The following is a 144179-nucleotide window of genomic DNA, read 5'->3' as shown; positions in this document are numbered from 1 at the left end:
ATTGTCAACTTAAAATATAGGTTATTCATATGCTATAGAATAGAAGTGTGTTTTAAGTTAAGATTTAAACAATTCCACTGAGGTTGCAGATCGAATCTCTTTGGACAGCACACTGGGTGGTATCATTGGCATTACTGTTATATCAGGTAAAATTTTAGTTTTTGGTTTGGAACCTTGTCTAATTGCCTTAGTATGTTCCTGTTTATTTGTTTGTTTGTTTTTACGTTTTTTGTTAGTAAATTCCACCCTATGTTGAGCACACTTTACTCCATTCCGGCTTCCCCGCACTTGGGTCCACTCCCATAGACGTGACGGATTGCATGTGTCAATATGAGTGATTGTCAGCAGTCGGGTAACACTGCAGGTCAATATGCAAAGAAATATTAAAGGTTCTTAATAATGCGATACAGTACTCGTTACCAAGACAAATAATTGTGTTCCTGTGTAACACATTAGTCCCAACACTGTACAAATATTTCACATGCATAAAGAGCATCACCCATCTAATTTTTAAGTCAAAAATAACAGAGGAAAAAGGAGTTTTGTTCCATGTGACTTTATTGTGAACCTATATGGAACATGAAGTGATTTCTCTCCCATTACTCGACATCCAGCATGTGGTGTCTGCAAGTGACTGTTCACAGAAAAAGCCAAAAGCTCATTTTTTGTCCCCTCCCACCCTTCACTACAATTCAGGTGAAGAGCTCGCAACGGAGGAGCAAGTGCTTTTTCATCCCTAGCTGCACTCGTCCCATTCGTCTCTCGAAGGAGACTGTTAGAACTGTATCTACCTCGACACTTGCACTCTGCTGTGATCTCTTTGCCTGTCAGCGGCTCACTAAAGCCCCTGTGCCGTATCTTCTAGATACATCTGAGTGGTTGCGGTTGGTCTCATCGTGCGTCACTTCATCCTGATGCTTATCCTCAATCACTCACTGCCACCATGTTGGAACGATTTGGTGTCACTCAAAGGAACGTTTTTTTTTTTTTTTTTTTTTATGAGTTGCAGGAACTAGTTTCATGTCACGTGCTCTTTGGCGGGCAGGTCCAGGAGCTCTTGCACCAGCGCTGAGAGAAATAAAACATTCACCTGGGTATGTGAACATGCAATAGTTACTCCACCACATCAATGCCAGCTTCAAGTGGTTCAACTGACATTGCCATTCCGTATTTACACTCTTCACTTTACACTTTATCTGGTATTAGGTTTTAAGGGACACTGTGTAATATTTGACCACTAGATGTCTGTGTATTGTGTATTGCAACCAAAAGCAAGTGCTAATGTGGACAAGGAAGAATACAAACTACGAATACTCAAAGTGACCAAACCGTACCGTTTGCTTCATGGTCCGCCCATAGCAAGAGGCTCTTTTATTGGAAAACACAAGAATGAAATAACAGATCTGAACGAGATCATATGAACACAGGAAACGAATACGACTGGTTTAGACAGGACTCTCATGTTTGAATGCAGTGTATACTGTTGGTCGTTAGATGGCGTGCGAGTATAATAAATGAGCAATAAGGATAGTGAAACTTTGTAACACAATCCGCCTCTGTAAATGTAGGGAGGCAAGCTCTCGAGCGAGCTTTCCGGCACTAAAAACAAAGGCCATCTTGATTAATAGTTAGTAGGCCCCAAGAGGATATAATTGTCGCAAGAATACAAACAGCACCTGGATATAATCTTTGGCTTTGTTAAGCCACTTTTCAGGACAACATCATACAATGGCACATTCAAACTATAATCAAACTATAATTTCCCTTACATGCATACTTGCATGTGCATTAATAACAAGCTGACAACGGCTGCAATTATGACATTAACCAGGAGATTACAGTTGCGAATAAAAACGTTCCAAATTCAGCTTCTTTGACTATACAAAAAATATTAGGTTTTTCTTCTCTGTTTTTTTCCTGTCATTGTTTGTTTTTCTTTGCATTGTTCCTACAGTTTTGGGTGAGCAAACAACGTGCAGATTTCAGTAAAATAATAGAGATATCTCAATTTAACCGTCTATAATACTGCACATTCAAGTTGTAAAGATGATGGTAACTATCTATTTATCTATCTAGCCATATTCCTATGGTGGGTGGTGGCTAGAGTCAAGAACACACTCACATTCACCAAACATGAATTACCTTTGCTCTTCCCAACCTGACACCCAATATTAAGCTCTCATTGCAACAAGCGGTGTGTTGCTGTGCCATGCTGCTCCTTCATCAACAGAGAGGCCCAAAAGAATACACTGGTTTACCCCCTCCACATCATATGCGTTCATATCAGTCAATTTACTATACTTCATCATTCAAATCCATCACTAGCACACACTCTTTAATCCATCAGAATAACCAACCTCACATCCAAAGCATGTTTCACCCAATTCATCCAACCATATTTCGGCCTTCCCTCTCATTCTATTTGCCACCACTTCTGCACTACAAACTATTTTAGTCAAACTGCCTTCATCCATTCTTTCCATGTGTCAAAACCATCTCAGAATGTTTCGAGCAAGCTCTCTCAGCACAACCGTTCTTCAGCCTTTCATTCCTTAACCTATCCAGTCGTATTACTCCCCACATACTATGCAAACATTTAATTTCAAAGACATTTAGGCTACGCGTATTCACTCTGAAACCCTAACCCTCTGAACCATACATCATTGTTGCCTCAAACCCATTCTTACTGTAAACCACTCGCTCACTTCACTCCCCACGTTCACACAAGCTCTACTATCCTAATACAAGCTTTTTACAATGCGCAGCAAACTGCCACGCACCCCGTCTATCCTCAACATTTGCCCCAATTCCTCCCGATCTATCCTGTCATATGCTTTCTCTAAATCCATAAATGCCCAATACAACTTTCTTCCTTCGCTATAAACTTTTCACACTAACCCCTTACTGCAAAAATCTGATCTGTACATCCCTTTCCACTTCTAAACCCAGACTATTCCTACCCAAGTATTCCTATGCCTCATCCTTTATTCTTCCAATCGAAATCCTGCCATGAAGCTTTCCCATTACACTCAACAGACTCACACCTCTCGAATTAGTTCTCACCAGCCTGTTACCTTTGTACAAGGGAACCACACATGCACTACGCCAGTCCTCGGGTACCACTCCAAGCATGAAACATATTCAATAACCTTCAAAGCCACACTATCACAGATTCACCAGATCTCCTGATATGCTCTACCAAGCATCCATCCAACTCAGCAGCCTTCCCTTAATTCGTTGCTCCAACTGCTACTTCCACCTCAGTTGATGGAAACAATATATGTTTTCTCATTTTAATCAGAGCCAGTACAACGGCCAATTAGCGAAAAATGTACGAGACTGCTATTAACCACACCTTCCTTAAAAAAGGGGGCTTTATGGGGGGCCACGTCCTATTACAACTGTTTGTAAACTGCTACGTTTATAGTTTCGTAGACACTCAGAACAAGGAAAGAAGACATTATTGGATTTTGAACTTGCAAGTAGAACGGGGGAGTGCCCAGACCTCAGATAAGGAATTCAAACCTGTTCTAAAAGCCTTCCTTTTTGTTTTTTTAATTCAAAAGCAGATCTGCCCTAAAGGGTGATTTAAATCAAAGAGAAGCTACACGATTGGCCGATGGTGACAATGATGTAAACATTGTGTAATAGTCAAAACAATGAACAAGAGTGAAGCATTGAAGTCAAAATAATAAACTGCCATCCTATGCAATGATAATAAAATTATCATCAACCACACCTGTTTGAGTAATTTCCTGTTCAGAAGGCAGAAATGTCTTTCTATATTCACTACACAAAAGTTTGACCTGGCATACTTTCTTGATAGTTGTCTTCCAGATTATTTTTATTTTAAGCCTGAGGGAAGATTAAGTAATCAAGTTAAATTTAGAATTGACATTTCTACTGATTGTTAGTTTTATAAGGTTTTTGCTTGTACCGTACTTCATGGTAATTTATAAAATTATTTTAAAACTACATTGTGGACATACTGGAGCCATTCTTAAGTTTATTGTATTACTTGTATTGGCTCTCAAGCAACATGCCCTGACTGCAATCCAATGCTGCATACACATTTATTTCCTTTCAAAGACACCTAACCAATATTGAATTTCTATTATCCTTTTACTTTACTGCAAAGCAGAACTTTAAAATATTCATATTGAACAATCCTCTCCTCTTATTATGCAGCCACGCCTCACTGGCACATTATCATCCAAGTGTAGATTGAAGAGCAAAAGAGGTCCTCTAACTATGGTAATTACGTTTCGTTGAATAGAGAAGGAATGATTAGTAATTGAACGAAGCCATCCTTTTGACGCCGTATGTTGTTTGGCTGGCCAAGGAAATTACATCTTAGTATGACTACCCATCCAATAAACAGCAAATCGATCCATGGAATTCAAATAGAGACTGATGGGGAAGGGATGTTGAAGTGTACGTGTGTGAGTGTGTGCATTTACTTCCATTGCAGTTGTACTTACGTGTTTGTAAAACGTCTACTGAGGATACTTTAGATGAGTCCTTTGAGCAGCTATACTACTCTTAGTCTTTACAGCCGGAATGTTCTCCTCCTATATAACAGTTTATCTTCATTCTATTTCAGGGGTCTCAGACTCAAATTACTTGAGGGACCTCAAGAGTTGTGGTCGGAGTGAGGTTGGGCCATATTGGGTTTTCCACAAGAAAAGCTCAGATAAAAAAGAATTCCACTTTTCTCAAAGTACATATATTTTTGACATTTTCTGCAGAAAATGAATTAAAAAAAAGAAAGCACTAAGAACATAAATCAATCGATCTGGAATAAATGAATCTATAATCTGTGTGGGCAGAATTTACATAAAACTATCATCCCTGGGGCCCTAAGTGGACCCCAGGCCACACATTTTAGACCACTGTTCTATCTGATAACTTCTTAGAATTCCAATGCATTTGGATTGATTTCATTAAGACTTACAGTGAGTGTATTGAAACATAGAGACTATAAGTATTGGTTGGTGTTGCTGTCAAATGATTGTGTGGTCATCAAATGTATATAAAAAACACAGAAAAGAAAAAAAATATATTGTTTCCCCCCAAATAGACACATGTAGGAGATCCTAGTCAAAATAGGTGGACAGTATTCACTCAGTTTTCGCGGTTGAAAATATCTTCAACCAGATTCCAGACGCTCATTGGAAGCTATCGGACGCATTTAGAGCAAGCATGCCCACAAGTTTGGCTTGGGGTCCGGATATGTCGTGGATGCCACACTTGTACCCATCATCCATCCATCCGCACAGCGTATCCTCAGTTGTGTCGCTGGGGTGCTGGACCCCCATGCCAGCCGTCTTCAGGCAGTGGGCAGCGAACACCCTGAACTGGTTGCCAGCCAGTCGCAGGGCACTCAGAGACAGACAACTCACTTTCTCATTCACATTTAGGGACAATTTAGACCGGCCAATTTATCTGGCATGTGTGTTTTTGGAATATGGGAGGAATGGCTAACCACTCAGCTGCCGCACCGTTTGTAATCATCAATATTATATAAATCTAGACAAAAGTACACCTTATAAACACATGGAACGCAGCAATTGAGCGAACTATTAGAGCAAAAAACAGTGTATTTTGTTGATTTTGGGGAGTAGCATCAATGAAATAATTCTTCAAGTATTGTTTGAATTAGAAACATGATCTACTTGTGTAAACACCTCGCTCGTGCTTGCCCTCCTGATTGAATTGCTCACCAAAGGCATGTATTATGGTAGTTTTCCACCGCTGAATGTCTGGAAGTTGCCAGCACTAAAAGAAAGTTTCCTGCTATAATGCTAGTCGATTTGGGCAGATTCCCTTATCCAGAAATGAAAACGCTCGTTCCCAAGAACCAGCAAACATGGAGTTAAATCTGAAGCAGTCACCTTATTCGTCGACGTGAAGAGATTTGGTCTCGTGCTCAAGATGGTCACAACTTGTGGCCCACGTGCTGATCTCAAAGCCGCAGAGCAGGCACACACAGACGCGTCAAGTAGCGGTTATGCAAGATGAACCAGCCAGGCAGGAAGAAAAAGAGAGCACGGCTATCGCTCAGCCAATTCTTCTTATATGGACCAGTAACGCTCGAACAGATCATGCCTTTGTGGGCGTGGTCCCAGATATCTGATACCACCAGTATCGAATGATGGTGTTTGAAATTGCCTAGCTTGTTAGGAAGGCATAAAAGTGATACATTTGCGCAATGTTCTGTATTTGAGAATGTCCCTCCAATCAACATAGGTACATACGGTGAGAACATCATTTTATCAATACATGGCCTTGGATGTTTTAATTACATTCAAAACTTCATTTTATCAGATTTCATTATGGTACATGGCAAATTGGTACGTCCGGGAGCAATCCAAGAGGGGTCGCAATTCTTCCATCCATTCCAAAGTTTTGAGTTATTTAAACTGGGGCATCTGTAACTGTTTAGTTTTTGTTTGTGGAAAAGAAAGAGATGAAAAAAAATTAACATGGTAAAAAGACGAATGTGGTTGTCATTTTTGTGCTAGATGTATGTAAAGGCATTTGTAAAGTGACTTTGTAATTTTGCAGGGTACGACAGTCTCCATACACTCAATAAATAAAAAAAGTGCCTAATACAACAAGGACGCAAAAGTTGGACTTCAAATTGGCGAGAGAATTCCGTACGAAGGGTATTTCTTTTTGTTTTTTTGGGGGAGGTTTTTTATTTATTAGCATAATTGGTATGCATCCTTTAGCAAATGGAGTGCTCAGGAAATACAGTAAACATGTTTACCTTTATAAAGGGCTAAGATCTTATTCTTGACCACTTATTATGCCAGGTTTGCGCAGTGAAGTTTGTCACTGGTGAGGCAGTCAGATTTACAGGAAATTGAACCTTCATTGATAGGACAAAAAAGCCTATTACAAGCTTAACAAAAGTGTTTTATCGTCTCACCTTAAACTTAAAATGAAGTATATGTACTGCTCCGTTTGGTTAAAAGCATCAAAATATAGGTCATTCTCCATTTAAAAAAACAAAATAATGGATGGTTTGACTTGCTATTAGCTTGCTAATATTATCTTTAATTTTATTGTTTGGGCTAGAGGTGCGCTCCAAATCAGAATACTTTGTCTCTCTATTGCTCTCTACCATTAGTCAAAAGAATTGCGTGCCTCACTCTGTATGTGCAGGTGCTCAGGACAGTAATACATTCAATAGTCAAGTCAAGTCAAGTCATTTTCATTTGTATAGCCCTTAATCACAAAGAGTCTCAAAGGGCTGCACAGGTTATTGCACAGACTATTATTTCAGACTAGTATTACACCATCCCCTGATCTGGGACCAATACTAATTATAATAATATTATTCATAATGCAATGCGAAAATGTAGGGATTTTGAGAGAAAAAATATCAAAATTGCAGGAGTCCAATGAAGAGTGAGGATTTTTTTGGGGGTCAAAGCAAAATACAATTAAACGAATAGTTCTCACAATAAAATGTTAAAAGGAAAGAATACAAAATGTTGGTTGCCCTCCAGTGTTGGTCTTTGTTTACTTCATTGTGTTCTTCTTCAGCTATCAACATCTGGCAATAATGCCCAGCGGCATAGACCAGAAAAAGGTTTTACGACACAAGCCAAATTTGAAATGCTTTTATTTCTCGCTGTAGAGAGAATGAGTATTATTCCATATTGTCTGTAACTTCAAACAACGCCAGAAGCACCTTGCATTCAACGTACAATAGGCTGCTAAAATCCAGGCAATGTCTGCGAAGTGCGGCCATAATTCTCTGTAGTCTCTTCACCGCACGCAGCGTTGTACGTTGTCATTTTTTTAACAACACAAAATATCCATAATAGCCACTTAACGGATGACTCCCTGAGCAAGGGATGGCATATTCAAAGATAAAACTAGAGTTAAGCTCCTGAATGAAAAAGTCCTTATTTGCCAGAGCTGATAAGTGACAGCAACATCACACAGGGGTATTAAAAACACAATTTTTCTTTTCTCCCGAGAGACTGTAGTCTTGCCTAGAAATCCCCGTTATGCTGATGGAGGTTCAAAATGCAATAGCTCATATAATAGGCTAATCCTTCGTGATTTATCCAAAATCCCCAACCCATTTTCTTTTATTGCTGGCCACTTTGTCCCCCGTGGCTGCTCGGCTCACGTAGCATGGGTTATCTTTGGTGTTTCGCCTGTCAATTTCGTCTCACGTTATGTCCTGCATTATTCAGTGCTAACCGCAATTTTAATTAACGTCAAGATGAATATGTCTTTAGTAGTATGCCAACTCGCTGTCCTCTGTGACTCACTGTGCTCTCTGCTCAGATTTTTTTATCTTTTCAACTCATATTTCTGCATGCCAAATGATAATTATATTCATGACGCTTTGACACGTCGATGACATTCTAGCATAGATGTACAGTACATGTAATGGCATTGCTACTCGCACTTATTAGCATGAGATAAAGCCTGTGCGATCTCATTACAAGTTGTAATTTCATCAGCGAATCATTTTCGTACTATATCTGCCTGATCCAATTATATTGTTCTTTGCATGACCAGTGTTTTGAATTTTTCACAGTGGCATATCGCTGACTCAACTTTTAAATTAGGCCAGCACACAAGTTAATTCATCAGCTATCCGTGAGATAATTACACAACCTCCGCAATATTAATCCCATTTGCCCGGGCACTTTGTTTAAAGCAATCATTCTTGGAAAGTATGAACTCCTTTCAATTGAGGTTAAATCAGTAAAATCTACTCATTAAAGGAGAGGTAAACTCAAAAGATGTCCTCACAATAATAGGTTTTATGCGCCCCCACTAGTCAAACAATATGTTAATATACTTTTGGAATACAGTAAGCCCGCGTCTTTCGACAGTCAAACCCTGCGAAGTAGAAACATGTATTCATTCATTAGATAAAAATATCCATCCATCCATCCATCCATCCATTATCTGCACCACTTATCTTCAGTAGGGGCATGGGGGTGCTGGAACCCATCCCAGATATCTTTGGGCAGTGGGCAGGGACACCCTTAACTGGTTGCCAGCCAGTCGCCGGGCACACAGAGACATACAACTCACTCGCTCATTCACACCTAGGGACAATTTGGACCGGTTAATTAACCTGACATGAATGTTTTTGGAATGTGGGAGGAATCCGGGGTGCCCACAGGAAACCCACGCAAGCATGGGGAGAACACGCAAACTCATGACCTCAGAACTGTGCCGCACCTTAGAACTGTGCCGCACACGCGCTAACCACTGCGCCGCCGTGCTGCCCTAGATAATAATATAATATAACATATATATACGACTGTAACACTTGGAGATCTACAAATAAAAACACAGAACACAGAATTGCAGCTGAATGAATGAGTGAATGGTCTTTATTGTCATGCAATAGTACAACAAAATCTGAGGGTTTCTACTCTCATTATAAGAAAGCGATGTAGAGAGTGGCCAACTAGCTGCATGCTAGCATTCAGGATACTCAGTAGAGCTAGGTCACCGAGATTAAAAAACAACTGTCATGAATATAGCTGTTTTCAACAAGTTTTAACTCTAGGTCTTCCCTTTCATGGGTAATTGATCTGGCGTTGGTGAGATGCAGGCTCGGCAGGATGTGGGTCGTTTTGAAGCCGCAGCAGTAGATTGGCTCTGCGGCGATGCTGTTACTTCAGACACCGCCTTTGTCTCTTCACAGTCCACGGAGAACTCTGTGGTGATCATGATTTCTTTGCGCTCTTCTGACTTTCATCAGAGTCTGTTAAAATACTTGCTGTCTCCATTCTATTTGTTTTTGGTGGACACGTTGACTTGTGCGCTGACCCAGCTGTTTGACCTACAGCATACACCAGCCGATCACAGTTGAGGACACACACACACACCCACCCACACACACACACACACACACACACACACACACACACACACACACACACACACACACACACACACACACACACACACACACACACAGAACTGCTGCAGAACTCAATGCATGATGAAAATGTGCAAAGTATAGAAAAGTAAACCGCGATACAGCTAAGGATTACTTTATACATTTAAAAGCAAAACCCACTCGTTTTAGCTGATCCTGGGAGTGTTCTTGATTCAACATTGCTCAAGCTTCAAATTACAAGCGTAGATTAGTGGACATATGAACACTCCCTCCATCCACACCTACTCCACCCAGCTAGAGACGGGGCATCAAAAACAAAGTCTCATGCCCATGGGAAGACAGTTCAGAGCCCAGCCATCCAGATAGAAGAAGCTGTCCTTGAGCCTGCTGGTTCTGGCTTTGAGACTATGCAGTTGTTTCCCCAAGGGCAGCAGTTTGAAGAGGCTGTGAGATGTGTGGGCGGGGTCACCTGCAATCCTGGCTTTGGTCTCACAGATATTCCCACACTATTTTTCTGTTGCAAGATAAATTTGCGATACGACCACTCAGAGTTCAACTGTTTTCTGAAGCAACGTCATGATCGGTCACATCTGTATTAAACTGTCTTGAATGAGTCCTAAATAAATGTGTGTGTGTGTGCGTATTGTATAAATCAGTGTATCGTGTGTCAATGAATGCCTAATTTTTGTCCAATTGCAAATTAATCTAATGTGTAATCAGATCCAACTTCACCTCACTTTATCGTTCTCAATATGACGTAATGAGCGCAAAAGCTCTCCTCTTCACAACCTACATTTCACGGGATATTTCCCCTTTTTACAAGAACTGTGAGTTTGTCTGGAGTAAATTGACTCACTTGAGCCCTCCCTACCTGAGTGACATGTCCAAGGTCACCTGCCGACACGCGTGTGACGTCACCACGCTCCGCTTTCATGGTCACGTGATTTGACCACCAAATGAGGGACGGATCGGAACAACATATCGAGACACCTGTTGCGTGAGCGCTTGACACCTGCCGAGCGTCAGCTTCGAGTGTGACGTCACAGTATGTCTTTGGATCCAGCAAGACATCGAGACCACTAGTTTTTATCCTTCTACCTCGAGCGCTCGACCCTTGTTTTGAGTGTCTGCTTCAAGCCTAGCATCTCTATACTGTGTGATAAGAACTGAGAGGAGGCTAGATGTGAACAAAACACGCCACTGCGCCCTGGTGTAGTGGAGGTGCAATTGCACTTTATTCTGAGAAAGTAAAAAAAAATAATGCGCCCGCGCCCTCCCTGCTAGAGCTTTGTGGCCCCCCCCCCCACTAGGGGAGCCCGCCAAACTATTTGAGACCCACTGGCTTAGGGTAAAATGGGTAATAAAATTCAACCAAAATTGATCTTTGTCATCTATAACACAGAATATTTCTTGAATCTGTTTATGAATGTTCACATACTCTGGTTAAATTGTTTGGAGGCCATGCAATGAATTGTGGCACTGCAAAGCAGACTGTTACGAGCTGTTGTGCAACAAATACTTCTATTATGCTTCACTGAGCCAACCAGTTATTTAGTGGTCACTGCATATTGATTGCCGTTGAGCTGCAGTCGATTGCTACCACTAGTTCATCATGTTGCGAGTTTTTTGTTACTGTTGACCTCAGCAGCCATCAAAAAGCAATATTTGTGCTGGTAATATATGCAACATGGTACACAAACAATTTCTGTTTAATGTGTTTTTGCAGGCCAGTGCTTGCATCTTTTTGCCAAAGGTGCCCCCAAATCTTTCAGCAGAGAATAGATGAGGAGGGTGATGAAGCATTTCGCTGTGATTCATGTTTCAAACATTTCTCACCAAGATACCCTTGAGCAAGGCATTCAAGCTCAGAATTGCTTTTCTGAACATTTCAAAGTAGATGTGACTAGTTAGTGCTAGCTGTTGTTTATTAAAATAGAATAGAATGTACCTTTATTGTCATTGTTACAAAATGGGTTGAACATATTGTGACAAGGAAATTGGACGTGGCACTCCAGTATCACATTTTACAGAGAGGATAAAAGAAAACAAAGAAGATAAAGGAACAAAGAAGATAAAGGTTATAATTTAGACAATATTTACACAAGAAAGTGTGGGCATGTAGGATGTTACTTACAGTTTTGGGATCGTATTAGTTTATTTTATTGTGGATTTAATGTGTATTTGTGAATAATTTGTATCTTTTACTACACTGTTTCCCCAACCTTTTTTGAGACGAGAAAATGTTTAAATATTAATTCCCAGCACCAGTATTATGTTTGTTTTTTAAAGGCCTCAATTATCGTGTTGCCCAAATTGAAAAATGATTTTCTTATCATTTGCGTCCAGGAGGTAACACAAGTTATTCATATTTGCATAACTTGGGCAATTAATATATTTTTAATATGTTTTACTATATGTGTATGTTCTTTCTTTATAATAATAATAATAATAATAATAGTAATAAAAATTATAATAATAATAATAATAATAATAATAGCAATAATACATGCACAATTTCTACTTAGTTGGATTTTTTTGACATTCCTTAGTGCAATCTGAAACAGCTTCAAACACAAATATGTTATTGACCTACAGTATATTTCAATTTACTTTATAATGAGCAGATAATTAGTACATAAAACATAGTAGTATGCTGCCACCTACTGATCTGGATGATTGTTACAGTATTACTAGAAGAAAACAAATATACCAAACAATTGCATGTTTTTTTTTGCAAATATATAATTGGACAATTTACTGCAGCACACTAGACAAGTTATCACCTCACACTCGGTTTAAAAACACTGCTTTGCTGTTTATTCAAGAGTTCAGAGAATAGATTATGCAAGCCTAACTAATTGCACTGCACTTATTTAGTGGAACTGATTCACTTTCAAAAATGTTAATGTTTCCAAAAAAAAAAACACCTTTGTGTTGATACTGCATTTTCAAATCCTCAAAAACCAGCTATCTGGAAAAAGAAAACTTAATTGAACAATACATTTATATGAACATGATTACACCCATCTGAGAGACATTGGAGTTTCTACAAAGACCCATTCACAATATTCAAAAGTGAGTTTACATGGAACAACTGAGCCCTTATAAAAATCTTTTAATACTATAAAATCCAAGAAAAAAAAGAGCTGCTGGGGATAGTTTAGATTTAAAAGCAAGATGAAATCTCCCACAGTGAATATATTTGGTGAATACCTCGATTTTTCCGTGTTCTTGTCCGTTTGAAAGATGCCTTTCTTCTCTCAAGCACCCCCGCTGGGGAAATGATAAACTATCTGTGATTGAGTTTTTTAGAGTAAATAATCTTCAATAGGTCAACACCTCCTCCTCTTCAGCCATGCAATTAGAGCAACTCCTCATCTCTGTAAACCCCTGAGAAGCAAAAACATTCTGCTTGTAAAGCCCCAACGCCCCCGTCCTTTTTCCCACCAGTCGTCCTGGTAGAAATAACCTGACAGATTGGTAGGCCCTTGCACTCCTGGTGGCTGACTAGAAGAGACGCTGACATATTACCAAATTTTGCACACTATAGGGCGGACCAGATTACATTGGCAGGCCGTGCATTTTACAACTAGGCTTTCAGCTCCTGTCGAAATTAGTTATCAGTCCTTCCGAATGAACATCTGCGAAAGGCTTGCTCGTTTCAAAGTTGTCTGAACTTTTGCTATAAAATCAACGCAACAATATCTCTCCTGAGCAGCTCGGTCTCATCAAATTCAATGGCTGTTGGCAAGATGGCTTTGATGGATTAACACCCCTAAGCCCATCCTAGTCCGTGAAACCGGTGATGTTTCCCAAAGCCTAGAGACAGCTTTCTCGAAAACTGATGTTATGTTACGTGGCCTTCGAGTTTTTTTGTGAAGGTCTCTGGGTAAATTTCGAGGCTAGCAACAACTAATGGCTTTTTTGGGGTTTGGGTTGGCATTGGGACTGTATTTGAAACAGACACTTTCCGACTCTTACCACTTTCACCCTACAAGTAAAGAAAACTACGATCATGCACATGATATCACTCTATCCCCTCCAACCATCATGACTCCTTCCCTCCAGCGTAATGCGCTTTGTGGCCGGAACCAAGACTAAAATGGTGTATTCGATTTATGTAATATTATGGCCCAGTAACGAGAGTCAGAAAGATCTAGTTGTATGTTTGTATGAAGGTACATATGCAAGTGTATACTGTATGTGTGCATGTAGAAACATATATGTATGCGTGTAAAATGCATGTATGTAGCCAGTGTATATGCATGTATATTGGTGTAAATATGAATGTGTGTATGTATGTATATCTATGTGTATATGTACATGTATGTGTATGTACATTTACAACTGTTTTATTTTGTAAATGGGTGAGAGCTCACTTCTTTCTGAATATCTATTTGGTTTTCTCATCCTTTGTTTTCTGGTTTATGTAGCGTCCTCATTTCTTTTTCTATTTTGTATGTTTTTCTTTTGAGAAATTGTTTGACAATAATCAGGAAGCCAGTACTTGTAATGCATATTCAAAATAAATGATAACAACAACAACAACAATAATAAAAAAGATAAAAGCAGATAGGTGTGTTGACAAATGGCTCTTTGAATTCAATTGGTTATTATTAACACACACATAGATGAGACACCCCAAACTACGCACCCCACATTTAAGCTATTTGACAAACACTAGGATTTTCTATTGTTTTATAACATATACTAATCTGCTGCTTTGTGCACTATATTTTTACTTTCCAAAAATTTCGATACAGTGGAACCTCGGTTTTCGAACGCCTCTCAGTTTGGCCAAATCGGTGTTGGACCAAAAATTTCGAGAAATTCTTGCTTCGCTGTTCGGTCAAAAAATCGGAGTTTGAACGCCGGTACGCTAGGGTGCGATGCTGAGCTGCGTACGGGTGTTTTAGCCCCTAATAATGCCTCCGAAGAAGGTCGGTGCAACCAGGACAGGTGAAAAAAAAACAAGTTGTTCGTCCAACTATTGCCTTTAAGAAAGACATAATAGCTAAATATAAAAGAGGTGTACGAATTTCCGATCTTGCTAGTGAATACAGCATGGCTAAATCTACTATCAGTACGGGGTTTTGGGGTTTTTAAGAGTTATTGTTCTATCTTCGATATTCATTATCGATTATCCGTTATCGGTCAGTTCATAATACGCTACAAAGCCAAGGAGCCGGGACTCTTACTCTCAGCCAAAAGGCCAAACTAAGGTCCTAGCCCTAAAGCCTTGCTGCGATCATCTACTATCAGTACGATAGTAAAGAATAAGGAGGCTGTGAAATCGAGTGATGCGGCTAAGGAAGTTAGCGCTATAAGCAAGCAACTGCCGCAAGTTTTGGAAGAGGTTGAAAAACTTTTGATGATTTTTCTCTCCCCACCGTCCACCACAAAGGTAAGAAATCCTATTCATAATCCTTTTTTCTATTTTTACACGTTCATGTTAGCGTAATCTTTCGTACGGAAGATTACGCTAACGCGAACGTACGATTAGCCTGGGTTAGCTTTATGTTTACGTTCATGTTAAAAATTCAGGGTGTTGAAACGGATTAAAACGATTTTAGATTACTTTTAATGGGAAAAACGCTTTTCGGTGATCGACCAAATCGGTTTTCGAACAGTGTTCTGGAACAGATTATGGTCAAGAACCGCGGTTCCACTGTACTTCAATTAAAAAGAGTCAAAAAAAGGGATTTTTTAAAAATCATGAGAAAAATAAATTAATCGACCAATTCATTGATTATTAAAATAATGACTAGTTGCAGCCTTACACTAGACCACTAGTGATACAAATGAGATATAAAAAGGCATTACATTTAATCTCATTCTTCAACTTTTTTACGGGGCCAGACACGAATGTTGAAGAATAGAATAAAAACAATATTCGTCCTGAAATATATAAATAAATGCAAAAAAGCACGACGAGGGTAAGTAACAACTCTTTTGTATATCTGATGATGAATTGGACTTTGTGTTTTCTCCTTTCTCTAACATTCGTTTCCGGACTGTAAGTAAAAATAGCGTGATAATGAGGTTAAACCCAATGCCTTTTAGTATGGCATCTAGATCACTATCGGTCTAGTATTTAGGTGTCTATTTGTGGTATATAAAAAAAAACCATGGGTTAAAAGGGTTAGGCCAATTTTGGGTTTTCAGATGCACCATATAGTCCAGTAAATACAGTAGTAAAACTGATTTTAAAGATTGTGTTTGCTGGATTCATCGCGACATCAACCATAGTCACCTGAACATACCCTCAGCTGTTCCTCCATGTAGGGTTCACATACTTAAAAACATCTCCAGCGCACTCGTAATAGCCCGACAGATATGTCATGAAAAATTGAAAGGAAGCACTTTAGGAAAACCTACAGTCCACAGCCGAGGTTATGACACTCACTCGTTATGTTTTCTGACAGCTCAGTCTACTTGGTGAGAGGAAGGCATGGGATGATGTCGAATGTAGGGAGGCATTCATGCGAATCAGTACGTGAGAGCTGAAATATTACTTAAATACAGTATGTGTATAACATAAATAAGAAACCCAGACTTTGCTGAAGCAATATCCCAGCTATAAAAAAATCCACAAGGCACCTTATATAAGGTGATATACGTTTTTATCATTATTACTTTTAAAACAGCAGAACACGTTGCTACATTGTTGACACATTTATTAAATGCCTCGCCCCTTAAACTACACACAAAGGAAAAAAAACGCAGAGAGAGTGATGGGCGCTGCCAGGCTGTACTTGTCACAAGCCAGAAATAGAGGCAGGACCCAATAGCGTTCGTTTTACTCAGTTTTATTGACAAAGAGCAGTGCTTGCTTCCACGATCTGATGATCGTCGGACACGGGTAGCTGATGACAGGAACGCCGAAGTGGCACTTCCGTGTCGAGCGAGGGTAGTCGTAGGCAGCGGAAAAACAGGTCGATTGCCGGGACGGAGGAGCAAGGGCAGTAACGTGTCCAGAAAAGGGGTTAGCAACAGGTATCAGGCAGGAACAGGGTAAAACAGGTCGATGGCCGGGACAGAGGAGCAAGGTCGGCAACAGGAGAGAACAGGGCAAGAAAATGTCGGATAGTACAGAGCTTGCCCAGATGAAAGCATAGGTTCGCAGACGGTCTGACAGCTTCCTCTTGGAAGACAGGGGTTTAAAAAGAGTTAGGGAGCCAATCAGCGACCAGGGCTGTTGGTTCCAATGGGGCAGTCGCAGGTGCCCCAAATCAGCAATCATGACAGTACTTGCCAGAAGGAACACCACAGGAAGTGGGATCCGTGAACCATGAATCAGCAGCAAAACATGTGTTCAAGGTGACTTGTGTGTTACATCATCATAGTTGATCACAGCAGGAAAGCAAGCGCCTCCTGATAAGACATTGCTAAGTGATTTCAAGATTATCGACTTACAAAGGTTCACCCTTAAAACAAATGAAAATTTTGTAGGCGATCACAAGCCAGAAAAGTTATTAATGACGATGTCAGGATGAGTGACCCCCTGATCTCCTTATTCAATTGATTTATTCCAAAATGGAAATGGGTGCAAAACAGTATTTCATTGGCTTGATTAAAACTCGATAAACAGATCGAGCCACATCTTCTTGGCTCTTGCATATTCATCCTGTTTCCACATTGAGAGAATAATCACACATTGATTATCCATGCCCACCACTAGAAGGGCGATCATTACTACAAGAGAGGGTGGAGAGTCTCTCGAAACCTCTTGGAGCCAGCAGACCCTCAAAAGACAACTGCAGCTGCCTTAAAGAGAGTCATTAAAAGAAAAAAACTGAATTCTTGTATCATGAGTACGGTTGTTATTAGATATCAGGATTCATTCTCATGGCCATTTCAAGTTACAGCTTTTAATTGTAAGAAATATAAACGAAAGACAGAATTGAACTGAGCCGACAACATCAAGGAATGGACTTGTGCCAACTTTGCCGCGACCCAAAAACACGTCAGGAACCGTCAGCAGTGACGAAAGCCATCCAAAATTCCATCTTCAGTGGTGCCTCGACAACCCAAGTGTTACATTCAGAACAGGAAGTAGACACAATCGCATAACGTTTACTCACAAATTTATTGAAATATAAAGGTAAGTCAGCGCCAGCGATCCAGTGCTCGCTGGACGTGGGAAGCAAGCCACTCACGGGATCAGAGCGTGTTCAGAATGCGGAAGTGGACCCTCCAGAGCGGGAGATCGTGGCGTAGAGGACGGAAAAAACATGTTGATAGCCGGGACAGGAGAGCAAAACTTGGTCTGGATCAAAAATGGCTCGTAAGCCGGGACGGGAGAGAAAAACGTGGTTGGGGTCAAAAAACAGGTCGTAGCCGGAGACAAACGGGGAAATCAGGAATGGACGGGTGGAAAACGGGTGCATAAAGTGGGACCGACGGGAGTCAGAGTCAAAGTACTTGCCTTGTAGAAACAGAGGTCCGCTGACGGACTAACAACAGGCGAGTGAAAGGACTGAGCTTAAGTAGGACGGGGAACCAATCAGGAAGCCAGCAGTGGCTGGTGCCAAACGAGCAGGTCATCATGACACCAAGTGGTAAAATAAATCCATGGACTGTGTTAAATGGAGAACAGGAACTTGAAAAACAAGCTAATATGCCTTCAAAGGGATCTGTAGTTGACAGAAAACCATTTTTTTCAAGGCTTGTCCTGATTTGTACGTGTTGATCCGCCGAAAAGCCATTTAGGTAAACACTCTGTACAATACTCTTCTTAATCCCACATGATTTTGTGCCCATTTTTCTATCATTAACGCGTGCTTGCTTGCTTGGATGATGCCAAGGTTTTTACAGGTAATAGAGGAAACTAAAATGAAAATTATAAAAGACAAAAAAAAACAACATAACAATGTAAATAATTGTTAATATGTTGTAAATGAGTCTGCCTTCCCACCACTTTCCATGCGACCATCAGATGAAAAGGTGGTTTTGAAAATTCAATGTAGGTCATGTTAAACGTGACACTGCATATAGTCAAGTCAAGTCAAGTCAAGTCATTTTTATTTGTATAGCCCTAAATCACGAAGAGTCTCAAAGGGCTTCACAGATTGTTACACTATATTACACAATTTATTTTCAACCGACAAGAGGAGTAGGTTATTCGTATGCAATGGAGTAGAAGTGAGTTTTAAGTTTAGATTTAAACATTTCCACTGAGGTTGCAGATCGAATCTCAGGGGGAAGAGCATTCCACAGCACCGGTGCCCGGATGGAGAACGCTCTCGAACCAGCAGAAGACTTCTTTGCTCTCGGGATCATCAGAAGACCAGCACTCTCAGATCGTAGGCTTCGGACCGGGACATAGTGGCAGATCAGATCTGAAAGATAAGAGGGAGCAAGTCCATGTATGATTTTGTACAATACTAAGAGAACTTTGAAGTCACATCTTTGGCTAACTGGGAGCCAATGCAGGTTAGCCATAATCGGTGTTATGTGATCGTACTTTTTTGTCCTAGTTAAAAGCCTCGCTGCGGCATTTTGTACTAGCTGAAGAGACTTGATTCTGGACTTCGGGAGACTGGAGAGTAGTGCATTGCAGTAATCGAGACGGGAGGTAACAAATGCATGAATTATTGTTTCCGCATCAGACTGAGACAGTATTGAACAGATTTTAGCAATGTTGCGAAGATGGAAGAAGGCAGTTCTAGTAATTTGCTTTACATGCATCTCAAAGGATAGATCAGGGTCAAATATGACACCTAAATTTTTAACTGAGTCACTCTGTGTGATGTGACATTTGTCAATGTTCACAGCAGTTTTTGCGAATAAGTCCCGGCATTTAGAAGGACCAATGACTAACATTTCGGTCTTTTCAGAGTTAAGACGCAAGAAATTGAGTGACATCCACTCTTTTATCTCAGTGAGACAGGCCTCCAAATTTCCACAGTTTAGTGTGGAAGATTCCTCCAACGGAAGATATAGTTGAGTGTCGTCTGCGTAGCTGTGGAAGCTGATATTGTACTTGCGAATAATATCACCTAATGGAAGCATGTAAATGTTGAAAAGTAGGGGGCCGAGCACTGAACCCTGCGGAACACCGCAGGTAACATTAAAGGGCTCAGATGTCGTTTCACCATATTTAACACAGTGCGTCCTATCTGAGAGGTAAGATTTGAACCACGAGAGGACGGCTCCTGAGAGACCAATCCATTTTTCCAACCGTTCTAGTAGGATATTGTGGCGCACTGTGTCAAAAGCAGCACTAAGATCCAGCAGCAGCAAAAGTGATGAAGCGCCAGAATCCATTGACATTAGGAGATCATTTGTTACCTTGATCAGAGCTGTCTCAGTAGAGTGGTTAGCCCTGAATCCTGATTGCATGGATTCAAAAAGGTTATTCTCCGATATGAAAGCATTCAGCTGCTGTGCCACTACTCTTTCGAGTACTTTAGAGAGGAAAGGTAGGTTTGACACAGGTCTGTAATTACTTAATATTTCTGGATCAAGGTTGGGTCGTTTCAGTGTGGGTTTAATAACGGCGGACTTAAAAGCTGCTGGAACTACACCTGAGGAGAGTGACGTATTTATAATATTTAGAACTGAAGGCCCAAGGACGCTAAAAAGACTTTTAATAAGTGAACCTGGGAGAGGGTCGAACTGGCAAGTTGTCGGTTTGGCCGCATTCACCACTTGTTTGAGATCATCAAGTGACAGTTCACTAAAACCGGCCATTTTCCCAGGGCAGCCACCCTGTCGTGCATCTGTAAATTTCAGTCCTTTAATACGTGTGGTACTAACAATATCTTTTGCAATTTCTTCCTGTATGCATTGAATCTTCTTAGTGAAGAAGACCATTAAGTCCTGAGCAGAGTGTGTCGAACTGTCTGCGATAGCCTGTTGCCTTGTAAGCGATGCTACAGTGTCAAAAAGGGCTTTGGGGTTGTTCTTTTGAGACGCAATCACCTTCGAAAGGTAGGCCGATTTTGCAGAGGCAAGGGCCGCTTTATACTTTAACAAGCTGTCACACCAGGTTTGATGGAAAACCTCAAGCTTGGTAGCGCGCCATTTTCTCTCCCATTTCCTGCATTCTTTTTTAAGGGCTCTAGTTTCATCAGTAAACCAAGGTGTGCGTCTTTTAGGACGTGATTTTAGTTTTATGGGCGCTATTGAATCCAGCACACTAGTCAGGGTGGTATTGAACTCATTCATGAGTGAGTCAATCGAGCCATTGTATTTAGGAAAGGACGCAACTGCTCCAGGAAGGAGTTCAAAGAGCTCAGAAACTGTGCCAGTGCTTATATTGCGTCCGCTAAATCCCTCAGCTTTATTAAGTCTACATTTAGTTAGCACCTCAAATGTCACTAAATAATGATCAGAGATAACAGTAGTACACGGTAGAACCATAATGTTTGAGGTTAAAACTCCTCGAGTCAGAATCAAGTCTAGCGTGTTCCCATTTTTATGGGTTGGCAAGTCAACCAGTTGAGTAAAACCAAATGCATCAATTAGAGAACTAAACGCAATAGTAAGTGAACTGTGTGGGGAGTTCATATGAATGTTAACGTCTCCCATAATTATAATTTTGTCTGCATAGGTTACTAGTTCAGACAAAAGTTCAGCAAATTCGTCTAAGAAAGTTGTGTATGGCCCAGGTGCACGATAGATAGTTATTACATAAATTGACAATTGAGGGGACCGCATCACAAGAGCCTCAAACGTTTTGTAATTATTAGAGGTACGTGTATTAAATTTGAGCGATTTTTCAGAGATTAGCGCAACACCACCACCTCTTTTCAGCGTGCGTGCTATATGACTACTCTCGTAGTCTGGGGGAGAGGCATAATTTAGCGCTAAGTGCTCATCCGGGCGTAACCACGTTTCACAAAGACCCATACAGTTAAGTTTATAATCACGAATAATGTTATCAACAAGTAAAGCTTTTGGAGCAAGCGATCTAATATTTAACAGACCAAATTTCAGCTTTGCTGAATCATTTGACTTAGCTGAACTCTTTGTAGTCTTTGTCGAGATCTTCAAAAGCTTCCGGCGTTGTGGCCGCTCGTGAGCGCTGAGTTTAAAGCGTCGGTTGTCCGGCGAGGAATGAATGGTGGAATTAGTTACATCCTCGCGTCCATCCTCGCGTCCATCTTGCTGCTTGGACTTCACACGCTTCACACATCTACCTGCACGGCAACCACGCTTCTGGTTCCTTTCTTTACGGCGCCGTCGGCGTCGTTTATTAAGAGGAATAGCTGTCCACAAGGATGCCGGGTCTCTTTGAAGTTCGCTCGGTATATCATGGGCGGTATAAAAAGTGCCCGAAAAATCGAAATTTAGACGCCCACCCAACCGAATAAGTTCGTCCCTACTGTAAGTGTTTTTGGCCACACATGTGTCCAAAAGTGAAAGCAAAAAAGACAAGAGAACGGCAATAAATAGAAGATTAGCTGGAGAGCTAGCCGCAAGCATGTATCCATGCGCAGCCGCCATCTTGCAAGTATTTGTGTGAGTTCTCCAGTTATATCCTTTGTATTCTTTTGAATCATCACAACAATATTTTAATCAAGTTTATTGTTTAGTGCAAATGAACGCACTTAATGATTATCCATATATCCACGCACTTATTCAGGTCTTGTTTTAGTCACTTTTCGTCACATCTCACCCATTTATCTTCAGTAGTCGTTACACAGTCTCAACATTGCTCTTTGAGGTGCTCTGATTTACTATAGAGAGGGATGCCTTGAGTCTTATCAAACCACCTGCAGGATTTTGTCTGGACGAAGGATTAGTGTGAAGCTAGTGCCTCGGGAAATTTCCACAAACATAGGTGTTCCCCCTGAGTGTATATAAATGTTAGTCAACCATTTTCAGAGGAAACTTGTGAAACTGTAACAGCTCTGTTTTGTATTCACAAACAAAAAAATATATATTTCTATATTTGTTTTGTTGTAATAGAAACCTCAGATCGCTCACTCCAACACCTGTTTTTTTATCTGTCATTCACTATCTATTATTTATTTTAATTGGCTGTGTATAAACTATTTGTCTTTCTTGAGATTTTTCAAAACGTCTACAAAATACTAGAAGCAGCCCCACTTCATCTTTGCATAACCGGTTGGCTCAGTGTTGTTTGCATCGAATGGTAAGTGATGGGGGAACATGTTAGGACAGTAGTTTTGTCAGCTCTTTAAGGCTGACAAGAATTGCCACAGAGCTTGACAATTCTTGACAGTGGCCTTAGTACCGCTTGTGGCACTGGCAGGACTATTAGACCTCTGTGCATATCGGATCGTTTTTCAACCAGATAAACTGCTGTTTTATATCACAACACCCGACAGCTTGGCAGATTTAAACACCAGGACCTTGCAGCCTGTAGGAGAACATAAAAAAAGAAGGAAGCTATTGTTAAATGCTCTCAGAAAATCAGTTGGAACCAAAAAGAAAATAGATAAATCAATGAAATGTATTGGGGATAAAGTGTGAAAACAATCCTCAACATGGACATAAAATGCAAGTTTTAATAAGCTGCCGTATGTTTCTCACCATCTGCCGGGCCAAAAGATGTGGGGTATTGCGCCTGCATGCAATGTGAACTTGTGACATTTGTCACACTTCAGGCAATAGCAATTAAAAATGTGTTTATCGTTGTATTTTGAAGCAGTGACACTCAGCCACGGAACTTTAATCAGACTTAGGCAGGGATAGAGTCAAACTGGGCGAGTAAACAACGATAGCCACAGCTCCTTTTTACTATTAACTTTATGACCTGCTGAGCAGTGCTGAATGATTAAAAGCCTTTTGAGGAATCATGAAACAATTCCAACTCCCTTATTGAGAGAGTGTATCAAATAAATGTTTAGCACTCCGTGACTGTATATTTTTGAAATATGACATGCAATCAAGGTGTCACAAGGGCACGCTGAAGCTGTGCAGAGTATAAAATCGTAATTCTGGTTCCTTAACCTTTGACCTCTGAAAATTAAAATATGTTTTTCCCAAAATCTTTTGAACTAGGAAAACCCCAGTGAATCCAATCACATCGCATTTTTTCCAACTGTGGAGCAGGCAATATTTTAACATGTTACGATATTTTCAGAATGTTGAAGCCAGAAATTATAAAGTGCAATTGATAATCTGGTGCACATTATAGACCCGAAAACATATCAGAAATTATAAGAACAGTAAATGCTTATAAATACAGTAAGCTATTATGAATTAATCCTTTATAATTATGTTGTGAAACCATATCTCCTAATCTTTATGTTGTTTGTCTTTTGTTTTTTTATATGAAACCCTTGCTCTTATTGTCCCTTTAATTTCATGGACCTTATAGTCCAGTGCTCCTTATGGATATACATATTTCCAAAAAGTATATTTTGGGGATGTGTCTGACAATCAGGTGCACCTTATAGTGTGCAAAATACAGTATTAGATAGCTTCATTCCTATTATGTCTAAAGTACATTATACCCTGCATTATAGAAATAATATAATAAACTGGTTCCGGTTTCCAACATGGCGGCGCGTGTTTACGTTGCGGCTAGTTGCTGTCCGGCTATCTTACTATTTACCACTGTCCTCCTGCTTTCCTTTTTGGATACATGCGTGGCCAATAAGACCTACAGCCGGGAGGAGCTCATCCGACTGGGTGGGCGTCTAAATTTCGACTTTTCGGGCACTTTCTATACCACCCATGACATCCCGAATGAGCTCCGAAGGGACTCGGGTTCGCCCTGCTTTCCCGCTCCACCGAAGAAAAAGAAAAATTGAAGACGAAGACGGCGCAAAGACAGAAAACAGAAGCGGGGATGTCGTGCAGGGAAGCGTGTGAAGTTGAAGGAGCAACGACATGAAGATCTGTCTAATCCAACCATCATTTCTTCGTCGATTCTGCGAGTCAACCGACGCCTGAAGCCCAACGCACACGAACGGCGACATCTTGTGATGATCTCTAAAAAGACTACAGCTAAGTTAAATGATTCAAAGCTAAAATTTGGTCTTTTGAATGTTAGATCGCTTGCTCCTAAAGCTTTACTTGCAGATAATATTATTCGCGATTATAAACTTAACTGTATCGGTCTTTGTGAAACTTGGTTACGCCCGGATGAGAATTTAGCGCAAAATTATGCTTCTCCCCCAGACCTCGAGAGTAGCCATGTAGCACGCACATTGAAAAAGGGTGGCGGTGTTGCGCTAATTTCTGAAAAAACGCTCAAATTTACTCCTCGTACCTCTAATAATCACAAGTCATTCGAGGCTCTTGTTATGAGGTCCTCTCCATTGTCAATTTATGTGATAACTATCTATCGCGCACCAGGACCATACACAACTTTTTTAGACGAATTTGCTGAACTTTTTTCTGAACTAGTAACCTATGCAGACAAAATTATAATTATGGGGGACTTTAACATTCATATGAACTCCCCACTCAGTTCACTCACTGTTGCGTTTCAGTCTATAATTGATGCATTTGGGTTTAATCAACTGGTTGATTTGCCAACCCATAAAGATGGAAACACGTTCGACTTGGTTCTGACTCCAGGAGTTTCAACCCCAAACATGACGGTGCTATCGTGTACCACACTTATCTCGGATAATTATTTAGTTGCATTTGAGGTGCTAGCTAAATGTAGTACCAAAAAAACTGAAGGATTCACTGGACGCAATATAAGCAATATAAGCACGGGCACAGTTTCTGAGCTCTCCGATATTCTTCCAGGAGCAGTTGCGTCCTTTCCTTCCTACATAGGCTCTATCGAATCACTCATAAATTAAATCAATGTTACCCTGGCTAGTGCCCTGGATTCAGTAGCGCCCATTCGGCTTAAATCACGACCTAAAAGACGCACACCTTGGTTTAATGATGAAACTAGATCCCTTAAACGAGAATGCAGGAAATCTGAAAGAAAATGGCGCGCTACCAAGCTTGAAGTTTTCCATTAAATCTGGTGTGATAGTTTGTTGAAGTATAAAGCGGCCCTGGCCTCTGCAAAATCAGCCTACCTTTCGAAGGTGATTGCGTCACAAAAGAACAATCCCAAGGTCTTTTTCGACACTGTAGCATCGCTTACAAGGCAACAGACTATCCCAGATAGCTCAAATCTATAGATGCACGACATGGTGGCTGTCCAGGGATTTTGTCCCGTTTTAGTGAACTGTCACTCGATAATCTTAAACAGATGGTAAATACAGCCAAACTGACGACTTGCCAGTTCGACCCGCTTCCAGGTTCACTTATTAAAGGTCTCTTTGGCGTTCTTGCACCTTCAGTTCTAAATATTTTAAACATATCACTCTCCTCAGGTGTAGTTCCAGCGGCTTTTAAGTCCGCCGTCATTAAACCCACACTGAAACGACCCAACCTTGATCCAGAAAACTTATGTAATTATAGACCTGTGTCAAACCTACCGTTTCTTTCTAAAATACTTGAAAAAGTAGTGGCACAGCAGCTGAATGATTTCATGTCCGAGAACAATCTCTTTGAATCAATGCAATCAGGATTCAGGGCTAACCACTCTACTGAGACAGCTCTGATTAAGGTAACCAATGATCCCCTACGGGCAATGGACTCTGGCGCATCATCACTTTTGCTGCTGCTGGACCTTAGTGCTGCATTTGACACAGTGGACCATAATATCGTGCTAGAACGGTTGGAAAAATGGATTGGTCTCTCAGGAAACGTCCTCTTATGGTTCAGATCCTACCTCTCAGATAGGACACACTGCGTTAAATATGGCGAATTGACATCTGAGCCATTTAGTGTTACCTGTGGTGTTCCACAGGGTTCAGTGCTTGGCCCCCTTCTCTTCAGCATTTATATGCTTCCACTAGGTGATATTATTCGCAAGTATAATATCAGTTTCCATTGCTACGCAGATGACACTCAACTCTATCTCCCGATGGAGGAATCTGCCACACTAAACAGTGGAAATTCGGAGGCCTGCCTCACTGAGATAAAAGAGTGGATTTCACTCAATATCTTGCGTCCTAACTCTGAAAAGACTGAAATGTTAGTTATTGGTCCATCTAAGTCCCGTGACTTATTCTCTAAAACTGCTGTGAACATAGACAATTGCCACATCACACAGAGCGACTCACTTAGGTGTCATTTTCGACCCCGATCTGTCCTTTCAAACACATGTGAAGAAAATTACTAGAACCGCTTTTTTCCATCTCTGTAACGTTGCTAAAATTTGTCCTATACTTTCTTAGTCGGATGCGGAAATCATAATTCACGCGTTTGTTACCTCCCGTCTCGATTACTTTAATGCACTACTTTCCGGTCTTCCGATGACCAGACTCAAGAGTCTTCAGCTGGTACAAAATGCTGCAGCGAGGCTTTTAACTAGGACAAAAAAGTACGATCACATCACCCCAATTTTGGCTAACCTGCATTGGCTCCCTGTTAGCCTAAGATGCGATTTTAAGGTTCTCCTATTACTATACAAAATTATACATGGACTTTCCCCCTCATATCTTTCAGATCTGATTTCCCCCTATGTCCCGGCCCGAAGCCTTCGTTCCGAGAGCGCCGGTCTCCTGGTGATCCCAAGAGCCAAGAAGTGTTCCGCTGGTTCGAGAGCGTTCTCCATCCGGGCACCGGTGTTGTGGAATGCTCTTCCCCCTGAGATCCGATCTGCAACCTCAGTGGAAATGTTTAAATCTAAGCTTAAGACTCACTTCTACTCTATAGCATACGAATAACCTAAACTTCTTATATGTAATAACTTGTGAAGCCCTTTGAGACTATTTGTGATTAAGGGCTATACAAATAAAAATGACTTGACTTGAAAATTGCTGAAGCTCTGCCTGTTTCAGAGGAGTCTGTTTCAACGCACACCTTATTCATTTGCAATCTGTGTGGAAATCTGATTAACAGGGAAAACCTCTAAAACATGTAGAGCCTTCAGGACCCAATTCCGACACATGTCACCCACAATGTTATGGTCCAAGTTATAGGTGGGCAGATGGATCCAAATATCGATATCAAGCATCGGATCGATTCTATTCTCCCGGGATCGATACTTCGCTCCTCCACCAATTTCCCCAAGGCGTCATTATTCTACACAGATAGCACAACCCTTCGGCCTAGTGCCCAGCGCCCTCTGCTACTCTTTTCGTGAATAACTAAGTTGGTGGCTGTCAGGCAAACCTTTAGTACCTCTCCTTGCCTAGCTTGCAGCTGCATTCTGCCCGCTAGGCAGAAGAAAGGGTCAAAACTATTCGCCCTATACCCACAGGCTAAAAACGACAGAGGCAAATAGGAAATGCATCACGGTATGGACTTTTTTTCTACCAAAGAAATTACTAGGAATGCCAGGTGTAAAAAATCTTAAAGTTGTCTGCTACTGTGGCAACATCACAAATGGACATAAACACGTGAAATGAGAGAGCAACGAGCTGCAAGCAAGAACATACAAGTGTAAAACTACAACTTCTGCTCGCTCAGTAAATATGGTTGCCCGTTTATTCATGCCCCTACAACTCTAGTGGTAAAGGGACCCTGTTGGCGGACTGAACAAGAGTCCTATAAATTGTCATTGCTAGATGTTGAGAGGTAGTACCTGAACACAAATACTTTATTGTTTACACTTAGTTGCTACAATAGTTTTTCTAAATGCTCTGCCTATCAATTATTGTTATTTCTACATGTCTCATTGTTTCCCAAAGTAACAGACACATACACATTTACAATGTTTAGGTGGCAAACTACAATGGCTAAAATTGGACCGTTTCCGCTTTTGACTTTTTATGACCAAGCAGAGACAAGACAAGTAAACAATCTGAATACTTCTTTTGTCGCAAATATATATTTTTTTATGTTTACTCATCGACAAAATAGAATAAAGTTAGTTTGTGTTTTACAAAGAAGAAAAAGAAATACACAAATATTCCATTGTAGTAGTACTGTCTTTTTTGTCTGATTGCAATTAATTGATACAATAATGTTTAGCAACTTAAATTACAGTATATCTAATTGAGTACAATACATGCTGTGTTAAATAGTTTCCTTGCATTTTATACCATAATTGCTTTTATATGTTTCTGACACTAGCCTGTGAATTTACTGTAGTTCCTACCCATTTGAGATTAGCTTTCATATTTTTGCCACTGAACTGTGTCTTGACACTGAGAGGTTTTTTTCTCAACAGCCCATATCCCTTATTACTTTTGCTCTTCCTCACTGTTTTGCCCTACAGAAGCATTTCTGTCTTCCTTTTCAAGCCCCCCCGGCAATTTGATCCAAGTCAGCTTCTTGGAATCATCTCTGTACCTCAATGTAGACCTTGATAATTGGTTTTCATACGATCAGGCTGGAAGTAATAGAAGAAATGATGAATAGCGTTGGGGTCTGTAATTGCTTGATTGATCGTGAAAAAAGAAAACTGTGATTTTCTGAGAATTGTTGTTTACCTGTCCCAAAGTAAATGAACCAATATGGAGCACATCACTTTGCTGTTAATTCAATTTCAAATCCGTTGAGTCTAAAGACAAAAAACTTAACAGCAGCGATTACAAATTAAACTATACCGTCACAAATCTGCAGTCTGCACCATCTGATTAGATTTTTTGTTCTCAATTAGACCAGCCTTTCAAAATATTTCACCCAACAGCATCAAGAATAAAACCTAGTTTTAAGTGTTGCATTCGATCTCTTTTTAAGACAGTATAAATGTCTGTGACACATTATAGGAGCCATGATGCATCGTTTGCCCTAAAACGTGGTCACAGTGCCAAGTACAAAGAAGGAAGAATAGGCCGGGTTAAATAATACATTTGGAAAATGTCCTCTATCTACTTTACCTTGTTTAACCCTATTACTTTTCTCTTATGTTAAATTTTTCATATGGACAGTGAATGCCCATATTGACTTTTGTCATGATTTATAGATATGATGACACTCAGGGTCATATCACAGTTTTTACACATTTCCCTGCAAAGGAGCAAACAAGGACAAGCCCGACCTGGCTTAAATGTACTGTACCATGTATGCTTGCAACTCAGTGCAATGCACCCGATTTTTACCATGTTCCTCTTTACCCAAGCAAAGTCTGATAAAAATTGAATGCACTGCACTGCAACATGGGCAAATGTTTTGTGCTACACACCAACCTTCTCCCGCCATTTTTAATTCATGTAGGTTTGAGCGGGTGCTCACAACGATGTTGCACAAAGAGCAGTCCTGAATGTGTCACTGTTAAAACACTTTCAACCCTGGCCAGATCCTGCCGGTCGGGATTACCTGCCATAGGTACGCCGTACGCATTATTTAAGTGATCACACATTATTCTTGGCTACAAAATAATGATTTCACAATATCGCCTCTCTCCGTGCCAAAATAACGCCCTCGATCCATGCATTGTCCCAACTGTCACGTATTAAAGTTGACATAGATGCTCGAGCACACTGGTTGGTTGGGTTTAATGAACATAATGTAAGTATGAAAAAAGTACAAATCAGAAAAAAATCGAATAGAATATAGGGTATAATGAACAACAATGAATAAACAATAAACAAAGCCTACATGTTCAATTGTAGTACTGTACAAAATTTTAAGAAAACTTATCTATTCCACAACCTTAAATTAACTCATCCATCCATTATCTGCCCCGCTTGTCCTCAGTAGGGTCGCGGGGTGCTGGAGCCCACCCCAAAAATCTTCGGGCATAAGTGATCTGACTCGGAAACTGCACCTTCGTCATCTGGTCGCTGTTTTTTGTTGTAAAGGTGTAAAGTGTTCTTCAGAGATGAGCCGCATTTCTGCATTAATAAGCAGTAGTATGTGTGTGACAATAATGAGACTTGATCCATAATAAGTGGGGAAAAAAACTCTTTCATTCTGAAATTTAGAGAAGGCCCGTTTTCTTCATATTTACATCGCACAATACGCATGGCTTTCATACTATTTTTGGACAACAAACTTAATGGCAATGAGGTTGCTTTTGATATATATTAAAGGCTCAAACGGTTTTGTCCAGTTAAAGGCTTTGTGATATAGATATGAAAATGAAATGGTTATTTGGAAAATAAGAAATACATTATTTGAAATAAGGTAGATACATACATTGTCAGGACCAGAACGTAAACAGGACCCAATTGCGTTACGTTTTTCACGAGTTTTATTGTAGGAAAGAGGAAGGGCTGCGTCCACGATCCGGCGTTCGCTAGGTGCGTGAAGCAAGTCGCTCTCGTACTCATATTGTGATCCGAACACGGAAGTGGATTTTCCGTAGCGAGCGATGGCGGTGTCAAGGACGGAAAAACAGGTCGATAGCCGGGACAGGAGAACAAAAATGTGGTCGGGGTCGGAAACGGGTCGAAAGCCAGAGACAGACGGGAGCAAAAACGGGACTGGTGGGAGTCAGGGCCGAAAAAGGCTTGCCTAGTATACACTGAGGTTCGCAGACCGACTGACAACAGGGGATTGATAGGACTGGGTTTGAATAGGGACAGTCAAGTCAAGTCATGTTTATTTGTATAGCCCTTAATCACAAAGAGTCTCAAAGGATTGCACAGATCAAAGAATATTGCAAACTACAGACTTTTATGACACCATTCCCTCATAAAAAACCTACATGAGGGCCAATAATACGCATATTATCAACATAAAGTATAGGTTATTCGAATGCAATAGAGTAGGAGTGTGTTTTAAGCTTAGATTTAAACATTTCCACTGAGGTTGCAGATCAAATCTCAGGGGGAAGAGCATTCCACAGCATCGGGGCCCGGATGGAGAACACTCTCGAACCTGCGGATCTCTTCTTGGCTCTTGGGATTACTAGTACACCAGTGTTTTCAGAGCGAAGGCTCCGGACCGGAACATAGGGGGAAATTAAATCTGAAAGATATGAGGGAGCAAGTCCATGCATGATTTTGTATAATACCAACAGAACCTTAAAATCACATCTTAAGCTAACAGGGAGCCAATGCAGGTTAGCCAAAATTGGGGTAATGTGATCAAACTTTCTTGTCTTAGTTAAAAGCCTGGCTGCAGCATTTTGTACCAGCTGAAGACTCTTGATTTTGGACTTTGGGAGACCGGAGAGTAGTGCATTAGGGAGCCAATCAGAGCCCACAGCGGTTGCCGCCGAAAGAGCGGGCACAGGTGATTCACATTGGTAATCATGACATACATATATAAATCATCCAATAAAATACATTTTCACTTTTTTATAATTGCGACTGGTTAAATTTTCTGGTTTGACAATTTGAACAGTAAACAGTGATTACATATCTTAAAGGCACACTGTGTCATATTTGACCACTTGATGTTGCAGTATTATGTAGTGCTAATAAGCATAAGGAATCATTCAAACTACTTTAAGTGACCATGAGGCACCATTTTTATTATCAGCCTTTCACAAGGTTTTTGATTTTTGGGGGGTTATTAGCAGCTAGATGGTGGACAATTCTGTCAGGTGAGCCTTATGCTATGTAAAATTAATACAAACGTCTCAACCTGTCAGTATTTAAAAAGGTATGTTAAAGTGAAAGTATTAGTATTTTTGCCTATTATTCAAATTAATGTTGCTTTATATTTTTAATTAATTACGTTTTTACCACTTGAGAGCGCTAATTATTGCATAGCATCCCTTTAACAAATTAAAATACAAACATTTTAAAATGCAATGCAATACATTTAAAATATCCTTCCAAGAAGGTGTCCCTTGCTTGTCCCGGCTATCGCAAGCAACAGCTGAAGAGTAAATATATGGGCTGCATGGATCTCGACAATGTTTTCATCTGGTAGAAGCAGATGTGTAATGGTTTCGGCCATTCCCTGACAAACTGGCTGATGGATGAGGCGATTACGTCCCCTTTTTCTTTTCACTCGAGGACAGTCCTCAGCTTCCTAATTGGTGAGGAAGCAGATGACAAGAGAAGAAACCTTCGCTCTCCCCTCTACCTTTTCACTTCCCACTCGTTTGACTAATCTTGTTTCATCCCCTTGTCGACAGCCACAGGACTCAGGTGGGAGGGTGATGTAAATGACTTGGGCATTGGCGTATTGCAGTGGTACCTCTTCAAATGGATTATCTCAGTCACTGGCAAAAGACAACTACCTCACTGTAGATTGCTAATATTATTGCCCTATTCTACATAGACTGTCTTGCTGTAAGTAAATAGGTGCCATGTTCTGTTTGTGAGGTCTATTATTGCTTAGTAATCAGAATTGCAAGAATAATGACTCAGGTTGACAGGTATGAGATTGAGAAACCATTGATGACACCTGAAATGAAATGAACTGATTTGCATTTATATAGCGCTTTTTAAGTCAATGATAACTTCCCAAAGTGCTTTACAATGTGCTTCACATTTCCCAATAGCGGCCATGCAGCCGTGCTAGGCGCTAACCTGCTTATTGGGGGTATTAGGGGTTCAGTGTCTCGCCCAAGGACACTTCGACATGTAACACGTAGCAGCCGGGATTCAAACTGCGATCTCCTGATCCCAAGACGAGCGCTCTACCTCCTGAGCTACTGCCGCCCCTGTGTTTATTCTGTGCAAAATTATGTTTATTTTTCACACAATAGCATTACTTGCTAAATAATTTAGCATTAAATAATAAAGTGATGCTAGTGTGTAAAGTAAAGTTAGCTACCAAATCAATGCTATATTCTAATGCGTCTACCACAACACAAGACAGCAACATCTAGTGGTCAAGTCATATGCATTGTCTCTTCATTAAAAAGACTGTGTCTGCAATGCTTACTTTAGTTGTTAACCCAGAAGAACACAGAGGTCGTAATTTTCCAAAGAAGAAAAGGTTTCTTGGGTCCTTTAGGGTTAAGGTCAGTAACACTTGCAATACTTGCTAAATCATTTAGTATAATATAATACATCGATATTTGTGTCTACTAGAGGTAAGACCTTAGGCTGAATCCGAACGTAATGATCGGCATATTAGGCCCAACCTGAATTTCAGGCCTGGCTTATATCTTGCTGACTTCTTAAAAGTTATCCACCGTCATTGTTCTCTGTTTCATTTCCTTTGTGGAGGATGCATGCTCATTGTTGTGTGCGGTCGTTAGCACTGCTGGACTCAAATATGAAGATTTCGGTTTTCTTTCAGCTTGGTCTCTCAAATCAAGTTAACTGGGTGGGCTCAGGCTGGTTCGGGCTTAAACCCTTGTGGGCTCGGGTCTGGCCCAAACAAACGTTGCCACCAAAGACATTAATATGCTAATGCAACTACCATTACACAAAAAAGTGCAACAGAAAGTCAAATTAAGGAACTGGCATTCTATGAAACCACTTGCGTTTATCCAATAATAAAACAGAATAAACTTATCAATATGCAAGCACTTACTTTACATTTAAAATTAGAGTCACTGTAACTTTAAACTAACTTACACAAAAAACATTTTCAAGACACAATGTATCTTATTCTGCACGCGCAAACTGAATTGAGCTAATGCTGGCTGTGAGCAGTCAGGAGCAGTCTTGAGCAGTCTCAGGTGATAGCTTCTGGGAATGCTTGTGACCTGATTTTGCGAAGCAAGGTTTTTCTTCCAAATAAAACTCGTATATCAAAATTCTCCTATTTAGAGGAACCAATGTATTTGGGGAGAGATGTTTTCCCTGGGGTGTGACAGCAGATTTTTCTCCGAAATCCCCAGAGTGAGGAACTGCCTCTAGTCATCATTAAAATCGTCCAAGTTTAGGCTTGCTTGCGGTCTTCATGCTCGCACCTTTCAAAATGAAGACAAATAAAGACTTTTTAAAAAATTGTTTTGCATCATTTGCCTGCATTGGGAGTGCTTCTGTTTGTTTATGCGTTGGTGTGTGGGCAGAGGAAACTCCCAACAGTGATGCAGCAGAAGCTGATTGACCCAGGCACCTCGCATCACACAGTACTGCCGACAACAAAAGCGTCTATTCTCTTTGTAACATCAGTCAAAAGATGAGCCTCCCCTTTATGGTCGACTCAAAATTGAATCCCTCCCTTGTGTGGTGGGGAAAAAAAGAAAATAAAAAGTGAGATCACATTTCATCAAGGCCCTTTCAATTTGTTTTAAATTGTACTTGTCAGCTGCCTCATACAACACAATGGTGTCTATCTGTACTTGGGTGGCAGAGAGAAGCGAGGCTGGGTGTCGATAACAAAAAAGAAAAAAAAAGGGAAAAATAACATGAACGATATGGGATTATGTGCTGCCCTGGATACCTCGAACATTTTTGATTGGATCTTATTCCAAAATCAATGAGGTCTTTTCTCAAACATTGAAAATAACCTTTACGCCCTGAGGAAAAACCTCGAATGAACTGAAGCTGAAACTTGCAGTAGGTATTCGTAGCACTTTGAGGTAAACAGTAATGTTTCATTGTCCCCTAGGGCAGAAATAACTTTATCGTTTATACTTTTACTGTACCTACAAAAATCCTCATTCCCAACCCAAACTAAAAAGTACTAAAAGAAAAAGCACTAAAGGTTAAAGAAGTAATTGATTGGTAAACAAAAAAACTGATGTAATATGTCACTGCAGAGAGAGAGTAAGAGAGAGAGAGAGAGAGAGAGAGAGAGAGAGGGGGAGAGAGCGGTAGAGACAGAGAGATGAAGAGAGAGAGAGAGAGAGAGATGGAGAAAGAGAAAGAGATAAAGAGAAAAATAAATGGTTTGAATCACATTTATATAAATATCTATATTTCTGAATCGATATCGGTGGTTACTGGTTCGGCCAGCGGGTAGTGCTCACGGTTTCCCATCTGAATTAATTTGACTAAGCCTATATTGTGTCTAGCATTTATCATGATGAAAGCAAAACTCTAAACAAATTTTGATGTTAGCGTTAAATTGAGGATTTTTAAGTTTATTGGTATGGGTCACGATTGATCAATCCAGAAGGAAAATAGTTCTTGTTTTACCTGATGAAGTCTGAACCCAGATGATGATTTGAGCACAAAGGGGCAGGGCAAAACTCTCCGTCACTGCTTACAAAAATGACTTCCTCTTTTTTTTAAAATCACATTTCTTCTAAAATTATATTTTTAAAGTCCTGTGAATATCCCCCCCCAAAAAAACCCATTGCGAATTTCACATGTGATGTACAATAAAAAACGGATCTTTTTTTTTGTGTGTGTTTGTTTAGTTTTTGTCAGGAACCAGGAACGGAGACGGGAACCCAATTGCGTTAGTTTCTTAGTTTTATTGAGAAAGGAGACGTAAGCTGGCACCCACAATCCATTGAACGTCGATTGTGGGGAGCAGGTCACTCAGGACGCGGAAGTGGCACTTCCCTGGCGAGCGATAACGGTGTCGAAAAGCAGGTCGGGTTCAAACGGAAACAGGTCGAAGCCGGGAAACGTACGAGAGTCAAAAGCCAGGGAGTCAGGTTCGGAAGGCTTGCCTTAGCAGGAGCTGGAGGTTCGCAACGATTGGACGCCGGTAACGGGGAGTCGGGGGGTTTGAAAAGTTGCAAGGAGCCAATCAGCGACCAGGGCTGTTGGCGCCACCGGGGCACCCGCACGTTTCCCGATTCAGTAATCATGACAGTTTTATATTTATTCGTTTAAAATGAATAAGATAATATGTTTTGATGTCATTGCAACCAAACAGTTATACTTTGGTAAATGTATTTTTTTAATCTGTATTGGTTAACCCAAATATGTTAGTGTTTATTTTAGCAATTTCTGTGTGTCAAGTCATGTTGTTTGTATAGCCCTCAATCACAAGACGTCTCAAAGGGCTGCACAGACCACAGACTATTACGGACTATTATTACACCATACCCTGATCTAAAACCCATTATATTCTGTATTCATGGAATCACTATTGTACTTCATTACTTGTACCTAATGTTTTTCGATACTGAATTTAAATAGTCTTACATTGCTGGTTCTGCAGCAATCAAACCATCAGATTGATTAGGCTGTGAGCATTAAAGAGCTCGTCTTCCCTCATGCGGCCGTAATGCACTTCGTGTCGACAAAAGTCGAGCTGGCCCAGGGGAATCAACATTCAGATTTGGGAATATCGCACTGTATTCTCGTTCATTATGTGGACGGGGCATCTGGTGGACAAGCAGAATAACGCACTGTGAGCAACTTGTTTGTAGAATCCTTCCCTGACATAGAATGCATTTACTGTACTTATGCCTCCCAAAATCATGCTTAGTGATTGGATGAGAGCAAATTGATGGGCTGTCCTTACTAGTTTTGCTGATGATTCTATGTTTGTGTTTAAAACACACCTATACACAAACATTGTCAGTTGGTTCTTGCCTAACAGTACTCATGTTGTTTTTTGACCTACAACACTCCCAGCCATTGAAAAACAAGCAACACAATATTCTGATATGACTGTTCTTTATCAAAACATTAAAATGGACTACAGCACTAACCATTTTTGATATTATTAGATACTATGAGGGAAAATATTACTTTTTGCAATAGTTTGGCACCTTTACAAACGGACTGATGGCAAAAAGCTGTATACTCACTCCACAGAAAAAGACAAATATCTCAGGGTTTTCCTGTAAAATCTTGGCTAAACTCAGCCTCATGTGGAAGCTGGGCCCAAAAGGATCAAAAATAATTTCCAGAGACCTACCTGGTTCAAGGTCCAAACATCAATGTAATGTCATCTAATATAATGTAATGTAATATCTATCCATCTATCCATTATCTGCTCCGCTTATCCTCAGTAGGGTCGCTGGGGTGCTGGAGCCCTTCCCAGCTGTCCTCAGGCAGTGGGCAGGGGACACCCTGAAATGGTTGCCATCCAGTTGCAGGGCAGATGGAGACAGACAAGTCACTCTCCCATTCAAACCTAGAGAATATTTGGCCTGGGCCAAATAACCTGACATGCATGTGTTCGGAATGTGGGACAAAACTGAGCTCCCAAAAGAAACCCACCTAAGCACGGGGAGAACATGCAAACTCCGCACACCAAGCCTGGAAGCTGGATTTGATCCCATGACCTCAGAAATGTGCCGTGGACGCGCTAACCACTCAGTCGCTGTGCCGCCCAATTAATGTCTAAGAAGGTTTAATTTAATGTGAGTATTCAACATTTGACCAATTTCATTTGCATTTCCGCCCACTCAAATTCATATTACAATTAATACTTATTAAATAATGTTCGGTTTGAATGGCATTCAATTCACTGAACAATAACAGTGTGCTATTCATAGCGCTCTATTGTTTTTTCATAGCGCTTCAGTCACTTGGCACAACAATCGTCAAATTGGAAAAATAACATCCATTGTGTTGGATCTCTTTCAGGTGTTGAAGCTCATTAATCACCACAATGCATTGAAGTGACGCCCCCGCACGAGAAAAAGATGGATGCCGAAGAGACGATTTTTCGCAACCATTTGACATTGGAACCCAAATGCAAACGCGTAGCTAGTATATGCCATGTGTTGTCAAAATATGGCAAGTATGAACACATTAAGCGAAAGAACGGTTTCAGGTTGGACAAAACACAGGCTGTCATCTCTAAGAGGACGTGCCACTCGGAAAGGTCAGTACTGTCTCTGGCGAACAAATGGGGACGGCTAATGGTTTTCTGCTGCCAGGTGTCCATAGACACAGAAGAACAGCAGCCTGTCTGAATCTCTATGATCCCTTCTCTAAGTGAAATCATCAACTAGGGGAAAGAAACGATTATTAGGAGTGGGGGGAACTGGGAATTTTAGTATCGATCCGATCCAAATTCATGGTCGTGTTGATCGATACTGATCTGTTACTTTTTGCATGGAAATTTCATTATCATTGAATAATTGGACCCTTCCCCTTGAGTTAGTTTATATTTACTATAAACACAGCACAAAGATTTTAGGCAATACATTTTTGGGGGTCAAACAACTACAATTCAGACTTTATGAGTATCAAAAATAAATATAACTGTTTCTAAAACAACTGTTTATGAACAAAACCTAGAGAGTCAAACAAAAAAACAGCAATGTAACAAAAATATGTGCAGCGATAACAATTTTAACATGTGAATTATAGTTTCCATTGCACAATATTTTAAAATAACAAAGTGCAAATAGTGTGAACCAGGGGCCTAATATGTACAGCGCAGGGGGCAATTTTGGCCACCAGGATGTTGGTTTAAGCTTCCTACTCTTAAATGAAAGTAAAGAGACAGTGTGTATTATTTTCCCACGAGATGTCGCTGTACTCTGTCGTGGCGCAGAACACGAGTGCTAACAGAACAACGGAACAACACAAAATATGGGGACTCAAAGTGACCATAACGCACTGTATTACTTTTAAAAAGAAGAGAAAGAAAGAAATGACGAAAAAGATAAAAAAAGAAAAGAGAAAAATGAAAAAAAAAAAAGAAAGAGAAAAAACTTAAGAAAAATTGTAAAGAAACATGAAAAAAGAAAGGACAGCTTTCTTTTCCCTTTTCCTTTTCCCTTGTTTTCTTATTTTTTTCTTACTTATGTGTATTCCTTTAAATAATATATTTTCCCTTATTTTTGTCTTTCTTTAAGAAAGGCTGGATAAAAAAATGTGAGTGACTTTTTGCTCAATTTCAAACTCCATAGTTTGTAGTCGTCTTCCCATTTGACGCTTCTGATGAGGCTGTGTGAGTAGATTTGGCCATCTCTTCTGCCTGGCAGGCAAGATGCAGCGGCTGACCAGGTAGGGAGAGGTGCTCCGGCATTGACGGGCAGCAGGTACAGCAAGTACATCTCTGCTGCAGTTCATTGCAGCGCACTTTGTCCCCAAACGTTTTTTAAAAAGCGTGACAATACTGATTCCAAATTCAGATCCTTAAACAATAGGGTCAACGATTAAAATGAAAAAAAGGATACTGTACATTTAAGCAGCACTTTGATTAGAAACACTCGTACATCATTCTCGTATTTGCAATTATTTCCTTCTTCGACGTGGTTATTGTTGTCACAGTTTTTCACTTTTCCACATCAGCAACTTTCTTTTGATTAGTATTATGAATAAAGCAATAAAACAGACTTAATCACTGTAAAAAATAAATGTGGCCCCTTTATATCACAGATGGGACAGCGCCAATTGACTGATCATAAAGGAGGGATCGGGCGAGGGGTGGAGTGGTCATGAAAACCAAATTGAGGCTAAGATATGGTCAGCGAGAAAGTCTTACAGGATTGAGCTGGGCAGATTTTAACACAGTGAACCTGACTTGTGTGGCTCTACCTGTCTTACTCACATCACCCCTGTGTTCATTTTGTTTGATGCACATAGAAACCAACCCTGTGATTTCAGTATTGTATTGTATAATTTTTAATTCGGCTTATTAGATAGATAGATAGATAGATAGATAGATACTTTGTTCATCCCCGAAGGGAAATTCACATTTCCAGCAGCATCCAACTGAGAACAATCGAGAACAATCGAAAATAACACGGGAGCTGCTGGAGTGGCTGCCATTCGTGACGGCGCCGGAAGAAAAGATTCAATTTGAATCATGTACAAACAAACAAACAATTGAATCATGTACAAACAAACAAACAAACAAAATATTCATGTTTCAGTAATTTCTGATACTGATATAACCAGGTAAAACTAATTTTAAGTTACCTGTCCAAATGAATGTTGTGCCATCTCACCTTTCCCACTCTCTCTCCTCTCACCTTTCCCACTCTCTCTCCTGCAGTTGACTTGCTGCTGCTCGCTCCTGAAACTAATACTTACCTCTTAGGCTAATTTGAACATTTCTGTAATAGTTGCTTAGGTGGTTGTGACGCGGGAGTGACACTACATGGAAATAAATAAGCCCCCTTTACAGTTTAACAATCCTCCCATCACACAATCAAGTCCTCATTCGTGTTACAAAGGAACACCTACCTGGATCGCGATTACTTTTCTCTGTAACAAGTACTGTAACGCATTATTAATAAAATGTCCTTTCTACATAGTGCCTTACTGCATTCTTTCACTACTCATGAAATGAGGCAACTTGTAGAGGAACAACAAACCAATGTGAAATCAATGGGGCAAACGTAAGCACAGAATTTTGGTCTTTTTAACTGTAAAACTATTTTTTGCAATACATCATGCCCTGACATAATGTCTTAGAATGCACACAGAAATGATGAAAATGATTTGAGGCTCAGGAAAAAAATGGATAAAAAGTGTTTCGTCTAAGTGTTCATTTGATTGCTCTCAATATTGCACAAATCAAGATATATGAAGGGTTCACTACTTCCACAGATGTGTGCACACGTTTTCTTTGATTTATTTTATCATCTGGCTGCTATTATACAGTTTTCTATAAGACTATATATGGTAATTGGAGACTAGATAGTAACTTTCTGAGTAACGCACAACCGTGACCAGATCATGAAAGTGCTTTATCGGAGTCAGATCAGGAGGTTTTTTTGCTACTGGTAACCATGGAAAAATATAAAAACCTGCAGGGCCTCTGAGGAGCGGGCAGTCTTTCTTGATGTGAGCACTTGACCCGCAAACGAAGCAGCAGCGAGGCTCCGGAGTGTCCCACCTCCTCCAGTGCTCATTTTGGTGCCTGGATTGCGGCTCCTCCCCAGGGTCCGTACGCTCGCGCCTGCCGTCTTGCCTTCTCTCAGAGTCGTGCCTGTGCCTGGACTTATTGCGAACATATATGGTATATACTTTGTTTTTTTGCTATTTTTTTTATCCTTTTTTGAACTTGAAAAATTCATATGGAAAATTTAATATGAATATAACGTTTTCAGAAATGTGAAGACATTTTTTTGCCCAACATCACAGGCTTTTTGTTGGCATTTTGGAGGGTCAGTAATTTTTTACTCACCACCGCCACTTCTGGCCCAAAGATGAACTGCAGCTTCTGTACCAAGCTGGTACACTGTAGGAATTAATAATTGCTTCTGATATGCCCTACTACAACAAAAAAAATGTGTTACACAAAAAAAAAACTAAAATAAAAGGAGGGTATAACCTGGTTAGCACATTTGCCTAACACGCGGAAGGCCCCTGGTTTGAGACCTTGTGGAAACATATATTGGCTTCGAGAGGGATGGGCGCCACCAGGCTGTACTTGTCCAATTCAAACCAGAGATAATGGTGCCCTTACAACCCTAGTGGTCAAGGGATTTAACCAACCAACCAACCAGCCATAAACGTATAGGTGTAATTGCAATATAGGTTGACTGCAGTTGAGAAGAAAGACATATGGTGTTCTGTGAGTCATTGGTTTGTCATTTATATTTAATTGGAACAGCATTCGGACCACAATTTCATTTCACAATATTACGAGGGCAGTAAAAAAGCAAATAATGGGATTGTACTGCATTTGATCTATGGAGTTTTTTTCTACATACAGTACGCCGCACATCTGTCTTTTATATGAACTATTCTTATGCAAATTTCAAGTGTAAGGCTGCAATGCGATTTATGTCGAAATTTAGATTACAGCGCCCTCTTAGAAACTGAACTCGTTTGTAAATGTAATGAATTCATCAATGTATTTTCAAACACTTTCTGTGGCACCACCATGGATCCAATGCTTTCCACAGCTATTTCACAGTTGTGGTTTAAGTCTTCACACAGTCTTTTTTGTGAGGAGAACGAGAATATAGTGTCCTAACTTTCTAAATGTGATTGTGAATAATTTTTCTTTTTCTAGCAAATGTGTTCCGGCTGGTGATCACATTAGTATAAAAAAAACAAGGAGCTGGCGGGAGACACCGTCACTAAGAGCATCATCCCCGTGATGGCGCCTTTTATTTTGTTAATATTATCTTAGATAGATAGATAGATAGATAGATAGATAGATAGATAGATAGATAGATAGATAGATAGATAGATAGATAGATAGATAGATAGATAGATAGATAGATAGATAGATAGATAGATAGATAGATAGATACTTTATTCATCCCCGAAGGGAAATTCACATTTCCAGCAGCATCCCTGAGCTGAGAACAATACAATAATAAAGCAAAAAGAATACAATATACAAATACCCAGTGTGAATGTGTTTTTAGTGATCAGGAAGATGCTTTTTATAGCTATTTAGGGATAACTTGGATGCTTTGGGAATTCTGGTAACGGGTTAGTTTGTTTTCTCTTATTTCTTACAGGGAAAATGTGTTTGTGTGACAAGACATTCTAGATTCAAACCCGTACTGGGAACGAGTGAATCTTGTATTTAGAGAGGCCACTTTATACCTTTTGTAAAATGTATGTAGACATAATGATAGAGTAATTGAGGTTCCCTAATAGGCCAAAACTACTGTATTTATCCATTTATAATACACACTTGTGTAAAATGCACACCATTAATTTCTTATGAGAAATATGTATGATATTTGGTTTCATTTTTTCTTAGCTCAAACTTCACATTTGAATGCCTCACAGTTCGGACTTAAGTTGCGGCGGGAAAAGCAGTGGTAATAATTACATACAAAAAATCAGTAGCTTTTATCTTGCTATCGCTTTATTTAGTCACGATACACGAAAATAAACTTTGATTTTGTCCTGCGTTTCACATTTTTCAGTGACAATAAATTCTATTATTCTATTCTAATGTGAGCATTGTACTTAATTATAACATGTGAAATGAGCAAAAACATTAAAAAAAAAACTCTGGAATGGGACTAAAGATAGTGTGCTAATGAGATAAAACCCAGACTGGTAGTCCAGTCATTAAAGTTTAGTGCGCTCATTTCTGCAACCCAGTTTTGATTCCGTCACTACCGATGTTTTGCAATGATACGTTAAACTCTTGTGTATAACATGCACCCAAACTTAAAAATTATTTTTGGGGTAAAAAAAAAGTGTATTACACACAATTAAGTACGGCATTTAACACTCACTTCCATTTGTCCATTTTTCATTGCACACAGCAAAGCTCAGGCAATCATGGCCGCTTGGTTTCTCTTTGGAAGAACCGCATCAATCATGTCAGAATGACCTTAAATGTCGATGGTTCTTGTGTCCGGTGTCAGTGATAAAAATTCCCAATGGCACCCTCCGCCAGCTTAGATTCCCCAAAGAACCTCTTATACCCAGAAATGTGAGAGACCACCTGTACCTTTTTCTAAATTTTCACTGGCTGCTGGTGTAATGGCAAGTTGTCCTATTTCGTTTGTGAGTATACTTTTTTTTTGGCGCTATAAGGCGCACCCAAAAAACACAAATTGGCCAGAAATGTAAAACTGATCCTTATAGCCAGATTCGCCCTATACATGACTAAATATGGTGGATACGTTTAGAAATACATACAGTATTTATACATGTTTGTCACGACAAGAGGTTTTAGGGTATACTATTGTGTCTGTCAAAAACTCTTACTGACCCAAGTGTCATAACAATGTATGCAACAGGAATCAAACCTGGATAAAGGCTATAAGAGCAGCAAATTTTTACTACTAGACCACTAAGGATGAAGATGTCATGGGAAAAAGCTTTAAACTGAATCTTGTCATCACACTGTTTTTACGTAGGGTGCCAAAAACAAATCCAAGAAAATAGAGAAAACAAAAAATCATCCTGAAAGACAAAGATAACCACAATATCCGATTATGTCACGGTTGCCCATTGCCCTCACCTGTTCTCGCTTATTTGGCGCCAGCTGCTGTTTGTTGCCTGATTGGCTCCCCTCCTATTTAAACTCGGTGCTCTCATTCATTCCTGGTCTGTCCGTCAACGAACCTCTGCACTTCCAAGACAAGCATTTTGACTCCCGTTCTGTTCCAGCCCCTTTATCCTGTATCCTGTATCAATCCCGACTGTCCCGCCCTGTCCGGTATCCTGCTCGTTATTGATCCCGTATGTCCTGCTTGTCCTCCTTGGCTTCCTGATCTCACGTTTCGATCTCCGTTATCCTGTGTCCGGTATCTTGCTTGTTATCAATCCCGTCCGTGCCGTATCCTGTATCCTGAATCAATCCCTGATCCAAGCCCTGTTATCTTGTATCTGGTATCGATCCCGTCTGTTCCGTCCTGTCCGGTATCCTGCTCGTCGTCCCCTGGCTTCCTGTTTCCCCGCACCTGACTTCTCTGTCCCGCTTCTCCTCGCTGCCATTTGGGTTCCCGCGCACGACTGCTCCACTTCCGTAAATAAAGCTTGGTGTGAAAACTTTTGGGTCTACTGTCTGTTCGGGTTTTGACTGATTCATGAACAGATACACCATAGCATTGTTTTTTTTTTTGTTTCCCTTTTTTGGGTTTATTTATATCTTTCAAGACAAAATTCTGTTTTCTCCATTCTCTAAGATTTGTCTGTGAGTAAGTGTAACGGGTGCAATAATAACTTTTGTTTTATTGAAATTCCTGCTGAAATATGTGTATAGTTTTTGGTAAATGTCCTGCAATGATGAGTCCAACAGTGCCATCTGCTGGTATGGGGTGGGGTTTGGTTTTGGCTTCTGACATGTGACCGGGAGGCAGGGTTTGTTGGCAGTCTTACCAGAGAGAACTGCAATGGTAAGACACATCTTTTGGTGCTCCACAAAATAAGTTATGTTTAAACATTATAACCCCAGCTGACAAATCTCTCAACATGCACAGTAATGTGATTGATATTGTCAAGCTGTTTAGGATTATTTTCGTTTTGTTTCTGTTTTACTAAATTGTGAATTCCCCTTGTAGAGATCAAAGAGATCAAAGCCAACAGAAAAGCTAATGTTGTGACTCATCCATTTCAAGTCAAGTCAAGTCAAATTTATTTATATAGCCCTTAATCACAAAAATGTCTCAAAGGACTGCACAGGATTACAGTTACAAAATTACACAATTACCAGATCTTAAACTAGCAAGGAAAAACTCAAAAACCTCAGTGTGAGGAGAAAAGAGAAATCTTGAGAAAGGACCTCACATGTGGTAATCCCCCTTCCAGGATTGAACAGGGTGAATTACAATTAGCATTACTGTACACAGAATAGTAAACACTAGGTAAGATGTTGAAAATGTCCGGAAAGAGCATGACATCAACGACGACGCCAGCTGGTAAATGCAGGGGTTGACATGCTGCAGGTCAGACCCCGGTCCGCTGACCCATCCCAAATCATCCTTCTCCTTCGTATCAGCCAGGCAGGCCTCAGAAAAAGACAGGACAAAACAGAATACGAGGTGGGCATCAATCATATGCTTTGGAATAGAAGTGTGTCTTAAGCCTCAATTTAAAAACTTCCGTTGAGGTTGCAGATCTTATCTCCAGAGGCAGGGCGTTCCACAACACCGGGGCCCGGATGGAGAACGCTCTCGAGCCCGCAGACTTCTTGGCTCTCGGAGTCACAAGTAGACCAGCATTTTCCGAGCGCAGACTCCGTGAAGGAACATAGGGGGAAATCAAATCGGAGAGATAAGAGGGTGCAAGCCCATGCAAACATTTATATGTTAATAAGAGAACCTTAAAGTCACATCTTAAGTGGACTGGGAGCCAGTGCAAGTTGGCCAATACAGGTGTAATATGCTCAAACTTTTTAGTCTTAGTCAAAAGTCTAGCTGCCGCATTCTGAACCAGCTGCAAACTTTTAATGCTAGACATCGGGAGACCAGAAAGCAATACATTACAGTAATCAAGCCGAGAAGTAATAAACGCATGAATTAAAATCTCTGCATCTGATTGGGACAGCATTGAACGAATCTTCGCAATATTACGGAGGTGGTAGAAAGCTATTCTAGTAATATTTTTCACATGTAACTGAAACGACAGATTAGGATCAAATATAACACCTAGATTTTTGACCGAGTCACTATGGGTGATATTACATTTGTCTAGGTTCAGGGTAATGTTTGAAAACAAATGACGACAGTGAGCTGGACCAATAACCAACATTTCAGTTTTTTCTGGGTTAAGGCGTAAAAAATTATTTGACATCCATCTTTGAATCTCAGTAAGGCAATCCTCCAGATTTCTAAAACTTAAATGTCCAGTTTTTTCCAGTGGCACATACAGTTGAGTGTCATCTGCATAGCAATGGAAACTAATATTATACTTGCGGATAATGTCACCAAGCGGGATCATATAAATACTAAAAAGAAGGGGGCCAAGTACAGAGCCTTGAGGAACACCACAAGGGACATTAGATTGTTTAGAGGTCATATTGCCATAGTTAACACATTGCATCCTGTCTGACAGGTAGGACCTAAACCACGAGAGTACAGTTCCTGAGATACCAATGCGTTCTAGACGAATCAATAATATGTTGTGGTCGACCGTATCAAAAGCAGCGCTGAGATCCAGCAGCAGTAACATTGATGAGGCACCAGAATCTATTGTTAAAAGGAGATCATTGGTTACTTTTGCAAGGGCTGTCTCTGTAGAATGATTTGCTCTAAATGCTGACTGGACAGTTTCAAAAAGGTTATTTTCTGACATGAAGTCATTTAGCTGCTGTGCAACGACCTTTTCAAGTAATTTCGCAAGAAATGGCAGATTTGACACTGGCCTATAATTACCTAGGCTTTCTGGGTCAAGGTTAGGTCGCTTAAGCGTGGGTTTAATGACGGCAGACTTGAAGGCTATAGGAACAATACCCGAGGATAGCGATATATTAATAATATTTAAAACTGATGGTCCTAAGATCTCAAACAGATCCTTCACCAGTGAAGCTGGAAACGGATCAAGCAGGCACGTAGTTTGCTTGGCCCTACTGACCATCTGTGTTAGATTATCAAGGGACAATTCATTGAAACTGGAGAATGTTTCTAAACAACCGCTGACACAGTCCATACCTAGCACCTCCACATCTTTGATATAGGAGGAGGAAACAGAGCGTTCTTTTAAAATTTCATTCCTGATTAGTTGAATCTTTTTATTAAAAAATTCCATAATGTCATTAGCAGAATGAGTGCAACCATTAGGGTTAAGTTGTTGTCTGGTAAGTTTCGCCACTGTGTCAAATAAAAATTTTGGATTATTCTTATGTTCAACAATAATCTTAGAGAAATACGAAGCTTTAGCTGAGGCAAGAGCTACTTTATATTTCAGCAAACTGTCACACCAGGCCAGTCGAAAAACCTCCAGCTTAGTAGTGCGCCATTTTCGTTCAATTTTTCTGCAACTTTGTTTGAGTAACCTAGTTTCTTCAGTAAACCAAGGTGTATTCTTCTTGGGTCGGAATTTATACTTTAGGGGCGCCACAGAATCAAGAACATTTACCAAAGCAGTATTGAAGTTGTTTGTAAGTGAGTCAACAGACCCAGTGTACGAAGGGAAGGCTGCAGTTACCGTAGGTAATAATTCTTTTAAGGCTAACACCGTTTTAGGGCGGATATTGCGACTGCTAAAGCCTATATTTTCCTTATCACAGTAAACATTAAACAACACCTCACATTTAACAAAATAGTGATCAGAGATGGCATTAGGATACGGTAACACTGTAACATTTGAGGCTACTACGCCACGGGTCAGGACAAGATCTAGAGTGTTCCCATCTTTATGAGTTGGCACATCAACTATTTGATTGAAACCAAATGTATCCATCAGTGACTTAAATGCAATTGCAAGTGAATTTGATGGGGAGTTTATGTGAACATTAAAATCACCAATAATTACAACATTGTCCGCATACGTAACTAAGTCTGTTAACAAATCAGAAAATTCTTCCAAAAAATTTGAGTATGGTCCAGGTGGGCGATACACAACAACTACATAAATTGGTGTTGACATTAAGGACCTCATAACAAGTGCTTCAAACGTTTTAAAACTAGTAGGGGTATTAGAAGTAAATTTCAACCTATTTTCCGATATGAGAGCAACACCTCCACCTTTTTTGCATGGTCGTGCCAAGTGCGCACTCACAAAGTTAGGGGGAGAAGCCTCATTTAACACTACAAACTCATTTGGTTTCAACCAGGTCTCACAAAGGCCAATAAGGTTAAGATTGTGTTCATTAATAAGGTCATTAACAAGTAAAGCTTTGGAGGCTAGTGATCTAATATTAAGAAGGCCAAGCTTCAGCACTGTGGACTGAGCTGAAACCTTTCGCGAGTTTTGCACCTTAGTGGTAACCACCACAGGATTCGACTGCCGGTACCGGGTCTTGTGCCTTGCATGACGGCAGATGCGGCCCGAATTCCATACCACAGGAATATTGTTGACAGGTGGAGTAGCAGGATGACTATTGGTAGAAAATAATGTTATTTCTTCTCCCTCCTCACCTAACAAGGGAGAAACAGAGGTAAGAGGCACAGAAGAAGATGCTATAGAATAGTATAAATCAGGGTGTATGGTGCAGTCAGTAGAACACTCTAAACTACAAAAACTATGTGAATTGCATGAATCTAGCATAGCGCTAGTTAGCTCTAGCGTTACAGACTCCACACCCATGGTAACAGGTTCACTAATCACCTGTGACCTGGCCTGCACTAGTGTATCCTGTCATGGAAGGCTTAAACAGTAATCTATATTTTTAGAAAGAGTGAGAGCACCTTCCCAGTTAGGGTGAAGGCCGTCTCTCCTCAGCAGGTCAGGTCGGCCCCAGAAAGCAGGCCAGTTATCCACAAACCTAAATCCCTTCTGATTGCAAAAACTTGCCAGCCATCGGTTTAGCGAGACTAGTCTGCTAAACCTCTCATCATTGCCTCTCGCAGGCAAGGGGCCAGAGACAATTACTCGATGCCGACTCATCTTTCTGGCGAGATTACAGGTCCTAGCAATATTTTTCTTTGTAATCTCAGATTGTCTCATTCTAGTATCATTGGAGCCGACGTGAATGACTATATCGGTGTAGCTAGCCCTGTCCTGGTGTCTAGGTTTGCTCGTCAGCTCCCTCAAATTAGCCTCAATGTCGGGTGCTCTGGCCCCAGAAATACACATAACCGTGGCTGGGGTGCTAAGCTTTATGTTACGGGTGATGGAGTCACCTATAACTAGGGTGCGGGAGCCAGTAGACCGGGGTGGAGTGGGACTAGCTAGGGGGCTGAACTTGTTATGCGTCTGAATTGGCTCACCGCGATTAGCATGCCGTTTAGGGCTAATGCTAACCGGACTAGCAGGTTCGCTACAACCCACGCTAGCAGTGGTGTCCGAGGCACCTAACATTTTCCGTTTAAACTGCTCTAGCTCACGGACACGTCCCTCTAGAAGGGCAACCTGCCTACGGACACGGGAGCAACCTTTACAGCAACCCATACTCACTTGTAAGCGTCGGATGCCAAGAGCGTCCTAGCAGCCGTGGGAGGGGATATCCTTCAACAACGATCGGCAGCAGCTTCCGACTGTAAAACAATTGTGCGCGGCACTTACCTTGCGCCAATCGTCCGAGATACTTACCCGAAACTTTTCAATATAAAAAGTCTCAATCCAGAATTCTGCTAAAGTAGGAATCTGAAACAATCTCGTAGACGCGACGACGTGAGCAACACAAAATTCCCGCCACTCGATAACCAGTGTAGGCTCCCAAATTATACCAGTTTTTGCAGGTAACTTGTACCCGTTTTAATACTCATTATTGTTTTTATTTCTATTTTTTCATATACATTAAAAAAGGATGATGTTGGTTAAAATTCAGACGAAAGAAAGATATGTTGAATCCATTGTAAACGTTAAAAATCCACTATACGATCTCTTGTTAAAAATATCTTGTTAAAATGTAAAGATGTAAAAATGTATTGTGATATTCTAAAATGTATTTTCTGTAAAGTGAAAAGAAAGCTCTTTGATATGCTTTGTTGGCAGTCTTACCAGAGAGAACTGCAATGAGATCAAAGAGATCAAAGCCAACAGAAAAGCTAATGTTGTGACTCATCCATTTGCAGAAACTGTAATAATAAAAACCTCCTCATCCAGTCCAGCGTGAATGTGGATCTTTGGTGGGACACGTACACCGCGGTTACATAAGAATACCATGAAAATGAAAAAAAAAAGTGTCAAAAGGTGTTAGATTTGATTTCTATCAATATTGGTCTTGGTGTGTAATTGCTGGTGCGCTCACTGCCATGACCCAGGTTCACTTCCAGTTGCATTTTGTGAATTTGGTCAGCAACATATACCCTGAGTACAGTTATATACGAATGAATACAATAGCTTCTACTTTAGTTTTAATTCCTTCTGCCTTATATAAGAAAAATATATGACGACTTTTTGGGGCGTGCGCCTTATAATCTGGTCTGTAATCTACGATGCATGTACTGTAAACCTGTGAATGTATTTCAGGTCTGTATTGCACCTCTAAACGAAATAGCTTCCCGATTACACACCGAAGAAAATAAATCACCCGATTCTTTTTTTGTATCACAGAGTCGTCCGGGGATCATGAATTGGGTTGTGACCGAGGCCCAACGATACTCAATCATTTTCTTATCAGCGCTCTCTCCCTGAGTCCGGCTAAGGGATGACCCGCTGAAAGAGGAGAAATGAAGGACGGCGCTTTCTAACATGGACGTTTTATTCTGCCCCAAATCCTCTCCTGATACCCACTCTTTGAAGGTTAATGGGGGATGAAGCTTTTTGTCATAAAGCTCGCAGCCGTCTTCTCTTTTTCCTGGCCTGGCCTGAGAGGCAGCAGGCGGGACACAAAGAGCAAATTTATGCCCTGTGCCTACAGCCATTGGTGGAAACCTCATCGTGCTGGCCTATTTTAGGACAATACACCTACCAGTGCCAAGATGCTGCAGGTATCAGGACACAACCAATGCCACTCAAGCGCTCAATTGCACCGCCGGCCTTAAATGCAGACCTCCGGAAAAGGAACTATTTGTATGTTAAGTGGCTAAGGTCGCACTGTGGGGTAAAAAAAAAAAGTGAAGCAGATTTTTCCCTGCCTGCACGAAGAAATCTTTTCATTCTTTGGTTTTGGTGTTCTCTGGTGATTAAAAGGAGCTGTACAGAATTTGAAACTTGTTTTTTTCTCTGCCAAAATCTAATGCCTTAGAGCAGGGGTCGGGAACCTTTTTTGCTGAAAGAGCCGAAAAAACCCAAATTTTAAAATCTAATCCTAGGAGAGCCATATGTATATTTTAATACCAAAAACAGCTAAATGGAAGAGGAAAATCAACGAGTTTATAGTATAATAAGACAGAATTTATTTTGAACAACATTGTAAGTTAATAACAAAAACTAACAATTATTTATAATTATAACAATCAACTGGTCTGCAGGCTGAGGTTTTATTCATATCTGTCCATGTTTACTTGCCCGCTCTGCTTGTTCACCGCTGTCTGAGGCCCTCAGGTCAGCAATTTCTTATCTAAATCGAAGAAGACCAACAATATATATATTATAATAAGACTCTGTTATAACACGTTGTTCAAAATAAAATTAAAGGTATGTATTGATAAGAAAAGTACTTCTGACTTACTATTAATGCGACTTTTGGTGTTGCATGGTTTTGCTGATGGCTTTGTAGTCCGGTTGGTAGGTGGTGAGGTTCAGCTTCATGCAGGCGTTTAGGCTTCCATCTTTTAAACGTGATCGCAGGTTGGTTTTGATGTGTTTTAGGTGTGAGAACGACTGTTCTCATGCATACGTAGATCCAAACATGGTCAATACAGCAAGACTCACACGCTGCAGTGTTTTGTACGTGACGGGAAGCGCGTTCCAGGTTTTGACAATCAGCTGGTCTGCGCGCTGAAGTCTGTCCATGTCTGTCCATTTGTGTTTGCCTGCCAGCTCTGCTTGTTCTCGTGCAAGGGTTTCCAAATCTTCATTCAGTGACTTGAACTTATTAACCCACATGTCTGTGGCCTTCAGGTCAGCAACTTCTACTTCAAAATCTCTGACAGAGACATTGGGGATGAAACTCAGGTTTACTTTGTCCAAATCACACTCGTGTGGATGAGTGATGAATTGAAAAAGACTAGTGTGCTCACGAAAGTCCCCAAAGCGTGCTTTGAATGACGTCAGGAGAGAAGATGTGAAAACTGCGAGCTGATGGAGATCAAAATGTTCAGGGGAGTCACTTGCTGTGCACTCATCTTTAAATACTTTCAGTTTTTCAAAGTGTAGTAAACGACCAGTCTCAATATCCGCAGTAAAGATTTCCAGCTTGTTTTGAAATGCAAAGACTGCCTGTTGAAGGGATAAGACTGTATTTCCAATGCCTTGCATTTTCACATTGAGATGGTTCAGATGTCCAGTCATGTCCACAAGATAATAAAACTTGAGGAGCCACTCAGTGTCCGCTAGCTGGGGATACTCGATGCCTTTCATTTGAAGAAAAGTCCGTATTTCGCTCAGGCAAGCTGCAAAACGGCTAAGCACCTTCCCTCTTGACAGCCAACGCACATTACTGTGCAAAACAAGACCGGGATAATTATTCTCCACTTCATCCAACAGTGCTTTAAACTGGCGATCGTTTAAAGCTCGGGCAACAATAAAGTTGACCACCCGAATGACCAGTGACATCACGTCATCAAGCTGCTTGTCACACATTTGCGCACAAAGTGCCTCCTGATGTAGAATACAGTGGAAGCTGAGGATGGGTCTGTTCTCCTGCTCACGAAGCAGCGCTACAAATCCTCTGTTTTTCCCCACCATGCACGGAGCACCATCGGTACACACAGAAATAAGTTTATCCATTGGTAGATTCTTTTCATTTGCAAACTCCATGAAAGACTTGAATAAATCCTCTCGTCGTCCCTTTTAGTGGCAAAACGGCAAGACTTTCCTCACGCAGCGAGTCACCGTCAACATAGCGTGCAATAATACTGAACTGGGATAAATGACTGACATCTGTTGATTCATCCAAAGCGAGGGAAAAAAACTCTGCTGCATTTATGTCATTCACTTGTTTTTTCTCCACTTGTTTCGACATCATGATGGCACAATCGTGCACAGTTCTTGCTGAAAGAGGCATATCTTTTATCCGTTTGATTATTTTATCTTTATCCTTAAAGTCGTCAAAAAGCTCGTTGGCCACATCAAGCATGAATGATTTGGCATAATCGCCATCTGTAAACGGCTTCCCGCTCCTCACAATTGCTAAAGAACCAGCAAAGCTAGCAGAGTTAAAATCACCTTGTTTGGCCCATACACGGAGCTGCTGCTGACTCGCCTGGACTGTAGAAAGTAGTTCTTGACAGGCCTTCTTTCTCTTGTCTCCCACTGGATATTTCGCTGAAAATGTGGCATGGCGTGTGTCGAAGTGTCTCTTTATATTTGACCGTTTCATCGAGGAAATGTTATCATTGCATATAAGACACACTGCACAACCTGCTCTCTCAATAAAGGCAAATTGCTCTGTCCATTCCTGCTGAAACGTACGGTAATCTTCATCGCTTTTCCTTTTCGTCATCTTGATTAGAAGGGTTCACCCTGCATAAAAAAAGCTAACCAAAAACGAAAGGAAATATTTCTTCTTTGCTTCAAAATGACTTGTGCAGATTGTTGTAAATTATCAATTAAAATTAGACTTTCCGGGTAGCGGACCTTCCCGCTCACCGGAGAACAGATTGGCTCTTCGCTGCGTGCCTGAACGAAAAGTTGCAGGTGAAAATATATATAAATTAAAATGTGTGTATTTATTTTTTATTTTTTGACATGTTTTTTTCTGACTTTATTATTATTATTAATATTTTTGCTAAAGTAACATTATTAGTAAAATTTGTTTCGTTCAGAAATTTTCAGAGAGCCAGATGCCGTCATCAAAAGAGCCATATATGGCTCGCGAGCCATAGGTTCCCGACCCCTGCCTTAGAGTGATTGCATCCCGCTCATTCGTACTTGCACGTGCATCCCTCAGATTTACTTTAACAAACGCTTCTTTTTACATCTTTCGTGGGGCTTGTGTTGGCGTTTGGACTGTACTTGAGGAAGGCCTCTTGTTACAATTCTCTTGCTATACTTACAAATAAAAACAAAAAAACGCAGGGGCGGGCATAACGCCCTTCTCCAGCACTCCCTTTAACCCCTATTTCTCGAACCTCATATTTTCTGCCACAAATAACTTTGATGAAAGTGGGATAAAATCAGATCAGCACAGTAGAAAATAAAGCATACAGGCCAGAGAACTCAGTTGGGCTTTGTTGACACATACCTAATAAAGGAAATAATTATTTTCAACTATTTAAGGACACCTCAAATGATGCAACTGACTTTTAAAAACAGCCGCAATGGAAAGATGAAAGTTTTTTCATGGCTTGCGTATTTTTGTCATGGAGACATCGTAAAAGAATGTACAGCACTGCTGCAAGATAGAAAATCAACTTGGTTGTTTGTTTTTATTCAAGTCAAGTCAAGTCATGTTTATTTGTACAGCCATTAATCACACGAAGTCTCAAAGGGTGACTGGTACAGACCGTGAGTCGGTACTAGTCATCAGTCTGATGACTAGTACAGACTCAGGGTTCACGGATCCACTGTTGTCGGTCCCTGGCCTGTCCATTGCTTAATGTTGTCTGCCCAGTTCTGGGTTAGGAGAAGGTGCAGTCCGTTTTGACCTGAGCAACGACAGAGCCAGTATCATGAGTGAATTTTTTCAAGTACAGCCTGGCAGTGCCCATCCCTCTCCAGACCGTTTTGGTGGATTGGGGTTTACTCGCCCACATGAAACACAACCGGCTATTTTCACACCATCTCCTGATCTAAAACCTACACGAGGGCTACGAAAAACAGAAAATCTAAGCATGAGTGTTTAAAATGAAAGCAGACTTTTCTATGCTCATACAAATTAGGTAGTTTGAATATTTTACTTTATTCAACTACCTTCCATGTTTTTGTGTTTCAAATATTATTTAATTATAAGGTGTTTTGGAAGTAGGTATAGGTAAAGTAGGTAAATCCAGATATAATATTTTTGGTCACTAACAGTAGCAATAGGTCTAAAATTCCCATTAGGTATCTTTTTTCAAAAATGCTAATAGCCACAAGCGATGCAATGTGTGTTGTATGATGTGATAATCATTATTTCGGAACTAAATAGTTTCCCCCCGTATCAAATATATTGTCCCACACTGCTGTTCATCAATGTTAAGGCCTGGCTTATCACTAAAGAGCAGAATGATGCTTTGCACTGAAAAACAACAGAGACAAGATGATGAAGGCGCTGTACCTGAGTCAGATCAATAGTCTTCTCATGCTACTGGTGACCATGGAAACCACCTCTATCTGTTTCATTTGGGGGTGCAATCGTTAACTTTATTGAGCAAAATCAGTTATTTCAGTTCTCTGTACTACCACTGGAGCAGATACTACAAAAAAAGGAAAAATGGCCCAGGAAGAAACACAGACATTCATTTTTGTGACTAATTTTGCTGCGATTCTGGATTTTGCTATATTTTACTATACTTTCATCTTTTTTTTGACCCCAAAAAATAATTGTACTAAAATCTGCTAGTGGAACAGAGTGTCAGGACCAGAACAAAAACAGGAACCAATTGCTTAGCGTTTATGAAATGAAATGAAATGAACTTGTTTATTGAAGGTATTGTTGGATACATTAATCAAAACATGACACAAAAAGAAAAACTAATGCTGAGAGTGAGCATGGCCAAATATGGTCACCTTACGCCCCCTCCCCTAAGGAAATTTGACAGATCTGTTTCTGCCAACCTTTGCTTAAAGGTTTGCACCGTATTTGCACTAATAACCCGGTCAGGCAAAAAATTCCAAATTTTTGGTATCCTGAAAGAAATAAAGTTTCCGTGCAAGTTGCTGGTAGGTCTAGGCACCCGTAACTTATATCTGTGACCACGAAAACCATCAACACGACAGAACTCAAAAAATTGATCAAAAGGCACATCGATCATTCCATGCAGTACTTTGAACACAAAAATTAAATCAAATCGAATTCTACGGAGCTCCAAAAAGTCCAAGTTCAGTCTTTGTAGTCTTTCCGGATATGACAAGCTGTGCATCCCAGGTATCCGCTTCGTATACCGTCGTTGAACTCTTTCCAGTAGGTTAATGTCCTTGAGTAAGGAAGGGTTCCACACAACGCTGTTATATTCTAACCCGGGTCCAACATAAACGCAAAACATTCGAACTAAGAATGCTGGGTTCTTGTTGTAAAAGTTTCTGTAAATGTTTGATGCTATGTTATTGGCTTTGTTGGTAATTTTGGCGATATGCGTGATAAACTTTAAGTTTGAAGTAAGAGTGACACCCAGATCCATATGTTCAGTAACAACATGCAAATCATGATCATTAATGTTATACAGCGGAACAGAACCATGTAAAAACGACTGTGCTAAGCATTTATGAGATGACAATTGCAGTTGCCACTTTTCGGACCAAAGAAAAATTGATTTAATGTCATTTTGGAGAGAATCAATTGTTCCTGTCACCTGGGTTTTTGGTAAGAAAGCCGACAGTTTAGCATCATCGGCAAAAATTGAGATGTCACTACTTTGAATGGCCTCAGGTAGGTCGTTCACAAAAAACAGAAATAATAATGGTCCTAGTACTGAGCCCTGCGGTACCCCACTACAAACTTCCGACCACGCTGAAAGAACATCATCAATTTTTACGCATTGTTTACGATTTGACAAATATACTGTTATCCATTCAAGCAGTTTTCCCCGAATACCATAACATTTCAGTTTTTGTAAAAGCTTGTTATGAGACACTTTATCAAAAGCCTTGCAAAAGTCTAAGTAAACAACATGACCAGCCATATTGTGAACAAAAAACATACTGGTAATATTATTCAAATGAGCTATTAAGTTAGTCATGGTAGAATGTCCGGACCTAAACCCATGTTGTTTAAACGTAAAAAGATTGTGCTCCTGTATAAATTTCCATATGGCATCTGAGATAATTTTCTCAAACACTTTACAGACGCAGCTAGTCAAGCTAACTGGTCTATAGTTGGCTGCACTTGTTGTGCTCCCCCCTTTAAAAATCGGTATGACAATAGCACTAAGCCAGTCCTCAGGCAGCTGTGAATCCTCAAAAGATCTAGAGAACAGGTAAAATAATGGTTCACATAAAAAGTCAGCTAGCTTTTTAAGCAAGAAATTTGGAATTTTGTCAGGGCCGGCTGAAAATTTGCTGGGAAGTTTTATCAAGTATCTGTGAATTAACTCCTTTGAAAGTTCCACAGAATTTAGAACAGCTGAGGTTCTGCTGGGAAAGTCGGGTAAAACCCCATTGTCACGACCAAAAACACTGGCATACTGATCATTTAATATATGGACATTGTCAGCATTATCTGTAGCAACGGTACCGTCAGATGCCTTCAGGTTGGGAATAGATGCCCTAGAAATTAGTTTACGGTTGATGTATGAAAAGAATTTACGAGTATTATTAGCCTCTAAAACTTTATTTTCCTCAGCCACCCTTTCCCGCCTGATGGCCCTCCGCAGTTCCCTTGAAACATCTTGATAACTTTCCAAGTATGCCAACTGATCACGTTTATAAAGCTTGTGAATAAACTGCTTTCGCCTATGCAATTCAGCTATATCACGGTTGACGTGAGGTGTAACAGCAACTGAGGGTACGTATACAGATATCAAAGTGTAAACAACAGATTTAAATATTGCCCACATTTCTTCAATGTTCCCACAACTATCAAATAAGAGGTACCAGTTGACACTAGACAGAAAGTATCTCATGCCATGTAGATCACAGTCTTTAAAATTTATGTAGTTCTGAGCAGCGGTATCTTTTTTAAGAGCCAGGTTAAGTTGGAAAGTAACAGAATCGTGATCACTGGTAGAGAAACTCGGCCCAACGTCAATGTTTTTAATCAGATATCTGTCAGTGGAAAACACAAGGTCTAATACGTTGGACCCCCTGGTTGGTTTATCGACATGCTGAAAGAAACCTGCATTTGAAACCAAGTTTTTGAACATTGAAGTTAGATTAGTATCAGAATTTTGAAGAAAACTGTGGTGAAGGTCAGGAAAGTTAAAATCACCCATAAGTAGAATTTGCAATTTAGTATCAAAAATAGAATTCAGATGTTCGAACATAGCGACGTTGGCCTGAAAAGAGCTCAGACCAGAGCGATATACAAGCACTATTCTCAGCTTCACCCCAGAAATAAGAATATCACATCTCAATAACTCAATTCTATCGAATTGATAATTAGCGACAGAAAACACAGTTATACCATGAGAAACCATGAGCAAAACTCCTCCATGTTGGGCATTTTTACGGTCAGTTCTAATGGACTGATATTTCTCTATAGTTGGCCCTGTGTCACCAGCGGAGTACCAAGTTTCTGTAATTGCCAAAATATCAGGGGTGTAGAAATTGATGTACGAGACCAAGTCATCTGCCTTAGAAGTCAAACATTGGGCATTAATGAGATGAATCAAGGGGCTGTTCAATAAAGGCGAAGGCGACCTTAGGCATTTCCCGGCTTGACAATAATTTTCCCGTCCCGTATAATAATGTTTACTTCACCTTCGTCCCGACGGCGCTTAAGTTCGTCCTGTAGTTCCCTGTCGCGTTCCCTTTCTTTTGGTGTCATATCTGGACGAACAAATCCAGAAGACAACGTCGGGAAGGTACTTTTCACCCGATTGAATCCACGGAGAAACGCCAGCCTTGATCTTGTATTCCGGAATCGGATCTTCACAATCCTGGGTTTACCATCATTCCTCAGCCTTCCATCACGAAAAACTTCCAGAATGTCCTGTTTCTCTACTCCCGGGACTGCTTCGGCGACTTCCTGAAAGAGCTGGGAATCCTGGACAGCTTCCCCATTTTCTCGATGTGTCTTTGCTCCAACCACCACGAGATTATGCTTCCTAGCCTCCTTTGCTAGCATTTCCTCCATTAGGCTAGTCGACATTCTGGCAACTTCTGGCATCATCTGCGTCATGATCTCTCGGACCAGAGTTGGTACCATGGCCTTCACGGTTTCACGGACAGTGGAGACCAAATCAGCAGAGTTCAGGGCACCGCACGGCCCAGACGACCCGGATAGAGGCACCGGAGTGCTATCCACGTAGGTGAACACCGTTCCAGAGCTACTCAGAGAGGCGTAAGAATCCTTATCATCAGCGGATAAGCCGGGGACGCAGGACTTGCAGATGTAAGTAGCTTGCTTATCTTGTATCGCGAGGCTTAGGTCCTGAACTGACAGTCCAGAGCACTCATAGTGTTTGCAGTGACTGCACTGGATCATTGCTCCATGGTCCACGGCACCGCAAAAACATGGTTTAGAAACTGCCTTTCTAGGCGCCATATCAAATAAATCAAAAACTCAGTTCAATTATTGAGTAAAACAAAACAAAAACTTCGACTCGACTTCAAAATACGGCATTTCGGACCCGCCGCATTTTCCTAGAAAATGTTGTCTACAGGAACGGCGCAAATGGTACGTAAGGCTGATAAGATAATCATTACATCCAGACGCAGAAAGGCCCTGATGAAGTAGAAACGCTCGGTGTTGTTTTGGTTGTTCCAGACGTCGCGACGCTCTTCTACGAGATGGTGAAGCCCGGGAGGCTTCATTGGCACGCCCATGGGAGGAGCCGGCACACCATCTTGCGGGGAGACGTGGACCAATAAGAAGAGAGCAAAAGGACTCCAGAAGAGGGCTTCCCAGAGACTCCAACGTCACTAATTCGGCCGTTTTCGATGGAGTACATTTAGTTAAATTGTTAATGAAATTAAATCTACCCCCGCGTGAAAATGTCGGCTTTCTTGTTCATCTTTTCCATCAAGAAACGAGCGTGCATACATTGTTGGGTGAAGGTAGGTTGTGTTTGGTTAATGGAGTCAGATAACTAATTCGAACAATTTGGTAAAGGGTACATTTTGATAGTGGCCCAGGAGGTAGAGCGCTCGTCTTGTGATCAAGAGATCGCAGTTCGAATCCCGGCTCCTCCGTGTTACATGTCGAAGTGTCCTTGGGTAAGACACTGACACATTTTACCACAAGTTTTATTAAAGGAAAGAGGAAGAGCTGCGCCCACGATCCGGTGTTCGCTGGACGCGGGAGGCAAGTCGCCCTCGTACTCGGATTGGGATCCGAACACGGAAGTGGATCTTCCGTAGCGAGCGATGGCGGTATCGAGGACGGAAAAACTGGTCGGTAGCCGGGACTGGGAGAGCAAGGCATGGTCAGGGTCAGAAACGAGTCGCAAGCCAGAACGGGAGAGTAGATGTAGTCGGGGACAAAAAGAGGTCGTAAGCCGGGATAAGAGAGCAGTGGTCAGGATCAAATCAGATAGTAGCCGGAGACAGACGGGAGCAAAAACGGGAGGGGTGGTAGTCAAGGTCGAAAAAGGCTTGCCTAGTATACACTGAAGTTCGCAGACCGACTGACAACAGGGCACTGACAGGACTGGGTTCAAATAGTGACAGGGAGACAATCAGAACCGGCGGCGGTTGGCGCCAAATGAGCGGGCACAGGTGAATGTCATCAGTAATCAACATCAGTCATCAACATACATTTTGCATGTTTCTGTTTTTTCTCTTTGTAAAATAAGAATATAAATAAAATCTGCAAAATAATGGGCAAGATGTTTACTTTCTATGTTGTTTTTGTTTTGTTCTCTTTTTGTGGAGAAATCTTAAATATAACAAAATGAACGAGATATGCTATTTATAATATTTCCCTGCTCTACTTCTTGATCAGGATATTAATTTATGTAAAAAAATAGTAATATGCTCTCACCTACTGTTATCAATGAATGTTACAGGTACTCTGCTGATCACTAGAAAAAAGCAAAAATATTGAACAATGGCATGCTTGTTTGCAAAGTTAAAATCGAGTACTTTTCTGCTCTTGCAAACAAGTTGAAAAACACTGGTTTAGGGGAACCTTGGGAATAAATTACATTTGTAATATGCGACATATAAAATTCAAACACATGAAGAGTGCTGCTAGCTATGAATGACAACTTTTTAAGATACATTTACCGATACATTTTTTTTTTGAAGATAGGTTTATTTTTCCTCTAGATATAGCTATATATGTTATAAATTGCTGTCAGGACCAGAACAGGAGGAGGACCCAAATGTGTATTGTTACTCACAAGTTTATTGAGATATAGAAGAAAAACAAACGTCAGCTATCCGATGCTCACTGAACGAGGGATGCAAGCAGGGGATCGTAGCGTGGTCAAACGGGAAAAACGTGTCGATAGCCGGAACGGGGGATCAGAGCGTGGTAGGTAGTCAAAAACGGGTCGTTAGCCGGGACGGGAGATCAGAACGTGATTGGTGGTCAAAAACAGGTTGTAGCCGGAGACAAACAGGGAATCAGGAACAGACGAGTGGGATACGGATGAAAAAACGGGACCGACGGGAGTCAGAGTCTAAGTGCTTGCCTTTTGTAAACAGAGGTTCGCTGACGGACTGACAAAGGGCGAGTGAAAGTACTGAGCTTGAATAGGAGGGGGGACCAATCAGGTAACGAGCAGCAGCTGGTGCCAAACGAGGGGGCACAGGTGAGTGCAATGAGTAATCATGACAATTTGCATGTACACTGTTTAACTTTAAACTAATATCCAGTTACAAAAACCTGTTTTTAAATGTATAATATTAGAAGTCATGCATCTGGTCACGAGAAGAAAAAAACAATCCAACAACATTTAAGATATATTTATACAAGTATGAGCTCCACACTGGCCACAATGCTTGCATCGCTGCTCAGAGGACATGGGCCCAAATTGGGCTACCAGCCCCCCTGTGTGGAGTTTGCACGCTCTCCCTGTGCATGAGAGGGTTTTCGCTTTACGGCCACGCACCAAAATCATGCAAGACAGTTAAATTGGCAAAATGAAATAGCCTTAGAAGAGGTTTGTGAACTTTTTGTGCCTTGGGATTGGCTGGCAACTGGTAAAGGGAGTCTCCTGCCTGAAGTTAGCTGGGATGGTCTCCAGCACTCTCACAAACCTTGTGAGAATAAAAAGCTGAAATTTGAATAAACAATAAATTGTATATTTTAGAGTAACTTACATCGATAAACTGAAAGGGACACTGTAATATTTGACCGCTGAATGTCTCTGTATTGTGAAGTGCAGGGTCTCTAACCATTTTCAAGCTGAGACCTACTTTTTGTTACTAATTATTGCAAACGGGCTAATAGTTTGACGTGAATATTTTGAAACAAAAACTCATTTACTATGTTATTACAATGTTAATTATTGGAAGTACAGTTAAATCAACTCAGTCAATCCCCTCTAAAAAATCAATAATAATAAAAATTTCACCAGAAAATGATGACCGAGCATTAGTGAGGTATTTTCACCGCAGGTCCCCAGGCACCTCAGCTGTCATCAGGGTGCCCCTGGTGCCTATGGGCACCACGTTGAATACAGTGTAGTGCGACCGAAAATGAATGCGACAAAGCACACAGAATAATACAAACTATGGGGAGTTACCAAACCACACCATTTTTCTCCTTTTTGTTTTTTTTGCCTTACTTTTTGTTTGTTTGTTTGTGGCTTTTTATTCAGGCACAGAACGAACAGCAATGCCATCATTATTATTAAACAAAAACAAATGCTAACTTATTTGCACAATAAAATAATACAATACGTCAAGATGTGCCCAATTACCATTATTTGGAATAAAATGAAAAGGTTCTTGGAGAACCAATGGTCTTCGAACTACAGTTTGAAAGATTAAAATAGCAATAAACATGATGACTTTTGATTGTTTACTCAATCTAAGATGCTATTTGTAGCTTCATACAGTACAAAATAGAGTGTTGGAGGTTAAGACCTATTAATATGTGTCCATAAATAGTGAGGCAAAAAGAGAAAATCAATTAATTTTGATACATACGAGTATGCTGTTTTGTGCAGTACAAGTCAGTTTAATGGGAAGAACGACACTGGCCTCTGCTGGCAATTATTATGAACTGCAACACACATTTTTACGAGACTCGACTCCTTTTTTTTTCTTCTAATAGAACCTCTTCCTTAAAGGGCCCAGTCAGACAGTAAAATACCCTAAATTCCTTTGAAATATCAATAATAAATAGTTCTTAGCGACATTTATCCACTCCAGTAGAATCCTTGGAAGTGGTGACCTAAATGGTTTGAGCAACACAACAGGTGATCCAAGTTAACAGGTCTTTCAGTGTACTGTTTGTTAGGAGACACTCAAATGTTATGGGGGCATTTATTGGTGTAAATAGTTCGCAGGGCCTCTTGATCGTAACTTTTTGGCAGCACTTTATGGCCTCTCATCAAAGATAGCATCACCTCATTGACTTGGCCCTCACTTCCGCGAGAGGTCAGCAAAAAGTGTAGGTCGTTGCTATCCAATGATTTATTTCCATGTCACGGCAAAATCAATAGAAGACACGGAAGATTGTGGAGGAAGATTTCCCAGTCAATATTTTCCAAGCAATAAAAAAACACCATGTGTTTAATCTTGAAGCTATTTCACAGTTTCCCGTTCTTTTCATCGGACGAGGACCGGGGCCTGCTATGGTTTAAGTGCTTGCTCTTTGGTTTGTCTTATCGACCATGTATTTCATTGTATGTAATGAAGCATGTATGATTTTTTTTTATCTTTATTTTAGTCTATTCTGATCTACAATGTGTGGGGGTTTGACTAACCTCCCCAGTGTTAAATAAATTCTAAGACCCACTTTTAGATCTAGTCTTATTATACTCTGCAAGGATACTTTAGAAGTATAGATGGTATCTGAATAGGTAGCATACCTGTCAACCTCATGCCCTTACCAACTGTCGTATTTTCCCTTACAAAACACAAAATAATCTCACACCATATTTTTTTTTTCCAAACGTGTTTATTTATGAAGTTTAACATGTTATATTGTGTTTCGTTATATCATACATATTGTTAATTAACATTTTGTTGTGAGACACTGAGTTGCTCAACATGAATGAGGTTTATTATTAAAAAAAGTTCAAAAATTAAGTAGCTTGGACGTTCACTGTAGAAGGAAAAAATACATGCAAATATAATTAAGTAAAATTTTCTTATTCAAATTATTAATTCATTTTCTGCATTACATTATTGTTGGTAATATACTGATTAAAAGGATGAAATGAAAATGAAATGATCTGCATTTATATATCGCTTTTCAAGTCAAGTCTTCCCAAAGCGCTTTACAGTGTGCTTCACATTTCCCAATAGCGGCCGTGCAGCCATGTAAGGCGCTAACCTGCTTATTGGGGGCATTAGGGGTTCAGTGTCTTGCCCAAGGACACTTCGACATGTAACACGGAGGAGCCGGGATTCGAACTGCGATCTCTTGATCCCAAGACGAGCGCTCTACCTCCTGAGCCACTGCCGCCCCACAAACCTGTCTTCTTTCATTTTCTCCTTTTATACTTCCTTTTTTTCTTATCTTCTTTCTACAACATAACAATTCGTAATATGCATCAAAGCAAGTGAGCCGTTTGAGAGCCGGCTCTCTTTAATGAGTTGAGCCGAAAAAGCCAGTTCTCTAAAAGGAGACGGACTTCCTTTCACTACACAACTACCACGGAATGATGCATGATTGGAAATCCCCAGGCGGCAGACGCATGCGCACAGTAGCATCAAACCGCTCACTTCGTTTGCAACGAAATAGAGGCTACCACGGCGAACTTTTTTGACTTGATTGATTTGCTGTTTCGTCAAGTCACATTTATTTATATAGCCCTTAATCGCAAAAATGTCTCAAAGGACTGCACAGGATTACGATTACAAAATTTCACAATTACTTGATCTTAAACCAGCATGCGGGCAAGGAACAACTCAAAAACCTCAGTGTGAGGAAAAAAGAGAAACCTTGAGAAAGGACCTCACATGTGGTAATCCCCCTTCCAGGATTGACCAGGGTGAATTACCATTAGCATTACTGTACACAGAATAGTAAACACTAAGTAAGATGTTGAAGATGTCCGGAAAGAGCATGACTCCAACGACGCCCCCAGCCTGTAAATTAGTCCAGAAAGTCTATGACGGCCACGCCGCTGCTTCCCATCTCTGCCATCTGGTAAATGCAGGGGTTGACATGCTGCAGGTCAGACGCTGGTCCGCTGACTCATCTCAAATCATACTTCTCCTTCGTATCAGCCAGGCAGGCGTCGGAAAAAGACAGGACAAAACAGGATATGAGGTGGGCATCAATCATAAGCTTTGGAATAGAAGTGTGTCTTTAGCCTTGATTTAAAAACTTCCGTTGAGGTTGCAGATCTTATCTCCAGAGGCAGGGCATTCCATAACACCGGGGCCCGGATGGAGAACGCTCTCGAGCCTGCAGACTTCTTGGCTCTCGGAGTCACAAGTAGACCAGCATTTTCCGAGCGCAGACTCCGTGCAGGAACATAGGGGGAAATCAAATCGGAGAGATAAGAGGGTGCAAGCCCATGCAAACATTTATATGTTAATAAGAGAACCTTAAAGTCACATCTTAAGTGGACTGGGAGCCAGTGCAAGTTGGCCAATACAGGAGTAATATGCTCAAACGTTTTGGTCTTAGTCAAAAGTCTAGCTGCCGCATTCCGAACCAGCTGCAAACTTTTAATGCTAGACATCGGGAGACCAGAAAGCAATACATTACAGTAATCAAGCCGAGAAATAATAAACGCATGAATTAAAACCTCTGCTTGCTCTGATTGGGACAGCATCGAACGAATCTTCGCAATATTACGGAGGTGGTAGAAAGCTATTCTAGTTATATTTTTCACATGTAACTGAAACGACAGATTAGGATCAAATATAACACCTAGATTTTTGACCGAGTCACTATGGGTGATATTACATTTGTCTAGGTTCAGGGTAGTGTTTGAAAACAACTGACGACAGTGAGCTGGACCAATAATCAACATTTCATTTTTTTCTGGGTTAAGGAGTAAAAAATTAAGTGACATCCATCTTTGAATCTCAGTAAGGCAAGCCTCCAGATTTCTACAACTTAAATGTCAATTTTTTTCCAGTGGCACATACAGTTGAGTGTCATCTGCATAGCAATGGAAACTAATATTATACTTGCGGATAATGTCACCATGCGGGATCATATAAATACTAAAAAGAAGGGGTCCAAGTACAGAGCCTTAAGGAACACCACAGGGGACATTAGATTGTTTAGAGGTCAGATTGCCATATTTAACACATTGCATTCTGTCTGACAGGTAGGACCTAAACCACGAGAGTACAGTTCCTGAGATACCAATGCGTTCTAGACGAACCAATAATATGTTGTGGTCGACAGTATCAAAAGCAGCGCTAAGATCCAGCAGCAGTAACATTGATGAGGCACCAGAATCTATTGCTAAAAGGAGATCATTGGTTAATTTAGCCAGGGCTGTCTCAGTAGAGTGATTTGCCCTAAATGCTGACTGGTCAGTTTCAAAGAGGTTATTTTATGACATGAAGTCATTTAGCTGCTGTGCAACGACCTTTTCAAGTAATTTTGCAAAAAATTGCAGATTTGACAATGGCCTATAATTACCTAGGCTTTCTGGGTCAAGGTTGGGTCACTTAAGCGTGGGTTGTATGACGGCAGACTTGAAGGCTACAGGAACAATACCCAAGGATAGCGATATATTAATAATATTTAAAACTGATGGTCCTAAGATCCAAAACCGACCCTTCACCAGTGAAACTAGAAACGGATCGAGCAGGCACGTAGTTTGTTTGGCCCTACTGACCATCTGTGTTAGATTATCAAGGGACAAATCATTGAAACTGGAGAATGTTTCTGAACATCCGTGATAGTCGGTGTGTACCGGATGGTGCCCATAATTGACAAATTTGCGTTTTTTTCTACAGATTTTCTTGTACGTCGTACACGTCTTGAAATGCATAGTAAACGTACTTTGTACGGCAAAAACGTACAGGTTGACAGGTATGAGGTAGACTAGACATGAGGTAATCCCCTTTCCAGGATGACCAGGCTGCAACAGATGTTGCAAACACAAATAATACACAGATATTGTCAACATGAAATATAGATCCTTCATATATAGAATAGAAGTGTGTTTTATGCCTGGATTTAGACAGTTCCACTGAGGTTGTAGGTTTTAGATAAGGGGATGGTGTAATAATAGTCTGTGGTTTGCAATAATCTGCGGTCTGTGCAGCCCTTTGAGACTCCTTGTGATTAAGGGCGTCACAAATAGACATGACTTGACTTGTTAGGGCATATATTTCATCTTTTTTTGACACCATTGGCCATTATCCAACAGAATACATTCCCGTTAATTCCAGACTATAGAGCATTTGAAAAAAACCTTTTGTTCATGCATAATCCGCACCTGACGACATGCTGCATTTGCCCACATTGAAACATATTTATGGTACACAGAAAGTGTTTTACTGATATACGATACCTTAACCCAGGGGTGTCAAACTCATTTTAACTCGGGGGCCACACGATAGAACAAACATTCGGTCGGGGGCCGGACTAGTAGATTAAAGAGAAAGAAAAAGAGCAATAAAGAAATAAGAGAATGAGGGAAGGAAAAGAAGAGAGAGGGTGGGAGAGAGAGAGGGAGAGAGAGTGAGAAACAAAAGAGATAAAAAAAGAAGTCGTGAGGGAGGGAAAGAAAGGGAGAGAAAGAAAGAAATCCAAAGAGAAGTGGAAAGACAGAAGGAGAGAAAAGAAAGCGCAAAGGGTAGAGGGAGAGAGAGAGAGAGAGAGAGAGAGATGTACAGTGTCTTTGTGGGAGGCACCTGGCTTTGGCAACATCAAGTTGACATATTTTAACCTGACGCTTGTTTTTCTCTTGTGCTTCCCTGAGTGTTGTCTCGCGGGCCGGATTCAATCCCTTAGCGGGCCTGATCTGGCCCGCGGGCAGCCTGTTTGACACCTGTGCCTTAACCCCTTAACGTTCCAATGGCCTGCCAGTGGGCCACTTAACTTTTGCTAAACAGATGTATGATGTCACCAGTCACTGAAATACATCATGTCACATATCATTAGAAGGCTTAAACTCTTGGGATTCAACGTATGATAACCATTTCAAAATATACCCCTCAGGGACACATCACAATCAATCTGGAACAAAATACCCAAAAACTATAAAACCAGTAAACTCACCGTTACGTCCCCTTGCCATTTTTAACTTCCTTGGATGTTCACGGAAATGGCTTTGTTACTTCAACGACAATCCATAGGATCAAACAGTGGATAATATTTCCTCCAAAACACAACAATGCTGACATATGAATGGAAATTCGACAAAAAAATTTCTGCCTAGTTGAACGTTGGTTCTTATAATATGTTCAATTCGCCATTTCGTTTACAAATAAAAAGACTTGCTAAATTACTCCCAATATGGTCGTTAGCCCTCCCCTTTCGATTGAGACCTAATCCATGATGAGGGTCTATTCATGCTTATTGTATTCATGTACAAAGCGTGAAGTTACATTAAACTTGCGTCTTCCTCGACGCAAATATTCCACTTGTCTCACTCTTACCCTTAATGCTCTGGTGCCCCTGGTGGCCTTTAGAAAAAAAACAATTAATTAGCCGCATCGTTGCATAAGCAGCAGGGTTGAAATCTTGTGACAAAAGTCGCGACATATAGTCCAGTATTTACGGTACTGAAAAACACCAATTCGTTTACAGGTGCTAGTCAATTCATTAAAAAAAATACTTAAAGTTGCCTCCCAGATTACTGACACTTAAATGTAGCGTGCTATTGTAAAATAAGTGATCTGGTTACAAATAACCACCTAAAGTATACGCTAACCTGTGGCAGCAGTGAACCCTACATAATTCTTGGCTTGTTCAATATTGAGAGTGCAAACGAAAATTCAGCTGAGACACTTCATTTCTATTTTGTCTCTGGACTTCAAACCACACCGAGATCTGCTTCTTCATTTCTGGGTGCGTTTCAAGATTTTTTCTTTATTTTTCCAGGCATGGTGTTTTGCAAAAATAATTTTACAAATAAAATGACCAAACTTCAGAACACTTTTACCATAAATACTGTGCTTGGTTTGTTGTTTTTGAAAAAGCCACGCCTCACTCCCCACGCTCTGCCTACCATTTGTGTCTGATGACACACAACCAAATATCCACAAATATGCTGACTAGCTTATTTTAAAATGTTATTTTCTAGTAGTAAATTTGACTTGGATTCGAGTCTTTACGGTAGGGATAATATCTTTGTGAGGTGAAATTCAACGCTCTTATACTTTTGTTACGCTTGGGGCGGCGCTGTTATAACTGTATTCAGTTTTTTTTTTGTAGGTAACTATAAACATGCCCACCCTTCAAAGACTGTCAGTGGCAGATTGAGGCTTATTTGTGACCATGTGAGTGATGCAGGAGTATTCAGCAATCTGCAGTTGATGAATTATGTACAGTAGTAACAACAGTAGAATTACAAAATGTTATGAAACGTGTTACAGTAGTAACAGAGAAAGGTGATAGTGTTCCAGGAACGTGTTTCTTTGTAACGTGATTGTCCGAACACTGTCCACCAGTCAGTTATACACCTACCGATTTTAGCTCTCAAGTTGATGGCAAAACTGTGCCACACTTTTAAGCATAGTGTCATCATCCATTTTAGCCACAGGCCCTTGCTTTTTCCGGCTTGTCGTTCCCCAGGAAATTCCCCCCAGTCTTTTGCATCCCACCACCGTTTTTTGCCTTGTTTGCTTCTCCCTATGGTTTTATGTAAAGGAATGTGAACTAAATTCACCCAGTGGAGTGAAAATAACAAGATCGGTAAGCAAAAATCCCAGGACTACACGGGGGGACTTACAAAGAGCTGGGACCAAAGTAACAAAGGTTAGTATCAGTGACACAATGCGCCGCCAGGGACTCAAATCCTGCCCGGCCAGACCCCTCCCTCTGCTGAAATCAGTACACGTCAAAGCCCGCCCTCAGTGTGCTAGAGAGCATTTGGAAGATCCAAAAGAGGTATGAGAGAAGGTGTTATGGTCAGATTAAACCAAAATAAAACTTTTTGGTAGAAACACAGGTTCTCGTGTTTGTAGGAGAAATAATACTAAATTGCATTTGAAGAACACCATACCCACTGTGAAGCATGGACGTGTACACATCATGCTTTGGTGCACTTTTTCTTTTCGTTTTTGTTCTAATCAAAGTTTAGGTTTTTTCCGGACGGTCCTTTTAATGTAATAGTGCTTATCTACTGCTGTAGAATGTATTATATTTCGCTTTGACTCATGAACCGCACCTCCAGCATAATTCTCATCCATGTTATTCTTTGCATTTGCGAATAAGCAGCCACTATTCTGTGCCCAGAGTATTCTGTAATTAAAACATCAGCGTGACAGCTCATCATCTCTTATTTTGACCGACCTCACATCTCACAATATGTTTATAAAACTGAACACACAGAGAAAGAACATGTGTTACACTTCAGTAGTAACGGAAGTGTAAACAGACGCTCCCCTACTTACGACCATTCAACTTACGGAAAACGGTAAATACGAAAAAAAAATTCTGGATGTCGAAAAATATCCGGACATTGTTGTAAGTTAGATTTTGTATTGTGTATATGGAAGATTAATGCTGTTAAGAAAATGGTTGGATCACTTTTCGTCTGCCACTTTTTACCACGGAGGAGGAAGTCGCTTAACTTTTGAAGCTCATCTTCCAAAAGTAAGTTAAACTTAACTTTATTTATCTTCATGGAGCATTATTTTATTAAATGTTTAATTTTTGATACAAAACAATACAGGTTACTTATACAAACCTTAAACATACTTATATAAACCTTAAACATACAAAATATAGCACTGAAGCAACCTATTAACAAATTTAACTTACGGACAATTTTCTCGTAGGTAGAGCACCGTCTGTAAAAGCAGATGGCGAACAAACAATACTCATAGCACTATGTGCCATGCTTAACATTAAACACTTTGAAGAACTAAGCCGGTAAGGTTTCTGTGTGTTATATATTGGCATGCCAACGACTGCCTCAGTAAGATATTTGTCTTTATTTTGTGTGAAAATACATTTTGAATTTAAAACAATTGTGTTTATGTTCACAGCTTCATGAAATCTCCATTAGATTCCTCACTAAAAAGAAATAAACAAAAACTCAAGTCTCTTAAGTCTTCTTTCATCAAGGAATAATTCATGTTCTCGATCGTAGGTAGGGCAGCGTCTGTTTTTTATCAGCATGATGCTTTTTTGTTTGGAACCACGTACCAAATATAAGCACTTACTGTTTCTTTGTTTCATTTTTGTTCCATTATTTTGTTTTCCTCTTATTTTTTTTTCTTCGTAAAAGTTTGGGCAAATTGATTTGGAGCAAATGGCACAATTTGGTTACTTTGAGTCTTCGTAGTCTGTATTCTTCCTGGTGCTTTTTATCACTAGTCTTTGGTTGCACAACACAATATCCAATATCTAGTGGTCAAATAATATACACCGTCCCTTAAAAATGACATTATTGTTTTAAAATAAAACAAATTGATCAGCAAATTATGCTATAACTGTTTTCACAGAAATGACTTAAAGCTGTTCTTTAGGCAAATGAGGCTGAGCACATTGGTAATACCAGATAGGTGGCACGTTGCAAGAGTTGAGCAGAGAGAATAAATTAACTCCTTCAATCACATCACTACAACATGTCTTCCTCTTCCAAAAGACAAAGGGGAACACATTGATATCACAAATGGGCTGCAAGTGAAGGCCTGTCAGGGCATCTCCAGGGAAAGAAAAATCTCATTTTTGTGTTGTCCGCTTCCTCCAGACTTGAGTTATCATCAGGTCCCTCAAGGGTTGATGCAACAGAAGCTCAAGAGAAGAAACCCAGGATGTTGTCATGACTGTGACACAGGCATTGTAGCTTTATGTATTATCATAATTAGATGGACTCTGTGGAACGTTGAACCTAGATAACTGAAATATTATGATTACTCATCGCACTCACCTGTACCCGCTCGTTCGGCGCCAGCTGCTGCTAGGTGCCTGATTGATTCCCCTCCTATTTATACCCAGTACTACAGTCCCTCCTTGTCAGTCCGTCAGCAAACATATGCATACGCAAGGCAAGCACTTTGACTCTGGCTCCCTCCGGTCTCGTCTTCATCTGTATTTACTCGTCTGTTCCTGATTTCCCGTTTGTCTCCGGCTATTGACCGGTTTTTGACCACCGACCACGCTCTGATCTCCTGCTCTGGCTATCGACCTGTTTTGCGCACTTGACCACGCTCCGATTTCCCGCCCCGGGATACCCACTTCCGCATTCCGATCACGCTCCGATCCCGTGAGCTGCTTGCTTCCCCCGTCCAGCGGGCACCGAATCGCTGGCGTTGGTTTCCTCAACATCCCAATAAACTTTTGAATGAAACGTTACACGTTTGAGTGTACCATTTGTCCTGGTTCTGACATGAACGTAAATTGATTTTCATACCTGACGGAAATACAAATCTGTCAATCTGTATCTTTTGTCTTTATTTTATACATGGCTTGCGGGTCAGTACTTTGTCACCATGGTGTATAGTGATTAATTATTGTTTTGGTTGAAAAAATGTTGGACATTTATCATTACAAATTCAGCGTGTTGACAGCTTTTATACGTCCGATTTCGAACTACAATTTAAAATATTTAGTCAATGAAAAAAAAAAAAAAAGAACAACGTATATCCTGTGTGTTGCCAAGATATGCATGGGACTGTCCCACTCCACAACTTTTACAAGCCTACAGTTATACTTGTCTGCTCAATTCAAATTGTGTACGTCATATAAATATTTTGTACAGGGAAAATATAACTGACTGGGAGGTCGCTGGTTCGCGCCTCGGCCGAGTCATACCTAAGACTTATAACATTGGTAAAATGGCGGCGCCCTCTGTTGGCTGCGGCTGCATCGGCTCGCTACAACGGGTCAGGTGTATCGACATTTCGTTCTGTGTACATTGTTACAAAGAATGACAATACAAAGGAAATTATTATTATAAACATAACTCGCATTTTTTGTCAGACCAATCTTGTTTTGCCCATTTCGACTCTAATCTGGATCGCCTTGATCACTGGAAGCAAAACATCTTCGTAGAATGCTAATATTGTCGAAGAAAGCTAGCAGATGTTATCATCTATGTTAGGGTTAATAAAATACGCTTATATTCTGTCTTGCTCTGAGTAAATAGGGGTTGTATTGTGTTTTTAAGGTTTATTATTGCTTAATAAGGTCAATTGCAACCATTATAAGAGGAACAATTGGCTGAGGTCGACAGGTATGCATCTAGTGGTCAAATATTACACACTTTCCCTTAAATTTTGGGCTCTTTGAAACGTGTATGGTGATTACAAAAATGTCTTGATCTTTACCATTTGCGTCTGATTTTAAATTAAAAATATATATGTGCCCTCGTTAATTAAAATATAACTAAATCTGTTGCGTGTGGACGAGATCTGCATGGTACTGTTTTGTCATGAGCGAGTCAAAGACTCCTCGTGCAGCCGGATGGTGGTGCATGAAGATGGGCACTAGGGCAAGGGGAGGAGGGGGCTCTTGCAGGCTCCGCACCGGCTGCCATCACACGGCCAAGCTCAGGCGGCAGGCGCATCCCAATACTTATAGAATGTGATCTGCTTTCACATTTTGCATTTTCTCGGTTATGTTCTTCCTCTGCACCTTTCATCTCCATTCCGAGTAGGGAACGAAAAGCGCCACCATCCTCTCCGGCTGTCTGACAGATCATGCATGCTGCACGGTAAGATGCGGACAAGCGACATCCGATTTTGTTTTTGTCGGTCTCGCTCGCATTCTCTCGCTTTTTTTTTTTTTTTTTTTTTTTTTGCTTTCTGTTGCTCTGTTCCGCGTTCTAGTTACACGCCCTAAGTAGAAGTCTTAAGAGCATCATCACGGTGTTGTCGTCCACGCTGCCATTCCTTTGATAGCAGAATGATGCAAATAGGTCAGTGGAGCAAATCGAAGGCGATCGCCGGTATTGATTTAAATACGTAAATTCGAGATTATAAGAAGGGGGCGTGTGTTTTGGATGTGCAAAACCTGCACTGGTCTGCACAGGTATGCAAAGGGGGGGTAAAGGGGAGGTTTTTTTGGGGTGACACTCGAGTGTTATCCATAGTTTCCACACGCGTAGGCCTGCAGGATACATTCATAACAATGCTAAAATGGTCCTTCAACGTACCTGCTCCCCTTATTAATGATTGTAAATCCATTTATTAAGTGATAATAAGTCTTAAAGGGACAGTGTATAATATGCAGTGCCTCCTAATGGTACAAAAACCTTCATTCAGTAAAAAAAAAAACCCAACATTGATTTGAATGATAGATGAAAATACATGAACTATCATACCAATTCTAATCTTTATAAATATTCATAGGTTGAGAAACGTGTATTCATTTTACATAGTGGCCACCATGTTTGTCTGGCATCTTGCTGCAACGCTGTGCTCATTTGGTACTGGTTGTCCTTGGCATTAGACAATATAGTGCCATCTAGTGGTCAAATATTACACAGTCTAAGTTTAAAAACACAAAGCTACCCCTGTTTACTCACAGCAAGGCAGAATTAAAAAAAAAAGATATTTTTTTGTTAACAAAGTTATTTGACCAACCAAATACAAAACATGGACAATTCTTTCAGCATATTTCCGGCTGATGTCCCCAAAAAATTGTGTGTTGCTTACTGTATGTAGAAGTGCAGAATTTTGCAGACTTCATTGATTCTTCAGTTGGTTTTACTCCAACAGAAACTGACACTATTTAGTTTAATATGCAACATAAATGGCAGGGTATCGATTCCCTTTATCTTCCTACTCAGTATGTACTTTCCTCACATGGCTGAACATTTTTGACATTAGAGTGAGGAAAACAGGGCTTTGTTAATGTATTTCATCAAGACCTGCCAAAAATAAATTCTTTATAGAGGATAACATTTACTCGTGAACCGTGACAATATTGAAAATCTACGATGGCAATGTCGTCTGCTACCTATGACCGAGACAAAATTGTTGTATGGCATACAGAATTTTAAATGATCAAACAACATACTAGTATATAAAATACAATAAAAAGGTGTACATTGACATGTATGCCTTGCCTTGATAATATTTTTTCATTCAGGCTAAGGCTTTCAAGGCTACTCAAATTTGTATTCTGTTGTATTCTGACACAATTAATCACAATATACTACACTGGAAAACTTTTGGGTGAAGTCATATTTGACAAGCAGGTGTTAACATACGTAGTTTGGTAAAAGTAATTCATGATTCATGCGCAGTGACGCGTTGTTGGCTTTTTTTCTATTGAGGCACAGTCCGAAATATAAGTAAGAGAACCTACATCATATTCATCATTTTATTGCCAGAGCAAGAAAGCAATATCTAAACTGCAACACACAAAAACAATGCATTGTTGTCTTACCTTAACTTATAATAGAAATTTATTTGCTGTTCTGTTTGATTGAAGGCATCAAAATGAAAATAAAGTCCATAAAATGAAAAAAAAAATTGGATTGCTTGACTTGCTATAAAATAGACTTATATTCTGAGAAATTCTATTGTTTTGGGCTGAGGTGTGCACAAAATAAGAATCCTTTGTTTCACTATTGCCCTCTGCCATGAGGCAAGAGAATTGCTTGCCTTACTTTGCATCTGCAGACTCCCAGCACAGTAATTACTACATACAAATAGTATTAATTATATTCTGAATGTTGTGTTAAAAACTCTGCAATTTCAAAAAAGAAAATCAAATAATTGTGACATTAAATCGTTTGAACTGAAAAAATACAACCATTTAATGTTTTTAATTTCATATTTTTCTAAGGTGACAGGAGCTCTACCTCACTGGTTTCCCTTGACTGCATGTCACTGTTCATGAGTATTAACTGCGTCTGTATCAAGGATCCTTCATTGTTTTTATTCTATATAAATAATTTGTGTAACATATCATCAAAACTAGACTACACCACATTTGCTGGAGAAATCAAATTTAAAAAAAAGATCAGATACAAACCTATAACATTTCGTTGCAGAAAATACGGCAAAACATCTAACCACAATTGCATCTTCAAAAACTGGGATATTTATAAAATACATTGAGGCGCACGGTAAATTATTGGTTTGCACCTCTACCTCGCAGTTCAGGGATCCTGGGTGCAATTCTAGCTACCGGCATGACCTGTTGTGGAGTTTGCATGTTTTCCCTGTGCCTGAGTGGGTTTTCTCCCGGCCCAATGTTTTCTTCCCATATACCAAAACCATGCATAGCAAGTTAATTGGTGATTCAAAACTGTCCCGAGAAATTTTAAGTGTGTGAATAGTTGTTTTTCTTTGTGTGCCCTGTGCTTGGTTGGCAACCAGTCCAGGGTGTCCCAAAGTCAGCCTGAAGAACTCCAGCAGCCCTGCGACCCTAATGAGGATAAGTGGCTCCCAAAATGCAGCACAGCGGTGCAGTGGTTAGCCATGTGCAGCACAGTTCTGAAGTCATGGGTTCAAATCCAGCTACCAACCTTCCTGTGCGGAGTTTGCATGTTTTCCCCGTGCTTGCGTGGATTCTTCTGGGCACTCCGGTTTCCTCCCACATTCCAAAAACATGCATGTCAGGTTAATTGGCCGGTCCAAATTGTCCCTAAGTGTGAATGAGTGAGCGATTGTCTGTCCCTGTGTGCCCTGCGACTGGCTGGCAACCAATTCAGGGCGTCCCCTGCCCACTGCCCGAAGATGGCTGGGATGGGCTCCAGCACCCCCGCGACCCTACTGAGGATAAGCGGTGCAGATACTGGATGGATGGATTCCCAAAATGGCAAAAATCAAATAGGAAGAGTAAAATGATACACGTTTCTTGGGGTATATGTTGTGCTTTACAAGGGCAAACCCAGAAAAACACACTCAGCTCAGTGACCAGTTTATTGCGGGGCAAAGGGAATTAACAAAAGCGGTCCATACATGAAATGAAGGTAGAACCTTTAGAAAAAATTCTAAACAACAGTCTATTCATATTTCACGGCTGGCAGGGTACAGGATGTCTAGAGTCGGTCAAGACAGGCATCAAGTCATAAAATAAGTGAAGCAGGCCCATCAACAGCAGAAGGTGTCGTATAGTTGATGGAAAACAACAATCCTACGGCTTCTTCTGTCGGCAGAGTAATTATGTGCAGGTTTCCTAAGCAGGGTCAGGTGTGGATGATGAGAGGCAGGAGTGGGAATTTTACAGACTACCTGGCGCCTTATATAGATATATAGCATGCTAGATAATAATAATAATTAATAATAATAATTTCCTTGTATTGTCATTCTGTGTAACAATGTACACAGAACGAAATGTCGATTACACCTGACCCGTTGTAGCGAGCCGATGCAGCCGCAGCCAACAGAGGGCGCCGCCAAACACTTTTTAAGTCTAAGGAATGACTCGGCCGAGGCGCGAACCACCGACCTCCCAGTCTCAAAGCGGGCGCCTTACCATCTAGGCTACTGAGCTGATACTAACAGTACTTCTTAACCGTGAAAATTGATTGACATTTTGTTAATATTGTGCTAAAATGCACCTCTCTAATTACAGAAAAACAGGTAAAACCATACAGTATGAATCATAGCCTCATTCACACAAGCTGATGTAACCTTCATTTCCTGTCCCATGAATAGGCGACTCATATTAGATAAGGGAGTCAGACATCTCTTCCCTCTCCACATTGGCCTACTTCCTGACAGTCCTGGGAATATATGAAAGCTAATTTTAGACAGACAACATATTGTGTAGTGAATTATTTCATGTAATATGTGACCGTATCCCATTATTCTTCTTCTAGAAGAAATTATGTTGATGATGTCAGACTTCATGGAAAATCTGATTTATAAGTGGGCGACTTGTCAGTTTTAGGTCATCATACTTGTCATCGTACCATACAATATTTGGAGTTACACAAAATACACTTCTTTAAGTGAACATTATCTATAAGGGTAAAGTAGCCGTCTCAATATAGCTTTCTGCACTGTTTCTAAGGTATTTAGTTTTCAATATTAAACAGATGTGTTTTCAAAAGTTTTTTTCTAGTTTGCATGGATTCTTAGTCATCCACTTCATACAATACACCAATATATTTCTTCAAAGGGACACTGTACTTTTAGTTGCCTCCAAGTGGTAAACAATGTTTTCATTTAAATATATATCAATCCATCCATCCATTATCTGCACTGCTTATCCTCAGTGGGGTCACGGGAGTGCTGGAGCCCATCCCTGCTATCTTCAGGCAGTGGGCAGGGGACACCCTGAACTGGTTGCCAGCCAATCGCAGGGCACACAGGGACAGACAACTCATTCGCTCATTCACACCTAGGGACAATTTGGACCGGCCAATTCACCTGAAATGCATGTCTTTGGAATGTGGGAGGAAACCGGAGTGCCCGGAGGAAACCCACGCAAGCACGGGGAGAACATACAAACTCCGCACAGAAAGTCTGGAGCTGGATTTGAACCCACGACAGGTTCCCATGACATGAACTGTGCCGCACAAGCGCTAACCACTGCGCCGCCGTGCTGCCATATATATATATATATATATATATATATATATATATATATATATATATATATATATATATATATATATATATATATATATATATATATATATATATATATATATATATATATATATATATATATATATATATATATATATATATATATATATATATATATATATATATATATATATATTTATAGAGAGAGAGAGAGAGAGAGAACATGCAAACTCCACACAGGAAGTTTCGATGTGGAGGTTAGGCTCAGGTGTGTCTTGTTCCACATCTGGTTGGTGCCCTCTGAAGAAAGGTAGCTTTCCAGATCTTAACAGATGCGGTTTGGTCACTTTGCGTCTCCTTAGTTTTTATTCTTTCTTGTGCTTTGTAGCAGTGATTTTCGGTTGTCTTACACCAGTTGCCAATGTTTCTGTACATGTTGTCATAATTTTGTAAGGATGTTAGTAGCAGGTTGTAATTATTAGAAGTAGGGTTTAAATAAGACAAGTCAACCACTAAAACATCGTTTTTAAAGACATGGATTTTGACAATTAATTCTCATACCAGTTAGATATTAATTTTGCTGAAAAATCACTATGACCCACTGGTGGGTTATTCTCAGAACCAGTCCACGGGTTACTTAGGTTCTCTTAGGAGTCAAAATTGGAGACACCAGCCCTTCACACTGTAACATCTAGTGGTCAAACATTACTCAGTGTCCCTTTAAGGCAACTATATTACTGTTAAATGTGCCACTTTTTTTGTAGAAAATTATTTAAAATTGACTTAACATTTTTCTTTTGACCTACTTGAATACTAAAATCCCTTAATGGTGATAGACTTGACGAAGCACTGGTATCTGCAGTGGTTCTCACGACGGGGAAGAAAGTTAACTGCACATCATTACGTAGTTTATGATCCACTATTTGTTATGAATACCATGATTCTTATTATTTTAATTTCTCAGACAAACAAATGTGTCAGGGGCTCTCTCAGTGCTGAAGCACAATGCAAAAGTCCAGATTAATACAATCAAATGGTTGTTCTTTATTAGGGGAGTGTTCGTCACATAGAAAAGGCAGAACGCAAGGCAACAGTATTCAGAGCACCAGAGGCAAACAAGCGTTACCAAATATACGGGCAAAAGTTTCGAGGATCCAGTAAGTCGTAGCAGCAAAGTCAAATGTCAAAACGTTCATTAGTGGTATTTGTCATCCGGGGAGTCAGTTGGGGGTCCACTACACTGAGAGGACAAGAGCACTGTGACGGAGGTGCTTGGAACGTGATGAAAAAGGCACCTTAATATCAGGTAACCAATGGGTTTAAGTCAGGAGTGTCAAAGAGGCGGCCCGCGGGCCGGATCAGGCCCACAAGGGATTGAATCCGGCCCGCGAGACAACGCTCAGAGAAGCGCAAGAGAAAAACAAGCTGCAGGTTGAAATATGTCCATTTGAAGTTGCCAAAGCCAGGTGCCTCTTACAATTACACTGTACTTCTATTTCTTTCTCTCTCTCCCTTTTTCTCTCACTCTATCTCTCTCTCCTTTACTCCTCTCTCTCTTTTTCTCTTTCTTTGTTCCTCTTTGTCTCTTTCTCTCTCTCTCTGTCTTTTTACCTTCATTTGCTCTCTTCCTTTTTTCCTTTTCTTTTGTTTATTTCTCTCTTGCTTTACCCTTCTCCCTTCTCCCATTCTCTCTTTGTCTTCTCCTTACTCTACTCCTTACTTTCTCTTTTTCTATTTCTCTTTAGATTTCTTTCTTCCTCTCTCTTGCTTTCCCCCTCCGTCACAATTTCCCTTTTTAGCTCTTTTGTTTCTCATGTTCTCTCTCTCCCTCTATCTCCCTTTTTCTCTGTACTTGTCCCACGCTCTTTTCTTTTTCTCTCCTTCTCTTTATCTCATTTTTATCTTTTTTTCTTTCTTCGCAATCTACTAGTCCGGCCCCCGAGAGAATCTTTGTTCTGTCATGTGGCCCCTGAGTTAAAATGAGTTTGACACCCCTGGTTTGAGTACTAATAAAGGGAAGAGGGCACGTTAGTATGGGAGAAAAACATGCCAGAAAATCAAGAGATAACAAGAGACAACAACTGTGAGGGAGAGAACTGACAGTGTGACTCATTTAGTCATACAGTATTTGGGATCTTTATTTATTGCTCCAAGTCTTAGGACACAAAACAATGAGACGACCACACATTCCTTCTTAAAAACGTTTTAAATACTTTTGGACTTTTGGTGAATATGCTATGTGGTGTTGGTGTTATTGAACCATTTAGCAGTAAAAAAATGGTTAATCAATTACAATGGCAGGCCCTCGACCGTCTGTTTTGGCCATGAATTAATGATTGAATCTGCGAGTGACGCACCGTGCAATTTTAATAAGCTACTTGGTTGGCCTCTTAGTCTCAGGGCCGAGCAGTCCCACCATCCCCCTATCACCATGGAATCTCACTGTCCGTCGATTGTGAGCGAGCATGCAGACCGGAAAGAGAAGATATCAAGATGGCTTCACGCGAGCCTCCCACAGGACTTTTTGGGGAAAGTGAAATATGAATAACTGAAATTTCATGCATTATTTATTGCCATTATCATTATGCTCAGGCATTTCACCTTAAATGATAATAACACACACATAGTACATTTCCAAAGCACTCACCTTAGCACGAGCCTTCAAATTCCATTTTATGGTCGGATTACCTGCCAAGTCTATTATTCACCTCTTTTGGAGCTTCTTTTCATTTTTTCTCTAAAATCTCTGTTGAATGATTCGTTTTTGTGCGACAAAATTGCTCAAAGGAATTACGATTGGTAAAGTTCACGTGAGCTCTGCGGATGTAACATGATTGAGTTTTGCTGTTTATTTAATAGGTGCCAAAGAAAGTATGTAATGTATCACAGCTGCAGCTAAAAGACTGAGCTTACCTGCACAATTGCGCTTTTCAAGGAAGGATTTTTATGACAACTTCCCGTTCGCCCCACTAAAACAAATGAGCTTATTTTCCTGGATTGGATTGGCAGGGCTGGTCAAGAAAAATATTAGACCTGCAACTCCTATTACTTGTTCCAGAAATAATGGAATATTGTATGACTAAAATAACATTTAGAGTGCATGAGAAGCAGTGACGTGCAGTGAGGTTCGATTTCTAGTGAGACACAGTCAGATCAACATATAATTCAACTTAATTCAACAAATATTTAAGCTGTTGCTTGTTTTGTCTCTCTTTAACTTATAAATAAAGTCTATGAGCTGCTCTTTTTGAACAAAATAATCAATGGAAAAAAGACCATGCAACAAGAAAGAAATTACCTGGTGGATTGATTTGTAAGCTGAGTAATTATAGTGCTTGGGTGTGTAGTGTGGACTAAATCAGAATAATTCATCTCACTATTGCTCTCTACCATGAGGCAAGAGTATTGCAGGCCTCACTCTGCAGTCAGCACAGTAATATGTTATGTACTAATTGTATTCATAATTTTAATAAATTAATGTAGCATTTTCAGCAATTTTAAAAAACAAAATCCCCAAACTGTGAAGTTAAATTAAAAAATAACTTACACTGAATGAATATAACCATTTCATATACAGTATTCCTAATGCTATATTTCCATGATGACTGGGCGGCAGTAGCTCAGGAGGTAGAGCGATCGTTTTAGGATTAAGGGATCCCAGTTCGAATCCCGGCTTGTCCGTGTTACATGCCGAAGTGTCCTTGGGTAAGACACTGAACCCCCAATACCCCCAATAAGCAGGTTAGCGCCTTACATGGCTGCACAGATCACGGCCGCTATTGGGAAATGTGAAGCACAATGTAAAGCGCTTTGGGAAGTCATTGACTTGAAAAGCGCTATATAAATGCAGATCATTTCATTTCATTTCATTTCATTTCATTTCATTTCATTTCATGTATCAACTTTCTTACATCGAGACAAGATATTTCAATACATTTCTAAAATTCGTTTTTCTAACTCTTTGAGGCAGGTAGCTGCAGTAAAAATCAACCACGGTATATGCAATCGATTAAAATAAGTGTTTACTATGTTTCTACAATACCACAATTTTTTCCAACTGACAGTGATCCCCAAATTTTAAGTATTCATCAATACCAATCTAAAAAATGACTGATATTTCATTGAAAATCATTTAAAACCCACCAAAATATATTACATTATTTTATGATAACTTATAATTAATTGAATTTCAGTTTTGGTTTTAAAGGCTACCATTAATGGTATCGACCACCATTGCGCGTACCAATGCTGTAAAATAGGCTGGTCTTGGCAGAGATACACCTGCTACATTCCATTTAAATCACCCAAGCCAATTTGGAATTTCCATTAAACTTGGTGTACCAGTTGACTGTAATTGCACAACACAAAATTGAAAAAAAATAGTTCGGAGCAAGGATTTGGATCACAGAATTGAGAACCAGAATAGGTCTTTACTGCTTTCCTTTAAACCCTTTTCCAGTCTTTCCGGTACTACTTTGTCAATTCTCACATGTATGGTCTGCAATGATTTCCATGTTTGTGACAAATATTATTACCTATAACTTGACCTTGTGGATCACGTAATGTAAGCAAAGTTTTCATTAAATTTACCTTGGATCAAATCTCTGCTCCGCTGGATGTAAATTTCATAGTTTGCGGGGCACAATCACTAGCAAAAAGTATTCCCGGGTTCATGAAAATTAAAATGGGCTCATTTTGTAATGCAAAGGGATTTTACATGGAATGGCCCACTTTATCGGTACTCGACCATTGCCCTTCTTAAATGTTGTGTGAAGCTAACAAGCTATTCATTAGAACCATTCGATACCCTTTTTTTCATGCTGATACCAAAGGTAATTCCTAACTCTTAGTTCTGATAACAGATGGCGATGCAACAAATACCTAAAATAAATGGGCTTAGGGCAGGGCCTTTAGAACAAGTTGGAATCTCTTATCTGGAGACTTTCTCCCCTGTTCTCCTTGCTTTTCATTGAATCCCCTAGATTACATAAGCAAATCCACCCAAAAGGGTGTGGCTAGCAAAGAACAGCAACATTTTGGCCGATAGTGGCAACTATGAAACATCAAAAAACAGTGCTCAATGATAGTTAAAAATATGGACTGGCATTTTATGCAATCTCCTTTGCAGGTGTCCAATATTAGAAATAATCAATCAATGTATTATCATTTGCGTTTTTCCATTGTTTCCATATTTTTTTCTTCACTGCTTGACTTGGTGGGCAGCATGGCATCACAGTGATTAGCGCGTTTGCGGCACAGTTCTGAGGTCATGAGGTCGAATCTTCCTCTGTGGAATTTGCATGTTCTCCCCGTGCTTGCATGAGTTTCCTCCGGGTAGTCCGGTTTTCTCCCACATTCCAAAAACAAGCATGCCAGGTTAAATGGCCGATCCAAAGTGTCCCTAGGTGTGAATGAGCAAGTGAGTCTGTCTCTGTGAGCCATGCGATCAGGGTTGGGTAGGATTACTTTAACTTGATTACATTCACTTACTTTTGGATTACTCCAATACCAGATATGCTAATAAAAGACAAAAGAAACTAAATATAAATAAAATTACTAGATTTTGTGCAGGCTTGGGGAGTAACAGAATACATGGAATGGCAAAAATGATGTTGGCAAGCTGTTTGGATTTATTTTCATTTTGTTTCTGTCGCATTTTATGTTAGTTTTGCCGGAGATCAAAGAGATCAAAGCCAGGAGAGAAAGCTTACCACGTGTTGTGAGTCATAATTTTCTTCATATTCAGTTTATTTTGTCTTTTATTAGCATATTTGGTATTGGAGTAATCCAAAATTAATTGAAAGTAATCAAGTTAAAGTAACCCTACCCAACCCTGCATGCGATTGACTGGAAACCGATTCAGGGTGTCCCCTGCCCACTGCCCGAAGATAGCTGTGATGGGCTCCAACACTCCTGCGACCCTACTGAGGATAAGCGGTGCAGATAATGGATGGATGGAGGGTTGGTTGTCTTGGTAAATTTTAAGAAACAAAATATGTTCCTTGTTCATCATTGTTTTTTATCTGCCTGTTTCTTTTTGTTGAATTGAACTAAAATAAACATACCAGCTAAAGCTATACATTTCCCCCCCAACTTTCACTGTTTTACAGATTCCCTCACGTGCCTTGACCACAATCTGAACTTCTAACAGTGTCGCTGCCTCCTCTGATACCAGAAGGAACACCTGAGGGAGGATGTGATCAATGTACAACACCAGGATCTGAAAAAGTTCAATCGATTTGCTGCAATGGACGGAACGCTCTACTGACACCGGACTGTGCCGAATTCATTTGGACTTGTAAGTTGTATGCAAAATAAATCTCCTAATAATTGACAAGCACAACAGACACTATCACAGGGTTATTTTAGTAATGCAAGATGTCGAGTGAAGTTTATTATCTCGCTGCAAAGCTTCTTTGCTGTGTTAAGCGCAGACAAGTTGTCTCCAATGTTTTCTTTTTTCTTCATACAACCATTTACATGTGAACACACGTTGGTTCCTTTACATCCTCTTCCCCCTCTCATCCCTCCTCTCAGCTGCCACACTTCACTGACATGTTTCTACTCTAGCTCCAGCTTCTTTTTTTTCTCTCGCCTTGGAAATGAAGAGGCAACCACTTGTTTGAGAGAGATAACAATCGATGCGCATCGTTGTGATGCTATGGATCTGCTTCACTCCAATGAGTTGTCAAAGTCTACATAACGGAACTGATGCCTTTGAAATATAGGATTGATGATATTGTTGACTTTTTGAGCCAACCAGTATACTAAAAACATTGTTGACGTTTACATCAAAGTAATACAATGTCGAGTAAATAATTAATTTAAAAATAAACGCATTAATTTACTGCAAATAACGACAACTGGCTCTACCAAAAAATACATAGAACTCTGGAACATCTGACTCAGTGACGCGCAGTTGGGGAAGACGTGTTAGGCTGTGCCTCACCTATCATCATGGAAATATAGAACTGGAAATACATTGAATTGTTATATGTATTCAGTGTTAAAGTTCTTTTAATGTAAATTCACAATTTTTGTTTTTTTGTTTTTCAAAATCGCTGAATCGTCAAATCTAACGTTCAAATGCTACGAGTGGGCAGCCACCGAGAATCAGTGACGGGCGGGTGTCAGAGAGCGATAGTGAGACCAGGACAAGTGATTCTTAATTAGTGAACTCCCCCCAGGGCCAATCAATAGAATAAGTAGTAATAGCAAGCTAGCAACAATTCAAGTGTAGCAATCTTTGTCTCGTTGTTTGGCCTTTATCTAAAAAAAAGGATAATCATATTTCGATATTGAAGTTGTCCAAACTGGGCTTTATATCAAAGCAGATCTTCATTAATGTAAGTGAAGACAAGAAGATACAATCCAAACATAGGATTTCAATTTTTCCGGTTCATCAAAGTTTTTCTTTTTCTATAATTAATTTGTATGATTATTTTTTCTATTGTTATGGAAAAAAAACATGTTTTTGAATCTTGCTAATCAAATGCCAGAGATAAGTGTTAGGGAATACGGAAAACAGAAATATATAAATAAACGCAAAGTCCGACTCGTCATCGGATACACCAAAGAGTTGTTTGCCTCATCGTTCTTTTTTGCGTTTATTTATATCTGTCAGGCAGACTTTTTGTTTTCTCCATTCCCTAACATTTGTTTCTGGAACTGTAAGTAAAATAGTGTGTAATGAGATATAATTGAATGCATTTTCATATGGCATTTGTATCACTGGGAGTCTAGCGCCAGCGTTCTCGCCTCTTAAACCCCGGGTTTGATTCCTGTTGCATTCCAGGTTTTTTTGACCTATCAATCATTGCACAAATATAGAATAGAATAGAATATAATAGAATAGAATAGAATATACTTTTATTTTCATTGTTACAAAATGGGTTGAACATATTGTGACAACGAAATTGGAGGTGGCACTCCAGGTTCACATTTAATTTAATTTTAATATACAGTAAGTGTGTACAATGTGCAAGAGTTACACAAATAAATACGGAAGTTCTTACTGTATTTTTAATTACATGCGCCTTAAAGTCCAGTAAGACTTGTATATGAAAAATATTTGACAGAGGACAATTTTTTGGGGATGTGCCTTATAATCTAGTGCCCTGTATAATGCGGAAAATACAGTAATTATTTCATCTTTACAATGTCAAATTTAAAATAGAAAAATTCTCATCACCTAACATTCTTTAACTCTAATTGTCTCGAATCAATTGTTTAGCCACTTAAACAGAGCATAATCCGAATAATTCGGTTTAATACATTGTAGTTGTACGAACACACTCATAAACATATTGTTACTCTAATTGGTTAAACAGTATTACTTGATCTTTCTAATTTCCTGGCGGCGAGTGCCAACGTCATTAGCACAAAGTCTACCTCCATCACGCCGACTTATCGGAATTAAAATGTTTGCCACGTTTTCCGATTACGACCTCGCCGCCACTTGTTTTAGTGTGCTTGCAGCACATGCTTAATAAGCGCCTAATGGCTTCTTAATGAAAGGGCACAACATTGTAATCCAAATTGCATTCTTCATAAATCAAGAAAGGGGGCCATGCCGTTTCTGGCTTCAGGTGTGATTAGACGCAATTTCAACTAAAGCACTTCCTTCTAAATAGTCCATAAAACCTTTCTGGCTCATTGCACCTTTTAGCCTCGCTAGTCAGGATTTGTGCCGGGATTTATTTCATTTAACCTTTTAATTTGCGCCGGAGAAATTACGCCGCTCTGTTTTCCACTGTGAAGTAGTCTCAGATCTTTTCTTCGTGGCGATTCTGTTGAAGGTGTAAAGATCTTCAGTCTGAAATAAAAAATCAAAGGGGGCATTGTTTGCAAGATAAACATGCATAGCAATAGAAGACGAACCCTCATTAAAATACAGTAATTACTTGTTTATCGCGAAGATTATGTTCCTAACGAAAACCTGCAATAGGTGATATCAGTGAAGTATGATCCTTAACTTTGACAATTATTATTAAATCAAATACTCGATTGCAGAGTAAACCTTCATTTTCGCGGGGGTTCTATTCCAAAAAAGGAACCGCAGTAGTCAAAACTTGCAAATTAGAAACTTGTATCTATTCTTTTCTTTTTTAATAAATACTGTATTGTACGTTAAAACCAAAGGTCAAACCCAATTTACAGTATTTGTGTAACAAATACAAGCACTGTACTTATTTTTTTCTCACAAACAACTTGTCTACTGTCAAATTACAATTTTAGATATAATCTTTTCACTTTATTGCACTGTTACTTGATTACGACACAACTTGTAACTTGATTAAAGACATAATTCACTTTACATCAAATGATACTTTGTCGCCAAAGGGCGGGCGTTATGGTAAACTGTGTTTATTTTCCGGTCACCAACCCAAAATGTTAAAAGAGTGGTACAGTATTGGACAGCAAAACATCTAATAAAAAATCTTCGAGCCACAAAAAAAAAATCTTTATGTAAGCCTTATAAGGAAAAAAACAGTTACTGTATCTATCTATATTCATTGGGGAATGTAACAAATGTGTCCTCTTTGTCCTTTTACAGAAACTATATTTTTTGATTATAAAACATTTTCTGAAAAGCGCATCAGAGCCACGAGGGAGTGTAAAAAAGCCAAACGTGACTCCAAAAATGGTTCAGCGGGTCGAGAAGTCCATGTTTTAGTCATTCCAGGGCGTTTTGTTGACTTAACGGCTTTTCGAGAAACTTGAAGTTGAAAAGATTTGCGCATACATAATGTGGGTTCGTCAACCTGTTTTACATACGTGTAGAACTTAGACCACAACGTCATTGACTTGGAATCAGACACAAGCAGAAAGTGTGTGCGACAAGTGTTTAGCCAATCAGAACACAATGCACGATGAAAACCGTGAAGTAGCGGAACAGCGATAAGCAAACCGCGATACAACAAGGGATAACTGTACAGTATATTCAAACCAAAGAACAAACCCCTTTTAATAGGATCAAGCATTTTTTTAACAAAAAAATGTACTTATTAAGGTTTAATTTTTCATTTGTATTTTTACAAACACCTACTGGACCATAAAATAATATTAAGCGTGGATGCTGAGGGTGTCCAACCTTTTTGAAGCTGAGAGCTCTTTTTGTTACCTAATAATGCAACCAGTTTGTTATGCATTTGTAAAATAAAAACTTATAATATATGGTGAGCCTCTGTAATAATAAAACATCAAAATATTTTTGCTTTTATGGCTCTTTGGGTCAAAAAGGTTCCAGACTTTTGTTATATAATATTCTCTTGTTTTTTTTCCAAAAAGTCTATATTTGAATAAAAAGGAAGACATGTTTTTTTCATTCTTCAGATCCAATTGATCATATAATCCAAAAAATAATGGCAGAATCTATTAATTATTAGGATAATCGTTAGTTGCATTTGTCACAATGTTATAACAAGGTTGAGAATTTTAGAAATAGAGTTAAAATATACTTTTCAACATCGTGCCAGTTAAAAATCACATTTCCTAAAAAAGAAATCACATGGAAAAATCATTAGTGAGCTATTTTCATAACATGCTGCAAGCAGCACGTTGAAGAACCTTTGTTTAGCTAATCACAATACACAGTGCAATTTCGTGAAATAGTGAAACTGTGACAAGTGAACCACACTATTGCAAAGGATTACTGAAGTAGGGAAAATTAGAGTTAACCAAACACAAAGGATAAGGAATCAAATATTGACAAAATAAATACAACGTGTTTTTCCTTGTGGTAATGAGGCCCAACATACTAAAGGTTAAAAGTGCTTACCACAGTACAGCGTTGATGACAAACAACACCTACAATGCAAATTTCAAGGGCCCTGACGTTGATTTGTATCAATATTTAACCATATTCATGATATTTAAATTCCACGGCATACATTAGAATAATGAGCAGCTTGTCTCAGCATGTGTCTTATGTGTAAATGATATCATTATGGTTTTTCTTTCCCCTCCCCCCCCTTATAGCTTTATTATTTATAAGAGCTGTTTAAATGAGGTCCAGAGGTCAGCATTGAGTCAATTTCATCATGCTTTATTTTAAATATTAAGACTGCTTGCACTGATGTTTGCATAAAGATATACAGAAAATCTGCACTCAAATAATTTATCCCCGCTTTTTCTGCGATAATGAGCTTTGGGCTTTTGTTCTGAGAGGTGAGGTGTGTGCGTGTGTGGTGGAAAATAAAAAATGCAACCTCGCTTCGCCTTTTGAATGGATTAAACATCAGCTCAGGATGTAGATTTGACCTCAATGTGTGTGGAGCGCTGTAAAAAAAGGCGGAGCCTAAATTGTCTTGAGTGGAGCAGGTAGATTTAGCCTCCAGCTCCAAGCAGATTGCTAGCAATGGTTGCATCATGCACGGACGGAAGGATGAGTTTCCTCTAATTTCAGGATTCTATCGGTACCAGAACTGGGAGTAATTGCATTAGTTCTCACTGATGGGCAGCCCAATAAGTATTTTTTTAGCTCAAAGCAGCAGTAGCTCATAATTGGCGCTACGAGATAAAGGCTACACGAAGTTTTGAGTTGCTGACATGACTCATAACTAGGACAATCCCTGCTGTTATAATAGGAATTGACCAATGGCAATCACCATACCGCAGTAAGACTAATTGCAATACGGTGGCCCCTCTTCATACAAGCTACCCGAGATATAAAAAAAAAATTGCGATACAAAATGTCTTTCAAGCAAAGATCTTGCCGACTACTAATGATCCCAAGAGCCAAGAAGAGATCCGCAGGTTCAAGAGCATTCTCCATTCGGGCCCCGGTGATGTGGAATGCTCTTCCCCCTGAGATTCGATCTGCAACCTCAGTGAAAATGTTTAAATCTAAACTTAAAACACACTTCTATTCTATAGCATATGAATAAATTATATTTTAGGTTGACAATAGCTGTGTATTATTTGTAATTGCAAAATCCATTTTAGCCTGGTCATCCTGGAAGGGGGATTACCTCATGTGCGGCCCCTTCTCGAGGTTCTTTCATTTTTTAGATCAGGGGCTGGTGTAAAAATAGTCTGCGGTTTGCAATAATCTGTGGTCTCTGCAGCCCTTTGAGACTCTTTGTGATTAAGGGCTATACAAATAAACATACCTTGACTTGACTTGACTTGACTTCCGAGTGAAACTCTAAGAAGAATTTCCACGCTCTACTACTAGATAACACTTGAGACCACCCAAGGATAGCATCATTTCGTGCCATTAAGCACGTGCATTTTCCACCATACAGACCTGATCCTGCTTTTTTGTATTGTGGTATTTAATCTCGATCACTCACCCGCAGACGCATCCCCTCCCTTTCAGCTTTGTTTGCAAGGAATAAACTGTCCAGGGTGGTGGAGAAGGACTTTAACCAGCCTCAGGACCCAAACCCGGCCATCGGGTATTCAACACCTTCCCCACTCGTACGGCAAGGATGTAAAATAATCATATTATTTATCGTATTGTCGTAATTTTATGATACATTACCACTTGAATGTCTTTATTGATCAGGTAGGTCGGTACGTTATTTTTTTTTTTTTTTTAGTTATTTCGTATGTAGAAAATGTCTTCAAGATACAATAAATTCTAGATACGAGCTTAATATGGGAAAAAGATAATCCCAAATGTGGTGGTATCAGTATATTTCGTAGGATGTTATATACCTGACGTCACGTTAGCTGACTGGTTAGCAAGTCTGCCTCACATATCAGTTCAGGGTGTCCCCTACCTACTGCCCAAAAATGGCTGGGATGGGCTCCAGCACCCACGAGACTGTACTGAGAATAAGTGGCGCAGAAAATGGGTAAAGGATGGACAGTAATATAATGTTCACTCATATTTACTGCATTTGTTTTCTGACATCATTATATATTATATGATGTACTCTATGCCCGCCTGTTGGTGACTTTTGGCATCTACAGCCGTCAGTGGCACTGAATATGAATCGGAAAAATTCAAATCCTGTGTTTGGATTGCCGACTTACATATTTTTTGCCCTGCATCCTCTTCAAATGATCTGTATGGTTTTTGGAACCAGCCATGCACCATTGCAGCTTATTTCAAGCTCTTTCAAGATGCGCATGCAAGTATGTGCATTTCTTTTACACGCTCGGATGAATTCTTCTATTTTCATCTTTCTTGGGGTTTGGTTCGACATTTGGATTTTGCTTGAAGCAGGCCTAATAGACCATATTAATGCTACCCTAAACGATGCACCCCACTTTTAATATAGCTTAAAAATAGTGCAAACAATTTTAATAATTATTATAGGAAACTGACCAGATATGAACATGAAAGGTGATTCTAACCTCTTTTTTTGTTCCGTCTTTTAAGTTTAATACCTTTATTCAAACAGTACACGGCAGGCAGTGTGCAGTGACCCCATGTATGCACGAGCGTGCCGGATCACCGAGTTGCGCACGCCGGCCGGTTCTGGTTCACATAACGTCATGGTTAGCTTGTTAGTGCCGATGCTAGGAATACACCCACGTTCCGACACGTGGCCTCGGGCTGTGGGGCACATCTGCAAGCATGCATACATGCGAGATGAGAACACGTGATGTCATGTCTTGTAATGTCATGCACAATGGCTGTGTGATGTTCAAAATTCCTCATGCATGGAGCACCTATGCTCAACTTGGACCTAGACCATGTAAAATCAAAGGGTGGGGACTGACGATCAAATTCTGACATCATTCTCTTTGCACATTGAATTTATGCTTTTCAGGGGTTGGCTGTGGGGGTCTTTGTGGTGGGGTTAGAATGATTTTTCTTTGGAAATTCTGTTCGGAAATCCAATTGGAAAATTGAGGTGAAAAATTCAGAAAGAAGAAAAATATCCATCTTTCCATTTATAATATTCTTTTCCCGCTGGCAGATCATTCGCATCATTCTAAAGTAATATTTTTAGTTTTTTAGAATTGTTTTAAATACTATTTTGGTGAAATGAGCAATATTGGTTGGTTGGATCCTTTAACCACTAGGGCCATAGGGGCACCGTTTCTTGTGGTGTGTTTTGGGCAAGTACAGCTTGGTAGCGCCTGTCCCTCTCCAGGCCCACATATAATATATTGTATTAAATAAATTAGATATTCCATAAATTCTGGACTATAGAGCGCATCGGATTATAAGCCGCACCCATCACATTTTAAGAGGAAACCGATTTTGTACTTACACAAGCCGCACCTGTATATAAGCCGCATGCGCCCACATTAAAACATGTAACACAAACACAAAATGAACCCAAACCCGACTTTAAGTCTCGCGATTGAAACTGAATGTTCGAACATGTTATGTGACATTATTCTGTTGTTGACTCATTGTTTTTGTCCTGTTTTTATTTTTATGTTCGAAATAAAAGTTTTCATTCATTTGAATGTCCTTCATTAAAGTACACAGTCCAAAATTCACAGCCGGCAAAATGAACGGAAAATGATACTGGTACTTAAGGTTTGATGCAGACCTGCAGAGTCCGGGTCCCGTTGAAAGTAATCCAAAGAAAAACGTGTATATTTCCAAAGATAAGAGTGTGAAAATTATATATCCACTATTTTCCGCCGCGTCAACAAACACGTCTCACCTTTACTCCACTTCCCGTCAACCCCCGTTGATTTCGCCCCTTCTTTTTGATTCGCCCGTGGAAAACATATCAGAATAAGTCTCTAAAATAAATACATTACAAAAATATATCATTGCAAATACATATTATACATGGTTACACATATTTACAAAGAAAGACGTTACACCGAGAGAGTTTTCAAAGCTTTAATAATAATATAACTTTCATCCCAAACGGTGCCTGACAGAGCAGTTAATGGTAGCAACACGCTAGCAACACGCTCGCAACACAGTAAACGGGTCTGTTAAAAAAAACATACCGTACTTGTAAAAATCACGGTAAATTGCCTCATCTTCCTCCTTAGAACTGAAGCCATCAAAGTCGTCTTCCTCAGTGTCGGAAAAAAACTTTGTCATATAGACGTCGTCCCACGCTCCCGCAGCCTCATTCGCGCTGTCGCGCTGTTTCCTTCTTTATCGGACTGCTCGATTGCTTTTAGCTTGAAAGCTGCGTCATGTGCCTTTCTTTTTGCATTTTGCATGATGAAGGTATGTTTACGCTAATTTTATTTATGGACAAGACAAGATGTTGCAGTCTTCCTCGGCGCATATATTCCACCGGTCTAAATCTTACCTTTGTACTTGAGCGCCGCTGGAGGCCGTTAGAAAAAATACATAAATTGGCCGCATGACTGAATAAGCCGCAGGGTTGAACGTTTGGGATAAAAGTAGCGGCTTATAGTCCGTAATTTACGGTATTATGAAAGTATTTAATTAAAAAAAATGTTTAAATAAATTACATTATATAAAAATTAGCAATACAACTAAAATATACCAAACACAATTTTCTAAATTAATAAATAAAATAATTAAAAGAATAGTAGGCATTATTTTGAATAACGTGTCAGTGGGATGAGAAAAATTATCAAATAAAGTAGAAGGAAATATAATATAAGAAACGTTTACCATTATCATGTCAAGTTGCTGAATACTATCATTTTTTCTTTATATGTTATTTTTTTCTACTTCACTAGAATAACACATTAAAATATGGTAAAATAGGTAAACTCATGATTAAAAAGTCAGTATGTAGTATTTAGCGCCTTCTAGTGGTTATTTTGTAGACTATTTTTTTTATATGCAAATCAGGGAGAATATAATATACTTTAGCACAATTTATAAACATGAATACAATTGCAAAAAGTCAATGTTGGGTATTTTTTTTATCAACTGTAATACAATCAATGCAAAAAAAGGAATCAAACCATAATATAAAGTTACTATTTGCCATCTTTCACTGTAGTCGCAAGGTATATAAAAAAAAAACTTTTATAAGTAACCACCTAAATAAATTAATCAAATAAGAAAAAAATATTGCTTTAAATAATAAGCAAATGTACATAAACTATCTTACTAACTTAAGACACATATATTCTATAGCTCTCAAGGGATGTTGACCTCATTCTCTTGTCTTTTTGTCCTTGAGGTGGAAGGATTAGGATGCATTTTAAGCCATTGTACTGGCACTAGGACCTGATATGTGCCATCATGTAGGACCAGCTGCATTGGTTTTGGGGCCGGAAGCTGTCAACTGGACATCTTATAATCACCTATATTAATTGTTGACCATATTTTCATATTGTCAGTTGAGACCCTTCCAACATCCTGTGTGGCCCTTTCTCAATTTTTCTCCAGTTTCCTAATTCTGAGTTTTTGGGGGGTTTTACGTGTCCTCGTGTAGGTTTCAGATCAGTGGGTGTTCTGCGCAGCCCGTTGAGAGTGTTAGTGATTAAGGGCTATACAAATGAACATGTCTTGAATATAAACATGAATTTTTTAAAATATTTGTAGGTCGAGAACATGACCCTCATCTTATGGGAGCTGACACAATTCTCCACCATCTTGCTGCTACAGGTACCCAGAAACCTCAAAAAGCCTGGGCAAAAAATGCAAAGTGAAATGGTGTGTTTGCTCACTTTGAGTCTCCCGTAGTATGTCAAGTCAAGTCAAGTCAAGTCACATTTATTTATATAGCCCTTAATCACAAAAATGTCTCAAAAGACTGCACAGGATTACAACGACACAATTACCTGATCTTAAACCAACATGTGGGCAAGAAACAACTCAAAACCTCAGCGTGAGGAAAAAGAGAAACCTTGAGAAGGGACCTCACAAGTGGTAATCCCCCTTCCAGGATGAAATAAATTGAGCATTACTGTACACAAACATAGTAAACACTAGGTAACATGTTGAAAAATTGTCCGGAAAGTGCATGACAGCAGCGACGCCCCCAGCCTGTAAACTAGTCCAGAAAGTCTATGACGGCCACGACGCAACTTCCCATCTCTGCCAGCTGGTCAATGCAGGCGTTGACATGCTTCAGGTCAAACGCTGGTCCGCTGACTCATCACAAATTGTCCTTCTCCTTCATATCACCACCAGGCAGGCAGTTGGAAAAAGACAGGGCAATAAAAAATATGAGGTGGGCATCAATCATAAGCTTTGGAATAGAAGTGTGTCTTAAGTCTTGATTTAAAAACTTCCATTGAGGTTGCAGATCTTATCTCGGGAGGCAAGGCCCTCAATAGCACCGGGGCCCAGATGGAGAATGCTCTCGAGCCTGCAGACTTCTTGGCTCTCTGAGTCACAAGTAGACCGGCATTTTCCAAGTGCAGACTCCGTGGAGGAACATAAGGGGAAATCAAATCAGAGAGATAAGAGGATGCAAGTCCATGCAAACATTTGTATGTTAATAAGAGAAGCTTAAAGTCACATCTTAAGTGGACTGGGAGCCAGTGCAAGTTGGCCAATACAGGAGTAATATAATAATAATAATAATAATTTCCTTTGTATTGTCATTCTTTGTAACAATGTACACAGAACGAAATGTCGATACACCTGACCCGTTGTAGCGAGCCGATGCAGCCGCAGCCAACAGAGGGCGCCGCCATTTTACCAATGTTATAAGTCTTAGGTATATGCTCAAACTTTTTGGTTTTACTCAAAAGTCTAGCTGCCGCATTCTGAACCAGCTACAAACTTTTAATGCTAGACATCGAGAGACCAGAAAGCAATACATTACAGGAGATAGAGCGCTCGTCTTGGAATCAAGGGATCCCAGTTCGAATCCCGGCTTGTCCGCGTTACATGTCGAAGTGTCCTTGGGTAAGACATTGAACCCCTATTACCCCCAATAAGCAGGTTAGCAGATCATTTCATTTCATTTCATGAAGTCAAGTATCTACTATTGACCTCTGTGGGTTTCCTGTCTGCTTGAATCAGCTCGGGAACGGCCGGAGTATTATGAAGAGATGTACTGAAGAGCACACACACACACACACACAGATACAAACATAAAAAGGACCAATGATGCCATGATGTATGATATCAGATCAGATCCAGGAAAAAAAAGCAATATTGGACCCCCGCTCTACACCATTCAGCGACATCTAGATGTCCAATAATACATAATGCACCTTTAGATGAGCAGACATATCTGACAGTGGATAAAAAGGCAGAAAATACTTTCATTATGTCGTACACACCCTTTCAATTAATTTAAAGCTAGTTTGAGACTAATAGCAACACAAACTAGCAAGCATAGTATCTCAACTGTTTGACTTTCCTCTTTTCAATTGAGTCCACAGACTGAAAGTAACATTATTGCTGGAGGTAGTATTGCTATTAAACACGTGGTTTTCATTAGTATGACAAAAAAAAAATCATTTAAACATAGGTGTGTAGACTTTACTTTTGCAAGCCTGGCTGTGCTTTCTAAAGTGTTATGCCTAATGTATGTCCTTTTGCACTCCTCTCTGCTTCATTGACCGCTAACACTAGACCGCACGCTCCCGCTTGGTCCTCATTTGTCGTCCGAAAAACACTTTGACATGTGGCTGACTTTTCTCAAAGGAGCAGCACATGTGAATTTATGTGAGAGCGCCCTCGGGCTCTCAAACATCACAAATTAGGCCCCCAGATGACCCAGAAGAAGCAAATTGGCACCATGAGTGATTTCATCGCGCTATAACAAGAAGAAGGTTGATAACAGTGAAAGTATTGAGATGCTGAAATGTTGTTTCAATGCCACTTAGGTAGATTGGGGCCCAATTTATTCCACTGCTCCGTTGAAATCAGAATAAAAGACAGATAAACGGCCAAATGAAATGGCTACGTTTTTCCGATAACAAGATGCGAAAGCGGAAACTGTCAGTACCCATTTGTTTCTCGTGTCATTGTCGAGGCTCTCGGAGAAAAATAAATAACGCTTGGGCAACGGCTCCCAGTGCTGAAGAACAAAGAAAAAAAGTGAGAATGGAACATGCTAAAAAGTGATGTAGTGAAGCAGCCGGATAAGGAGGGTGGCAGGCAAGAATAAATGGGACCCAGCCTGTGAGAGGAAAACACCATCTGGTCAAGATTATAACCTAGATACTGGGCATATGTGCCTTTTACCATTCCTCTTATGTCCTCAAGTCATATCGCTGTGCTTAGGAAGGATTAGAACACACCTTCATGACTTCTTGACAGCAATTAAAAATCCTATGTTTGAGTTTTCTTCACAATTGTTTTCTTTGTTGAGGCCAAGCTACACATTTGAAGTATATTTACTAAGTTACTATATAGGGCATATTGAATTTACTATTGATAAATTAACCCTAACATTGAGTAAACTAAGTTGGAACACACATGCATAGAAGGTTTCTATTCTCGTCTGGATTTTTTTTTTCAGTCACGTACGTGCAAAAGAGTGCAGCATGGGAATCTTAGCTGGATGAAGTCTTACCTATCCAAGGTCAAATTTGATAGCAATCTGAAAAATCAAACATTGCGTTTTACACATTTTTCCAAAGGTATGTCAACGTGTTTCCAAAAGTGGACATTTTGGGATGGCCAGTTTACAGCGCTAAAACATTTACAATTGTGTATTTTACTTACGCCATTTTTAGACACTGTGAAAGAGTTTTAGATGTTTGACTTCTCTTTCCAGAAGTGAATTACTCATTGAGCACAATTGCGTGTAAAAATGGGCCCTGGGTTGTATTTAATCACGTTTACTTTCTGTTTTGATTTGAAAATGCCCCGAAAAGTTGCACACAAGTATGTCCGGAATTTCATTGGCTAATTAATGTGTCAATCAGGTCAGGTCAGGTCATGTTCATTTGTATAGCCCTTAATCACAAGGAGTCTCAAAGGGCTGTACAGACTACAGATTATTGCACACCACTATTATGACACCATCCCCTGATCTAAAACCTACATGAGGGCATGGAAAAACTTAAAAACCTGAGGAAAATTTGAATTGGTCACTACTGGACTCTTGTGAATATAACCACACTATGTTTGCAGGGTATCTTATAATCAAGACCGCGCACAAGGTTGGGTAGGGATACTTTAACTGGATTACTTTCAATTACTTTTGGATTTTTCCAATACCAAATATGCTAATAAAAGACAAAATAAACTAAATATGAATAACATTACTAAATTTTGTGCAGGCTGGGGGAGTAACGGAATACATGGAACGGCAAAAATGATGATGGCAAGCTGTTTGGATTTATTTTCATTTTGTTTCTGTCACATTTTATGTTAGTTTTGCCGGAGATCAAAGAGATCAAAGCCAGGAGAGAAAGCTTACCACGTGTTGTGAGTCATAATTGTATTCATTTTTAGGTTCTTTTGTCTTTTATTAGCATATTTGGTATTGGAGCAAAAGTAATTGAAAGTAATCCAGTTAAAGTAACCCTACCCAACCCTGACCGCGCACTCATAATCAAGCACGATACTGGTGAACTATGCCGGCTTTATAGATTTTGGGTATTTTCTTTCAGACTGACCGTGTTGTTTCTATGATGAGCACATTTTGAAGTGGTCATCATATCTTGAATGTCAAAGAGTTTAGGATTCCTGATGATATGTGGCATGATGTATTTCAGTGACTGGTGACATCATGAAGACACAACTTTGTTAATCAACAGCCTAACGGCCCGTCATGTACACTCGAAATAAGAATAGAAGACACAAACAGATTTTGAACATGCAAGGAGAATAGGAGAAATTGATACACAAATATGTACGATTCAAATTTACTCTAAAGGTTCTCCCCTGAGCCCTTTGTTTTTAATATATCTTAGAGGTTTCAAAAGCAGCCACCCTTAAAGATGTGGAAACAAAGAACAGAAACACTATAGGCTGATCGTGACAATGCAGGCGCACAGTGCATTATTGTCAAAATAACGGACAAAAGTATGGAACAACATTCAAAATACAGACGCTGCCAACTAACAAACAATTGTATGGACGATTGTTAGTAAGCTGAATTTGTTCGTAAGTCGCTTCATTGATGAACCTTGTATATTGCATGGAAAGTATGTTTAAGGTTTATATAAGTAACCTGTTTTCTTTTGTACTGAAAAACTAACGTTTCATAAAATAATATGCTCTATAAAGATAAATAAAGTTAAGTTTAACTTACTTTTGGTAGATGGGCTTCAAGAGTAAGGCGACTTCCTCCTCCGTGGTTGAAAGTGGACAAAAAATTAGTGATCCAACCATTTTCTCAACCGCATCAAGCTTTCTTATTCCACTTACATTTCAAAAGAAACCGCTCGCCTCTTCTCTACACTTTACACCAACCATATTGAATGGATGTATGAGAAATTACATAATAAAAAATGTCAAAGTTCTTAGCAGGCTAGAGATACAGAATGTGTACACACAAACTAGGAAGAGGAAGCCCGATTTCTTCCGGGTGGATGCTGAGTGGCCCCTCACAGCGCCACCACACCCCGCTTACGGCGTAAAGAAGCACTACAGTAATGTCCTGTGCACACAATACGAAATCTAACTTAAGGCATGTCTGGATATTTTTCATACATTTAAAAGGACACTGTGTAATATTTGAGCACTAGATGTTGCAGTATTGTGTTGCGCAACAGGGAACGAGTGCTACAAAGCACAAGGAAGTATACCAACTATTAAAGTGACCAAAATGCACATTTTATCTTCTCATTCGTTTGCCTCGTCTTTGTTTTTTTGCGTGTACTCGTAGCAGAATTTCTCAACCTATTTGTATTTTAAACAATTCATTTTATGTGATAGTTTATATATATTTGCTTGTTAATCAAATCAATATGTTTTTTTTTTGATAAATTACGTTTTTCATTATCACTTGGAGGCGTTAAATATTACGTAGTGCCCTTTTAATCCAGCCTATATGGTAAGATCACTTGAAATAAACCTTTGCAAAAAGTCAAGCATATTTAAATTTATTTTGAAACATCTAGTGGGCATCATCATGACGAATAATCTTTGTTGAATGAATGAAAATGGTTCTCACCAGTAGAAGGCGCTAAATAATTCTCCATGTGCCTTTAGTCACTATTTTTTTTCCTGATTTATGTCAGGAAAGGTGTATTAACAATTGCTATTTTTATCATCCCTAGCTACCACAGTGAAAACTTTGGAAAAAGTGTAGCTCCACATTATGGTTTAAATCATTTGTTTCTGCATTGTTTGTGTTCCAGCAGGTTCAACGTGATTTGATCTATGTTTTTGTTTTAAGCTATACTCAGGAGAATAATTATCTCCTGTATTTTTTCATGTATTTAAATTGAATCTGTAACAAAACCAATAATAAAAATGATATCATTGTTTTAAATATTGATTGCCACTGGTCAAAATCACTGTATTCTCCATGCTTCACTTCCATTGCATGCTGTTTCAACCCCCTCTAGCGACAATTTGGCGGTATTACAGTGCCCTAATTTTGTCTCTTCTTTCCTGCCGCATAGACGATAATGTTGTTTCTGATTGGGATTTCTGCAGCCGTCAACATTTCATCTCATGGCAACCAAACAGCAGGTAAAGACTGAACACACACATAATTTTTTTATTAAATGTAATTTTTGGGGCAAGCATTTATCATTTGTGTTTCTGTCCAGGTAACCCCACTCAGCAGGGTGCCCACGTGTTGCCCTCCACATTGATCTTGTGTCTTGCGCTCATCTTTGTCGTCCTGCTGACCATTTACTGTCTCAGGTGAGAAAAACTGAATTTGAAACAGTCAAACAGAGCAAATCCTGTAACTCAATGTACATTAAATCCATGAGGCAGTTATTTGCGTCTTTACTGATCTTTCATTACAGAATATAATATTCTCTCTTACACTGTGAATACATAAAAAATGTGAAGTAAGGAATACAATTATTATTTTTGTTACTATTTTATTGCACTATTATTCTCATTGTTCAGCTAAAACTTGGGCCAGTCTAAGAGAACTACCTTGTAAACACTTCCCTATGTCCTCACATTTTTTTTTATCTTATCTTACTGGTTTTGATATTTTATTACATCTTTATCCTGGAGTGCAACATCTAATCTTGTTGGAAACAATGTTTACCAAGTTGTTATCAATGATAATATTAGAATTTAAGATATTTTTCCCTTTTACCTGAATTACTAACTAAAATTAGGTAATACATGTGATGAGCAATATAGTTTGAATTGAAACCTTGATTATTATACTTATTTTACTACATTATTTAAATGCTATAGCGTTTGCAAAGAAAAGTATTTTATTCTTTAAAGGAACAGTGTGAAATATCTTTGTAAAAAAGCTCATTTCATTAATACAAAAAATACCGGTGAAAATAACAAGTAACAGTACATGAGCTCTTACATAATGGTGCGTTTTTAAAAATACTAATTGGTGGAGAATTATACATTTATTTTACATAAGATAATTCTCACCAAGAGGGGGCTGACATAACTGTCCAGCATAGTGCTTCTATAGGTAAAAAACATAAACCTATTAAAAGACTGGGCACAAGCATAAAAAGACAAATAGTAAGTTTTGGTCACATTGAGTCTCCATAGTTTGTATTCTCTTTTTAGCACTCGTTTTTAGTTGCACAACACGATGCAGCAGCAAATGGAGGTCAAATATTACACACTATTCCTTTGAATTCACTTACAGTATTACATTTTATCTCACACTTGAATTTTCTTTCTAAGGTTCAAGAACCATAGAAAAGCTCTGGTTACATCGGTGGATAAAAAACTTCCGAATGGCTTCTTGGAGGAACAAGGTACTCATTGTAATCTTCCATTTCGTTTTTTATGTAGTTATTTTCCTTTTATGTTTATGGTTATGATCGGCACATGAACAGTCTCTACGGCGTTGCATAGTCTTGGGAAGGGTCCATTATTTTGCCCAGCACATTGAGAGCCTTATACAATGTTACCTTATTACTCAAATATAAGCCCACATGGCATTTAAACTGCCCCCTGGAAACTGATTTAAAATAGCCTCATACTAATAGAAAAATGACCCAAAATATTAATGAACTGTGTACCTAAACAACGTTGATTATTAAAATGTGTAGAAAATAAACATTAACATACAGGGAAAAAACATGATAATAAAAACAATTTTGAACCTTTTACCGTATTACCCTAACCTTAAACAGAGCTTCAATGGCAGACAATCGTACACCATTTTTGTCTTTTGCAATCCTTTACTTTTATCACTAACTTTCTGAAAGACCCATTATTATGGAAAAAAAAGAAAATAAACCACACAAATTACGATAAAATGAGATGTGGTTCACTCAGATACAATAGGTACAGCGCCATATGAATGAACATGAAGAAGAGATTGGGCGAGAGGGAAGCATGGGCTTTCGGGTAACAATCACAGTCTTATGCCCCCTTGTGTTCATTTTGTGCATATATGCCAACCCTCTTATTGTAATATTTCATTTGATCGTAAATTCGGCTTATAATCAAACCGAGGACCAGTCCAAGGCGGAATTCATTTTACGAGCAGGAGAAATAATTTGTGTGGCGATTTGGCAGGGTGGGAAAACCTTAACGGGCGCTTGGCTTGTTGCTGCAGGTGCGCCGCCGGCTCGTAATAGCGTCCGGAGGGAACCGTTAGCCTCCTGACCGCTATATATATTCCTCTTTCTCAAACGCAGGAGAGCAAAGAGTGGTCCTCCTCCCCAGGTCACCCTCACCCTCCAAGAGGTTCTTCCCCATTCCGCTGGACGCACTGGAAGAAGAGTATCGGCTACGCTCGGCCGACGACTGCAAGCTCTTCCGAGAGGAATTCAACGTGGGTTTCGAAAAACGAGCCGGGCGCCAACCTTTAGTCTGCAGTTGCACGAACACAAAAAATAGCACTAAAAAGTTACGAGGACCAGCCTTGTCCTGGATTCTTTTGGGGCTCTCATGAGGTTTTGTCGTTACAGTCTCTGCCGTGTTACTACCACCATGGGTCTTTTGAGGAGGCCAGCAAGGAGCACAACAGAGACAAAAACAGATACCCGAACGTTTTACCATGTGAGTGAGGAACCTTACAATTCCTGAACATAGACGAGACTCACTTGATCGCATTTACCACGTTTTCTATATGTAACTTGCACCATTTTGTAGTAAAAATTTAAAATTTGGGTCGGTGTTAAAAACAAGGCTTCGAGGTAGTACATTATCGTGATTGATAAGTTGTTAACCACATATGCACAACATTTGATGCAACGGGATTCAAACCATAATCAAGGAGGTGAGATTTTTGTTACTTTACTACTAGATACTAGGGTTATGTGTGATGACATGGGAAAAGGATTTTGTTTTTATCTCATCATTAAGCCTTTTTTTACAGTATTAACAAATCATTTATTGACAACGTAAGCTATGAACACAATACCAAAATACATTTAAAATTAATTTAATGTCTTCTTAAGTCCCATCCATTGTGAATAGATGGCCACACATATTCAGTCCTGCGGTATTAAAACAATTGTGTGATGAGGAGATTCTTAAGGCTTTCCCTGGGTCAACTTTAACCCTAGTGGTTTAGTGGTTGATAATCAGTGCTCATTATGATTGTTCCTGGCACAACGTTGTGATTTACAATGCTTAGTCAAACTGTGCTTGCTATAATATTAAAATATATCTATCTATCTAGCTAGCTACCCTGGTCATATCCTTGAGAGGGGTGACCGACAGCTCTAGCTTCCATCATATTTACCGGTACACCTCTTTCCTGTAGTGCACTCACATAACTCGCACTAACACAATCCATCCACGTCAACCGCGGCCTTTCTCTTGATCTCCTTCCATTTACTTCTGCTCTGTAGATCCTTTTCAACATTCGCTCCTCATCCATCCTATGCATGTGCCTCAACCATCCGAGTACTCTCTTATCCACATGCTTGCTCAGTTCCACTACTACTCCAGTTCTGTCTCTCACAATTTCATTTCTTATCCCTCCAATCTTGACACTCCTAACATACCCCTCAAACACTTCATCTCAAAAACATTTAATTTCCTTTTCAAATCTGCGTTCAGGCTCCAAGTCTCTGCACCATACAACACAGTCGGCACAATCACACGCTCATACCATACCATCCATACTCATACTCATGTTGCTCATCACTCTCATCAGAGCACCCAAAACCTTGCTTCCTTGATTCACTCTGTGATCACACTCCATTCCACCAACTGCAGCCACATCACAACCCAAGTACCTAAAGCTTTCAACTTCTTCCAACACCTGTCCATGCAACCTTATTTCTAACGCCACGCCCACTCCATCACGTGAACACTTCATCACCTTACTCTTCCTAAAAATATATAATGTATATATAATGTATCATATACAAAGCTTTAGGTGTAGGGCGTCCGCCCCGAGACTGGGAGGTTGCCGGTTCGAGCCTCAGCCAGGTCACACCTAGGACTTACAACATTGCCTCCCTGCGTAGCGCTCGACATTTGGAGTTGGAATTGGGGGGTTTGGTCACCCAATGACTCCTCCCTAAGATGTTGCAACACATCAGTTGGATTGAGCCCCCTCCTCTGTATCAATCTCCCAGAAAGAGTCGAAAATGGAAATGCGTTGTTGACTCTAGCCACCTACCACTAGGGGGATATGGCTCCAGTATATCTATCTATCATATACAATGCGCATATTTTCTATTCACAAAGTTCTGTATTCTGATTGGCTAAAGAGTCAGTTCCCATTGATGACTACAATTTTTAATTGACTGTAGAGTAGTTACATTTAAAATAACGTTTATTCAAAACCTTTATTGGATACAGAAAGACAGAAGGAAAGAGTGAGAGAGCAAAAGATAAGCAAAAATGAGAAGGAGAGAAAAAAATAAAGAGAGAGACAAAAAAAGAGAGAAAGTGGGGAAAGTAGAGTTTAACAGAGAAAAAAGTAAGAGAAAGAAACAAAAACAGAAAAAATAGGTCTATGAAGCTCTTTGAGACTATTTGTGATTAAGGGCTATACAAATAAACATGACTTGACTTGTTTAAAACACTATTTTATACCAAATATTTATCAAGAAAAGGGGTACGCCTTATACATGAGTGCACAGATAATTTATTTGCTCTCTTTTCCTTGCAGATGACCATTCCAGAGTTGTCTTAAGCAGCCATAAGAGCCATGTGTGTTCAGACTACATTAACGCGTCTTACATCGACGTGAGTTCCGATTGCATAATCACTGGAAAGACGGCTGCCCACTTAAATGTCGCTTACTTTTTTGGGGTGGGGTCACAGGGATTTAAGCAAAAGAGGAAGTTCATTGCTGCTCAAGGTAAATGCCATTTCAAAAAGTGTACTGTACAATCTCTTTGTCCTGGTTTCAAATATATATTTTCCTGCTTCAGGTCCAAAGTTGGAGACGGTGGCCGACTTTTGGCGGATGATTTGGGAGCAGAAAACTGCAACAATCGTGATGCTGACCAATTTAAAAGAACGGAAGGAGGTTGGTTTTTTCTCCAATATTATACCTGTCACCCTCAGCCAATTGCACCCCGTATTAATTATTGAATTTTCCCTTATTAAGTGATAATAAACACAAACACAACGAGGCACCTATTTATTCACAACAAAACTGATTATGTAGAATGCAAAAGATAAATTGTGTCCAGATGTTTATCTTATTTTACTAAATAAAGAACACAAACAATTATTTCAGAATCTTGTTAGTTCTTTACCCATTCGCAGTACATCAGAGCAGAAGTAAAAGGAGACCAAGAGGAATTGACGTGGATGGATAGTGTTATGAGTGAAGTGCAGGAAAGCGGTTCAAATATAATGGAAGCTAGAGGTCTTGTTAGGGATAGGAATGAGTGGAGAGGTGTTGTGAAAGGATAGTGGGATGTTTGGACGCGTTTTAAGGGATGGGCAGGGCACCTGTATGATGCGGCACCCTGACCCGAGTGACACGGCCGCTTTCTTGTTCCCCGTTTCATCTGGAGGGAACAACTTGGATGCCGTGGTGCTTAACTTGTTTGGGCGTTAGGGCGATTGGGTTGGCGATGGTCCAAAAATATATGTGTGTGTTTTTATTGCCACTTTTTCCCTTTTTGAATTTTCTTTATATTGTATGTGTTTGTCTTGGTGTCGGTCACCCTTCTCGAGGGATATGACCAGTGTAGCTAGATAAATAGAATTATATGTAGCAGAGCAGGGTTTCACAGACATCATCTGTTCCACAGATGGTTTTACTTTGCAACAGAAACTCTTACAATTTAGTTCGATTTACAAAAAAGATGTCACAATATCAGTTCCCATTGTCTTTTTGTACCCTGTACGTACTTCCCTCACATGGCAATATGCTTGATTGAGGATAACATTTGCTAGTGCACCATGACACAGAAATCTACGACTGAAAAAGGCCAGACAAGACCGGTCTAACAAAAACATGTCTAAAAAAATGTACTTTTAAAAGACATTTTTTGCCTGTACAAACTTGTTTTTATAGAGCTCAAGGGAATTGAAATCACCAAATATGTATAAGTACTGGGAAAACATCTGAATTGACAGGGATGCAATATAAAAATCAATTTGTATCGGCTCCCATAGTGGTTCTCAAACCTCATCCACTATGTACGAAATAAACAAGTGTCTTTCCTTGCTGAAACCATGTCAAGGGCTGTAACATTCCACTTTTACATTATATTTTATAACTGTTGCTATTGTTTTGTCTATTAAGTGTTAAAACCAAAAATGTATAATCAACCCACCTATGAACCTATCCATCTATCCACCTATCAACCTACCAACCTACTAAAGCCTGTCCACCAATAGAATTAATCCAACCCGCAAAGCTATACTGAGAACTCAGGCTCGGGTTTCAGATCTTTTTAACCAACAAACCTACCTGCTGACATATCTACTGGCGTACCTACCGACCACCCTACCTATGTAACCACCTATCTGACCTGCCTATCTAACCTACCTACCTACCTGACTGCCTACTTACATGCCTGCCTGCCTACCTTCCTACCTTCCTACCTACCTACCTACCTACCTGCCTACCTGCCTACCTACCTACCTACCTACCTACCTACCTACCTACCTACCTACCTACCTTCCTACCTACCTACCTACCTACCTACCTACCTACCTACCTACCTACCTACCTACCTTCCTACCGACCTACCTACCTTCCTACCTACACATACCAACAATTTTTAACATGACGCCAAGAAATATTTTGTCACAATTCAAGAACACATGATAACTAACTCCATGTCGAAGATTATGATTTTTGAAGAATGAAATAAAATCCCATTCAACAATTTAAATTTACCAAAAATGAATGTGATATAAAAAATTGGGTGACACATAAGCAAATTGCTTGTTCTCTATTTAACACAGTGATAATCAGTTGTTTTAGTTTGAAAGAAAATAAAAAAGGCATTGTTGAGAAGCCGGAATTTTGTGGATGGATAGTTTTAAAATCAAAGTGTTATCCAACAATCCTCAAAAATAGCTGGTGACTTAATTTATATCAATTATTCGTTTATTTAGCGACGAATTGTTGCACATCTAATCGTGACCAACATTACAATGCAGTGGCACTGTCTTTATCGAAAGCAACAAGAAAAAATACTGTAAATCACTGTAGCATTAGAAATAATGTGGATAATGTACTGTAAAATATGATCTCGGGTCCTCATTTAGGTAAAAAAAGTAGACAGTGTATTCAGGCCATGGTTTGTTGAAGCGTGTGCATAAAAAAACAATTAGATCAATTAAAGTGTTGGCTTTGACAGAAGATTGGATTTGGCTGCTCGGAGTGGTCGGGAGCTGCAGTACACCATTTGGCATATGTTTATCGACTATGTTGGTATTTATTGGGGTGCCTTTTCCCAAAATCTAGCCACCCACGGGGGCCTGAAGTACAACTGTGTAGATTTTCACAAAAATCAGTTCAGCCGTATCAGAGCCTATAAATAACACACACACACACACACACACACACACACACACACACACACACACACACACACACACACACACACACACACACACACACACACACACACACACACACCAGGATTTAAAGTAGTTTAGATGGATTAGATTTATGTCAAATATAAATACATTTTGATTAAAGACTTGAAATCTAACAATTATGAAAGGATTGAAGTAAAACACAACTGAACTACACTACCACAGAATTTCTCCTCCTATATGACTAGCATGCATTTCTTTGTGTTTTTCTGTCCATGACCCAAAGTTAGCGCCCTATAATTTATTCGACCCTGTCCCTCTGATGACAATCTCTTCACATTGTCACCCTGAAGACGATTTTTGCACGGGCTGAGCCTCGACGCTTCGATCAATGCGGAGCTGAGCGGCAGGTTTGATACAACACAAGACGGCGAAGATGCGTCAGGGATCAATGATGCAATAATTGTTGATAAGACCCGCTGAGGATTCTTGATAATTAGTCTGAAAGGCTGCTTAATGAGCAGAAGCTCGGCTGGCGCTTATTATTGACTGATGGGGACGCACAAAGTCAAGTGCCTTTGAATCCCTTCTTACACCGAGAGAAAAAAGGCAGGCACTTTCCTTTTGGCTCTCGCTTTTGATGAATTTAAAGAGTGGAAACAAATAATTGTTCAATAATTTTCTTTTAAATTGGAACCAAATTGAACAGTCATTGTTGTTGTTATTTTACATAACTCATTCAATGCCATAACGTAAACAACAGTGCGATTTCTATTATCTCATTCAAGGATTTCGGTATAGATAGATAGACAGATAGACAGATAGACAGATAGACAGATAGACAGATAGATAGATAGATAGATAGATAGATAGATAGACGGACGGACAGATCGATACTTTATTCATCCCCGAAGAAAAATTCACATTTCCAGAAGTATCCTCATGTTAGAAAATAAAATAAGAGATATAGAATACAGTTGTCTGTCCCTGTGTGCCCTGCGATTGGCTGGCAACCAGTTCAGGGTGTCCCCTGCCCACTGCCCGAAAATGGCTGGGATGGGCTCCAGCACCCCCCGCGACCCTAATGAGGATAAGCGGTACGGCTAATGAGATGAGATGAGATATAGAATACAAAATGTCCCAATATATTTTGTTTACATGGCAGCACGGCGGCGCAGTGGTTAGCGCGTCTGTGGCACAGTTTTGAGGTCATGGGTTCAAATCCAGCTACCAACCTTCCTGTGCGGAGTTTGCATGTTCTCCCCGTGCTTGCGTGGGTTTCCTCCGGGCACTCCGGTTTCCTCCCACATTCCAAAAACATGCATGTCAGGTTAATTGGCCGGTCCAAAGTGTCCCTAGGTGTGAATGAGCGAGCGAATTGTCTGTCCCTGTGTGCCCTTCGATTGGCAACCAGTTTAGAGTGTCCCCTGCCCACTGCCTGAAGATAGCTGGGATGGGCTCCAGCGCCCTCGCGACCCTACTGAGGATAAGCAGTGCAGATAATGAATGGATGGATGCATCTTGTTTAATTTCAATCATCAGTATCCGAGTTTTACTGTAGGTCGACGTAACCATCTCTTAAGTTCGAACGATCCATTCATAGATATTGGCTTACATCAAATAAACCACAGTCCCACATTCGGAAAAATGTTGGTTTAAATCTTATCTACTACATTAGAATCACACGGTAAAGCGCTTTGGGAAGTCTTGACTTGAAAAGCGCTCTATAAATGCATATCATTTCATTTCAATCATACCTTAGCGGAAATGCACATTGACCAAATAAGCATCCGAACCTCTCAAAGACACTGGAATCTCTTTATCCAATGCAGAAGTGTTCTAACATGTTTAGGTAAGAGCTCTTTTCCTCTCCAAAAAGACTAATATTTGACGAATATTTGATCAAAGACGGAGATTAAATTCTCGAACGCCCGAACGAGTACTTCAAGTGAACTTCTTCAGGGAGGTCTCCCCAACCAAATGTAACACTTTTTCAAAATAAGATCATTTTTTGCGCAAAACGCCCACTGTTCTCTCCAGCCAGAAAACTAAGTGAGCCAATTAAACACGCATAGAAATTAGAAAACTCTTACCTCGACTCCAATCGAGCAAACAGAAGGTAATTTTAGAGGATAATTAATTTGAAATGTGGGCCCACATTCTGTTTCCTCGGTGTCCGTTTTGGCGGTCCTTCGACGCAGAGGTCAGAGATGTTAACGTCGGGGTCACCAACTGTAGGCCAAAAGGACATTCCGATGTCTCGCCGCGTGTTTTTTCCCGGGACTACACCGATTATTCAGACTTTGAAAAAATAGAGCTGGAAAGAACCATTGCACTACATTTTCAGAAGGATCGGCCCTGAGTGATAAAATGTAAACATGTTTTTTTTGTTTTATCCTATTATTACGGGTGTCTTAGGTAACCTGTTATTTGTATCATCTTTTTTTATCTGTATCTGTAAAACTGAAGCATTTTCTGTTGTTATCAGGACAAATGCTTCCAATATTGGCCAGATAAAGGCTGCTGGATGTACGGTAACATCAGGGTGTCTGCCGAGGAAGTCACCGTTTTAGTGGACTACACGGTCCGCAAGTTCTGTGTCCAGTATGTAAGTTGAACCCTATATCTTTTCTTTTCATTAAAGCTTTGCAGAAAAAGAAGATACGTATATTTAAAATGTGCCATCAATGGATTTCTAGAGCTCACCGCTAAAACTTAATTACACCGCAGCAGGCTTTCCCAGCAATATTTTTAGGAGAGCATTGTCTCTAATTAGGCACGCAGTAAAATTGTTTCATATTTCAGCCAAGTGTAGTTATCAAATGCCATTAAAAATACATCATTTTAATCGCAAGCTCTTATTAAAAATTAAGCATCTAATAAAGCTGCATGGAGAAGGCGTAAAAAGTAATGCTCCCTGAAGGGGCTTTCAAACAGTTTAGTACACGGTAATAGGATGGAAAATAGAATAAATAAGGGGGAACTGCGGCACAAAAACAGTAGAGGTTATTAAACGAACCTGTAGGCGAGATTAAAAAAATAATATCAATATACTAATGTGTTTAATGTACTGGTATAATCAATATGTGGTACGTAGGATTTTGTCTCACTTCACACTGCAAGCTGCAGGTAAACTTCCCAATTTCTTTACAAGATGAGTCAATCATTGCCAGTGAGACGGTCAAACTTTAAATGAGTAGAGTCAAAATTATGTAATTTCAGAGCACTAGAGGTCGCTTTATAATGAACTGCTACCGAAAAAAACATTAAAAAGCACAAGGGAGAATGCAAACTACGGAGACTCAAAGTGACCAAATCGCATTTTTTTCCGAGCATTTTTTCGCCAAATCTTTCATTTTTTTGGGGGTATCCGTAACAAAAAGATGGCAGACAATCATGTCAGCTCCTGTTAAGTCAGACTTATGTTATGTAAAATACAGTAATTTCATGTTTTTTGCTGGGTTTGCCTTTGAAGAAAAATCCTCACGAAAGTCAAAACCCGCGAAGTAGAAACATGTATTTATTTATAAGATATCAGTAACATAACTCATACAACTGTATCAAAATAACAACTAAAGCTGTACAAATAAAAACACGGAACACAGAATTGCAGATGAATGAAGGTCTTTATTGCCGTTATGCAATATTACAATGAGATTGGGGGCTTTTGCTTTTTTTGTGTAAAAAAAAAGGTGATGTAGAAAACAGCTAGCTAGCTGCATGCTAGCATCTGGGTTCCTCGGTCAGGGCCAGGTCTCCTTGCTGATTAAAAGCAGTTTCCCACAAGGTGTAGCTCCAGGGCTTTCATTTCAAGGGTAATGGATCTGGCTTTGGTGAGATGCAAGCTCGGCAGGGGAGTTTTGTCAGAATTGTTACGTAGCTGGAGCAGTGGGCTGAACCTGCAGCCCTGCTATTGCTTCATCTCCCAACACTGACTTGGTCTCTTACCAAACCCGATGATAATCCACAATGATGATCAGCATTTCTTTGTGCTCTACTGACCTTTTTTAGAGTCAGATTCAATTGATGACTTTATTTTTAACGTAAGTAGCCGCTTAAATACTAGTTGTCGCTGTGCTTTGAAGTTTGTTTTGGTGGACACATTGACTAGTGGACCTGCCCTGCTATTTGACTGACAGCATACACTAGCCTATCACATTCGCGCACATAGACAGTCACGCCCACCCAACACACACACACGCCGCCTTCCACAACCTTACCCATAGCACATGCTGTGTGTTGTCTGCTGCAGAACACAGTGTATCGAAACCACAAAAAGTAAACCGTGATTCACTTAAGGATTACTGTGTTTTGAACATTTCTGATTTAAAACGTATTTAATCAATTCACCCTTTTTTTGTTTATTAATTACAAATAGCCCAGTCTTCAATTGTTCTCCAATCAAAAGCACAGTCATTATTAACGATAAGTTAGTGTTGAGGACTTTCACTTTAAACTATGCAGCCAACAAATAAATTAATTTGCTGATAAAAGGAAATACACAAAACCAATTTCCGTACAATTTCCAGGCAACTGTTTTGTCAGTCATGATAAAAAGTCTACAGTACATAACTATCACACCAACCTTTTATGGTGACTTTGATGCCTCGTATTTGCAGGGTTTCTGTGTAAAAGAACCCCATGTTGCAAGAACAAAGTCACCCCAGCCTGTGTGCGTTTGTGTGTGTGTGTGTTGTGGGCAGCAGGGCAGCGAGGGTCCCCGGGCCCCCTGCCTGGTCACGCATCTTCACTTCACCAGCTGGCCAGACTTCGGGGTGCCCTTCTCGCCTATCGGCATGCTGAAGTTCCTCAAGAAGGTCAAGGCTGTCAACCCGCCCTACGCAGGACCCGTTGTGGTGCACTGCAGGTGAGAAGAAAGCAATTAGGTCCTTTTTACTTTTACCCTTTCCTGTATTTTTGAGTTATCAAAGCAGAGGCAAACTCCATAACAATATCACATTTTATTGACCTCTACTGGTGACATTTTGTGTTTTTAGTAAATGACTTAAAAAATCCAAATTTACCTCTTTCCTTTATATTTGGGGCGAATATTTTGAGAGTGGATTTTGATGATAAAATCCATTTTGCTTAGTCTGCAACCAATCATGCTTCAGAAAGGAGGTGAACCAGCTCTGGGCAACATCAATTACAACAGCAAGTTTCAAAATGGCCACCACCATAGACGGAGAACAATAGGTGGATTTTGCTTCTTCACTCATTTCTCAAAAGTAATTTTAATCGAAAAACTGTTTCTGTTGGAGCACCATACGGCATGTGGATAGGACAACCTTTGGGTTGAGGTTGGGTTTAAATCTTTTTAAAAGAAATGCAAAAAAATACTGAGATTATTGACAGCATTGTTTAATAGTATTCAGTCTTTAGGGAAGAGATTCTGTGGGTCTTTTTTGCCCCAAATTAAAAAACGTTAATAAATGTCATGATCTGATTGGCTACAAGCCAATATCAGTAAATTTGTTGTACTCACACTTAAGTATTCTAGGTTTTGGTGGGTATCTGTAGCAGTAAGATGGCGTACAATTACGTCAGCTCCTTCTAGGTGAGCCTTATGTCATGTACAATAAATACAAAACACTTGACCTAAAATATTGGAAAAAGGGCATCATTTTATCACAATTCATGTGTTTTTCTTATTATTTGAATAAATAATGTTTTTTTTAAACTTATGAAGTGTTTAACCTCTAAGAGGTGCTAAATAACACACAATGTCCCTTTGATACGTTTATTCTGTTTTTAGTATTATACACCGGCAAAGGAGATTGCATAAGATGCTAGTTTGTTATTTCATCATTATTAAGTACTGTTGTTCGTTGTTTTGACTATTATGCACTGTTGACATTATTTTCACTATCGGCCCCTCATGTTTCTGTTTTTTTGATTTTCACACACTTTAGGGCGAATCTGTGTTTGTAACCTATGAAAATTACTATATGTACCCCAGTAAAACACAGCGTTTTTTTATTACATAGAAAAATTCCTCAAAGTTGAGGTTTTTACCGTATTTGTGCAATGATTATTCAGTCAAAAAATATAGCAGACCTCAATCAAAAATAATTGAACGCAACAGGAATCGAATCCAGGTCGCGACCACCAGCAATGTAGATGACATAAAGGCATTAGGTTTTATCTTATCATCACACTGTTTTTAGTCACACTACCGGAGACAAATGTTAATTTTGTTGTTTATTTCTCACATTACTATTCTCTTCTATGCCTTGTAAGTTGCAAGTTTTTTTGTCATTGAAACAGGTGTAATGCACAACGAAATTAGCATTCATCCCCATCACTGTAACTAGAAATAGTGAGATAAAATCAACTGCCTTTTTCAATGATATTTTATGCCTGGTAGTTCAGTGGTTAGGATTTGGCTCTCTCCGCGACCTGGGTTTGATTCTCGTTGCATTCAACTGCAGCATTTCGGCTGAGAAAAAAAAATGAAACAGACTTTTATAGCAATTTTTAATTAAAGATTCGGGGTGCGCATAATACCTTAGTGCACGTTACACACAATTAAATACGGTAACAAAAAGAAAGGGCTCAGGGAAGGGCTTTGAGAAACGGTAGAAATTTCTTATCTGAGGTTTGGGCTCTCTCCCCTGTTTTCCTTGCAAGTTTTAAATTCATTACTCATTTCCTTATTTTGACTGTCTATTAAACATCTCATCTCATCTCATTAGCCGTACCGCTTATCCTCATTAGGGTCGCGGGGGGGCTGGAGCCCATCCCAGCCATCTCCGGGCAGTGGGCAGGGGACACCCTGAACTGGTTGCCAGCCAATCACAGGGCACACAGGGACAGACAACTCATTCGCTCATTCACACCTAGGGACAATTTGGACCGGCCAATCCACCTGAAATGCATGTTTTTGGAACGTGGGAGGAAACCGGAGTGCCCGGAGGGAACCCACGCAAGCACGGGGAGAACATACAAACTCCGCACAGGAAGTCTGGAGCTGGATTTGAACCCACGACAGGTTCCCATGACATGAACTGTGCCGCACAAGCGCTAACCACTGCGCCGCCGTGCTGCCCTCTATTAAACATATCTTTTAAAAAAAATAAGGTGAAAATAATGCTGGGATAAATTGGCAAATCTAATTACGAGGTATTGCGAGGGGACTAGCCAAAATCGTAAGTGCACCAGGACAAAAGTTCAAAGAAAAAAGTGCAAAAACATTTAGAAGAAACTTATTCCAAAATAAATTGAAAAATAAATAATATATGTTAAAGTAGTTCGACCAAATACGGGTTTTCTGGTGTATCTGTCGACAGGTGGAGCTAGGCAGACAGGCTAGTTTTTACCATAAGTCTTTGGAGCTACTTTCTGTGTTTATTTAATGCGCTCTAAAGTAACACACTTTCAACCGTCTTCAGGTTCAGTAAAAACAATCCTCCTTGTTTCACCTAAAGTTAGTTAAAATATGCCAATTACAAATTACACATGAGTCAAAGGGCCACAACAATAAGCCGGCTTCCGTGTTAGCTTTGCATAGTAGTCAAAACCATTTGCCCCTTTGGATTTGGATAACTCTCAGACAACAAGGATTCCAACCTTTATACACCTACAAAGAAAGAAGCGTCACCCATTGGATAACACAAGAATAACAATAAACAACACACTTTTTGGCTCCAACAATAGGAGTAAACATTTTTCTATAAATAAGCAACTGATAGTCAAGTCAGGTCAAGTTATATTTATTTGAATAGCCTTTAATCAAAAGGAGTTTCCGTGGTGAGGCAGCACAGTGGGAGAGTGGTTAGCATGTGTGCGGCACAGTCCTGAGGTTATGAGATCGAACCTCCTGTGTGGAGTTTGCATGTTCTCCCCGTGCTTGCGTGGGTTTTGTCCGGGCACTCCGGTTTCCTCCCACATTCCAAAAACATGCATGTCAGGTTAATTAGCCGGTCCAAATTGTCCCTAAGTGTGAATGAGCGAGCGAGTTGTCTGTCCCTGTGTGCCCTGCGACTGGCTGGCAACCAGTTCAGGGTGTCCCCTGCCCACTGCCCGAGGATGGCTGGGATGGGCTCCAGCACCCTCCAGCGGTGCAGATAATGGATGGATGGAGTTTCAAAGTGCTGCACAGACCACAGACTATTACAGACTACAGACTATTATGACACCATCCCCTGATCTAAAACCTACATTAGGGCAAGGAAAAATTGAAAATGAAGAAAATGAAGAAACTTTAAGAAGGGACCGCACAAGAAGTAATCCCCCTTTCAGGATGACCAGGTTGCAACGAATGTTGCATTATCAAACAATAAAAATAGAAATATAATACAAAATAAATAAAGAATTATATGAAGTACAAACTAAAAAATAAAACAATAAAATGTATGACCAGTCGAATACTAACCAATGAATCCATTAGTTGCATCATCCGCAACGGAAATACTTGGATGAAGTGGACATTTTCCCTTGTTTTCTGACAAGTGTTGTCTTGTGTTGGCATATGTGTACGTGTATGTGTGTGTAGCGCTGGCGTGGGTAGGACGGGCACGTTCATTGTCATTGACAGCATGATGGACATGATGCACACGGAGCAGAGAGTGGACGTCTTCGGTTTTGTGAGCAGAATACGGGAGCAGCGCTGTCAACTCGTACAGACCGATGTAAGCTTTGACCTCTTCTGACCTCCCTGACAGTTCTTGTTGCAGCACACGGCAAACAAACACACACAAAAAATTCTCAGCGATACGTGAAGAGATAAAAAAAAAAAAAAAAACGAAAAAATACCAAACAACCTCTCAATCTCTGATCCTGACTTCCTGTGTGCCCTTTCCACACAGAGGTAAAAACCGGGCCTAGAAAATCCAGCCTGACGCGACGCAGCAGGAACCTGACCAATTCAATTTCAATTTTTCATTTTTTTTTTTGCACTACTGGCAGTTTTTTTATAGCTTGCCACTCCTTGCACATTGCTCTCTGCACTATTGTAATTACAGCGTTATTGTTACAGTGTTAATGTTACTGTGTACCTGACTTGTTAACCTGACTGCCCATTTTGCACATCTGGTTAGCTACTCTTCTTGCACTATCGGCACTATGGTAAAATACTATACGTAGCCAAAATACAATACAACTTTATTTATATCTGTACATTCAAGGAAACTGTGGGGGTCAGATGCATCGACATTTCGTTCTGTATACACGTGTACTAGAATGACAATAAAGTAGATCTGAATCTGAATCTGAATCTGAATCAATTGATTTGCAGGAATTGAGCCCGAAGGAAACCCGAAATACAATATTTTATTCGAAAGGACTTGGGAGGAGAGGTGATTTAAGATAACAAATTAAATCCCTTCTTTTGTAACAAAATCCAAATTAAGCAAGACTGTCTCAACATTTACGTATTTCATTTTTCTGCAGAGGTTACATTAACTGACAATTTTCTAACGTTGACACACTTTTTCAAGAATTGACGGGGAATGTTTAAGGCTGTCCGTCATTTTGATGGGTTGACAATTGAATCATAAACGGCAGCACCTGTACTTCCTTAAAAATCGAATGCCACACTTTAAGAGAGAAAGAGGCAGAGAGAACAATAAGAAAATTGACAGGTGGATATCACTCGAAAAATGCAGTTTGACAGGAGCCCAGCCTGACCCAAACGTAATGGTTTGCATTTGAAATGAACATTTGAAATTTGAAACTAGAGTGGTCGGGCCAGGCTTGGTCTTAAGATCTTACCTCTGTTTTCGAATGCTTTTCACTGATTGTACTTTTCCTTATTTTCCAGTGCTTTTCAACATGTTTTAAGACTTTTAAATGTTTCAGTACATTTTTCACATTTTAATTGTTTAGTACATTTCAGTACTTATTACACATTTTACTATGTTTAACTTTTGTATATTCCTATACTTTTCCAGTACTTTTCAAAATTTCGGTTATACTTTACACACTTTTTATACTTTTTCAGTACTTTTTCAAACGTTTTAAAATTTGTAACACTTTTTTCATACTTTTCAAAGTAAATGCTTCTCTTTTTTGGATTTCAGTTTAGTACATTTCGTCACTTTCTCACACTTTTTACTAGGTTTAACTTTTGTACATTCCTATACTTTCCAGTACTTTTCAATACACTGTACTGCTTTTTCATACATTTCAGTACATTTTTCTATTTTCTACATTTCAGTTTAACTTAATTGGAGTACTTTTTATGCATTTTACTATTTTTCCATCACTTTTTGTTGTACTTTACGCTTTTTCTGCACTTCTTCAGTACTTTATCAAACATTTTAATATTTGTAACACTTTATCATACTTTTTACATACTTTTCACAGTTAATGTTTCTCTTTTTAAAAATTCAATTGTTTGTAGATTGTAGTACTTTTTCACATGTTTGACTCATTTTAAGTAGGTTTTAACAGCAATTTTTTTTTTCATATTTTCCAATACAGTACTTTTAAATGATACAGGCTCAAATTTGGGCTTAAGATCTTACCTCTGCCACAGATGCAGTACTCCTTCATCTACCAGGCTCTACTGGAGTACTACCTGTACGGAGACACGGAGCTGGACGTGTGCTCCCTGGAGCGCCATCTGCACGGGCTTCATAACACCAGGGGCCCCCACGACAGACTGGGCCTGGAGGAAGAGTTTCGGGTACGTTCCAAAACGTCGCTGTAAACCAAATCCCGACTCGGTGGTATTTTTTGCGCCCGGATCGTGCCCAGGGTGGCGCTCCAAGCGCCAGGGACATCACTAACTGCGCTTTATAAGGAGCCTCCATCTGCCATGCAGAATTTACGGTCGCTCCGCGGGACAGTGTCAGGATTTTTTTTCCCCATTCCTCCTCTCTGCTGATTAGAACTTTGTTGTTGCCTTTGTTTACTCGCGGCAATAAATGTCGGGCGCTTCAGAAATACACTCTGGGGTCACAACATTAGGAACGCTGCAGCGATAACGCAAAGTGATAACTAGTGTTCAAGCATCGAATGCTTTATTAAATATAAATCACCTAACAGATGATAATAACAAAGAATAAAAAAGTTTCAAAAGAAAAAGAATGAGAATACAGTCATATTTACATGTTTTCAAGAAGAAGGAAGAAGTGAAAAGTTTTTTGAAAATATGAGGGTGTTGACGATATCAGTACGTGTATCTAATACATAACTTGAGAAGTAACAATACTTCTGATTAATATTTTGTCACAACCCCCTGGGAAGAAGGGTCACTTGAGGCCAACCCATAAAACATCCAAAAGCATACTTCTGCTAGAACTTTATACTCAAAGCGCATACTGTGTTAGGCTCAATCAGGGGTGTCCAAACTTTTTAGAAAGTGGACCAGATTTGGTTAGCTAAAATGTATGAGGGCTGACTATTCAGCCTGGCATTCTTTAAACAGTCATAAATTCACCCGCGAAAGGTTTGCAGTACTTGGTGATCAGCGTTTTCACGTTGTGGCTTGGCTTTGTCGCATTATCATTTGACTTGCAGGGTCTCGTGAAAAAGAACTGTTGTGCCTTTAAACAGGTTCCAGTTGCTTTACCTTTTCACAGTGTTTGTTTCTAGTTAGTCTTTCATAGTTAGCATGTTTAGTCTGGCAGTGTCTCTTGCACACAGCCCCATGGTGCAGAGGTCCAGGGTTCAAGTCCGGCTACCGCAGCTCCCCCCCCGTGTGGTGTTTGCATGTTCTCCCTGTGCTGGTGGGTGTCCTCTGGGCACTCCGGTTTCATCCCACATTCCCAAAAACATGCATGTCAGGTTAATTGGTCCATCCAAATTGTCTCTAGGAATGGGTGAGTGAGCTGTCTGTCTTGGTGTGCTCTGCGACTGGCTGACAGCCATTTCAGGGTGCCCCCTGCCCGAAGATGGCTGGGATGGGCTCCAGCACCCCCGCGACCCTACTGAGGATAAGCGGTGAAGATATTGGATGGATGGATGGATGGATGTATACAATTTTCCCATGTGTATTCAAATTAGAGCCTAAATTAAATGTACGCAAACCAATAAGTGACTCATATCTACGCACCAATATTACAGGCAAGTGTGCACATTCATTGATTTGACTTCTGAAAAGAGAAGTCAAACACTTACAGCTCTTACACAATGTCAAAACAGGTTTTAGTGTAGTAAAGCCACTTTTGGAAACGCTTAACCCTACCCTTAGAAAAATGTGTAAAATACAATGTTTAGTTTTTCAGTCTGTGATCAAATTTTACAAGTTACCAGGTACAATTTCAAGCCATTGACTCACCTATTTTCCAGCCAAGATTTGCATGCTACACTCATCTGCAGGCATTTATCCCCCCCCCCAAAAAAAAAAGTCGGGCAAGAATAAAGACCTTCTGCTTCTCTGTGTTCCAACTCAGATTACTTAGTATTAGTACCACTTGCAGGTATTTGTGTCAGTTCGGGACAAAATCTCAGAGTCTTAAAACCCTTTATGTTCTCCAAATGGTTTAAGAACAGCATTGAAATTACTTTGGATAATTCTTGGATTGGGATTTTAGGCAAATTGTAAGGGAATGTTAAGAGGCTAAACATTTTTTTCTACCTTTAAGTAGCACTTTGATGCCAGACACTCATGCACCAATTTCTTATTTCCAAATGATTTCCTTCTTAAACTTGATCATCGGTGTCACTGATTTACACTATTCCTTGCCAACAACTTAAGGGCCTTTTTGGGGCAAAAAAGGTAACGAAACACAATAAATTACAACAAAATGAGATATGGTCTCAACATACATTTGAGACAGCGGCGATTGACTGAACAGGAAGAAAAAGAAGGAGCATAAGGACAGGGCACCACCGTAGGGCGTTTTGGACAAAAGCTGGAGGCTGAGATACGAGGGCCAGACGAAGCACCCGAGTTAGCAAGGTAGTCTGATGTGGGTGTTTCTGTCTGTCTTCCCCCCTTTATGTGTATTTGATGTCATGCCCATAAAAGCCAACCCCCTGGTGTCAGTATTGTATTTTTTGGTTCTAAATTGGGCTTTCATGTCAGTATCAATTTGCTAATAATGCTTGATGGGTCATACTCGGCCCGTCCCCCTCAATTTCTGTTTTGTTTTTGCTTATTATTCATCAACGTGCCTGTGTTTCTTTGCACCTCATCAGAAGCTGACCAACGTGCGTATCATGAAGGAGAATATGAGAATGGGGAACCTCCCAGCCAACATGAAGAAGAACCGTGTACTGCAGATCATTCCGTGTAAGGAATACTTTGAAACCCCCACTTTTCGTAAAACAATGTCAGACATTTGAAAAAGGATACATTACTAAAGCTATACTGGAGCTGAAAACATGGACAGTACACAGGGCTGAAAGCACTACGTTAAATTATAGACACAAATTATATATGTTATAGATTCTTTGTGAATGAAAAGAACAAAACAAAATAAAGTTATTTTTTAGTCATATAGCAGAGCTGCCAAACATTAAAAAAAGCATACTACAGGATGCATAATACAGTTTTTACATTTCTAAAAATGTTTTTAGTCATAATTAAGAGCACTATTTTCAAGATAAAAGTGTTTCTTAAACAATATTATCACTGAAAAAAATATACACCTAACCTGCTCTTACTGCAAGTGTCCAGCAGATGGTACTTATGCACCAGATATAACCTAGCAGCAGGCTTAAAGCATTTTTATGGGTTGGTTTTATATCTAGGCTTATCCACGAGTATATATGGTAATTGTTAACAGAGCTCTGTCCAATACGGAACTACTGAAGTGTTTTCACGCTGGGTGGAGCTAGGCAGACGCGCTAGGTGTTACCTGAAGTAACTTGAGCTACTTTCTCTGCTGATTTTATTGTGATCCAAGGTAACACACAACGGTCTTCAGGTTAAAGAAATAAATGCTTTTTATATCACTCAAAAGTTATATAAAATACGCAGTATACAATACATGCACAAGAGGCAAAGGGACAACAACAATAAGCCAGCTTTAGCATTAGCATAGCGGTCATAATCTTTGGCCCTTCCGTGTAGGATACCTGGCAGACAACAAAGGCTTTCCTAAATTTTTTACACAGAAAAGAGCTGCACCGCCATGGGTAGAACAAAAATAACAATCAATGACACAACGTACATTCTGGCTTCTACCGTATTTGTTAGTGTTACGAAGTTTTACTTTTTTACTCACCACTGCCATCCTTGAATAAAAGCATAACTGCATCCTCTCTCCTCTCCAAGAAGCGGTGTTTGACCCGAAATATTCTTAACTGAAGGGAAGAACATCCCACGTGGGCACTGGTGGAGCCTGCTAGATGCCCCAAAAAATCTTTAACATTAACAATTTAAAGCCTGCAATACCCCTTTAAGGTTTGACTCTTGGCTCCGGGCACCCAGGATAGGATTTGCATTTTATATCGAAGGGCCTTCTGGCTCTTCCTTTCAAAAATCCATGTGAAATTCAATAAAGACGTTCTGAGGTGTGAGTGAGGGTCAGTTAGGGCTCCTGTGATTGGCTTGTCAAGTATGAACTCTGCTTCTTGCCCAAAGTAAGCTCGGATAGAACTTAGTTCTCCTTTATTGTCGTGAAATGAGTTGTTGATAGGCATAATCTATCGTTTGGTTTGCATAGGCTGATTTAATTAAAACATTTCATCCAGATACAGTGGTACTAATCTATATGAACACCTCTAAACACGAATTTCAACATACGAGATTAATTTGGAAGAATAATCTTGCTCTGCATACGACAGAAACACCAGGTCAAGAGCAGTCCCAGAAGCTACCACTAGAGTCTGCTCGAGACCGCTCACCACTCATGACTGCTCACTGCCAGAATCAGCTGGTCCTAGTTTGTGCAAAGTGTAAAAAACATTGTACTTCAAAAAACTTTCGCGTGTACATTCATTTAAAGTTAGAGTAACTTGAATTTTAAGTGTGCAGAAAGTGCTTATATATGATCAACAGTCTATGGATCCCATACCTGTTAAACTCAACCAATTGTCCTCCGAATAATGGTTGCAATTCCTTTATTAAGTAATATTACACTTTGAAGTTACAACGCGGCGCCTATTTACTCGCAGCGAGGCAGACAAAGTAGAATACCGCAACAATATTAGCAATCTATGCTGACGTTGTTGTATGCTACAAGTGATCAAGATCAGGATTCGAGCCGAAATGGTGGACAGGAATGATCTATTTTGTTAACTTGTTCTACCCGTTTAAATCATTGACATTTTAAAAAAGCGTATAGATTACGGGGACAAACAGGTATGCAAGTCTGTCACTCCCCCCCTTTTCCCCATTTACATAATCATATTTATCTAATGACTGTATTGTTTTATTTCTTATTACTATTTTATGTGTTATTAGTGATCAGGAAGATGTGTTTTATTGCTACTTTGGGTTCATTTGAATGCTTTTGCAGGACAAAATGGACCAATTAGTTTTTAATTATTTCTGCGGAAATTCGCTTGTTACACGACTAATTCGAGCTATGAGCTTTTTTGGGGAATGAACGAAGATCGTATGAAAATGTACACAGTGTAGTGTCGAGATCTGGCACGCCATCTTTCCCCAGAGGATGCCAACCGAGTGTGAAGCAAGACAGTCTCCACATAGACGTCCCTTATTTCCAAAGATTTCATATTGAATACTGGGACAATACACTGTGTCTGGTCATTGCATTGTGTTCCATTTTATTCTTTGATTCCGGTTTGGATATTGTCATGTTTGATTGTGTTTGTATTTGTTATTTGTTGGGTGACCACTTGTTTGTTTGTTACTTTTTTCCTTATAGTTCCTTCTCCAGTTTGGTCTTTGTTTCTGGTTTGGATACTGTCCGGTTTGATTTTGTTTGAATGTGTAATTTGTTTTGTGACCCCTTTCATGTTTGTTACTTTGTTCCTGGTTTTCTTAACTGCAATCCTTATTTTAAGCACCCTAGCCACTGTTCCGGCTTCTCTTCACAGTCCATGCGCAAAAATGAACAACCAAATTGAATTTACACTTGAATTTTCCTCGAATCCATGCTCTGTATTAGCTTTAGAAAAAAAAAAACCTTCATGTTTTTTTTTTTGCTCTTTTGGACCTAAGTGATACGTTCCCTCTTTTTCCTAGTTTTATTGGTTTGAACATTTTCTCCTTTTTTCCCTGGCACAGATGATTTCAACCGAGTCATCCTTTCAGTGAAACGAGGGCAGGAGTTCACCGACTACATCAATGCCTCCTTTATTGACGTAAGTGCCCTCCTGCTGCCGCCACCGCGACCTCCGCTATAGATTTACTCATACAAGTATAAATATAAAGCTCATCGGCTCCTTAAGAAACCATGCAAAACATCATTCCCCGAACGTTGTGCATGTGCCCTCCAGGGTTATAGGCAAAAGGACTGTTTCATCGCAACCCAGGCCCCCCTGTCGAACACGGCGGAGGACTTCTGGAGGATGGTGTGGGAGTGGAGGTGCCACTCGATCGTTATGCTTACTGAACTGAAGGAGAGGGAGCAGGTGCAGCACGCTGCGCGTTTTCCGCGAGATCATTGCAGCGAGTTTTGGTGCTTTTTGTGTTTTTTTGCCTTGCATCAGCTCAAGTTCACTTCAACCCCACAGGAAAAGTGTTTCCGGTATTGGCCATCAGAGGGCAGTGTGGCATTTGGAGACTACATGGTGGAACTGAGTGCAGACTCGCAGGGCGAAACCTTCACTCTCAAAGACTTGCTGCTCACCTGCAGACCGGTTCGTAGCATAAAACAAGTCCAGTTAGGAATATGTTTCAAAATAAAACAAAGATACATCTATCCATGTCAAACACTTTTATTGCACAAAAGTTTAAAGCCTTTTCTCATTATATTTCTTACTTTAATGAACTAATATATACTTTAACATGATTAAAAAAAAAAAATACCCCTTTTAAGACAATTATTGCTTAAAATAAAGTAAAAATAAAATAAAGTAGGAAATGTAGAATTAAATATATTGAATAAAGTTAGCATTAGCAGATTACCATATTTGATACATTTGCATATTTTAGGTTTTATTTGCCACATTTTACGTAAAAAAAGAAGATAATATATATACTAAGAGAAGAAAAATATTCATTTATTTTTTTATAGGTGAAGAGAAAGTAAAATAATACCTAAAAGGAGATGCATTTTTTATCATTTTTAATCAAACAAATTTCAGTATTTTTTGTTTCACTAGAAAAAAAAATCAATGTTGTAAAATGAAAAGAATACTGCTTCTACTGAACAATATTTGCTGATGTTTAACTCCTATTTGTTTTTTCACACAAATAGATTAAAAAACAAGGACCAATAGGCTCATAGACAGTTTAATCAATAGCTCTCTGACACCAAAGAACATTATTAGCCAAAATAATCGGCAAGTACATTAGATTATTTTCTTCTGAATCCTGGTTACGAGTAAGTGTTTAGGGGTTTCTAAATACACCACTCACTCGTTTTTACATTCCAAATAGGACCTGTTAAATTCTCCAAATAGTTTGCTTTTTAATAATTACTATAAAAAGAAACAAACCACATTTTAAACCTAAGAATAAAGCCATTAAAAATGTATACACTGCAAATTGTATCCGTAAAGTTTTTTCCCCTACAAATAATCCGTTCTCTTGAGGACTGTTTAGCAGTCCGTTGACAAATTGAAGAAATATATTTTTGTATGGTTTCTGTGTGAGAAAAACAACGACACAAACATGTCTCCCAATGCTGTAAAATTGCGTGGAATAAATATTACCCTCTAGCTGTAACTATGAGACGAGAGGAAAAATCACTTGGTACGAGCGCATTCCTTCTTCCCTTGTTTTCCTCTCTCCCATGTTGAGGCGAGTGCGGGGCCACGCAACAAGGACAATGACAGAAGTCTGGCTCATCGGCCTTTGTGGAGATCTTGGCCCTCTCACAAAACAAGAACATCTCCACCAATGACCGTCTTCTTTTGATTGTGGAAGTGAAAGAACTGACTCAGTATTTCCCTTAAGAGTGGCAGCTGCTTTCCCATCATCGGTTGTGGGTTTCGGCTGGCCGATGATGCAGACCTATATTGCCTTACTCGTTGCATTTGCATTCACCGTACCTTTCACTCGAATACTTGGTTTCGACTGAAATAACATCTGAAACTGAGTTGGAACAAAATAAAAATTGTATTACATATTAAGACCACTAGGACTACCAAAACAGCTTTGGGGCACCGTTCAAATATATCTAATCAATGTGAAACTTCACAGGAAGCGTTTTCTTATGGTTCCACACTATATGACGAAAAATGTAAAATAGGGCCGCCATTGTATTTATGGTAGTTTGCATGTAATTTTGATGTCAATATTTTGATTTTTTACAGCAAAAAAATTGTGAAATAACGGCTCCATCTCTTTCCGCCAGGAAAACCGTTCCCTGCACGTACGTCATTTCCACTTCCACGGCTGGCCCGAGATCGGAATCCCAGCAGACGGCCGAGGTATGATCGACATCATCGCTTCTGTGCAGCGGCAGCAGCAGCAGTCCGGGAACCGGCCAATCGTGGTGCACTGCAGGTCAGCCTATTCTTCATCGACTTTTTCGGCTCCCTGGAAATGTTTTGTTTTTTTACTTTAGCGGTTGGCGACGTCAGAATTCGTTTTTCCTTTTAAACGCAACGTTTTTCCTTTCTAGGACGCCGGTTACAAGAAAGTGGCCGTGTTGCCTCAGCGGAGCTTGCCGCCGCTCTAATGCCTAAACCACTTATGTGATCCTTTATAAAGACTTCTGCGTGGATGCTTTGATCAGAACCTAGCTTCAGGTGAAGTGATTCTAAAGCGGGCGACGGCCCGGTGGGATCGATCCAATCCGCCCATTCGCAGTCAATTAAAACCTCTCAAAGTGAAATATCCTCAGACTCCCCACTATGATTAATCTGATAAGATGAGCTAACGACAGGAAATGGTGTCATCACTCCTCTCTTTGCCTTCATCACCGCTTGTCTGAAAGGGGCTTTTTAATGCTGTTCTACCGTCCCCCCCCTCGCCGTCGCCTCTTGAGAGTCGGGGCTTACCCTCAGCGATCCCTCGGCGTCTTGCCGCGTTCGTCCAAATTGCACATCACTCCGACGCTCGCTCCCTTGCCCTCCCGCCATCGCGGGTAAACATCGGCTCAGTCCTACACTCAGCCTCCATGCTGATTAGTGTTAGCGTTCGGATTAGCCTCTCTTTAAGTGGGGGGGAGGGGCATTAGGGTGGGGGATTATTAGCACCATTAGCGCGCACAGAGGTCACCCTTTTTTCTTACCGGACGATAGGTTTAAATGCATGCGCAAGGACAAGGGGCCCAATTTGGGAACTTAAGTGAGTACTTAAAATGAACCCTGCACACCTGACTATCACTGGGATCTTTATTTTATTGGTCTAATCTCTTTTTGAGACAAGGCCATCATTATTTAGGGCAATCTTTTTTTTCCCTTTTGTGACGAGGTTGCTTAATTAACTGCCAGTTTGGACAATTCCGCTTGGGGATGTGATCACTTTTTTTTCCAAATGTTATAAGACTAACGGCCGTGTGTCGAGTTATGTAGAGGGGACAGCACGTGTAATTTACTCAGAGTACTTTACATTGTGGCAAAATGCTAAACATACATTGTTGTCACATAAGCAGAATAATTTAAAAATAGTGATCACTTCTGTGGATTTTCAATAGAAGGGTTTCACAGAAAGTATGCTTTTTACTTCTGTGAGGATTTGAACGCGTCACAATATGATTGGCTTATTAATGTATAGAAAATGCCAACTCCAAATGTTTCTCTTATTTTTCTTCAAAATCCTTTATAATGCAGACTATACTAGTAAGCAAACCTACAAATTATAATCAAGAATGATAAGGGAACCTTCCTCCACACATTTATTCAGAAACAATGGGGAAAACATATTTGTTTATCATTGAATGTGCTATGGTTTATTTGTACTGTTTGAATGAATGTTGTTTAATACCTGAACCAACTCACCACGCTATACAACCTCTACACTGCATTTTGCCAGCCATAGAGAGCAATTGGTTTGCATTTATTAGAAAAATATATATATATAACTTTTGATCAGAATGACCTAGAGATTCACTTCGTTTTTTACATACTCAAAAATTTATTTTTATTTTATTTATTACATTTTGTTTGATATGCCTGCCATAAATTCACAGATTAAAAAGAAAACTCCATAGACACAGCAAAGCTAAAATATCAAGATTCGATACATTCGTTGTCACTACTATGTCACACATATCTCATATAATCATAGAATAGAATAGAATAGAATAGAATAGAATAGAATAGAATAGAATGCACAGGTTGATGATGTAAGACCCATACCCATATACTGTGTAGAAAAACATAAGAGAAACACATTGAAACCATTTTAAGGGTATTATATGCAGTTTTTGGAGATTAAAATTAAGTATTTGTGAAATAACTTTGAATGTTCCAATGTTTGGTCAATAGGGTAGCGGCATAGCCTTTCTGCTAGTTGTATTCATTACCAGATAGAAAGATGATAACATTTATACCTCAGTAAAAATAACACTTGCATGATTAAATGCTTTTTACAGTAAATAACACAAATTATAACAAAAGTTTCGTAGCTCAGCCAAGGTTTTGCAGATTGTGAAATTCTGCACTTGTGTGCTAGGCTTATACACAAATGTCACATTTTAAGTCAGAAAGACCAGTGGTTTTAAAAAATGAGTAAGAAAAAAACAACAGCCCCAATTAATGTGTTTGGATGACTTTAAGACATGCACAAGAGCCCCCCCCCCCTTAAAAACTATCAATTGGAAGAAGATATGACACTGTCTAAAGAGGAGAAAGTCATTCAGAGACCATCCGGTATTACACTTTCTAAACCCACCCAGTGGAATATTAAACACCTGCTTTGCACATTTGGCAGTGAAGAGATCAAGACGGTTCTTGGTACTCGGAACGCAAGCACCCGGGCTTTCAAAAAAGTGTTTGGAGTTTTTTGAAACAGAGAAAAACATGACCCAAATGGGACCAACTCATCGCTGAGAAACAAGCACAGGGCTCCTATTAATTACAACAACTACATTCAGCGGAACGGTGACCCAAACGTTTAACAGGCGTGTCAATCTACCCAATTAAAAACTTTAATTCTTATATTTATATGTGGAGCACAATAATATTCAAGGACGGGACAAGGACTACAGGAGAAAGTGATTATTTTTTTAAAAATTGTATTTTAGCTTCTATCTACCTTATTTTCAGTTTTGGGCGCACAACTGAAAAACAGCAATTCGTTACATTTACTTGTTACTTCACTTAAAAAGTAATTTTTTTACCCTCTGGAATACTGACACCAAAAGTAGCAGAAAAATACTCTGAAAGTCACTCAGTACGAATTACCGTAAACAGCTGCATTGAAGATGACCCCCTAAAACTGCTTTAAAATAGCCACATAATAAAACGAATAGAACACCCAGAAGCAGTGAACCCTTAGATTTTGTCATTTGTGTGATCTTGAACGCTCGCAAAGAACACTTAGCCGAGACAACCCACAAGCTTTAAACCACTCGAAAATTTCCTTGAACATTTCTGAGTAGTGTCCAAGGCGTTTTCTTTTTTCCCTGTCGTATGGCCATTTGCAAAAATTATCTTACAAAAAATAAAATCAAAATTTGGCACTTTTTACCATAAATTATGTGCTCACATTTGCCCCATTGATTTTGCTGTTCCTGTATAAGCCACGCCTCCATCCCCACACGCTGTCTACCATTCGTTACTGATGACACACAAACAAACATGTACACATAAAATGACCCATTGATTTCTGGCTTTTAATTTTTTTGTTATATGCAGCTTTGATGCTAGTACATGCGGTAGGGAGAATATCTCCTTTAGGCGAATGAGAGCAGCCTGGTACTCAGTGTTTGACACGTCACCACCATAACTGTATTCAGTTCTACTTTGTAATTAAATTCAAAACACACACCTTTCTTGATTGTTGTTGACGGATTGAGAGTCATACATTGCAAGCGAATGATGAACAGCTAGCGATTAGAGGTCGTTGTAACTAACAATCTGGTTTAGATTATTAGCGGCGTCTAACAACATGTTTTAACGACAGTTGAGTTACAACGTTTTATTAATAAGCCATTTCAGAACTCGTTATTGAAAAAGGTAATTGCTTTCCAGGAATGGGTTATTTTGTAGTCCATACACTGCTGATGTTATAGTTTCACAAACTATAAAAAGAATCACGGACCGGATTGTTAAATTAAGCCTTTCAGACATTAGATAAACTACTTCAACTGACCCGCTAGGTTGCTGTTGCCTTCCTTGCTCTTGCGTGTAACTATCTAAACACACTTTTGCACATATTATCAAGTTTGAAAGAGTTAAGACCATTGAGTCTCGTTTAGGTCATGAAAGAGGCCTAGCCTTCCCCACTGCGTGGGTTTGCGGCCAAAACAGTATAAGACTAAGAACTATCTTAAATAAGACTTCTTAAAAAAGACTTCCTCTACGTCATGCTGAATAACTCCACCAGTGTGCATTCAATCTTTCAGGCACAGAGTAAATAGTTTAAAAAGAGTATGCAGTCTCCTGGTTGATATTACCAATATAGCAAGTGTTTAAGCAGCAAATATAGATGATGCATGTTGGCTTCAGATCATTAAAATAAGAATTATTTATCCTATCTCGTCTGATTTTTCAGTGCGGGCGCGGGTCGGACGGGGACCTTCATCGCCCTCAGCAACATTCTGGAGCGGGTGAAGGCAGAAGGCCTACTGGACGTCTTCCAGACCGTCAAAAGTTTACGCATGCAGCGGCCACACATGGTGCAGACCGTGGTAATTATTTGCCAGCCGGACAACCAACCGATATAAATGTATTGATCTTAATCCAGTATTTTTTGTTTGAATGTTTTCCAGGAACAGTACGACTTCTGCTATCGAGTGGTACAGGACTTTGTTGACATCTTCTCAGACTACGCCAATTTCAAATAAGGCTCCCCTCTTCTGCCGTACACTTTCCGATTGAATTATGCAATTGATATTCCTGTTTGTTTATTGAATGTACGATTTCTAAAGATTTACATTTTGTACCTTATTGACATTTTAAGAAAAACATATCTGTCTTTTAGAATGACATTTTACTTAGAGATACTATATTCGCTTTTAGCACATCAAAATAGAGGGCGTAGATTAAGATTATGTACATGCAGTGGTGTTTTGAGAAACTGGTGATAGTACTGAAAAGACTAGAAGGGCAATTTGAATTTCTATCATACCTACATAGTGTTGCTTTTAGGTGTGCTATATTAATGCTCAGATATAGTGGGAAATTCCTTTTGAATTAATTGAATTGAATTGGATTTAAATTTGAAATTGAAATGTCCTAATTGTCATTGATAACAAAGTGGTGAAACATTGTATTCAACAATATTAGACATGGCAATCCAGGGTAAACACGGGAAAAATAAAAGAGAAACATAAGATTACCAAATGTCAGAATAAATAGGCACAATTGCTTACAAGATGTAAATGTGATGAAAAACAGTGCAATGTAACAAAGTGAAATGAAAAGTAATGCAATAGCATTTAGCAGCAATAGCATTTCACAAACAAGTTCAATACTTAGGAAATGAGTATCCATCTTTTCAATGCAACAGCCAAGATATATATTTTTCGCAGTTTTGCGTGCTTGTTTGAGGTTGTGATGGCTCTAAAGAAAAGAAAAAACTTTTTTTTAAGAACCTATTAGTCCTTGTTTGTAGGATCTGTTGCAGTATTGCAAGGAGGCAATGCCATCCAAACTGGGACTAGTGCAGCCAATGATTTTCTGGGCTTTGTTAATTACTCTTTGTATGATTTTCTGTCCGCCACCTTGCTCCCAGTATACTACCCCATAAATAGCATCCATATAGCGCATTATTCTTTATTCTCTTCTTTATCCTGCAAAAAAACTACTCATATGTTGGTTTGTTGCTCATTACTTGAGTTTTTGAGTCCTAATATAAAAACTGTTCAATAATGTTTTTCCCCCTTTTGATTAAAACTAATTTAAATACGAACACGGTCAGCTTAAAAACAAGGTTAGATATAATTGTCGTCGAAAAGTTCATTTCAGGAAATCAATTTAGGGAAATTCAGATTACATACATTTAATAACTATGTCATTTTCAAAAGCGCACTTTGTACACATCTTAAAAATTATTTTTTTTGTAGTGCTATAGTACGTATTTTATTATACACAGTACATATACATTTGTATTACATCTAAAGAACACACTTGTGTTTGGAAGTACTGCTCGCTTGCTACCTAAAATGCATCCCTTTCGGAATGCATTTCTGCTTTACTGTTTGTTAACCACAATGCCTTTTTTTCTTTGTGTCTAAAAATTTCAAAATGTAGTGATAAGTACCATTTTTTTGTAATCTCAAACAAAGTCCCTGCATTGGCTCCTGTCTGTAAAAGTCTTGTGCGGGTCCTGGTATGAATAAGTCAGCAGACGCTGTCTGTCGTGGTTTGATTCAACGTAGCCAACTTTCTCCTCTTGCCCGTGGCCATGTTACTTAGTGCCGGGTCCCCGACACTGTGAAATGCCATTAACCCATATTGAAAACACTGTCTAATCACTCCCAGAAAAACATGTCATTCATACTTGTTTTTTTTCCTGCATCTGCCAAGTATCACATCGGGCTTTTTTTCCACCCTTTCGACATGCTTGCCATTTCTCCAGCATGCATGTTTGATTAGAGGCTCAGAGAAAACACTTCTAATCGTGAAATATTTGTCACCGGGTGACACGGTGTTTAGTTTTTAACGACAGCCAGAAGACATTTTGAATTTTTTTTCTGCTTTTAAAACAACGCTTTAATAGTTAAGTAAGCATGTAGTATGTATGATCTTTTTGCTAAATAAATGAGCGGCAACTATGACTGATGTGCTTTATAACGGAAGAGTAAGGGTTTTAAAGGCTTTTTTCCAAATATTTTGACAACGATCCGAAGTCGTTTAGTCATACATTGAATACAATGATGTATCTGCCACTTTTGTTTTTCCTATTTTCAGATTGTAGATATTGTGCAGAAAATGTCAGTAATATGTCAAAATTATGTTACTTCTCCTTTGCAGATATGTTTTGGCATACAAACTCCTTTTTTCTCTAACATACATTGCAGGGTGTTCAATTTAAATAAAATGCCAAAAGCTTGTACAAAAAGAATGACTTTTTTATGTCCTACCTTATAACTTTCCTTACTTACACAAATAATGTGAAAAGTTTATTTGACACTTTTTGACTGGAAAACTAGCCAATTTTCTTTATGCTTTACGTTAAAACATAGCATCTTCTTCTAATCTAAAAAAAATAAATCAAAAGTCCCCCAAAAAGTGATATGATTAAATCAATTAAAATCAATCTTGTCTAACGTCATTTTTTTTTCAATAATACCCACTTACCAAGCCTGCTAAAATGAGATTTATACTCCAGTGTGGCTTACAGTATGCATGTTTTTTTCTGTTTTATCATAAAACATTTGGAAATCATTTTGACTTCAATGATGAGATCCATCGTTGGGAAAATTTGGGTTGCATCACCCATATATCCCAACTTTTTGACATTAAAAACATGCGCTTGTTTAAAACCAGAACCGGCACACCTTTACTAAAACGGACCGCTTATGTGCTCGTTGAAATGGTTCATTCACTCACAAATACAGAGTCTTGCTTCAAAGTAAAGCAGACTCAGACTACAATACCAAGCTCGAGTCAAAATGTTTATCTATTGTTTTGGTTTTTAATCTGTTGGCGCTTTTAAGGTGAGAAAAGCGGTAGTCTTAACCCGCAAAGCTTTTCCTTCTTCTAAGATAAAAAACAAACATCACAAAAATATTCTGAAATAAAACAGACTAAATTTAATGTTATCCCATCTTCAAAATTGTAGGATTGCTTTTTTTAAATATCCTCCCGCATTTTTACAGATTTCGCAAAAAACGTGATTCATATTCCTTTGCGACTACCAGCGTAATGATTTTTTTTTACTGTATGATGAAATATATGGACATTATTTTGTTTACAAAAGTAAAATCAGATGGTGGAAAAACGTGTATTGTATTACCCAGTGCAGGAATAGATGTCTTTGGTAAACCAATGCCTCTCTGTATACTTATTCGTTTGTTATAGTTTGGAGACATACTCTTTCTGGAAAATAAATGCATACTATACATTTTATCATCAAGCTCGGGAAAACATTGTATTACTATGTTAAATTCCTGCTCCTAATTTTGTGTTTTGTTTTGGTCACAAACTTTCACTCCAATGCTCCATTTTAAAGGTTACATAATTGTAATAGCGTTGAGGCCTTGTAAGATGCTACATTAACAAAAAGTGGCTTCCATGGAACTTTTTGTAGTCTCATGTACAAAGTTGATTCTAATAAATAAAACATGGGAAATAAATGTTTGCGATGTTTGTCCAGTTCCCAACAGGTGCATACGTGCACAAATATATCGCAAGTCTCATGCTGCTGAAATCCTCACGGCGATGGCGTCCTGGAGCACTTAGATGCCTCCATTAGCGGCGTCTGCAGTACCATTAGCGTGTGAATGTGTCACACCTGCGGAGAAGGGATTAGAACCTGACACCTATAAAATAAAAGCCTTTTTCTAGAGGTGCCACATGCTAACTAGGCTAATCGAGAGGTGGGTGGCTTGGGTGTGCTCTATATGTTTTCCTTGATGTGATATTGTTGACATGTTTTTCCATTTCTCAGGAAATTGCAAAGCTGCAATGGAGGCGGGTTGCAAAGCTGTGGTGCACGTGTTGTTTTTGGCCTTTTTGTTGCAGGTTGCATTGGGCCAGCATTGGTCGTACGGCTGGCTGCCTGGCGGTAAGAGAAGCACCGGGGAGCTGGAAGCCACCATCAGGGTGAGTTTCAAGCCTCACCTTTTGGATCTGATAATGGATCTTAGGATTAAGAATGATAACAAATATTACCTTACCGTATTTATTTATGTTTAAGGAACTCTTTTTTTTAAACCCAAAAAGTACTTAAAGTACCATATTTGGGCATCAGTTGATCGAACAAATGTTATTGCACATTAATGGCTGCAACAGGAATCACGGCAATTAGAGTGCCAGATCCTAACCACCAGACCACAAATGTACAAAAAAGCAATTTATATTATCTAATTATCACACTTTTTAGTTCACGGTACCTTTTTATTTCATTGGTAAATTTTATCAATAATAAAAAGTACATCAACTTTTTTAATCATTTTAATCTGATTTTGAATTTCTATCATACCTACATAGATCAATATGTAGTTATTTTCAGGCAATAAATTAACTAACAAAGTCTGTTATAAAACATTACTTGTACATTAGGGAATAATACTCAGTCTTTTTTCCCCTACCCAACAACCAGAAACACCAAATACACAAGACACACAAAATAGTTAATATAAAACAAAAGCAATTGTAATAAGAATACAATAATACAATTATAAACCAAATACAATAATGTCACAGCACGGACTAACCATGTGAGAAAAGGTACATGGAGGAGGTTCATCCACACTACTTTGGGTATACATAAAGTTAGGTACATATTCAACTTTCTTTATTGAGATTAATTTGTTGATTGTCTTTTTAAAACTTTGTATGTCTTGCTTTTTAAATAATATTTGTATTTGATGGTTATGTTTGTTCAAAATAAACATGTATTGTTTTTCCCTTAATAGATTCGTGTATCTGATCCGAAACCATTTATCATAGAATAAATGCTCCTTTCTTGTGTGTGTATTTGTGCTCTCCTGTATAAATCTTCATAACATTTTGTTAATTCTCACGTATTTTCAACTCCTAACTGAATCAAACAGTCAAGAAACTAGCAGAGGTGAGAGGTATTTGTAGCGGTGTGTTACATATTTCCATCCCCATCACCTCTGCATTCAGAAAAAAACAGTAAAAACAAATTGGCGGGCGCTGATCAGGCAAACATGTGGTCTACCCCTGGAACTAATCGATTAAAAATGTAATTTGGGGCAGCACGGCAGCGCCGTGGTTAGCGCGTGTGTGGCACAGTTCTGAGGTCATGAGATCGAACCTCCTGTGTGGAGTTTGCATGTTCTTCCCGTGCTTGCGTGGGTTTTTACCGGGCACTCCGGTTTCCTCCCATATTCCAAAAACATGCATGTCAGGTTAATTGGCCGGTCCAAATTGTCCTTAGGTGTGAATGAGCGAGCAAACTGTCTGTCCATGTGTGCCCTTCGACTGGCTGGCAACCAGTTCAGGGTGTCCCCTGCCCACTGCCCGAAGATAGCTGGGATGGGCTCCAGCACCCCCGCGACCCTACTGAGGATAAGCAGTGCAGATAATGGATGGATGGATGGATGGAAATTTAATTTGAAATCATTTAGGGCTTTTTATTTCTGGATTATTTTCCTAATTTTATTATCTTCCATATCTTCCCAAATTGTATCCTCTATTTGTTCCTTGGTTTAAATTACAGCATTGTTGAAAACAAATTGTGAGAATTATGAATTCAACATGTATTTTTTAAGACATTGTTTATTTTAACATGCTGAGGTCTAAACCTTATCGGTTTTGTTTCCTCTGGCACGCCACTTAGATGATGGGTACAGGAGGCGTGGTGTCTCTTCCTGAAGAGGCGAGTGCCCAAACCCATGAGAGACGTCGACCATACAATGTAGTAAGTGTTTATTATACATAATTGATGGCGGATGTCTCCCTCAATTGTGCAATATTAATGTACACCGCAGCAGAGTTGCGTCGCTGTGCTCCTCGAGCAGCTGCGACGCCATACAAAATGCTCAATTACCTTGTTTTTTAAATGCCATTTTTCCTTGCCTCTTTTGTTGCGCATCATCAAATACACGCTAAGCTTTTTTTTTTCTTTCCGACTTTGACTCACGCTTTTCCAAATGCTCTGTGTTTGAAGTGCTTAGGACAAATTAAATGAAATATTAAAGAGGTCTCTTTCCAATCTCTGCAGATGGATGATGATGACTCCCATCATTTTGAGCGAAAGAAAAGGTTCTCTTATAAATGAAAAGTGTGTGTATGAGAAAGGAGGAGAACAATTTACATGATTATCTACAGCGGTGATGGATCCCCCCCGAGGGCAACTCATTTATTGCACCAGTGTCATTGATAGGCATGTCTGTAGCATTGGAACCATGTGAAATTGTAATAAACACTTTTTGAAGCCTCATCAACTTATTTATTCAATTTGAGTTGTGAAATCTAGGCCCGGCTGTCATGCGTTCATTGCAAGTGTGTAATAAAAGCAAGAATGGGAGAGGGATTAAAAAAAACAACCTTTGACACCTCTTAAGTGGTTGAAATTGCCTTTTTTTTTGTCAAGCAGCCGCGACTGACAAGCACGACGAATCGGCAACGCAAGCATGACAGCCGCTGCTGATTAAGACAATTTATCATAAATTGGTGACATCACTCCATGTGTTATACTTGGAAATGTTCCATTTTTATCATTCCTGGCTGATCCCTGGGACAAAGTTCACGAACAAAACTTCACTTTGCGGGAGACCTTGGAAGGTTTTTCCTCTCGAAACAATTGTAAACAGTGGAAAAGAAACATTTGTTGCCTCCACTTAAGCTGTTTTTTTCTGCTCATATGGAATGCATTACATTATATAAAGGTACATGTAACACAGTGAAGCTTGTTTGACAATTTAGCCAATAATTGTGTCCGTTTTCATCTGGCTTTTGCTTTAATCCAAAAGTGCATAAATATGTTTCTTTCTTGCCTGTAGATCATTTTCTCTTTCCTATTTCGGCAGTGGTTCTCAACTGATCTGACTTGAGAACCCACTATTTCACCCTAAAGACAAGCTTTGACCAAAAAAAGACTATTTTATATGTGTTTTAGTGACCAGAAAGATGTGTTTCTAAAGATATTAAGTGTTAACTTGGATGATTTTGTGAGGCCTGGAACGGATTATTGATTTTCAGTTATTTCCTTGGGCAGCACGGCGGCGCAGTGGTTAGCGCTTGTGCGGCACAGTTCATGTCATGGGAACCTGTCGTGGGTTCAAATCCAGCTCCAGACTTCCTGTGCGGAGTTTGTATGTTCTCCCCGTGCTTGCGTGGGTTTCCTCCGGGCACTCCGGTTTCCTCCCACGTTCCAAAAACATGCATTTCAGGTGAATTGGTCGGTCCAAATTGTCCCTAGGTGTGAGTGAGCGAATGAGTTGTCTGTCCCTGTGTGCCCTGCGACTGGCTGGCAAACAGTTCAGGGTGTCCCCTGCCCACTGCCCGGAGATGGCTGGGATGGGCTCCAGCCCCCCTGCGACCCTAATGAGGATAAGCGGTACGGCTGATGAGATGAGATGAGTTATTTCCTTATCGAGAAAATTTGTTCAAGATACGGAACACATTAATCTCATATGTAGAGGGGCCACTGCATTTTTTAACTTCATATTTTATTAAAATAAAGCAATGCCACTAAACCAAACATAATTGTCTCATATGACAGATAGCTGATCCCCTGGGTCATTTAAAGTTTTTAAACTTGGTAGAAAATTCTCAGAATTAAAACATATTTCCTATCTGTCATACAGAAAACGTACAATTTCTAAGGTGCGGCTTTACTTATTTTATTAGAAAAGAAAGATAAAAAATAAAGTACAGTGCAGCGAAAAAAAGAACCAACCTTTTCTGGCCATGCTGTAAGATGTGATTGTTTTAAGGCGTTTAAAGAAATAGATACATGCATTTTAATGTTTTTCCAAAAAACACTGATATTTTTGTTTAAAAAAACCACGATGAACTATGAATCTAACTCCGCTCAAGAAACCGAGCCGACTTCCCTTTTTTCGTTTGGCCCCTTCTGAAGTCCCGGTTGAGTGAATTACGGAGCTTCGGTACAAATACGGGAAAATTTCATATCGGCGGAGGAAGCGTATCGGCAGGGGGCGGCGGACGATTTCAAGAAAAACTCATTCGCCTGCAAAACCCCTGCAGACGGAGCCGAAGCCCCCGCGCTAATCGTCCGGTGCACGAGGGGGCCGCGCTCATTGTTCGTAACGACGAACTCGCGACGCCATTGGGAAAAGTCGACGTTATAGAGGGAAAAGGAGAAGCCAAAGGAATTAAGACATTTTCCATTGCGCTTCCGAGAACAATACGTTTTGCTCTTTGGTTATGTATCCGACCTGCTTTCAATATTCATGATTCGCATAGAAACTTTTTGGACAAAGTTACAGCGGAAAACGACGTTCTTGTCTTTTCCACCCGGGACCACAATGAGACTTTCCGGAAGGTAAATGGAAAAGAAAAAAAAACATAACAGGTATTTTTTTTTACAGATTGCAATTTGCCACACGAAGGAGAGGTTAATTCGTGTTTACAGATAAGCCCGACATTCTTTTCAAGGTTCTGTTTAATTGCACGTAGCGACAGGACGCAAACAAAAAGGCGGCGCTATCTGTGTTTCCAAATTTGATTTAACCTCACTTTCTCCTTCGCGCAGGACCCCCCTGGTGGATATTCACTTTGTTTACCTCAAATTAAACTTCATATTGTTTACAACCCGGCGGTCCCTGAACATTTTATAGCGTTTTAGGCCCTCGCGTTTTCTTTATTTATTTTTTCTAATGATTGTAGGGTTGGGATTCATTTGAATGTTTCCCCTCATCTGCATGAAAATTATATAATTAACTTTTGATTAACCAGCTCAGTTGAGTTGAACTCCCCCCTCCCCCCATTTCCAAAGCACACTGGTGAATACTACCCAGCGCATTTTAATGACTGTTTTCCAATTGAGCGGGCGACCTTTTTTATCAAAGAGCCGCAACTGGGGCCAAAAACCGGCGGCGGGGAATAATCGCGGCGGAGACAATGGCGGACTGGCGTGTCATCCTTAAATATAACAACAAAGAGCGAGGTGGCGGCAAGCCAAACACGTGGGGCCGGCCCCTATTGTTTGCCCGAGCTGGGGTCACGTCCATTGGCGAACTGCAATGGAAAAGGGACCAGGAAGCACAGAATGGCCCATTGTTGCGTGTCCTTGCTCAAAGGGAATTCCGCTTATGAAGGGCGAGGTGTTAATTTTTGCATTTAAGTGCATTTTGACATGTTTAACGTGGGAATTTCTTTTCACCTGATTTTGTATTCATTGTTCTATGTGTTGTGGTACAGTAAACCCTTGTTTTTAAAGGGGTTGTGTTCACACAACTTGCGATACTCCAAACACCCAAATTAAAAAACAAATCATTCATTTGTTACTCAAGAACAAACCCAATTTACGAGATCAAATATTCGTCCACTAAATAAAAGTACTGTACTTTTTTTTTTACAAATAATTTCTGTACTGTCATATTTTGATTTTAAAATAATCTTGCCATTTAATTGCACAACTCAATGTTCCAGGTTACCTTACGTGATACTTTGCTGCCATTATGTGGACGTTATGGAATATTGCATACAACTTTCGGTTCTGTGCTAACGATGACATATATTTATCCATTATCAAACACTTTTGAAAAGCGCCAGGGAGCCACAAGGGAGTGCCTCCAGAGCAAATTTAGTGGATCGAGAGGTCTAACTTTGTTGGCCATAGAAAGCATCTTAGCCGATCAAAATTCATAACACCATGCACGGTGAAAAAAAGGGATTACTGTTTTGAAATAAGTTGCAGCCTATATTTAGTTATGTTTATATACTTTCTTCATGTATCAATTCTCCATAATTATGTAACTACATTTGTGATTTATTTTATGATAGCATCTTACTTCTATGAGTGGAATAAACAATGAAAGACAGGAAACATCAATTTAATTTCATGAGATGTTTAAACAAGCCCATTCCTCAAAAGATCGCATTAAGTAAAGGCCAGCTTTTGCCTGCTTTGACAAAATACAATTGATTTCCTCATTAAAGATTAAGCGTTTGGAGTAGAACTTTCCCAAAGCTGATGAGGTGGTCACCAGTAGGATGAAGCATGTTCAATCATGATATGGACCGCCTTTTTGTATAAGAACGATGGTAAAACTTGTCATTGCATCCATTGTCTTTTAGCCCATTTATTCCCAGAATACATTCTGTTATCAAAAGCTTTGAAGGAACTGCTTATCTGTTTGTAGCCTCTATTTTGATAACCTGTCTTCTCGGTATCTGCACCAACGAACATGCTGAGGAGACAACGTATGCTATAACTTACAACCTTTTTTCCCAAGGCGATATTTTATTTTACTCTTTCACTCATTAGAAATTTGCAGCATTAAGATATGTTCTCCAATTTGGCTAAGGGGGTCCATTCATGAAGCAAATGACCCACAGCCCACAGATGTCCAAATCAGTGTCAGAATTAACCCTCATTACACAGCCAATTTAAAAAATACAAGAGATTTAATCCTTTTGAGGAAACTATTGAACAAGTGTTAACACAGTTGTAATGACAAATGATTAACAGTATTGTTTTCATGCCAGCTAAAATCATTTTTAATTCTATCAGGGGCGCGATGTGTTTAATTATCATTTTAACAACTTTGTCACTCTCAAATGCGTGCATTTTATTTTATCTTTACATTATTTTCCTAAAGTCACATATTTGTCAATTACTTCTTTATGATCTACATTCCTTTCTTGTTCTAATGCACAGTTTTCCACAAATTTCCATACAAAAATAAAACAAAATTCCACCCCCAAAAAACTTGAAACAAACAGGCAAAAGAGCAGGTCAGTATTACTAGGAGTTTTGTAATCTAATATTTTGACTTATATTCTAGCTAAATTATCCTTTTAAAGAGGATTCTCTCTCAAGGTTTAATTCTGTCTCATAGTTTTCAAGCTATTTTACGAACTACAGTGAATTGTTGGTGTGTTTTAACGGCAAATGTAAAATGACTATGTAAATTACCATCTTTATTTTAAAATATGCTGTTTGTTCCCCTCTGAGTTAAATGGTTAACTGTTGTAGTTTTTAACAGGAGTGGGCGATACTGTGAATGTTAGTATTGATCCGATTTAAGTAATTACAAGATAGTATTGATCGATATTGATTTGATACATTACTTTTTGCTTTGAAATTTCATGAAACACAGCACAAAGATTTAAGTCACTACATTTTATATAGCTATAAAATAGTATCACTCTTTCAGAAAAAAAATCAAGAGAATTTAAAAAAAATACATACCAGTGTAACAAAAAAACAAATAGAACACTGTCAACATGAAAACTATACTTTCCATTGCATACAGTTTTAAAGACTAGGTCAGGAAATGGTACAATGTAAAAACATTTACCAATATAATAAATAAATTATCCTTATACAACAGCTGTTTGAGAAACAAAGTCAATGGAGTCAAACCAAAATAAATACGTATTATAAAAAATACTGTATAACAATGTAGACAAGACAACTAAAATACTTTCCGTTGCACAATTGGGTGAAAATTAAGCCAGCAGTGCAAATAAAGTGTAAACACAAATTGATCCAATCTGAAAGGTATAACGAATGTATAATTGTACAATCCACTCACAACATTATTATAGTGTTAGTTGAACTGCAAAGACAAGGATATTAATCCCATCCAAGTACTTGACAAGTATCGAGATTTTACTCTACTAACTCGCCAAGATTTTGCATTAACATGCTTAACGGATTAATCAACTGTAAACAAATGATAAACACAAATGCAGATACAATAAGTGATACAAACATTATGAAATAATATTGGAACTTTTAAACGTGCAACATTCGAACTATATTCTTTAAAATCAGGGGTACTCATTGCGTAGATCACAATCTACTAGTGGATTGCAGACGAACTACAAGTAGATCATGGGAACGTGTATTCAGTGCATTGTATTGCTTGGGATACGCTGCCATTTAGTGGCCAAATGCAGCATGTGAGTATGCACGTCAACGTTGCTTATACTGCAGTAACAAACTGGAGAACTCCAAATATTGTCGATGAAAGGTTTATTTTATTACAATTACAAATGAATTTAAAATTATTGATTTTTTTACTTATGATTTATCAAATATTTCCTGGTCAAGAGTTCAAAGATGTTGTGTTTATATTTATATGTATGTATCGTAAAATGTATGACAATGCCCTTCAAATCAATAAACAAAAATAATGTTTAATGATTTACTATTTAAGGATATGTCTAAATTTTGATTAACCACAAGTAGTGTTTTTCCCTAGTTTGAGTGCAGGGTATGGCCCCGGTCACACAGCCGTTTGCGTCTGTATCGCGGCTGAATCACGGCCAGAAATTTCTGCCCGTGAAGCAGACGCTGTTGCCTGCGGTGGCAAATGCGCAAAATTCGCCAACCCGCTGTTCATCCGTGGTATGCCCGCGAAACAGACGCCGGCGGCTGTTCCGCTTCCTCATCGCGTCAGTTCCACGTCCTTTCCGCGTGTGGACCACGGGTATAAAAGCTGCCGAGCTGGGCTGTAGAAATCAT

General features: G+C 39.6%; 2 protein-coding genes and 1 long non-coding RNA gene across 6 annotated transcripts; 2 read left to right on the top strand and 1 right to left on the bottom strand.

The window, feature by feature from the left end:
• Nucleotides 1-51832: 51832 nt before the first annotated feature.
• On the bottom strand, nt 51833-52190 carry LOC148353728 (uncharacterized). The gene is made up of 2 exons (XR_015852560.1): nt 52043-52190; nt 51833-51931 (listed from the first exon to the last, which is right to left on the bottom strand). It is a non-coding gene; the product is annotated as an uncharacterized LOC148353728 (long non-coding RNA).
• A 21801-nt stretch (nt 52191-73991) lies between these two features.
• Nucleotides 73992-135177, top strand: LOC148353727 (receptor-type tyrosine-protein phosphatase epsilon-like). Of its 4 annotated transcripts, XM_088352027.1 has the most exons (21): nt 73992-74201; nt 85092-85279; nt 101332-101401; nt 101482-101578; nt 102554-102627; nt 103519-103655; nt 103792-103882; nt 105954-106030; nt 106109-106145; nt 106219-106316; nt 111285-111404; nt 113500-113663; nt 117291-117426; nt 119274-119423; nt 121883-121976; nt 124884-124960; nt 125096-125230; nt 125333-125458; nt 127120-127271; nt 131430-131565; nt 131647-135177. In XM_088352027.1, exons 3-21 carry the CDS (start codon nt 101338-101340, stop codon nt 131719-131721), a joined length of 2040 nt encoding a protein of 679 aa, XP_088208153.1. In that variant the 5' UTR covers nt 73992-74201; nt 85092-85279; nt 101332-101337; the 3' UTR covers nt 131722-135177. The 4 variants fall into 4 exon arrangements, with proteins under 4 accessions (XP_088208153.1, XP_088208152.1, XP_088208150.1 ...); XM_088352026.1 differs by having other exon boundaries at nt 113503-113663; nt 125096-125458; XM_088352024.1 differs by having other exon boundaries at nt 125096-125458.
• Nucleotides 135178-135406: 229 nt separating this feature from the next.
• Nucleotides 135407-137912, top strand: gnrh3 (gonadotropin-releasing hormone 3). Its single transcript, XM_088352028.1, has 4 exons — nt 135407-135420; nt 135492-135646; nt 137352-137432; nt 137736-137912. The coding sequence occupies exons 2-4, from the start codon at nt 135509-135511 to the stop codon at nt 137790-137792; spliced, it is 276 nt and encodes a 91-aa protein (XP_088208154.1). The 5' UTR covers nt 135407-135420; nt 135492-135508; the 3' UTR covers nt 137793-137912.
• The last annotated feature ends 6267 nt before the right edge of the window (nt 137913-144179 follow it).

The sequence above is a fragment of the Urocampus carinirostris genome, chromosome 13 (genome assembly GCF_059441175.1).
Source record: "Urocampus carinirostris isolate Australia breed hairy pipefish chromosome 13, RoL_Ucar_1.0, whole genome shotgun sequence".
Taxonomy (NCBI): domain Eukaryota; kingdom Metazoa; phylum Chordata; class Actinopteri; order Syngnathiformes; family Syngnathidae; genus Urocampus; species Urocampus carinirostris.
Note: the sequence above shows the minus strand (reverse complement) of the source record. Positions and strands in the feature narration are given on the sequence as shown.

What these genes read in the sequence shown, in the direction of transcription:
- LOC148353727 (XM_088352024.1), top strand. Translation starts at nt 101,338, where the DNA reads ATGTTGTTTCTGATTGGGATTTCTGCAGCCGTCAACATTTCATCTCAT. An exon ending in ATACCCGAACGTTTTACCAT is followed by an intron (nt 103,883 to 105,953) that starts GTGAGTGAGGAA and finishes TTTTCCTTGCAG; the next exon opens with ATGACCATTCCAGAGTTGTC. An exon ending in CCAATCGTGGTGCACTGCAG is followed by an intron (nt 127,272 to 131,429) that starts GTCAGCCTATTC and finishes CTGATTTTTCAG; the next exon opens with TGCGGGCGCGGGTCGGACGG.
- gnrh3 (XM_088352028.1), top strand. Translation starts at nt 135,509, where the DNA reads ATGGAGGCGGGTTGCAAAGCTGTGGTGCACGTGTTGTTTTTGGCCTTT. An exon ending in AGCTGGAAGCCACCATCAGG is followed by an intron (nt 135,647 to 137,351) that starts GTGAGTTTCAAG and finishes CACGCCACTTAG; the next exon opens with ATGATGGGTACAGGAGGCGT. An exon ending in GACGTCGACCATACAATGTA is followed by an intron (nt 137,433 to 137,735) that starts GTAAGTGTTTAT and finishes CAATCTCTGCAG; the next exon opens with ATGGATGATGATGACTCCCA.